The 144,179-nt window shown below is 44.2% G+C and overlaps 1 protein-coding gene across 2 annotated transcripts; it reads right to left on the bottom strand.

Annotated features, from left to right (window-relative positions):
• Nucleotides 1-33,652: 33,652 nt before the first annotated feature.
• Nucleotides 33,653-130,313, bottom strand: DHDDS (dehydrodolichyl diphosphate synthase subunit). Of its 2 annotated transcripts, none has more exons than XM_040424244.1 (9): nucleotides 130,233-130,313; nucleotides 122,226-122,300; nucleotides 122,025-122,141; nucleotides 84,170-84,312; nucleotides 82,150-82,266; nucleotides 81,738-81,839; nucleotides 81,438-81,552; nucleotides 53,924-54,031; nucleotides 33,653-34,894 (listed from the first exon to the last, which is right to left on the bottom strand). In XM_040424244.1, the coding sequence occupies exons 2-9, from the start codon at nucleotides 122,286-122,288 to the stop codon at nucleotides 34,661-34,663; spliced, it is 999 nt and encodes a 332-aa protein (XP_040280178.1). In that variant the 5' UTR covers nucleotides 122,289-122,300; nucleotides 130,233-130,313; the 3' UTR covers nucleotides 33,653-34,660. The 2 variants fall into 2 exon arrangements, with proteins under 2 accessions (XP_040280178.1, XP_040280179.1); XM_040424245.1 differs by having other exon boundaries at nucleotides 130,255-130,284.
• Between the last annotated feature and the right edge of the window lie 13,866 nt (nucleotides 130,314-144,179).

Below are 144,179 nucleotides of genomic sequence, written 5' to 3'. Positions count from 1 at the left end.
TGAGTTAATTTTTTTTCTTCTTTTTTTTAACCCCTCAAGCCACATTTTAGTAAGCATTCTGTTTTAAGAATGCTATTATTTTCCCTTATAACAATGTTATAAGGGAAAATAATACAGTAAATTGCCTTTTTTTTTTACCAAATTTTTATTGGCATGACAAAATCATAATACATCAGTATTGTAGACAATGTGCTCAATAAAGCAAATACTTGTTTAATTCACAATTTGCATTGGATTCATTCCAGTCATAGCCAAACATACAATTTTTTATTTTACTCCCCTTCTTACCCAGTCCCCCTCCCCTCCATACTCCCACCCTCCCCTCTTTGGTCCTCCCTGAACGTCCCGGCCACTATATCAGAACTATCTCTTTCTCTGGGAATATCCCAGTCTACTCATCTTCCCTCGTAAGTCTCCATATTCAAGCTTTTAGGTCCCCTAACTGGCCCTTCAAATCCTCTTGTAGGTACCATGCTGTGAGTTGAAAGGGATCCATCAGTGTGGAATATTCAGATTTAGGAACATAATGCAACATAAATACCCTCCATGTTTTGTATAGTTTTTCCCCCAGTATTTCTTTTCTGGTGGTAGCATCACTCCATTCTAAATTAAATAAATGTTTGATTCGACCTAGCAACATTTCAACACTGGGAACGTCTGCTGACAACCACAGTGACAATATGCATCTTTTTTCTCCCAACAATATCTTATGTTCAAGCATAGACAATCCCTTCTTCTCTCTACCCCCCTCGTTTTCCGTTGTCTCTTTTGCTTCTGCCTGAAATATAACTAATAATGGCGATAGTTCAGACTGGCTATTACCGAGCCGTTTCAGTATTGAAAGCACTTGAGACCAAAATCTGCCCAATCTGGGGCATGCCCAAAGACCGTGATATAAATCTGTCCCTGGAGTATCACATTTAGGACAAGCGGTAATTCTATCAGGTCTAGCTAACGAAGACGGTAAGTCAAACCCATATATTGCCCGATGAAGTATCTTGAACTGGGTTTCCCTCATCTGCTCATTAGGGACGGCTTTATACACTGCCTGAATACCTGACCGAGCAATTGCCTCTATCTCCGTCACCCCCAGTTGATTTTCCCATTTTTGGTATAAATTCACAGCAAGAGAATCCTCCCAGGTAGCTCTAAGTACGTTATATATCTCTGCGATAGACAACTTACTCTTATGCCCCAAAAATGAGTCAAACTTGTTCCGCTGCCATTCAGTAGATAAATCCCTTATTAAGCCCTTTACATAGCTTTGTACCTGTAAATAAGGAAACTGAGTTGGTCCCTGTAGATTCCATTTCTCCTCCAATTCACCCAGCGATGCCCATCTAGCCTCTCTTTCATGTATCAAATCTCCTATTCTAGTCACTCCGCTGGTCCCCCAGGATTGAAAAGATTTTTCACTGTGTCCAGGAGGGAAGTTGGGATTACCCTGTAATAGAAGGTGTTTTGAAAACTGATAAGAGAGGCCAAAAATCTTTCTCACATTTTTCCACGTAATGATTGTGTCTCTGAGTATCAGCGACCGCTTTGCTATATGTGGGAGTTTTGACACCTTAGTGTGCAGAAGGGCCATCAAGTTCCACGGTGACGCCAGCTGACTCTCAATACGTAAATTAGAATAAAACGATTAGATTCAGATTAGCCCAATCTAATATATGTCTGCTAAGGCATGCTAAATTGTATCCCCTTAGATCTGGGAAATTAAGTCCTCCCTGTTCCTTCTTAAGTTTCATCTTTTTTAATGCAATTCTCGCCTTCTTCCCTCCCCAAAGAAAATGTATAAACCTTTTCTCAAGGTCTGCAATATCTGCGTGTCGTAGAAGCACGGGTATAGTCTGAAGAGGGTACATCAGCTTCGCCGCCCCCATCATTTTGATCAATTGGCAACGCCCCCTCAGGCAGAGGGGTAAATTTTACCATCTGTCGAGGTCCCTTTTAATTTTAGAGAACAGTGGTGGGTAGTTCAGTCTATATATGGAATGCAGTGATTTCCCTATTTTAATCCTATTTTAATCCTAAAGTATGTAAATTGTGTCGACGGTTTAGCAATACCAAATCCCAAAGAGCTGATATAGACCCCATCATCGCCCTGCGCCAAAGGAAGCAATTCACATTTAGACCTGTTTACTGTGTATCCGGAATATCTTCCGAAATCACTCAATAGCTCCATCACACTCCCCAGGTGTTGTTTCGGGCGGGCCAAAAATAAAATTATATCATCTGCGAACAAAGCCGCTTTTGCCTGAGACCCCCCAACCTTGATACCCTCAAAGACATTATATTCACATAATTCTCTTGCAAGTGGTTCCAGGGCTAGATTAAATAAAAGGGGAGATAGGGGACATCCCTGGCAGGTGCCTTTCTGAAGATAAAAGGGCTTAGAAAGGAAGCCCTGGGTATAGACCCTTGCCTTCGGGTTATGGTACATCTGGGATAAAAATGATGTCCCGTGCCTTTCTGAAGATAAAAAGGCTTAGAAAGGAAGCCCTGGGTATAGACCCTTGCCTTCGGGTTATGGTACATCTGGGATAAAAATGTTCTAAAAGCTCCATTGAAGCCCATCTTATCTAGTACAGCTCCCAACCATGCCCACCGTACATTATAAAATGCCTTTTCCGCATCCAGGGTGAGCATGGCTGGGAACTCCCCCCTAACTGTAAGATGCTGCACCCTGTCCAGAACCGTCAGAACAATCCTTATATTTGTCACTGCGGATCTGCCTTGTACGAACCCTACCTGTTCTTGTCCTATTAACTGAGGCATTAACGTAGCCAAGCGATCAGCAACAATCTTGACCATCAATTTTGCATCAACATTTATTAAAGAAATGGGCCTGTATGAACCCGGTGTCAAAGGGTCCTTCCCTGGCTTGGGCAGCAGTTTAATATAAGACATATTCTCATTGTCTAATGACATACGGCCCTGGAAGACCCCATTAAACAGTTCTAGCAAAACAGGAGATACTTGGGCTATAAGAGCCTTGAAGTACTCCCCCGTGAATCCATCAGGACCTGGGGCTTTAGAACTACCTAGGTGTTTAATGGCCTCCTGTAATTCCTGTAAGGAAACATCAGTCGGCGCAGGCGCACTAATAGGAGGACGCTCGCTCGGCCGCTCCTTCCTCAATGCGCCTGCGCCGATGACGTCACATCTACACCCGGCGCAGGCGCACTGAGGAAGGACCGGCCGAGCGAGCGTCCTCCTATCAGTGCGCCTGCGCCGACTGAAGACGGTACGGCGAAGGCGCGAGATTTAAAACGCAGACAGGGCCAGTCAGAGGACGAGCACGTTCGCTGGCCCTGTCAATCAACATGAGGAGGGGGCGTCTTTATGATAGGAGGATGCGGCTGCTACCAGCAAGTAGCCGCCCTACTTGCTGGTAGAGAGGTAATTTACATATTCTAAAAGTCAGTTTTTAGAAGAAACTACTGAACGAAAATTAGTAAGAGCATTATATATTGATATATCGCAGTATAAGGAATTTAAGTAGCCACAATAAAAAAAATTATGAGTTTAGTGGGGTGACAGAAGCCCTTTAAAGATTCCTTTTTTCTCACACAATTTTCAAATGCCCGACGTTCTACCACCCACCTCTGTTTATTTGTTTCAGACGGATTACTCATAAAAATGGAGTAAGTTTCCCGTACTTTCTGGATCGTTTGGTTAAAGGATTGTTGGGCCTTCTTCTTGATGCTACTCACATACCCCATGATCCTTCCCCTCATTACTGCTTTTAAAGCATTCCAAAATAGCTTTGGGTCATCCAAATGTGCCTCATTATCAGACCTAAATTCCTCCCACTATATAATTAGTTTTCCTAGAAACTTCTCTCTTGCACACAAATGAGAAGGAAAGCGCCAGATGTAATCTAACCCCCTTGGGTAGGTCTCCAGTAAATCTACCGATATCGGCGCATGGTCTGATATAACAATATCGCCAATCTCCGCCTCCTCCACCCTATGTGATAATGAGTGAGATAGGAGTATGTAATCAATATGTGACCATGAGGATTGTGGATTCGAGTAGAAAGTATAACTACGGTCCTCTGGATGGAGTTGGCGCCATGAGTCTATCAGACCAGCTCCCCCCATCAGTGGCTGAAGCATGTTGTCCTGCGGGCCATCAATTCCTACCCTGTCTCCTTTTGTCTTCCGCTCCCCTGACCACTGAATTAAAGTCACCCTCTATGATCTTGTGCTGACATGTGTCACCTAGCACCATCGATTCCAGGTCTCTAAAGAACGAACCATTATTCGTATTCGGACCATATATGTTGTAGATACTGTACTGTGTGTCTTGGACCAGAATAAGCACTTGCGCCCATCTGCCCATTTTATCTGCAGTATGTCTTATAACGGTACAATTAAGCTGTTTATTAATTAGAGTTAGTACCCCCGCTTTCCTATTATATGATGGGGAGCCTAACACCGTACCTACCCATAACCTCTTCATCCTGTCGAAATCATTCTCATCCAGGTGAGTTTCCTGGAGGAGAACAATGTCAGGTTTGAGTTTCCTTAGATGTCTAAGAATCATCCATCTTTTGTGTGGCGACCTCAGGCCCTTTATATTCCACGAAATAATCTTCATCCTTTGCTTTGCCTAAACTTTCCCTAGTAGCCGAGATTAAAAAAAAGACGTTCAGAGAGGACAAGTGTGTGAATTAGCGAGCTTCCAACCCCTGTTCAAAAACTCCCTCCCTGCCCCCTAATTCCCCTTCCCTAAGGCTCGGTTCACACGAGCGTGTCCGGATTAGGTCCGGATGCGTCCCGATGTATTGCGGCAAACCCGCGCGAGTAGGAACGCAATTGCAGTCAGTTTTGATTGCGTTCCGATGTTCAGTTTTTATCGCGCGGGTGCAATGTGTTTTGCACGTGCGTGATAAAAAACTGACTGTGGTACCCAGACCCGAACTTTTTCACAGAAGTTCAGGTTTGGGTTAGGTGTTGTGTAGATGTTGATATTTTCCCTTATAACATGGTTATAAGGGAAAATAATAGCATTCTGAAAACAGAATGCTTAGTAGGTGATCAATTGAGGGTTAAAAAAATAATAATTATTAACTCACCTTCTCCTCTCTATCGCGTAGTTACCGGTCTCTTCTTTACTTCTTTAATGATGAGCTATGGGCTAAAGGACCTGTGGTGACGTCAGATCACATGCTCCAATCACATGGTCCATCACCGTGGTTATAAGGGAAAATAATACAGTGAATAGACTGTCACCTAGCAACCATGCGTGAAAATCGCACCGCATCCGCACTTGCTTGCGATTTTCACGCAACCCCATTCACTTCTATGGGGCCTGCGTTGCGTGAAAAACGCAGAATATAGAGCATGCTGCGATTTTCACGCAACGCACAAGTGATGCGTGAAAATCACCGCTCATCTGAACAGCCCCATTGAAATGAATGGGTCGGGATTCAGTGCGGGTGCAATACGTTCACCTACCGCATTGCACCCGCGCGGAAATCTCGCCCGTGTGAGCTCAGCCTAACAGAACAGCCACCAACCGCAGTTATTCTACTGAGACTTCCTTTTTTTTCTGGGTTGCGGCCCCCGCCCTACTTCCTGACCCTTAAAGCTGCTAACCCGACAGCCTCTCATACCGAGGGGCAATGTGAAGAGTGTCAACAAAACACATTAATGAACCGACAACAACAAGAGCATATAGCCCCCAACAGTGACAATTAACAATATCTTCCTCTCCATATCTTTGGCGCTAACGGGTGAAACCTCACTTTAACTAGAGGTACACCCATAACGTCAAGTTCCTCAGAATTATTAAAGGATGTACGTGCCTCACCATGGCACCTGCTACCATATAATCAGTCACCTCCTCGGATACGACTGCTCATCCCTCCTGGGAGAGTGCTTGACGCCTGCACCGTTTCGCCGATCTCTGTCGCAGCGTTCCTGTCCTGGTTCTTAAGAGTCGATCCTTCGCCGTTGTCAATCTGATCTTTCTTGACGTGGCGTTTAGGACCTCTTTCTGTACTCTGTATCCCTCTCCTGCCGACGGTTCTGTAAAGTGTCCATCATTTCCTCCGCCGCTGAAGGTTCGTGAAATATGATAGTAGATACATCTGCATGCGTAACACGCAATTTTGCCGGGTACATAAGTTGAAACTTGATTTGCCTCTTATGCAGCAGAGAGCAGACTTGACTAAACTCCCTCCTTCTCTTCCCCACAGCTGCTGAATAGTCCGCAAATAGTAAGATATTGTGGCCTTGTAGCTTAAGGGGACCTTTCCTGGTTCTGAATGCCTTAAGTATAGCTTCCTTATCACAATAATCCAGGTATTTCATAATCACTTAGCGCGGCCTGAGAGGAGCACTGCGTGACACGCCAGTCTCTTCACTTGTGAGTCCTCCAAGGGGCCAATTTATGCGCTTGTTCCACCTTATGGCGCTCCTCCAGACCCAAAACCTGGGGGAGATCTAATTCACAGAGTTCCTTTAAATCCTGTGGCTTTATGGATTCAGGTAGGCCAATAAGGCGTAAATTGTTTCGTCGCGACCTATTTTCCAGGTCTTCCACCCTGTCTAATAAAATCGTATTTTGCTTGGACAGGTCGCTCAGTGTGTGTGCAAACTTAGTATTTTCACTCTCCAGAGATTGAGTTCTCTGCTCCAGCTCTTCCAGCTTAGCGCCATGCTGATGTATAGTTTCATGAAGCTGTTGCAGGGACGCTGACAGAGTCTTCGTCAGTGTATCCCTGATATCAGGAGCTAAATAAGTGGCCACTTTAATAGCAAGCGATTTGTAACCAATGCCTTGTGTTACAGCAGTGATTGAATGCTGTACAGGAGACTCACCCCTGTCCTGCGTCTCAGGCACTGATTCAGGTGAGGGCGCGACTCCGCCATCTTGCCCTGAGTGTCTCCCGCGCTGCCAGACATGGTGGTTTTTAGGCTGCCGCTCCTCAGGAGATATCGCTCCATGTAAGGGGCTCTGTGGCCGGTTGGAGACTTCGGGTATCGATCTGATTACTTTCCCACACCAGTAAATAAGGCGGGGGTTCGTTTTGCAGACGGGCGGGTGCCGGAGCTCCTTCAATCCGCTGCTAGCATCCCAGCGCCGGAAACGGAAGTCAGTAAATTGACTTTTATCAATTTACTAACATCATCTCCTAGCACTTGCTTGCTGATGCTTGCGATTTTCACGCAGACCCATTCATTGGGGCCTGTGTTGCGTGAAATAGAATGTGTAAAAAACAAATAAAAGCCGCCAAACTAGAGACTGAGAGATTAATTGCCAAAGAGAGCAAAACTAACCCTAAAATGTTCTTCAATTATATAAATGGTAAAAAGTATAAATCTAAAAGGTGTCTGCCCTCTACATCGCAATGAGGGGGGAGTTGCAGAGAGTGAGGAGGAGAAAGCAAAGCTATTAAATATTTTTTTTCTACACTGTATTCACTGAGAAAAGTAAACTGTCAGATGAAATGCAGAATGTAAAAGTAAATTCCCTATTAAAAGTGCCCTGTGGAACCTACACTCCCCGAATTGTATGGTAGCTGTCATGGCACATAACAGGTAGAATTTTGTGTTAGGTTCCCATCTTACAGAGATCGCCTTGACGTGCGGCAGACGGGCTCAAATAATTTTGTACAAAATGATTTGCCAAGCATCTCTAATTTATTGTTTTGTTCTATGTTGTGTTTTCAGCCATAGCAACGTGCACCTGCGCATTGGGATGTGCTGACTAACCCCCTTTTTTCTTTGCAGTTTGTACTGGAGGTGTGGCTGACACTTTAGTTGTGCACTCCTGACCAGCCTGTCTGCCCCATAGGCTGATTTTAATTAGTGTAAGTATAAAGCTTAGCCTGCTCTCCCTCATTCTCTGGAAGCCATTTGGCACCAGGGGAGGTATAGGGTGGACTCTCATTGCATTCATTGGTGGCCATTTGGCACCAGGAGAGGTGTGGAGTGGGCTCAGCCTGCAGGTTGGTACCTGCATTCCCTGGATATGATGGAGGCCATTTTGGCACCAAAGATGTTAAAAATTAAAGTGGGCCCAGCATGCATGTGGAACCTACACTCCCTGAATTGTATGGGAGCCGTCATGGCACATAACAGGTAGAATTTAGTGTTAGGTTCCCGTATTACAGAGATCGCCTTGACGTGCGGTAGACGGGCTCAAATAATTTTGTACAAAATGTTTCTATGAGGAGGTAAGTTCTAGACTTGACAGTGGTAAATCAATGGATGGTGTATTTCTGGACTTCTCCAAAGCATTTGACACTGTACCACATAAAAGGTTAGTATATAAAATGAGAATGCTCGGACTGGGAGAAAATGTCTATATGTGTGTAAGTAACTGTCTCAATGATAGAAAACAGAGGATGTTTATTACCGGTACACACTCAGATTGGGTCACTGTCACTAGTGGAGTACCTCAGGGGTCAGTATTGGGCCCTATTCTCTTCAATATATTTATTCATGATCTTCCAGAAGTCTTGCACAGTAAAATAATTTTTTTTGCAGATGTGTAAAGTAATTAACAATGAAGAGGACAATATACTGCTACAGATGGATCTGGATAGATTAGAGGCTTGGGCAGAGAAGTGGCAGATGAGGTTTACCACAGACAAATGTAAGGTTATGCACATGGGAAGGAATAATGCAAATCACCCGTACATACTAAATGGTAAAACACTCGGTAACACTGACATGGAAAAGGACCTTGGAATTTTAATAAACAGCAAACTAAGCAGTAAAAACCAGTATCAGGCAGCTGCTGCCAAGACCAATAAGATAATGGGTTGCAACAAAAGGGACATAGATGCCCGTGATGAGAACATAGTCCTACCACTTTACAAATCACTAGTCAGACCACACATGGAGTACTGTGTACAGTTCTGGGCTCCTGTGAACAAGGCAGAGCTGGAGAGGGTACAGAGGAAGGCAACTAAAGTAATAACTGGAATGGGGGAACTACAGTACCCTGAAAGATTATCAACATTAGGGTTTTTCACTTTAGAAAAAAAGACGACTGAGGGGAGATCTAATTACTATGTATAAATATATCATGGGATGGGACAGTACAGAGATCTTTCCCATCATCTATTTATCCCCAGGACTGTGACTGACGATTCTGCGTCTGGAGGAAAGAAGGTTTGTACACAAACATAGAAAAGGATTCTTTACGGTAAGAGCAGTGAGTACAATAAAAGAATTCAAGAGGGGCTTGGATAAATTTCTGGAGTGTAATAATATTACAGGCTATAGCTACTAGAAAGGGGTCATTGATCCAGGGAGTTATTCTGATTGCCTGATTAGAGTCGGGAAGGAATTTTTTAAGTGGGGAAAATTGGCTTCTACCTCACAGGGTTTTTTGTTTTTTTTTGCCTTCCTCTGGATCAACTTGCAGGATAACAGACCGAGCTGGATGGACAAATGTCTTTTTTCAGCCTTATATACTATGTTGATGTGAGATCCTTGCCAGTTGTTTGGAGAACTTCAATTATGGAATCACACCTAGAGGTTGGGAGTTCACCTCGCTGATATGAGTCATTGAGAACTTCCAATAGTTGTGGTAAAAGAATCGACCCATACAGTTTATAGATTTCTGTCTAGCCCAACTTTACCAGGTGCCTTTTTCGTTGGGCATGCTACGTACTGCTGCCTCAAGTTCCGTCAAGCTATGACTTCCTGGACCACATTCACTACGATTGATGGACTATATGTGCCGATCCCCTCTGAGCCTGAACAACGCATGCCAGTATTCTTCCATTGCATTCACCTGCTTCAAAGTACGCTTGTTTGACAAAGAAACGTTCCACTGTCTCTAACAAGTGGTACTTAAGAGGGTTCTGCACTGCCTTCCATATTGTTAAATGACTATCTGATGGATCAGGTATATAAGAGGCTTCTGTCTCCTTGTCCTTATCCTCTGCAAAGACTTTGTCTCTGGTTTTTTATTTAATACATGCTATTGCCTTTATAATCACGCTCCTCAGAAAATCCTTCATAGAATCTCATACTATTAAATGCGAGGCTGAGCCAACATTTATACTGAAGAAGTCCTATAAGGAGGCAGTTAGCGGGATACAGGGGATAAGACGCTACCAAAATGGGTTTACCTAACAAGGGCTGCGATTTGCTGACAGGTCAGTGGAGAACTTTAAGGTAACTAGAAGTGGTGAGTGATCAGATAAAGTAGGAGTGCAGTATTTAACATCCAGAAACCATGGCCAACAGTCTGTCAGAGCTAAATCAATGCAAGAAAGCAAACTGTATGTGCTAGATTGGCAGGAAAAGCTTCTCTCTGTAGGGTGCCTAGCACTCCAGATACTACTACACACTACTAGTGCAAGTTCCTACAGGAGCACGCCAAAAGGCAGTACTAAAAAAGGCTAGTACCCACAGGGACTCCCCTAGGAGAGAATCAATATATACACTGCTCAAAAAAATAAAAGGGAACACTAAAATACCATATTTTAGATCTCAATGAATAAAATATTCCAGTCGCAAATCTTTATTCATTACATAGTGGAATGCGTTGAGAACAATAAAACATAAAAATGATCAATGTAAATCAAAATGAATATCCCATGGAGGTCTGGATTTGGAATGATACTCAAAATCAAAGTGGAAAATCAAATTTCAGGCTGTTCCAACTTCAGTGGAAATGCCTCAAGACAAGGAAATGAGGCTTAGTAGTGTGGGTGGCCTCCACGTGCCTGTATGATTTCCCTACAATGCCTGGGCAAGCTCCTGATGAGGCAGCGGTGGATATTCTTCTGCGGGATCTCCTCCCAGACCTGGATTAAAGCATCAGTCAACTCCTGGACAGTCTGTGGTGCAACGTGGAGTTGGTGGATGGAACGAGACACAATATCCCAGATGTGCTCGATTGGATTCAGGTCTGGGGAACGGATAGGCCAGTCCATAGCATCAATGCCTTCATCATTCAGGAACTACTGACGCACTTCAGTCACATGAGGCCTAGCATTGTAATGCATCAGAAGGAACCAAGGGTCTGAGGATATCACCCCGATACCTAATCGCAGTTAAGGTACATCTGGCTAGCACATGGGCTGTTTGGCCCTCTACAGAAATGCCTCCCCACACAATTACTGACCCACTGCCAAAACGGCCGTGCTGGAGGATGTTGCAGGCAGCAGAACGTTCTCCACAGCGTCTCCAGACTCTGTCATGTCTGTCACATGTGCTCAGTGCGAACCTGCTCTCATCCGTGAAGAGTATAGGGCGCCAATGTCGAATCTGCCAGTCTTGGTGTTCTCTGGCAAATGCCAATTACCCTGCACGGGGTTGGGCTGTAAACACAACACCAACTTGTGGACTTTGGGCCCTCATGGAGTCTGTTTCTGACTGAGCAGACACATGGATATTAGTGGCCTGCTGGAGGTCATTTTGCAAGGCTCTGGCACAGCTCCTCTTTGCACAAAGGAGGAAGTAGCAGTCCTGGGTTGTTGCCCTCCTACGACCCCCTCCACATGTCCTGGTATCTGTTCCATACTCTGGACACTGTGTTGACAGACACAGCTTGCACTAATGTGCCATCCTGGATGAGCTGCGCTACCTGAGCAACTTCTGTGGGTTGTAGACACCACCTCATGCTACCTCTAGGGGTAAGAGCCATGACAAAAAGCAAAAGTGACCAAAAAAACTGCCAAAAAGGATGAGAACAGAGACATGGTCTGTGATCACCACCTGCAGAACCACTCCTTTAGGCCCCTTTCACACGGGCGATATTTCCACGTGTGTGCAATGCGTGAGGTGAACGCATTGCACCCGCACTGAATCCGGACCCATTCATTTCTATGGGGCTGTGCACATGAGCGGTGATTTTCACGCATCACTTGTGTGTTGCATGAAAATCGCAGCATGTTCTATATTCTGCGTTTTTCACGCAACGCAGGCCCCATAGAAGTGAATGGGGCTGCGTGAAAATCGCAAGCATCCGTAAGCAAGTGCGGATGCGGTGCAATTTTCACAAACGGGTGCTAGGAGACAATCAGGATGGAGACCCGATCATTATTATTTTCCCTTATAACATGGTTATAAGGGAAAATAATAGCATTCTTAATACAGAATGCATAGTACAATAGGGCTGGAGGGGTTAAAAAAAATGTAAAAATTATTTAACTCACCTTAATCCACTTGCTCGCGCAGCCCGGCTTCTCTTCTGTCTTCATCTTTGCTGTGCACAGGAAAATGACCATGGTGATGGACCATGTGATGAGCGCAGTGACGTCATCAAAAGGTCCTATTCCTCAAAGAAGAGAAGCCGTGCTGCGCGAGCAAGTGGATTAAGGGGAGTTAAATTATTAATTTTTTTAACCCCTCCAGCCCTATTTTACTATGCATTCTGTATTAAGAATGCTATTATTTTCCCTTATAACCATGTTATAAGGGAAAATAATAGTCTACACAACACCAAACCCAAACTTCTGTGAAGAAGTTAGAGTTTGGGTACCAAACATGGCAATTTTTCTCACGCGCGTGTTTAGTAAGACGACAATTAGTAAGACAACCCCTGTAAGGCTGATTTCACATGGGCGTTGCGGAAAAAGATGCGGGTGCGTTGCGGGAACAGGCGCGATTTTTCTGCGCGAGTGCAAAACATTGTAATGCGTTTTGCATTCCAATGTTTTGCACTCGCACGGAAAAATCACGCCTGTTCCCGCAACGCACCCGCATCTTTTTCCGCAACGCCCGTGTGAAATCAGCCTTACAGGGGTTGTCTTACTAATTGTCTATCATTTCTACCTGTTGTCTGTTCAATTTGCACAACAGCAGGAGAAATTAATTCACAATCAGTGTTGATTCATAACTGGACGGGTTGATTTCACAGAAGTGTTATTGACACCGTGTTGTTTGTGTTCTCTTTATTTTTTTTTGAGCAATGTATTTTAACCCCTTCAGGACCCTGCCATTTTTTGGAAATTTGACATGTGTCACTTTATGAGATGAGATTCTGAGATTGTTTTCTCGTGACACATTGTACTTCATGATATTGGAAAATTTTCTTTAAAAAAAAAAAAATGTTAACCCCTTAAGGACTTGGCCATTTTTTGCACTTTAAGTGCTGATAACTTTAAAACGCTTTGACTTATCCAGGCCGTTCTGAGATTGTTTTTTCGTCACATATTGTACTTCATGACACTGCTAAAATTGGGTCAAAAAAGTTAATTTTTTTGCATAAAAAAATACCATATTTACCAAAAATTTTGAAAAATTTGCAAATTTCAAAGTTTCAGTTTCTCTACTTCTGTAATACATAGTAATACCCCCAAAAATTTTGATGACTTTACATTCCCCATATGTCTACTTCATGTTTGTAGCATTTTGGGATTGATATTTTATTTTTTGGGGATGTTATAAGGCTTAGAAGTTTAGAAGCAAATCTTGAAATTTTTCAGAAATTTACAAAAACCAAATTTTTAGGGACCACTACAGGTCTGAAGTCACTTTGCGAGGCTTACATAATAGAAACCGCCCAAAAATGACCCCATTCTATAAACTACACCCCTCAAGGTATTCAAAACTGATTTTACAAGCTTTGTTAACCCTTTAGGTATTGCACAAGAGTTATTGGCAAATGGGGATGAAATTTGAGAATTTCATTTTTTTGCCTAATTTTCCATTTTAACCCATTTTTTCCACTAACAAAGCAAGGGTTAACAGCTAAACAAGACTGTATCTTTATTGCCCTGACTCTGCCGTTTACAGAAACACCCCATATGTGGCCGTAAACTACTGTACGGGCACACAGTAGGGCGTAGAGTGAAAGGTGCGCCGTTTGGTTTTTGGAGGGCTGATTTTGCTGGACTGTTTTTTTGACACCATGTCCCATTTGAAGCCCCCTGATGCACCCCTAGAGTAGAAACTCCATAAAAGTGACTCCATCTAAGAAACTACACCCCTCAAGGTATTCAAAACTGATTTTACAAACTTTGTTAACCCTTTAGGTGTTGCACAAGAGTTATTGGCAAATGGGGATGAAATTTGAGAATTTCATTTTTTTGCCTAATTTTCCATTTTAACCCATTTTTTCCACTAACAAAGCAAGGGTTAACAGCCAAACAAGACTGTATCTTTATTGCCCTGACTCTGCCGTTTACAGAAACACCCCATATGTGGCCGTAAACTACTGTACGGCCACACAGTAGGGCGTAGAGTGAAAGGTGCGCCGTATGGTTTTTGGAAGCCAGATTTTGCTGGACTGTTTTTTTGACACCATGTCCCATTTGAAGCCCCCCTGATGCACCCCTAGAGTAGAAACTCCATAAAAGTGACCCCATCTAAGAAACTACACCCCTCAAGGTATTCAAAACTGATTTTACAAACTTTGTTAACCCTTTAGGTGTTGCACAAGATTTAATGGAAAATAGAGATACAATTTCAAAATTTCACTTTTTTGGCAGATTTTCCATTTTAATATTTTTTTTCCAGTAACAAAGCAAGGGTTAACAGCCAAAAAAAAATCATTATTTATGGCCCTTATTCTGTAGTTTACAGAAACACCCCATATGTGGTCGTAAACCGCTGTACGGGCACACGGCAGGGCGCAGAAGGAAAGGAATGCCATACGGTTTTTGGAAGGCAGATTTTGCTGGACTGGTTCATGTCCCATTTGAAGCCCCCCTGATGCACCCCTAGAGTAGAAACTCCAAAAAAGTGACCCCATTTTAGAAAGTACGGAATAAGGTGGCAGCTTTGTTGGTACTAGTTTAGGGTACATATGATTTTTGGTTGCTCTATATTACACTTTTTGTGCGGCAAGGTAACAAAAAATAGCTTTTTTGGCACGTTTTTTTTTTTTTTGTTATTTACAACATTCATCTGACAGGTTAGATCATGTGGTAATTTTATAGAGCAGGTTGTCACGGACGCGGTGATACCTAATATGTATACCTTTTTTTTATTTATGTAAGTTTTATACAATAACTTCATTTTTAAAACCAAAAAAAGTTTTAGTGTCTCCATAGTCTAAGAGCCATAGTTTTTTCAGTTTTTGGGCGATTATCTTGAGTAGGGTCTCATTTTTTGCGGGATGAGATGACGGTTTAATTGGCACTATTTTGGGGTGCATATGACTTTTTGATCGCTTGTTATTACACTTTTTGTGACGTAAGATGACAAAAAATGGCTTTTTTTACACCGTTTTTATTTTTTACGGTGGTCACCTGAGGGGTTAGATCATGTGATATTCTTATAGAGCCGGTCGATACGGACGCGGCGATACCTAATATGTATACTTTATTTTTATTTATGTAAGTTTTACACAATGATTTCATTTTTGAAACAAAAAAAATCATGTTTTAGTGTTTCTTTAGTCTGAGAGCCATAGTTTTTTCAGTTTTTGGGCGATTATCTTGGGTAAGGTATGATTTTTGCGGGATGAGATGACGGTTTGATTGGTACTATTTTGGCGTACATGTGACTTTTTTGATCACTTTTATTACCTTTTTTGGGAAGTAAGGTGGGCAAAATTTCAATTTTCTCATAGTTTTTATTTTTTTATTTTTATGGTGTTCACCGTGCGGGGAAAGTAACATGACCGTTTTATAGATCAGGTCGTTACGGACGCGGCGATACCTAATATGTGTAGTGTATTTTATTTTTTTTAATTTTTATTCAGTGATGAATGTTTTTTTTTTTATCTTAACTTTTTTCACTTTTTTAAACTTTTTTTTTGACCCAGACCCACTTGGTTCTGGAAGATCCAGTGGGTCTGATGTCTGTATAATACAGTACAATATATATTGTTCTATACTGTATTTTACTTACACTGAACAGATCTATGCTTTCAGCATAGATCTGTTCAGCACCATGGACAGCAGGACGCCTGAGCAGGCGTCCTGTTGCCATGGGAACCTTCCCCGTCTGCTCAGAACTTCGCAGACGGGGAAGGGTAAGCACGGGGCTAAGGGGGGCTCTCTACCTCTCCATCGGGGGGCTGCAAAGGCACAGCAGCCCCCCGATGGAGAGGGAGGGAGCTCCCTGACCGACGACAGTTAACTTTTTCCATACAGCGGTCCGTACGGACCGCGGTATGGAAAGGGTTAAACGGCTGACATCTTCACAGATGTCAGCCGTTTATACCAGGGTGCCAGCAATGTGCTGGCACCCTGGTATAACCACTAGAAGCCAACGATCATTCATGGGGAGGCGGGCGGGGGATCGCGATCCCGCCTGCCGCACCGCCCGCCTCCCGCACCGCATGCGACACCCCCCCCCGCACCACCCACCGGCATAAAATCGTGCAGGGGTGCAGGGGGGGGTGAAAAATATTGATTATAGGCACTCAAAAGTTTCTGATCCCCGCGGTCAGGGACCGCGGGCATCAGAAACTGCAAAAAGCGCAGCAAACCGCAGGTCTGAATTGACCTGCGGTTTGCTGCGATCGCCGACACGGGGGGGTCACATGACCCCCCCTGGCGTTGTCACAGGATGCCGGCTGAAGGATTTCAGCCGAAATCCCGTTCCGTTTAACCCCTCGGGCGCCGGAATACTGAGTTCAAGCTAGGACGTACCGGTACGCCCTGAGTCCTTAAGGACTCGGGAAATAGGGCGTACCGATACGCCCTGCGTCCTTAAGGGGTTAAAAAAAAAAAATCCAAAATTTCTATTTCTCTGCTTTTAAAACAGATAACTATTATATGAGGTATCGCTATTACTTTACATTTCCCATATGTCTCTAGAAGAGAAAAGGGGGGATATGCAGTGCAATCAGCAAGCTGTCAATGTTGTACATGCGACAACAAACATATCTGCTCTCCACATCAATAATGGCCTTAGCACATGAGATGGGAATACCTCTATGAATTAAAATGCTTATCCCTCTGGAGTGCGTGGTATAGGTAGCGTATAAGCCATGCCCAACCCAGGCCCTATGAATCAGGGGGTTGGTATATTTAGTACGATGCATTTTTTGCCGAGCAATAATTGCCAGATGAAATTGCTGAATATAGCTAAAAATCGCATATCTTTCATTTGCATCCCCCCATACCACGCACGCTCCAGGACAATATATTAGCCTTTTCTCCAATAGAGAAATAATTACTGTACATAGTAATAAAAGAGCTAGATGTTTCCCAGGGAGTCACCAAAGGGCTGCCGAGGGGAAGGTAGATAACCGTGACCAATAAGGCTGATCGAGGGGAGTACCTGGTGGGTAAGGGGGCGAATTGGCACCCTGTGCACCCTCTCTACTCCAACTAAGGGCACTAAATGTGTAGAGTCAATGTCTTTAAGCCAGATTTCAAAGTAGTCAGGGTGTTTGGGCCCTCTATCTTCTCCAGTATGCTCAGCACCCTGACATTATTCCAGCAGAACCGGTTGTCTAAACCATCCATTTTCTGAAACAATGTCCAGAAGGCAGTCAAAAGCCTCTACTGGCATCCCAAAGTCTAGAAATTCTTCAGGAAAGCTGTAAAAAAAAAACACATTTATTTTAGCTAGCACATTCATTGATGGCCTATCCTCGAAACTGGCCAGCAATATCACATCCGTGAGGCCATAGTGTTCATGACAATCCTGCTGCATACATAGATTAAGTAGGTTGTGTAGCGCTACAATATTGAGGACATATCCCCAGAATAGGTTGGCAGGGTCCGGCTCCCAGCAGCTCTGCTTCCGCTTCTAAATTACCTGCACTTAATCTCACTTGTAGAGACAGCACAGTGTAATTTTAAATAATTAGTATAAAAAAAAGTCCTGATTAATTAACCCCTTTGTGACCTCCACCATACATGTACCGCAGAAGTCAGCATTTTAAAGATGGCGCCCACTCACGCAGGAGCCATAGTCGCCAGGTTTCTGCTATTTCAAACATAAGCCAAACACAAACCATAAGGCTTATCGCATACACATCAGATGCTGTGGCATCTGAGCGGTCCTGAAGCAGGAGCCGAGCACTCCCGTAACAGCTTTCCCCGGCTAAGATCGGGGAAGATGTTACATTATAGTAATAGCCGGAAGCCTCAAGCAGGCTAACACAGCTATTAATAAAATATACCAATACAGACTAGCAGGTGGCAGCACTGTATTGGTATATTTGAAATGACGTGTTCTATGCCTATTTTGCCATCACAGAACATAATGAGCAATCTAATGACTACCAGCTATAGTCACCCAGGGTGACTTAAAAAAAAAAAGTAAAAAGATCATTAGCATCACCGCGTATGAAAACGCCCATACTATGAAAATATAATGGCGTAATGGGGGGAAAAAAAGCAGATTCTCAATTTTTTGTCAAAAGGTAGTCATACACACTTCAAAATGGTATCACTGAAAAGTGCAGATCGCCCTGCAAAAAATTAGTCCTCACGTAGTTCTGTACACATAACTACAAAAAAGTTATATATATATATTTTTTTTACTACGCTGTCATGGATTAAAATCCTGCAGGGCACGCAAGGTTCCCCTGCTCATGCAAGCACATTTCCAGGCCCGTTTGAAGTTCGCAAATGACCATCTGGATCAGGCATCCTCAAACTGCGGCCCTCCAGCTGTTGAAAAACTACAACTTCCAGCATGCCCGAACAGCCTACAGGTATCAGCCTACAGCAGGGCATTGTGGGAATTGTAGTTTTACAACAGCTGGAGGGCTTCAGTTTGAGGATGCCTGATCTGGATGATCCAGAGGAGGCATGGGAGGAGGTCATGTGGTCAGATGAGACCAAAATAGAACTTTTTGGTATCAACTCCACTCACCATGTTTGGAAGGAGTACAATTCCAAGAACACAGTCCCAACCGTAAAGCATCGGGGTGGAAATATACTTTGCGGGTGCACCATATGAAGGGAGGATGGATGGAGCCATGTATCGCGAGATTTTGCCAACAACCTCCTTCACTCAGTAAGAGCATTGAAGATGGGTTGTGGCTGGGTCTTCCAGCATGACAATGACATGACATAGCCAGGGCAACTAAGGAGTGGCTCTGTAAGAAGCATTTCAAGGTCCTAGAGTCACCTAGCCAGCCTCCAGACCTGAACCCAATCAAAAATCTTTGGAGGGAGCTGAAACTCAATTGTAGCCCAGCGACAGCCCCGAAACCTGAAAGATCTGGAGAAGATCTGTATGGAGGAGTTGGACAAAATCCCTGCTGCAGTGTGTGCAAACTTGGTGAAGATCTACAGGAAATGACTGACCTCTGTAATTGAAAACAAAGGTTCTGTACCAAATATTAAGTTCTGTTTTTCTATTGTATCAAATACTTATTTCATGCAATAAAATGCAAATTAATTATTTAAAAATCATAATTGCGGAACGGCCGGATCGTGGACACATTAAAGTCAATGGGTCCGCAATCCGCTGTGGCTTCCCCAGGGATGGTGTTCGTGCATTGCGGCCCACAGCACGACCACGGGGCGCAAACGTTTGTGTGCAGGAAGCCTTACAGTTGAAGTGTACATATGATAAAAATTACAGACCTCTCCATTCTTTGTAGGTGGAAAAACTTGCAAAATCGCCAGTGTATCAAATACCTATTTTCCCCACTGTATACATATACAGTAATACTTTCACACTATTGCAGCTAAGGAGTCCGGATCACTATTTTTATTTTCCTACTGCCCCAGGTTTCCCCGCTGTCAGCACTGAAAGCTGTACTGAAAAACACTCTGGACTGCTGTGCAGTTCTAACTGGATAGACTTATGTCTTTTTTCAACCGTATCAACTATTTAACATAAAGAAGAGGACTCATGTGCACAAGCACGGCAGTCCTGACAATGTATGTCAATGCAGCTCTGACCGCCGGGGAATAGGGGACAACAGGAAAATAAAAAAATAGTGATCTGGACTCCACATCTGCAGTACTACTCATGTATTACTATAGATCAGGGGTCAGCAACCTTTGGCACTCTAACTGCTGTGAAACTACAACTCCCAACATACCAACATACACGGCTGTTCTTCTAAGCCCCACAGAAGTGAATGAAGCATTCTGGGAGTTGCAGTTTCTGAACAGCTGGAGTGCCAGAGGTTGATGATCCCTGCTATAGATAATGGTCCAAAATCAGGGTGACACATTCCCTTTAACGTCTGAACCAAGGAAAGTCTTTAAGGTTTAAAGTAAAGGTTTAATAATAAGTTATACTTAGTGATTCAAAACCTCTCTGGTGACTTTGTATCAAGTCACTGGCCTTGTGCCGTATACCATTGAGGCCAGTGATTGGCTACAGTGGCCACATGCTGCACACAGGCAAGAAAACCTCCTGGCTGCAGTGGCAGGAAGGGTTCTGCAGTGGCCTGAAAAGTAGAACGCTCTTGGTGCAAAATTATAGCAACTTATAGGTGGTGTAAACTTAGACTAGACAGTTTTTTTGCTCACAGACAGAATTCTGAGGCACGACACATTTTACTAACATAGTTTATAAGGCTGAAAAAAAGACGTGTCCATCCAGTTGGCCTGTTCATTTTTGGTACACACAGACAGAATTTTAGTGTAAATCTGGTGCAGAATTTAAGATACTCCAAATTTACAAAAAGGTCTGTGCTCCAAAATAATACATTTGTCCAATATTAAAACTGTGATAAATAAATAAAATCTGTCCTAGTATTCCCAGAGAAACCATTTAAAGGGTTTCTATCACTTCATATCACATATTTAGGTGTCAGACACTAGCGATCCGCTAGTGTCTGCTCTAACAAACCATCCTAATATGATAGGTTTTGGGGCAGCCGTTTTGCTAAAATAACAATTTATATCTATATGCTAATGAGCCTCTAGGTGCTATGGGGGCGTCATTAGCACCTAGAGGCTCCGTCTACCTTCCTAAACTGTCGCCGCCCAGCGCATCCCTCCAGCCCGCCCATCTCCTGCTGAATGCGATCCTCTCCGTGCGCGTCTCTGTTCTGCGCATGCGCAGTGAATGTCTGACTGCTTCCCTGCTCAGACATTTCCACTGCGCCTGCGCCGATGACATCATAGTGCTCCGAGGAACAGGCGCAGTGGAGATGTCTGAGCAGGGAAGCGGTCAGACATTCACTGCGCATGCGCAGAACAGAGACGCGCACGGAGAGGATCGCATTCAGGAGGAGATGGGCGGGCTGGAGGGACGCGCTGGGCGGCGACAGTTTAGGAAGGTAGACGGAGCCTCTAGGTGCTAATGACGCCCCCATAGCACCTAGAGGCTCATTAGCATATAGATATAAATTGTTATTTTAGCAAAACGGCTGCCCCAAAACCTATCATATTAGGATGGTTTGTTAGAGCAGACACTAGCGGATCGCTAGTGTCTGACACCTAAATATGTGATACCAATTGATAGAAACCCTTTAAGACTTTTTCAGGCCTGGTCATTAAGAAGTTAATGTACCCTGAAACCCTATGTATCCTAAAAGCAGATAACCAATAATCTTACCCAGTCGTTTACAGCACCTTTATAACACAAAGTGATTCTTTAGAAAAATCACATTTTACTACAAGATTAAAGGGGATCTGTTACCACTCCAGATATGTCTGTTTTAGTAAATAATAGTTTTGCACATGAAGTGACAATTCTGCAATATTTATTCTTATGACTTTATGTTTGCCATTATACTTCTATTCTTGCTATAAGTATATGGATAAAGGTACAGATGGGTGTTACCAGATGGGGGGGGGGTGTCCCTGCTCAGTCTGTCATTGTCAATCAATGCCACCTACCCCCAAACTGGTACGGCCCATCTGTACCTTTATCTATAAACTTCTAGCAGGGGAATGCAAGTGTCTACTAAAACAAAGTCAAGAGAGGTGACAGGTCCTTAAAGGTTTTAAAGAAAAAGAACACAACTACAAAACCCCTTTTCAAATTAAAGGGGTTGTCTCATTTTAGCAAATGGCATTTATCATGTAGCAAAAGTTAATGCAAGCCACTTACTAATGTATTGCGATTGTCCATATTGCTTTCTTTTTTGGCTAGACTCATTTTTCAATCTCATTATACACTTCGCGTTTCCATGGTTACGACCACCCTTTAATCCGGCATTGGTGGCAGTGCTTGCGCACTATAGGAAAAAGCCCTGGCCTATGTGCACTCCTATGGTCCCGGCCACCAGAGAGGACAGTGCTTTTTTCTATAGTGTGTATGCACAGCCACCAATGCTGGATTGCTTTCAGGGTGGTCGTAACCATGGAAACAAGCAGTGTATAATGTGATGGAAAAATGCAAAATCCTTTTAGGTTTAGTGACATATCATTCAAGCAGTGGTGACCACTGAGGCCTGTGATTGGTTGCAATTATCAGGGGACCAAGCCACTTCATGGGCATGGGACCAGAAGCAGTGGAGGACAGAACAGCTGCCTGGGCACAGAGGAACTGCTGACAGTTTTTTTCAGGGATCACATGTTAGGACCATTGAGGTTGTTAGCCCCCTAGGCCAAAGAACACCTTTAAATCCCTGGCCTACATTGAGAACAGCACCACTGTCTTAGTGTAAAATCTTACAGTTTATGTCTTTAAAGGGGTTGGCCTCTCTCTGGCTACTTGTGACCAATGTGTATCTAAGATGACTTTATTGTCCGTACTAATATAACAGTTTTTGAAATTCTGCTCCATTTTCTGTATTTCATAAGGCATGCCCCCTTGTTAGTCTTTTGTGCTGTCCTCACAGAGGTTCTGTCCATAAAATGGAGGCATTTGATGTCTCCTCCATTGTGCAAGTGTAGATGGCTGGTACAGTGTATTTGAACAGAGGAGACATCACATGGAGGTGATTTGCCTGGTCACATGACCCTCCATCAGTAGCCGTTTTATAGACAAGACCTGTGTGGACAGCTCAAAAGATTTGGCAAACAAGCTGGCTGACCTTATGAAGTATAGAAAATGGTGCAGAATTTTAACAAAAGGTTAAATTAGGGAGTACCATGTCTTCGTCATTCTGTGGAATGGGAGGTGAGAGAATTCTGTAGACAGGCTGCCAGTTCTCAAGGGGGGAAGATGGTCAATCACAGCACTGAGAGTGGAGGCACATGGGGAGCTCACTAAGGAACAGAAGCTATGCTCTTAATGTGGAAGATCACCATAGCAGCTACACAATGAATTATTTTTACAGTATTTTTCGCCCGATAAGACTCACTCCCCTCCCCCCCCCCATTTTACCTTATTTTCTTAGTTTTCTTTATAAGTCCTCCTCGCGGCTCTTAGTGGATCCGCTTGTGGAGTGCTTTAGGTTTTTAGTATTTTTCTTATTCAGAGGGCTTCAGGGATTCTCCGCTGATGATAAACAAAGTTCTGTTAAAGTCTTTTTCAAAAGTCTTTTTCAAAGCTCGCCCCGGCCGGTGGCGCAGCTTTTGAATTTCGCTCGCGCTCACAAGAATGAGCGGGTGACGTCACCAGAGCTACAGTTCCTCGCAGACACCAAAAAGAGGGAGTTCATCCAAAGCATTTCTAGCACTACGGTGCTCTTCGTCAGGGATTCTTCTAGGTGCCATCTTTGTCTATCTTTTATCAGCTGCGGTCCTTATCTGTTTAACCCTTACCCTGCTGTAACATATTTAGTCAAAACCAAATAACTCGATTTCTTTATTTAACCCCCTTGGTTCCATTGAATCCATGTTGAAGATCCACTGTGTCTCCTTTTTGGACATATATTTGATAGTCTCCTCCACGTATATCCGCCTTAATTATTTCAACCCCGTAAAAGGAGGAGCCTTCAAATTTACCTCTATGTCGTTCTTTATAGTGCCTGGATAGGGGATGATCGTCAGTTTTCTTTTTTATGTTATATAGGTGCTCACCAATTCTCTTTTTCAATAACCTTTTGGTACGGCCTATATAGATCTTCCGGCATGGGCATTCTATGGCATAGATGACCCCTTTTGTGTTACAGGATATATGGTCTTTTATCTGAAATGTATATGTACCACTTTTATTTTCTATATCTGTCCGTTTTTTATTATGTGTCTGCCTGCATCCAGCACACTTTTTACAAGGATAAAAGCCTGTCAATGGGTTCTTTAGTAGTTTCTTATTGGTTATTGCTGCGCATTTTTTTGTTGGTGCAATTATATTTCCTATATTAGCTGCCTTCCTATATACAAATGCTGGTACTTCTGGTATCAATTCTCCAATCCATTTGTCTTCCCTCAGTATATTCCAATGTCTACCCACTATTTTCCTGAACATATGTGTTTGAGAATTGAAGGGGATTATGATTGGTGGTATTTCTTTACTCCCATATTTATCCCCCTCCACTCCCTTTTTATCCCTATTACTATCCCCCAATAGTTGTGTTCTTTCCAACATCCTAATCTCCCCCTTCTGCACTATTAATTTATTCATTTCATAACCTTTATCCTCAAATTTATTCTGCAGTTTTTCGGCCTCCTTATCATATTCTATGACATCTGTGCAGTTTCTCCTTAGGCGCATAAATTAGCTTCTAGGGATGTTATCTAGCCACCGGGGGAGGTGGCAGCTAGTTCATGATATATAACTGTTGGAATCCGTGGCATTTTCGTAGGTTTTTGTTACAATTTATGTGGAAAAGAATAAAATTTTAAGGTCCAGGAAATTAACTTCTTTAAAACTATACTTTGGGGTGAACTCCAAATAAAACTCATTTTTATTAATGTCCTCTAAAAACATATTTAAAGTTAGTTCACCACCCCTCCAAATAAACACCACATCATCAATAAAATGCCGCCAGAGGACAAGGCCCGCCCGGAGCTCCCCATTGGGGTGGATAAATTCTTCTTCCCACCTTCCTACGTATAAATTTGCGAACCCCGGTGCGAACCTCGTCCCCATCGCAGTCCCCCACGTCTGGAGGTAAAATTTGTCTTTAAATCTAAAAAAGTTTTTTGTAAAATAAATAAAATACACTCCCCTATAAAATCTATCTGAATATTAGATAAATTTTCCTGCTGTTCTAGGAAGTGTATGGCTGCTGTGCAGCCTTTTTCATTTTCAATGACCGTATATAGGAACTTAACATCAAGGGTCCCTATGATATCCCCTTCAATCCACGTAATGCCTTCCAGTATCTGCAATATGTGTTTAGTTTCCTTCAGATATGCATATAAGTTTTGAGCACATGGTTGCAGATACTGGTCAACATACCTGGATAGAGCGCTGGTTAGGCATTCTACCCCGGAGACTATGGGTCTCCCAGGTGGTTTATTTATGTCCTTATGGATTTTGGTAAAATATATAGCCATTTTAGGATGTTTGATGTTAATAAATGAACTTTCCTGCTTGTTTAGAATCCGATCTTTGCATGCATTTTGGACTAGAAGTTGTAGTTCTTTCTTATACCTCTCTGTCGGATCATCCCTTAAAACTTTATAGGTTTTACTATCATTTAATATTTTCAATGCCTCTTCTTCATAATCTTTTCTATCCAATATTATTATACCCCCCCCTTATCTGCAGGGCGGATGATTATATTATAATTTTTCTGCATATTAATCATAGCTTCCCTTTCCGCCTTGTTCACATTACCCATATATTTCCTCCTCTTGTATTTATTCATTTTTGTGATGTCCCTCGTGACCAGGTTCGAGAACATATTTAGGGGTACTGAGTATTCATTTATTGGGTCGAAGCGGGATTTCGCTTTTAAATCCGTGTGTTTAAAAGTTTCACCTTCATCTTTCCTTTCGATTTCTTCTACATTTTCCCTCTGCTTATTATTGGCTTTGTTTTTATTGTTATTTTTTTTTTTCTTTTTTAGATGATATTTTATTAGGGCTAATCACCCCAATGAAGGCTTCAAATTTATTAAAGTATGTGGTTGGTGCAAACCTTAAGCCTTTTTTTAAAAAAAAATTGTTCGTTGTATGTCAGGGTATGGTTACTTAAATTGTAGATTTTTTCCTCCTTATCCTCATTCTCCATTTCCTGTATATTACCGTTTTCTACGTGATTTTTTCCATAATTTCTTCTTTTGAACGAGTTGCCCGCCTCTACAGCCTCTTTTGGATTGCCTTTTTTGTATGCCTGGAAAAAAATCCTGTTTTACCGTTTTCTTTATAGCTGTCTTCTTTCTGTCTTTATTTTTATTATTTATACTCTCTCTAGGTTCTTTTGGTCTTACTGCTCTTTCTACAACACTATTTTTTTTTTTACGGATTCAGGTGGCTCAAATACTGTCTATTTTCTTCACCTTCTCCATCTTCCAACCTCTTCTCTCCTTCTGTTTGGTGTTCTTCACCGCCATTTATCATTTCCCTTAAATTAACCTGCAGAACACTATATCTATTTTCCATAGGGGGAAATTCCCTCTAGCTATGTGTTCAGGATCCATGTCTTTGGATACCTCTATTTGTAACTTTCTTTCTATGGCTGTGGAAGCTGTTGGTGAAATGCTTTCATCCTCCACATCATGAACTGTGAATAACGACGACACGTCGTCTAGTTCTTTTTTATTTATTGTGACGTACTCATCTAGGGTTTCAAAGGTGTAATCTTCCTGACTTATGGATTCCCTTGGGTTTAATTCAGGTATAGAGTCTCGACCAAATTTTTTCAATTTTTTATCCCTAATCTCCTCTTCCTTAGCATGCAATATACATTTGATACTCTCTACTAATGTTTCAATATCAGGGTTATCCTTCCACGTTCTTAGTTCTTCAAAAAGTTGTTTAATTTTATCATTTGTATCCAATAACCTCCGTTTTCTTTTTCTAATGATGAAATCCATTAGTTTGCTAGAGAATTCATGTAGCATAAATTTCCACTCTTCCAAATTACCGTATTCTCTCATATCTCCTGATAATACTTTATCAATCTTTAAACCCTTTGGGATCATATTACATTCCAGGTAATATCTCGCCCAAAAGAAGAAATTACGGAAAAAATAATCACAAAAAATTGAAACCGGTAATATACAGGAAATGGAGAATGAGGATAAGGAGGATAATGTCCAAAAAATCTACAATTTAAGTAACCATACCCTGACATACAACAAACAAAAATTTAAAAAAAAAGGCTTAAAAAGTTTGCACCAACCACATACTTTAATAAATTTGAAGCCTTCATTGGGGTGAGAAAATTTGCAAGCCGATTAGCCCTAATAAAATATCATCTAAAAAAGGAAAAAAATTATAACAATAAAAACAAAGCCAATAATAAGCAGAGGGAAAATGTAGAAGGCGAAAGGAAAGATGAAGGTGAAACTTTTAAACACACGGATTTAAAAGCGAAATCCCGCTTCGACCCAATAAATGAATACTCAGTACCCCTAAATATGTTCTCGAACCTGGTCACGAGGGACATCAGAAAAATGAACACAAAAATGAATAAATACAAGAGGAGGAAATATATGGGTAATGTGATCAAGGCGGAAAGGGAAGCTTAATATGCAGAAAAATAATAATATTATCATCCGCCCTGCAAATAAGCGGGGGTATAATAATATTGGATAGAAAAGATTATGAAGAAGAGGCATTGAAAATATTAAATGATAGTAAAACCTATAAAGTTTTAAGGGATGATCCGACAGAGAGGTTGTAACAGGGTTCCGAAGGTGCACTCGGTCCCCCATTAGCCGCAGACCTGCTGCTTAGCTTCGGGAACGAGGATCTGTATTTTACCTCCTTCCCAGGGCGGCTTTACTAGCTGGGTGGCTCCCTGCTCCTAAGTCTGCCTTGAGCGCCGAGCTGATCACTCGGTGCTCGACTGGTTGGTCTGTCGGTCATGTGACGCTAGCCACGTCACATGACCCTCACTCCCCACTATAAATACAGGCAGCCTGCTGGCCCACAGGTTGCCTGTTAATTTAGGTTCCACCTGTGATTTTGTCTTTCCTGGCGTACTTACCTCCTGCTGAATTCCTGACGATCCTCTGCCTGCTCCTTGTGTACTTTGCTGCTCTCCTGGTATTCTGACCCCGGCCTCCTCCTGACGATCCTCTGCTGACTCCTTTGGTACTTCATGTCTCTCCTGGTATTTATGACCCCGGCTTCTCCTGACAATTCTCTGCTTGCTCCATTTGTACTTTGTAGCTTTCCTGGTATTGACTCGGTCCGTTCACGTCCTGTTGTTTGTCTGTCTGTCATCCCTGCACTTATTCCAAGTTAGGGATTGCCGTCCAGTTGTCCCCTGTCATTAGGACTCGCAAGGCAAGTAGGCAGGGCCAGGGGTAAGAGAGGAGCGCAGTGGTCACTTCCCTCCCCCCTGTGTGTGTGTGTGTGTACGCAAACGTTACAGAGGTATAAGAAAGAACTACAACTTCTAGTCCAAAATGCATGCAAAGAGGGGATTCTAAACAAGCAGGAAAGTTCATTTATTAACATCAAACATCCTAAAATGGCTATATTCTACCAAAATCCAAAAATCCATAAGGACATAAATAAACCACCTGGGAGACCCATAGTCTCCGGGGTAGAATGCCTAACCAGCGCTCTATCCAGGTATGTTGACCAGTATCTGCAACCATGTGCTCAAAACTTATATGCATATCTGAAGGACACTAAACACATATTGCAGATACTGGAAGGCATTACGTGGATTGAAGGGGATATCATAGGGACCCTTGATGTTAAGTCCCTATATACGGTCATTGAAAATGAAAAGGGCTGCGCAGCAGCCAAACACTTCCTAGAACAGCAGGAAAATTTATCGAATATTCAGATAGATTTTATAGGGGAGTGTATTTTATTTATTTTACAAAAAAACTTTTTTAGATTTAAAGACAAATTTTACCTCCAGACGTGGGGGACCGCGATGGGGACGAGGTTTGCAAATTTATACGTAGGAAGGTGGGAAGAAGAATTTATCCACCCCAATTGGGGAGCTCCGGGCGGGCCTCGTCCTCTGGCGGCATTTTATTGATGATGTGGTGTTTATTTGGAGGGGTGGTGAACTAACTTTAAATATGTTTTTAGAGGACATTAATAAAAATGAGTTTTATTTGGAGTTCACCCCAAAGTATAGTTTTAAAGAAGTTAATTTCCTGGACCTTAAAATTTTATTCTTTTCCACATAAATTGTAACAAAAACCTACGAAAATGCCACGGATTCCAACAGTTATATATCACGAACTAGCTGCCACCTCCCCCGGTGGCTAGATAACATCCCTAGAAGCTAATTTATGCGCCTAAGGAGAAACTGCACAGATGTCATAGAATATGATAAGGAGGCCGAAAAACTGCAGAATAAATTTGAGGATAAAGGTTATGAAATGAATAAATTAATAGTGCAGAAGGGGGAGATTAGGATGTTGGAAAGAACACAACTATTGGGGGATAGTAATAGGGATAAAAAGGGAGTGGAGGGGGATAAATATGGGAGTAAAGAAATACCACCAATCATAATCCCCTTCAATTCTCAAACACATATGTTCAGGAAAATAGTGGGTAGACATTGGAATATACTGAGGGAAGACAAATGGATTGGAGAATTGATACCAGAAGTACCAGCATTTGTATATAGGAAGGCAGCTAATATAGGAAATATAATTGCACCAAACAAAAAAATGCGCAGCAATAACCAATAAGTTTGAAAAAAGAGTATCCAGCTCAATTCAGGTGAAATTTTGAATGACCTTTATTCCAGCGTTAAAAATCCGTAATGCAAGTATACATCTACGCGTTTCAGACCTCTTAGATATATGGGTCCTTCCTCATGACAAGCATGAATGTGGAATGGAAGCACCTCCATATATATCCTGAACTAACCCCAGGTTGATAGCTATCACCTGGGAGGAGGAGACATAGGGAGGCGGTTCCATGCAAGTTAATTAGGTTAAAAAAAACTACAAGCCAAAACATGAAAAACAGTGGAAAGAGGTTGAGGTATATATTCTAACACTAAAACAATAGTGATAAATGGGATTCAGTGTTTATAAATAATCAACATAGGGACATATGAAAAAAAAAAATTGATAGATATATATATCAATCATACAGTTAATATTGCAAAATAAGATCGTGACGCTTATTAAGTCCCTGAGGCTGACGTGATCCTAGCTGGAATATCCAGAAGGCTTCTCTGTTAAGGAGTTTCCTTCTATGATCTCCCCCTCTTGGTGGCAAATAGACCCTCTCTATGCCTTTAACTTTTAAACCGGACATGAATGGGCTAATAATGTAGTATTCCCAGCAAGCTGTTTCCGATAAGTAGACGTGCTGACTCTGTGGGTGGAGATATTCCCCCTCAGGCACAAATCCAAAAAATGGATCTCAGTGTCATTGGTTTGAAACACAAATTGGATACAATCGACACAAGAGTTGAAATGTCCAATAAACTCTGGTATGGACGCCACATCACCAGACCATACCAATCAGCAGGTCATCGATGTAGAGTCCATACCAGAGTAGACGGTCCAAAAACGGAGAGGTGTCGATGAGGAGAAAGTGACCCTCCCACCATGCCATGAAGATATTTGCAATGGAGGGAGAGAACTTGGCCCCCATCTACACCCCTGACCTGCTGATGGTATGGTCTGGTGATGTGGCGTCCATACCAGAGCTTATTAGACATTTCAACTCTTGTGTCGATTGTATCCAATTTGTGTTTCAAACCAATGACACTGAGATCCATTTTTTGGATTTGTGCCTGAGGGGGAATATCTCCACCCACAGAGTCAGCACGTCTACTTTTCGGAAACAGCTTGCTGGGAATACTACATTATTAGCCCATTCATGCCATCCTTCCCACACTATCCACAATATCCCCAAAGGGGAATTGATCCGTGCTCGCCGCAATTGTTCTGACCCACACGTTTTTGAAAGAGAAGCTTCCAATATAAGAGATAGACTTCTACGCAGGAAATATTCACGCAATAATATTGAGCGGGCCACTAAATTGGTTTCTGATATTAACAGACAGTCCCTAGTTTTTCCTGAATCCTCCACAAAATCTAGGCAGCTTGGGAGTACTGACATCAATCAACATGCCACTTATTTTATCACACAATTTAGCCAGGAATTTCCTGCTATATGCAGGATTATGAAAAAATATTTTCATGTTCTCGACTTTGATGATAACTGGTCAGAAATTGTGTCAAATGGAATAAAGTGTGTGGCTAAGAGAGCACCTACCCTGGGCAACATTATCAGCCCAAGTTTCTTTTCAGATAGGGAGAGATCACAAGCTACATGGTTGCACTACAAAGGTAGTTTCAAATGTGTACACAAGAAATGTATTTGTTGCGAGCACATTATGATAGAGAAAAAATTTCGATCTACTGCAAATGAAAAAGAATATAAAATACAATCATATATTAATTGCAACACTCGACATGTTGTCTATCTTATCACATGTATACTGTGCTCCTTGCAATATGTGGGCTGTACTGTTTATCCACAAAAAAATCGGATACGTAAACACATATCCGACGTACCGCACTACAGAGACCGGAATGTCTCTGCAGCCAGCCTACATTTTGCAATAGCACATGCAGGGGATGTGTCCGGTTTAAAAGTTAAAGGCATAGAGAGGGTCTATTTGCCACCAAGAGGGGGAGATCATAGAAGGAAACTCCTTAACAGAGAAGCCTTCTGGATATTCCAGCTAGGATCACGTCAGCCTCAGGGACTTAATAAGAGTCACAATCTTATTTTGCAATATTAACTGTATGCTATATATATATATATATATATATTTTTTTTTTTCTTCATATGTCCCTATGTTGATTATTTATAAACACTGAATCCCATTTATCACTATTGTTTTAGTGTTAGAATATATACCTCAACCTCTTTCCACTGTTTTTCATGTTTTGGCCTGTAGTTTTTTTTAACCTAATTAACTTGCATGGAACCGCCTCCCTATGTCTCCTCCTCCCAGGTGATAGCTATCAACCTGGGGTTAGTTCAGGCTATATATGGAGGTGCTTCCATTCCACATTCATGCTTGTCATGAGGAAGGACCCATATATCTAAGAGGTCTGAAACGCGTAGATGTATACTTGCATTACGGATTTTTAACGCTGGAATAAAGGTCATTCAAAATTTCACCTGAATTGAGCTGGATACTCTTTTTTCAAATTTTCTGGACATTACCGCATCCAGGTGCGGCATCCGTGCACAAAGGGTGTTTGTAATCAACGCAGGTGAGAGCTGCCTTACTATATTATCAATAACCAATAAGAAACTACTAAAGAACCCACTGACAGGCTTTTATCCTTGTAAAAAGTGTGCTGGATGCAGGCAGACACATAATAAAAAACGGACAGATATAGAAAATAAAAGTGGTACATATACATTTCAGATAAAAGACCATGTATCCTGTAACACAAAAGGGGTCATCTATGCCATAGAATGCCCATGCCGGAAGATCTATATAGGCCGTACCAAAAGGTTATTGAAAAAGAGAATTAGTGAGCACCTATATAACATAAAAATGAAAACTGACGATCATCCCCTATCCAGGCACTATAAAGAACGACAGAGGTAAATTTGAAGGCTCCTCCTTTAACGGGGTCGAAATAATTAAGGCAGATATACGTGGAGGAGACTATATCAAATATATGTCCAAAAAGGAGACACAGTGGATCTTCAACATGGATTCAATGGAACCAAGGGGGTTAAATAAAGAAATCGAGTTATTTGGTTTTGACTAAATATGTTACAGCAGGGTAAGGGTTAATCAGATAAGGACCGCAGCTGATAAAAGATAGACAAAGATGGCACCTAGAAGAATCCCTGACGAAGAGCACCGTAGTGCTAGAAACGCTTTGGATGAACTCCCTCTTTTTAGTGTCTGCGAGGAACCGTAGCTCTGGTGACGTCACCTGCTCACTCTTGTGAGCGCAAGCGAAATTCTAAAGCTAAAGCAAAAGCTGCGCCACCGGCCGGGGCGAGCTTTGGGACAGACTTTTGAAAAAAACTTTAACAGAACTTTGTTTATCATCAGCAGAGAATCCCTGAAGCCCTCTGAATAAGAAAAATACCAAAAACCTAAAGCACTCCACAAGCGGATCCACTAAGAGCCGCGAGGAGGACTTATAAAGAAAACTAAGAAAATAAGGTAAATCACTTTACTAAAGTTGACCTTAAATAGTACCCCCTTACCTCAGCATATAGAAGTTAAATAGATGTGCGCGGTGTTCCTACATTTAATTTGAAGTTGTTTCTTGCTTGCAATCGCAGCGGAGGTACGGAGCTGCCTGGGACACTGCTGCATTAGTGTAACTAAGGAGCGCCGATGGATTGTGGCGTTGCCACATAGTAAATAGTACAGTATTATTCACAACTTGGCATAACATGTGGGTGTGTGATCCATGCTTTTCTCTCTTTGTCAGAATAATAACTTTATTATTTAACTATAAAATACATAAATTATGTGAATATAACAAGGTAATCGCTTGAGAATAACATTGGTTGACCGTTTCTTGGCATAAAGACTCCAACTAAATTAAATGCCTTTAGCCTTTAAAAAACAGTACTTATTTCTTCATTTTTTTTTCCAGCATCTTCTTATCCAAGGTATGAAATCTATACTTTGCAATGTCTGTATTGTATTATGTGTGAGAGATTTACTTTAAAAAAAAATCTAATTGAAATAGTGGCAAAAACGAGAAGCAAGGTGTTCTGCAAACCACAGAAAGTGAGTATAGGTTTCAGTGCCTTCCACTAAGCACTGCACTCCCACCACAGACACAATAGTGAGTAGGGATGAGCGAATCGACTTCCGAGGAAACATCCGAAGTCGATTCACATAAAACCCCGTTCTAATACTGTACGGAGCAGTAGTATTAGAATGTATTGCTACGATGAGCCGAAGTTATTGCTTTGCGAAGTCTTGCGAGACTTCGCATAATAACTTAATAAATTAATTTGTACTGTAAAAAACTATTTCCCGAACTCTGGTTCGGTTCCAGGTTTGCTCATCCCTAATATGGGGTCAGGTTTTCTGCTTACTTCTCAGACTTAAACTCTTCTTCTTCTCATGCCCATGATGTGATAAAACAGTAACAAGGAAAGGAAGGCTACCATGGCTAGTGTTTTTTGTTTTGTTAACGCAGTGGTATCTAACCTGTGACTGCAAAATGACAACTCTCAGTATACAGTCTCATACTAGAACAGACTACTGAGGGTTGTTGCTTTACAACAGCTAGAAAATCACACAGTTTGGATAGCACTAGTATTAGATGTCACACCACATTTCTCACCTACTGTCTTGAAACCCAACCAGCATGCCATGTGTTTGGGTCTTTGTGGCACCAGTTGAGACTTTCCAGTCCACATACATTGATTACCTCACCTAGTTATAATTAAATGGGTTGTTCACTCCTCTGATGGCCTATCTGATCAGCGGGAGACCAACACCTGTTCTGCAGTAGGTCCTGCATCGGAACTACTGTCCACCTCACAACGGATGGAGCTATGTAGTTCCCATGCAGAACAGTGGATTAGCAGTGTGTCTGACTCCCACTGATCAGATATTAATGGCCTATCATGAGGATAGGCCATCACATTTAAACGAGTGGACCTCCCCTTTGAAGAAATTCCCAGAATATGACTTGTAGGGATGAGCGAATCGACTTCAGATGAAGCATTAGTACAGTATTAGAATGTATTGGCTCAGATGAGCTGAAGTTATTGCTTTGCGAAGTCTCACGAGACCACGTAATAACGTCATAAATTAATTTATACTGTAAAAAAAGGGTTTGGTTCCAAGGTACCAATGTTGGATGTTTCATCCAAAGTCGATTCGCTCATCCCTAATGACTTGCTTCAGATACTTTAATTAGAAAACGTGAATCTATGCTCAAGAACAATCAATATTCCCATTTAATTTGTGCAGAGAGATTGTAGAAAACCGTCTCTTTTTCTTTCCAGTGCCCTTAAAAAGTTTTTTGTCCTCTGTTCTCTTTCTCTCCTGTACTGAAGCATTAGCTTCTGAAAAACCTCTGTTTTCTTCTTTCCGTCACTGTACTCTACATGAGACATATTCTTCTGTACGCAGGTCTGGTCAGTTTCATTTTGCAGTCTAGATCGCTCTTTGTTGTACAGCTCTCTGGATTTCTGTAAGTAAAAACAAATCCTCAGTAATTACACAAACATGGGAAATGAAGCCTGGGCTGCTCTACTGGACTCCCTCTCTGAAAACATCCAAGCTGACATCGCCACAGCTGATCACTGGATCCCCTTGCGTCAGGATGTAAAGGGAGCCGGTCACTGCCACAATTGTGATTGGCTTCAAGTGATGTGAAACCGGATGTTTACAGCGTCGAAGCCCAGCAGAGCATCACAGGCTGGGAGGAGAAGGAGCAGGAAGTCAGTGCTGGGAAGCAGGTAAGTAAGCTTCCCTTTACAGGTCCAGCCAAGAGTAGTATGTGTGTGTGTGAGCTGTTTCTATACCACTGTAACGTGCAGATGTATGGCATGTCACTGCTGCAGTCAATCATTGTCCTCTACATTAGACCGCTGAGGACTGCAATTGGCTGCAGCAATCATGTGCCGCACACCAGAACATCACTGCTGCAGTTTGTAAACAAGCAATGGGAGTAGCGTCAAACCAGTGTCGAGAATAGTCAAAACCAGTTAAAATATTTTTTATTTTAACCCCCCCTAACAGTAAACATTAAAATTGGAAAAACCCTCCTGAAAATGTAATGTCTTTTTTAATTGAAGATTTTGAATTTATGTCTGAAGTAAATATGGTTGGTACACAACTTGGGTGACTGAAGTGCATTTTAACTCGTTAGTGACATAACTAAATTAACCTTAAGGACACGAGTAACATTTTTTTTTCCCCTCTGTGTTCCAGCGCCGCTCATAATTTTTTTTCCCCTTCAATTTACCTACCGTATTTTTCGCCCCATAAAGGTGCATTCCCCCCCCCCAAAAGTAGGGGAAAAAATTCCCCTGCGACTTATGGGGTGAATACTAATCAGAGCTTCCATTATGGAAGCGCTGATTAGTACCGGAGGATCGGGAAGCGGTGAAAAAGCCCTGTACTCACTGCTTCCTGGTCCTCGGCTGTGCAGCCTTCACAGCCGACGACCAGGAAGAAGAGAGAGAGCGCTGGTGGTGAGGAGCGTCGTCGTCCAGGCTGGGGGGCTGTTATATGAGGCTGATATATGGCATGGGGGGGCTGATATATGGCATGGGGGGGGGTCGATATGAGGTCTGATTGAGGGTCTTATTAACATTGGGGGTCTGATTGAGGCTGTCAACTGAGGTCTGATTAACATTGGGGGTCTGACTGCTGGTCTGACCTGAGGTGTAATGGAAAATATTTTTTTCTTATTGTCCTCCTCTAAAACCTAGGTGCGTCTTATGGGCCGGTGCGTCTAATAGGGTGGAAAATACAGTATTTGATGTCTTGAATTTTGCGGGAAGAGTTGTAGTTTGTTTTGTTTAACCCCTTAGTGACCAAGCCTGTTTGGGCCTTTATGACCAAGCGTTTTTCTTCCTTTTGTTCCAAGAGCTATAACTTTTTTATTTTTTCGTCTATATAGCTTTATGAGGGCTTGTTTTTTACGGGAGAAGTTGTAGTTTTTAATGGCGCCATTTTGGGGTACACAACTTTCTGATTAACTTTTATTAACTCTTTCTGGGAGGGAGATGGGGAAAAATAGCAATACTGCCAATGCGTTTTTACATTATTAATTTTACGGCGTTCATTTTTCGGTACAAATAACATAATATCTTTATTCTCTGGGTCAGTATGATTACAGTGATACTAAATACTTATAATTTTTTTTTATGTTTTACTACTTTTTTCTGCAATAAAACCCATTTTATTAACCAAAAAAAGATTTTGCATTGCCCCTTCACAAGACCCATAACTTTTTTCTTTATTTTTTCTATGGAGTTGTGTGAGGGCTTGATTTTTGAGGGACGACTTGTATTTTTCATTAGTATCATTTTGGAGTAAATGCCGCTTTTGATCGCTTGTTATTATGTTTTTTTCGGTGGAAACTAAGAATAAATTAGAAATTCTGTCTTTTTTTATTTATTTTTTACGGCGTTCACCATAGGGGATAATTTATGTAATATTTATGTAGTTTGGGTCGTTACGGACACGGCAATACCAAACATATGGGGGATATTTTCTTTTTGCAATTTCTTTTCATTGAAAAGCGTATTTTCAATGGAAAAAAAAAGCATATTTTTTTATTTAATGGAAATATTTTTATTTAATAAATGTGTAATTTTTTTTTAATTTTTTTTTAATTTTTTTTTACTACTTCATAGTCCCACAAGGGGACTATAATATACAGTATTTTGATTGCTTTTAAAATGTAATGCATTTTCTCTACAATGCATTACATTTCAATAGAAATGCTATTCAAACATTGACCAGCAGGCTGCGCCAGAGAGGCACAGCCTGCTGGAGATAACTGAAGACAGGCACGGGGCCCTGATCAGAAGCAAGGTAAGCTTCCCAACACATCAGCACCCCGCGATCGTATTTTCAGGGGGGTGATGGGAGACAGAGGGAGTCCGCTCCCTCTGTCACTACTTTACATGCAGCGGCATGTAAAGGGTTAAACAGCCCGGATCGGCACTCCTGCCGGTCCGGGCTGTGAGAGCCGGGTCCGCGCTTCCCACTGCACGGGGGAGCCGAACAGCGCTTAGACTGGGCCGCCGTAAAAACACGGCGGCCCAGCCTAAGGCCCCTTAGTGACTGCCGTAAAAAAGCTTATGGGTGGTCACTAAGGGGTTAACCATTTTGGGGTACATATAATGTATTAAATAACTTTAATATTTAAAATAGGAAAGTAGCAGGCACACTCATAAATGGGATTAAATAAAATGGTTTTATTAAAATACTAAATTAAAATTTGGCAGGGATATTTTTAGAGCATAGGTGAGTAGGTGAGGAAATCTGGGCACTAGTGGTGTGTGCCAGATAAGGGGTGGCTGGTACCAGGTATTGGAATATTCTGTGAGAAAAAATAGTGAATCTAGTCCATTTAGATAAATGGTATATAAAGTTGTGATTGAGAGTTGAAATTTTTTTTTTTTTTAAGAAAGTTCCAATATAAAAGAAAAAATGGAGAAATAAAATAAAATGGTAAAAATTGATGATTGGCTATATAAGCCGTGCAGTCTTAGTGTTATCAACCGTGTACAGGGAGTGCAGAATTATTAGGCAAGTTGTATTTTTGAGGATTAATTTTATTATTGAACAACAACCATGTTCTCAATGAACCCAAAAAACTCATTAATATCAAAGCTGAATATTTTTGGAAGTAGTTTTTTGTTTGTTTTTAGTTTTAGCTATTTTAGGGGGATATCTGTGTGTGCAGGTGACTATTACTGTGCATAATTATTAGGCAACTTAACAAAAAACAAATATATACCCATTTCAATTATTTATTTTTACCAGTGAAACCAATATAACATCTCAACATTCACAAATATATATTTCTGACATTCAAAAACAAAACAAAAACAAATCAGTGACCAATATAGCTACCTTTCTTTGCAAGGACACTCAAAAGCCTGCCATCCATGGATTTTGTCAGTGTTTTGATCTGTTCACCATCAACATTGCGTGCAGCAGCAACCACAGCCTCCCAGACACTGTTCAGAGAGGTGTACTGTTTTCCCTCCTTGTAAATATCACATTTGATGATGGACCACAGGTTCTCAATGGGGTTCAGATCAGGTGAACAAGGAGGCCATGTCATTAGATTTTCTTCTTTTATACCCTTTCTTGCCAGCCACGCTGTGGAGTACTTGGACACGTGTGATGGAGCATTGTCCTGCATGAAAATCATGTTTTTCTTGAAGGATGCAGACTTCTTCCTGTACCACTGCTTGAAGAAGGTGTCTTCCAGAAACTGGCAGTAGGACTGGGAGTTGAGCTTGACTCCATCCTCAACCCGAAAAGGCCCCACAAGCTCATCTTTGATGATACCAGCCCAAACCAGTACTCCACCTCGCTGGCGTCTGAGTCGGACTGGAGCTCTCTGCCCTTTACCAATCCAGCCACGGGCCCATCCATCTGGCCCATCAAGACTCACTGTCATTTTATCAGTCCATAAAACCTTAGAAAAATCAGTCTTGAGATATTTCTTGGCCCAGTCTTGACGTTTCAGCTTGTGTGTCTTGTTCAGTGGTGGTCGTCTTTCAGCCTTTCTTACCTTGGGCATGTCTCTGAGTATTGCACACCCTGTGCTTTTGGGCACTCCAGTGATGTTGCAGCTCTGAAATATGGCCAAACTGGTGGCAAGTGGCATCTTGGCAGCTGCACGCTTGACTTTTCTCAGTTCATGGGCAGTTATTTTGCGCCTTGGTTTTTCCACACGCTTCTTGCGACCCTGTTGACTATTTTGAATGAAACGCTTGATTGTTCGATGATCACGCTTCAGAAGCTTTGCAATTTTAAGAGTGCTGCATCCCTCTGCAAGATATCTCACTATTTGACTTTTCTGAGCCTGTCAAGTCCTTCTTTTGACCCATTTTGCCAAAGGAAAGGAAGTTGCCTAATAATTATGCACACCTAATATAGGGTGTTGATGTCATTAGACCACACCCCTTCTCATTACAGAGCTGCACATCACCTAATATGCTTAATTGGTAGTAGGCTTTCGAGCCTATACAGCTTGGAGTAAGACAACATGCATAAAGAGGATGATGTGGTCAAAATACTCATTTGCCTAATAATTCTGCACGCAGTGTATTTGGTATTTTCTGGTAGGCTCTTGTGGATATGATATAATTTCCCAGTAGTTGATAGATAGTCTATGTCCCTTTATTTATAAGTATATATGGTTGCGCTGTAAAAGATGGTGTTGCACAGTCATGTACAGTATGGTCATGTACAATATGGTTTCATGTAGAACTCTTGTTTGTGAGGAAAGCAACCTGTGGGGGAATTGGTGTTCTGGACCTCGGTACGGCGTCCCGTACTGTCTTAGGTTCAGAATTCACTTACCCACCACGCGGTGATGTCCTCCGTCAGTGCTCCAGCCAGGTATTCCTTGCGGCTCTGCTCTCCGGCTGTCGGCGTCCCACGTGGTATCCAAGCGCGCGCGTCTGTTGTCTGACGTGTAGCGTGCACGTGACCTTAGGTTGGTCTTGTGATCGGGATCCTCCGGGCCGTTTTGAGTGAGGCAATAAAGTTAGGGGAGCGCTCCTGCTTCTAAGTGCTTGGTTGTATGTTGTTGCTGATGTATTTAGCAATGATCCTCCGTACCCTTAAACGCGTTTCAAGACTTCACTTGGTCCCTTCATCGTCTTACTGATGAAGGGACCAAGTGAAGTCCCGAAACGCGTTCAAGACTGCACGGCTTATATAGCCAATCATCAATTTTTACCATTTTATTTCTCCATTTTTTCATTTTTTATTGGAACTTTCTTAAAAAAAAAAAAAAAAATTTAACTCTCAATTACAACTTTATATACCATTTATCTAAATGGACTAGATTCACTATTTTTTCTCACAGAACATTCCAATACCTGGTACCAGCCACCCCTTATCTGGCACACACCACTAGTGCCCAGATTTCCTCACCTACTCACCTATGCTCTAAAAATATCCCTGCCAAATTTTAATTTAGTATTTTAATAAAACCATTTTATTTAATCCCATTTATGAGTGTGCCTGCTACTTTCCTATTTTAAACTGCTCTTTCTTTGACTGGGTGAGTCAAATCAGCAGCTCAGCACCTCTACCATTCTATTGAACAGTTGAGCCGCCTTATTTCTCTCTTTTTAAAAACTTTAATATAAAATTTTTAGGGAGGAAGATAAAAAAATAGCAATTTTAACATTTTGTGAGATTTTTTTTTACAGCATTCCCCGTGTCATATAAATAATGTGATAATGTTATTCTGTGGGTGAGGACGATTATGATGATGCCTAGTTTATGTAGTTTTTATTACTTGCAAAATACAAAATAATCAGTTTTTATGTCACTGCATTCCAAGACCCAGAACATTTTTATTTTTCTGGTGACATAACAGTGTGAGTTCTAACGTATTAGATTCCTCTATAGTAATAAGCCAGGATGTTTTTACTCTCTTCCTGCAGGCAGTCACCCCCCCCCCTCCCCCGATCTCAGCCAGCTGAAAGGAGAAGGGGGTGAGGGATGTCTCTGTCAATATAAGTTTTAAAACAAGATCAGAATCACAGCATTATATTCTCTACATCAGGAGATAAAGCCTTTAGAAATCGTGACAGGCTGTAGTTTTTATTGGTACTATTTTCAGGTACATATGGATTGGTATATGATATATATATATGGCACATGTTTATATAAATGTTTTATGCGGTTTACTGTGCGTATAAATGACATGTTAATTCTATTAGTTCAGTTGAACTGATTTGGGCAATACCAAATTTATAAAGTATTTGTATGTTTTATAACATTTGCACTGTAGAGATTAAAAAATTTTCTTGGGGTGATTTCATATTCTTAGAGCCCCAACTTTTTTTTATTTTTCTACGGATGGAACTATGTAGGTAAATAAAAATGAGATAGATTAGATAGATTTAAGTTTTACTATGTTTGCATCAAAATCACTTGAATAAAAATCTTTTTTCATGTTGTCATGTTCTAAGACACATACATTTTTTATTTTTGCATTGAATAATGCAGAGAAGCCAGGGGTAATGTAGTGGCATTTCCAGAGAGAGAATGGACTCAGGAGGGATGCTGAAACAATAGTTTATGGATGACAAGTTTCAGGGTCAGACAGACCCCTTCGTCAGGCTTGTTACACCATTTCACTGTGGTCCTACACACTCTGCTCTCCCTCCCTTAGTATTTTTCAATTGAGGCAGCTGTGTGAGGGCTTATTTTTTTGCGAGACCAGCTCTAGCATTTATTGGTACAATACAGCTTTAATTACATAGGCCTTTTTTATTGCTTTTTATATGCTATTTTAGACAGGTGGGGTGATCAAAAACAGCAATTTCAACATTTTAAAAAAAAAAATCTTTTTTTTTTTTACACCATTTGGGATAAGTAACGTGACCATTTTATAGATTATATTTTATAGGTTCAGTATGGATGTAACTGGATAAGGAGTAAAAAGGCAATTTTTTTAAAAAAAAGTTTCACTTAGGCCATCTGTTGCCATGGCCACCTTTGGGACCTTGCGATCACGTTGTGAGTGGCCATTGGGATACAGAGAGGGCCCTTTTCCTCTGAAACCAGCTATCGTGGCATCTAAGGGGTTAAACGACTGGGATTAAAGCCAGCTCAGATCTTGACCATTGCAAAAAGAGGCTTAGCTGTGTATTATAGCCAGTTCCTGCTGAAGATGGTACGGGCACAACTACTGTGCAAAGCAGTGCCTCGCCAAGACTTACAGTTAGATCAAGTTGCAGGAAGCAGTTAAAAAAAGAGCAGATTTACATCCATAGCAACAGGGACAAGAGAGAAGGATTTGAATGGTTCTACCCATTATTCTAAAACGACAAATCCCTTGATGGAAGTTAATGGAAAAAAAATGTGCCACGTTTTGCCATAAAACCATGACTAATACATCACAAAAGTAGCACAAGTTAAAAGTAGATTTGTCATTGATTTTGCAGTGGATTTGCAACCAATTTCAATTTATGCATTGCAAAGGTGAATATGGTATTTTTTTTTTTAGGTGGCATGGGGATGAGATTTGGTAAAAACTCATTCACTTTGCTAGTACTGTAATACACTGCAGACTTTCCACACGCAAAATCTGGATGGCAACCTGCAGTTTATCTTCCTTGTGTGGATATACCATTAATTTTGCATATATGACATGTTCAAACTAAGTGAAGGTTTTTCCTCTCCATCACACCGTAACCATAAAGAATTCTGGTGGTATCCTTATCAAGAGCTAATGAGGCATTCAGTATGAGCTGCCAATATCTCCTCTCTTCCAGTAGGAGAAGGTTCACATCTGTGGTAGGTAAATCAGTAGTCTATTTAAGGCTTGTCTACAGCCTGCTCATAGACTATTCAATATTGGACAGCCAGGAAGTTGATGAAGGATTAACACCCCCCGTTTCCCCCCTCTTCATTATGTGTGCCTTTCAATAAAGCTTTGGACATGTGATTTCCCCTCTTCTCATCCCATTTCACTGCCTGCAATGCTTTACTGTTTTACTATGTTTGTATTGCTGGGTAATGTTAGTGCACCATGTTGTTAGGACAGGTTTTGTGTGTGCTACTAGAGCAGTGGTCATTTTACTGTTAGTTTCATAAAATTAGATTTAAACAGACAAAAAAATGTGTTCTTTAAAAACAAAACAAAAAAAAACAACTATATTTAAAAACTTCCCTGGGGCTGCTATAATGGAGGCATACACCTTCTGCCTATATGCAGTCAGAATGGACAGACATAGGCATATGTGCTTAAAGAGGAGTTGACAACCTATCATGGCTGTTCTAGCGGTCAGTGTGAAAAATGAAATATTTTGGATAGTCAGAATAACGAGATTTTTGTGAAACTCACCTGTAAAATCTCTTTCTCGCTTAGTTCATTGGGGACACAGGACCGTGGGTATAGCTGCTTGCTGCCACTAGGAGGCGACACTAGGCTGAAAAGTGATAACTCCTCCCCTGCAGGCTATACCCCCTTCAGCCTGGAGAGAGCATATGAGTTTGTGCCCAAGCAATAGGAGTAGGAGAAAAAAAAAATACATATGGTAAACAACCAACAACTGACCAACGCCAGTCGGATCAAACCAGAACTGGGGGCCACACTGGCTCCACAACCGCCAACAATTACGGCAAACAGAAATTACTGGGTGGGAGCTGTGTCCCCCAATGAACTAAGCGAGAAAGAGATTTTACAGGTGAATTTCACAAAAATCTAGTTTTCTCGCTGGTATCATTGGGGGACACAGGACCGTGGGATGTCCTAAAGCAGTCCACAGGGAGGGAACAAATCACATGCCCATGGAGAAAAACGCCCTCGAGGATGCGTAACTCACTGCCACCTGCAAGACTTTGCTGCCTGGAACGGTATCCGCCGGTGCCTAGGAAGGCACCCGGTAAAACTTGATGAACGTGTGCCCGGAAGACCAACATACTGCCTTCCACACTGGAAAGCTACTGCATGAAGGAGATGGACCAGAGAAGCGCCGACCGCTGGTCGGGTTGGCCAAGACTCAGCTGGGCGTTGCCTTACCCCGAGAGCGGAATGCCCGAGCAACTGTTAAACAGATATATCTGGAAAACATCCTTTGGATGCCGTCAGCTTTGACAAGGACCCCAGGATAAAAATTGGTAGAAGTCCGTACGACGGTAAGCGCTAGTCATGGACAAGCAAGCTCAGAGGCCAAATCACATGGCTGATAGATAGCTTGGTCTGTGTAATGCGAGGGAGAAAGAAGAGAAACCCATGTCTGTGAGGGCGTGGAAAGGCGACCACCTTCTGCGAAGAAAGAGGATACTGGATGGAACACTGCAATATGTTCATACTTAAAGAAAAAAAAAACAAAAAAAACTTCTCGGTGTATCAACTCCGAAAAAAACGCCACCAAACAGCTGGCTCCTGGCCGCAACTGTGGAAGTAGAACTAAAAGGCCAAGTCCACAGGATTCACCTCTGGTCAAGAGAACTCCCCTTAGGGAGCGGAATATTGGTAGACCAATGCCCTTATAGCCGTAGAGGCTTGTGGTGAGATTTCTAGTGAGAGAAGCTGCCTAAAAAAACACCAAGAAACAAACGCATGAGCCAGGCGTGCCCCACTGCAGGCCAAAGAATCAATACCTCGCGAGAAAGGTAAAGTAAAGCCAATGTGAGCACCACCAGTGATGGGAAGCCCCATCAGTGACCATATATTAACAAAGTGGCGACCCTGCCTGGAAGGGCAGATGAGTAGAACAAAGATGAGAGAAATACTCTTGCCAGGTGAAGTTCGATTACGACGTCCAACGCCTCCACTGTACCCGAGGAACCCTGGGCCCGTGAAAAAATAGAGGTGGGCTTCCAGAGTCGTACAACCCATGGCTACTGGTCAGCTAGACAGAAGGATAAGGTGATCAGTTATCCAACTCGAGGAGAGACCGGAAAGGAAAAGTGTGATCCGTTCCAGGGACGAAACCCCTACTAGCGGGGGACGTCGTGACAGACACCCGCTCTACCCGTCTTGGGAAGGCTCTCAGTTCACCCCCGGAATGAGCAGTAAAAGAACAACCACCATTGGCTTGAGGTGACGTAGACATTACTGATATCTGAAGAGAGGTAGCACCGATGGCGTTACGGCATGACTAGTAGAATCCAAGTCCCGCTTAGAACGGCAATCTAGTGGTTGACGAGTGCCGTAGGGACTGAGCTACCCAGTAGAACGCACTCGAAGGTAGGTGCTGATCAGCCATGGCAACTAAGCCATCGCCACGCCCGAGTCGACGACAGAAGGCACGGACCCTTATCAGTAGTGTAAACCAGAAAGAGGCCAGAACTAAAGCCCATTCCCATCTGAGACTGGCGCTCTACAGAATCTAGTGGTAATGCGACACTCCGCCTGAAGATGAGGCCCTACAAGGGAAGCCCCAAGAGTAATGCTCCAGACATACTCCAGCTGAGGAGTAGGCCACACCGTAGAGGTCACTGATTCTCGTGTTAGAAGAATCCGTTACCTGACGAAAGAACTGTGCAGTAGGAACCTTAGCATGTAACGGTGACGCAAACACCCCTTGTGTGGTAGGAGTTACCGCATGCTCCGCCAGCGTGGACACGAGGGGAAGGCCTGAGGAAATCCAGTAGAAGTCATGGTATCAAGCTGGCCCAGTTAGTAGAGCTAACCTTAAACCCTCCACCTGAAAAGGGCGCTGAACAGGAGCAACTGCCGAAGTAGTACCAGGGTAGAACCCCTGAGGGGGGCTGTCCCACTACAGCGATTACGAGCATCTAGCCCTAGCGTGAAGACTACCCTGTGAAGGAGAACCCGTTGTAGTAGTCACTGCAGAGTGCCAGCATAACACCCTCACCTAGATAAGGATGAGTGGTGGACGAAACATCCGGAGTCAGTGGAATATTCTGCTTGCTGGATCTTGATCACAGTATTCTGTGCAGTGTGACTGACCTGAACGGTGGAGGCTCATGGGGATGGGGGGGGGGTCTCTAGGACACATAAGGCTGGGTGATCCCACTGAGAGCACAAAGGTCGACATTTTTGTGTACCCAATCAGTGCTGGAAGAAAAGAGGGATACAATATGGGAGTATCCATAGTATCCAGTGGCAGTATCCATATGCCACTAGATGGAGAATATCAGGCACCAGCAGGTACCGACTGTTGCCACGGACCACCTGTGAAGGAAGCCAAGGCATTTAGAGTCGTGGCGTAGTTGAAATACAGAATGTAAAGATGCATAGTGATTCCCCCGTTAATGGATCATTTGTAGAGGGTAATGCCACAGGAAGTATGTGATGGCAAATGAGAGATGTTATAGCAACCAATGGTAGTGAAATCCCCCGGTTAGGGAAGGGGGTAGCGCGATAGTCAGAACCGCAATCTACGGAAGTGTAATTACCCACTCAATGGAGGGGGGAAATGCCTACGGTAAGCACTGCGCTCAGTGGCAGTGCTATTACTCCACCTATGATAGGGAGTAACATATCCAATAAGTACTGTAACCCGAGGTAGTGCAAATACATCGAAGGGGGTAACGCACCCAGCAGGAACTTGCATATGACTAGTTCTGTACTCGGTGGGAAGTGCAATTATCCCACCCCAGTAAGGGGGTAATGCGTACATAAACACTGCGACAGCAGTGAGAATGCCATAATGCCACCTATACAAGAGGTTAATGTATGCTGACAATACTGAGCCCAGTGGAACTGCAATTCTGCCACTCACAGAACGAGGGACACCTATGGCTGGCATTGAGACCAATGCTAGTGCGGTCAGTCCACCTCAGGAAGGAGGTAATACCTAAAGTAAGCACTGTATCCAGTAGAAGTGTAAATAGCGCCTAAGGAAGGGGGTAATGCATACACCAGAACCGGCTAGCACGGACGTAATCTTGGAAAAATGATCCGGATTCATGTCAGAGTCCGAATAACTGTCCTGCTTCGGCCCGCTCGTGCGCAGTTTAACCTCTCAGCCTCTAGCCCATGGCTGTTGCAGGCTGTGCCGGTGTTGACATAACAACCAAACTACCCGGGAGGTGGAATGAACTGAAGGTCTGCTTACTGGATTGCGCAGACGGTGCTCTATTACCAAACGACCCAGGAGGGTGGATTGGGAACTTCCAGAGGTCCTCCGTAGTGTTGCGCAGGAGAAGAAATATCAATCAGACGCCCCAGGAGGGTGGATGGGAAGTTTCAGTTGTCCTCAACAGGATTTGCGCAGTTGGAGATTTGCGCAGTTGGAGCATTATCAACCAACCGGCCTCAGAGGGCGAATTGCGAATCTTTCAGATGTACTCCACTGGATTTGCGCAGTTGGAGCATTATCAACCAAACGGCCTCAGAGGGCTGATTGGAATCCCTCAGATGCACTCCACTGGATTTGCGCAGGTGGAGCGTTATCCACCAACGGCCCCGCAGTGCGATTGGGAGAACTGAGAGAAATCCTCCACTGTCTGGGATGGGGTACAGGCCCAGTTGGTACACCAGACAGGGTGATCCTGCGGTGATGTGGGCTGAGGAGGGCAGGATCTGTATGGTGCATAATTATTATTTTTTTTTGGTGAGGACCTAGCCTCATATGGAGAGGTTGCAGGAAGGGCTGTATACTGCAATATTAAGGCACATTGTGCCTGCAGATAGAAACCTAGAGTAAACAGGGGCCTTAACCACTTCCCGCAACTGTAACGCCGAAAGGCGTCATTGCGGCGGCTCCCCCAGGCTACGCTAACGCCAATAGGCGTCATCTCGCGTGAGCCGAGATTTCCTGTGAACGCTCGCACACAGGCGCGCGCGCTCACAGGAACGGAAGGTAAGAGAGTTGATCTCCAGCTGGCCAGCGGCGATCGTTCGCTGGCAGGCTGGAGATGTGTTTTTTTTAACCCCTAACAGGTATATTAGACGCTGTTTTGATAACAGCGTCTAATATACCTGCTACCTGGTCCTCTGGTGGTCCCCTTTGTTTGGATCGACCACCAGAGGACACAGGTAGCTCAGTAAAGTAGCACCAAGCACCACTACACTACACTACACCCCCCCCCCCGTCACTTATTAACCCCTTATTAGCCCCTGATCACCCCTGATCACCCCATATAGACTCCCTGATCACCCCCCTGTCATTGATCACCCCCCTGTCATTGATCACCCCCCTGTAAAGCTCCATTCAGACGTCCGCATGATTTTTACGGATCCACTGATAGATGGATCGGATCCGCAAAACGCATCCGGACGTCTGAATGAAGCCTTACAGGGGCGTGATCAATGACTGTGGTGATCACCCCATATAGACTCCCTGATCACCCCCCTGTCATTGATTACCCCCCTGTCATTGATCACCCCCCTGTAAAGCTCCATTCAGACGTCCGCATGATTTTTACGGATCCACTGATAGATGGATCGGATCCGCAAAACGCATCCGGACGTCTGAATGAAGCCTTACAGGGGCATGATCAATGACTGTGGTGATCACCCCATATAGACTCCCTGATCACCCCCCTGTAAAGCTCCATTCAGATGTCCGCATGATTTTTACGGATGCACTGATAGATGGATCGGATCCGCAAAACGCATCCGGACGTCTGAATGAAGCCTTACAGGGGCATGATCAATGATTGTGGTGATCACCCCATATAGACTCCCTGATCACCCCCCTGTCATTGATCACCCCCCTGTAAAGCTCCATTCAGATGTCCGCATGATTTTTACGGATGCACTGATAGATGGATCGGATCCGCAAAACGCATACGGACGTCTGAATGAAGCCTTACAGGGGCATGATCAATGACTGTGGTGATCACCCCCCTGTCATTGATTACCCCCCTGTAAAGCTCCATTCAGATGTCCGCATGATTTTTACGGATGCACTGATAGATGGATCGGATCCGCAAAACGCATCCGGACGTCTGAATGAAGCCTTACAGGGGCATGATCAATGACTGTGGTGATCACCCCCCTGTCATTGATTACCCCCCTGTAAAGCTCCATTCAGATGTCCGCATGATTTTTACGGATGCACTGATAGATGGATCGGATCCGCAAAACGCATCCGGACGTCTGAATGAAGCCTTACAGGGGCATGATCAATGACTGTGGTGATCACCCCCCTGTCATTGATTACCCCCCTGTAAAGCTCCATTCAGATGTCCGCATGATTTTTACGGATGCACTGATAGATGGATCGGATCCGCAAAACGCATCCGGACGTCTGAATGAAGCCTTACAGGGGCGTGATCAATGACTGTGGTTATCACCCCATATAGACTCCCTGATCACCCCCCTGTCATTGATTACACCCCTGTCATTGATCACCCCCCTGTAAAGCTCCATTCAGATGTCCGCATGATTTTTACGGATCCACTGATAGATGGATCGGATCCGCAAAACGCATCCGGACGTCTGAATGAAGCCTTACAGGGGCGTGATCAATGACTGTGGTGATCACCCCATATAGACTCCCTGATCACCCCCCTGTCATTGATTACCCCCCTGTCATTGATTACCCCCCTGTAAAGCTCCATTCAGACGTCCGCATGATTTTTACGGATCCACTGATAGATGGATCGGATCCGCAAAACGCATCCGGACGTCTGAATGAAGCCTTACAGGGGCATGATCAATGACTGTGGTGATCACCCCATATAGACTCCCTGATCACCCCCCTGTCATTGATTACCCCCCTGTAAAGCTCCATTCAGATGTCCGCATGATTTTTACGGATGCACTGATAGATGGATCGGATCCGCAAAACGCATACGGACGTCTGAATGAAGCCTTACACGGGCGTGATCAATGACTGTGGTTATCACCCCATATAGACTCCCTGATCACCCCCCTGTCATTGATCACCCCCCCTGTCATTGATCACCCCCCCTGTCATTGATCACCCCTCTGTAAGGCTCCATTCAGACATTTTTTTGGCCCAAGTTAGCGGAATTATTATTTTTTTTTTCTTACAAAGTCTCATATTCCACTAACTTGTGTCAAAAAATAAAATCTCACATGAACTCACCATACCCCTCACGGAAACCAAATGCGTAAATTTTTTTAGACATTTATATTCCAGACTTCTTCTCACGCTTTAGGGCCCCTAGAATGCCAGGGCAGTATAAATACCCCACATGTGACCCCATTTCGGAAAGAAGACACCCCCAGGTATTCCGTGAGGGGCATATTGAGTCCATGAAAGATTGAAATTTTTGTCCCAAGTTAGCGGAACGGGAGACTTTGTGAGAAAAAAATTAAAAATATCAATTTCCGCTAACTTGTGCAAAAAAAAAAAAATTTCTATGAACTCGCCATGCCCCTCATTGAATACCTTGGGGTGTCTTCTTTCCAAAATGGGGTCACATGTGGGGTATTTATACTGCCCTGGCATTCTAGGGGCCCCAAAGCGTGAGAAGAAGTCTGGTATCCAAATGTCTAAAAATGCCCTCCTAAAAGGAATTTGGGCACCTTTGCGCATCTAGGCTGCAATAAAGTGTCACACATCTGGTATCGCCGTACTCAGGAGAAGTTGGGGAATGTGTTTTGGGGTGTCATTTTACATATACCCATGCTGGGTGAGAGAAATATCTTGGTCAAATGCCAACTTTGTATAAAAAAATGGTAAAAGTTGTCTTTTGCCAAGATATTTCTCTCACCCAGCAAGGGTATATGTAAAATGACACCCCAAAACACATTCCCCAACTTCTCCTGAATACGGCGATACCACATGTGTGACACTTTTTTGCAGCCTAGGTGGGCAAAGGGGCCCATATTCCAAAGAGCACCTTTAGGATTTCACAGGTCATTTACCTACTTACCACACATTAGGGCCCCTGGAAAATGCCAGGGCAGTATAACTACCCCACAAGTGACCCCATTTTGGAAAGAAGACACCCCAAGGTATTCCGTGAGGGGCATGGCAAGTTCCTAGAATTTTTTATTTTTTGTCACAAGTTAGTGGAAAATGCTGATTTTTTTTTTTTTTTTTTTCATACAAAGTCTCATATTCCACTAACTTGTGACAAAAAATAAAAACTTCCATGAACTCACTATGCCCATCAGCGAATACCTTGGGGTCTCTTCTTTCCAAAATGGGGTCACTTGTGGGGTAGTTATACTGCCCTGGCATTCTAGGGGCCCGAATGTGTGGTAAGGAGTTTGAAATCAAATTCTGTAAAAAATGACCTGTGAAATCCGAAAGGTGCTCTTTGGAATATGGGCCCCTTTGCCCACCTAGGCTGCAAAAAAGTGTCACACATCTGGTATTGCCGTACTCAGGAGAAGGTGGGGAATGTGTTTTGGGGTGTCATTTTACATATACCCATGCTGGGTGAGAGAAATATCTTGGCAAAAGACAACTTTTCCCATTTTTTTATACAAAGTTGGCATTTGACCAAGATATTTATCTCACCCAGCATGGGTATATGTAAAATGACACCCCAAAACACATTCCTCAACTTCTCCTGAGTACGTAGATACCAGATGTGTGACACTTTTTTGCAGCCTAGGTGGGCAAAGGGGCCCACATTCCAAAAGCACCTTTCGGATTTCACTGGTCATTTTTTACAGAATTTGATTTCAAACTCCTTACCACACATTTGGGCCCCTAGAATGCCAGGGCAGTATAACTACCCCACAAGTGACCCCATTTTGGAAAGAAGAGACCCCAAGGTATTTCGTGATGGGCATAGTGAGTTCATAGAAGTTTTTATTTTTTGTCACAAGTTAGTGGAATATGAGACTTTGTAGGAAAAAAAATAAAATAAAAAAAAATCAGCATTTTCCACTAACTTGTGACAAAAAATAAAAAGTTCTATGAACTCACTATGCCCATCAGCGAATACCTTAGGGTGTGTACTTTCCGAAATGGGGTCATTTGTGGGGTGTTTGTACTGTCTGGGCATTGTAGAACCTCAGGAAACATGACAGGTGCTCAGAAAGTCAGAGCTGCTTCAAAAAGCGGAAATTCACATTTTTGTACCATAGTTTGTAAACGCTATAACTTTTACCCAAACCATTTTTTTTTTTACCCAAACATTTTTTTTTTTATTAAAGACATGTAGAACTATAAATTTAGAGCAAAATTTCTATATGGATCTCGTTTTTTTTTGCAAAATTTTACAACTGAAAGTGAAAAATGTCATTTTTTTGCAAAAAAAATCGTTAAATTTCGATTAATAACAAAAAAAGTAAAAATGTCAGCAGCAATGAAATACCACCAAATGAAAGCTCTATTAGTGAGAAGAAAAGGAGGTAAAATTCATTTGGGTGGTAAGTTGCATGACCGAGCAATAAACGGTGAAAGTAGTGTAGTGCCGATTTGTAAAAAAGGGCCTGGTCTTTAGGGGGGTATAAACCTGTGGTCCTTAAGTGGTTAAAGAGGTGGCTGTGCAGGAAGTGTTTGTTAAGCCGCCCAAAGCCAGCGGGCTCCCGGGAGATTCGCGCTAGAAAAATGGGCCCCCCCCCATACCTGAGGGTGGAAGTTGCCTAGAAGGTCGCAAAGCTGGGGGCTAAGTTATCACGCAGGCTGACCGGGACTCACCGCTAGTCAGAACACAGCGTACCTGGATCGATGTCCGGAATGCGGCCGCCTGTGTCCACTGACCGCGTAAGCCCATCGGAAGAGAAGAAAGAAGAGACAGAGGGGATATGATAGAAACTTTTAAATACATAAAGGGAATCAACTCGGTAAAGGAAGAGAGCATATTTAAATGAAGAAAAACTACCACAAGAGGACACAGTTTTAAATTAGAGGGGCAAAGGTTTAAAAGTAATATAAGGAAGTATTACTTTACTGAGAGAGTAGTGGATGCATGGAATAGCCTTCCTGCAGAAGTGGTAGCTGCAAATACAGTGAAGGGGTTTAAGCATGCATGGGATAGGCATAAGGCCATCCTTCATATAACATAGGGCCGGGGGCTATCCATAGTATTCAGTATATTGGGCAGACTAGATGGGCCAAATGGTTCTTATCTGCCGACACATTCTATGTTTCTATGTTTCTATGAGAAAATAGCACGGCTGGAGGGAAAAGAAAATAAATAAAATCGGTAGGCCCGAATAGAGCCGGGGCCTAGATTTTGTGGCGTCCGGCCGACTAGGGTATCCGTTCTGCCTGCTCTCCTGGGACTGCATTAGCGGGCGCCCGAGAAGGATCCGCCGAGAAGGTGCATCGCTTGGCCGACCGGGAAGCCCACCCAGTCGGTCGGAGAGCGGGGGGTCCGGAATAGGGCGCAGAAGGCGCCTGTTTGTTGAGGAATCCCCTTGAATGTCCCCTGTCCTGAAATGTCTAGATCGGGGAGGGGCGGAGAGACAGAAAATAAGATGCCGCCGCCGTGGAATGGGATTAACCCTTTCATTCTGAGGTGAGATGGGCGAAGGGTGGAGGATTCGCTACCCCCTTAAGAAGGGGGCCATGTGTGAGGGGGACAGGGAGGGACAGTAATACTCACCTGTCTTCATCTGTGTTCTTCACCCTTAGTCTTGTACCAGCAGGGCCACCCCACGACCGCTGGCACGAGGCATCAGGGGTCCAGTCAGAGAAGGGGGCCCTCTTGCTGGCGGGAAGCAGGGGAGCGAGGCTGCCCTGGTTGGCTTCGTCTTCTTGGAGGAGGAAGGGCGGTGGAACAAGCAACACCGGCCAGCCTCCCAGGGAGACAGAGACGCATGCGAATCTGTGCCCCTTAACCTAAAGAAATAAAATAAAATAAAAACAAAATTGTAAAAGAGCCACCCTGCTAAGCAGGGAGGTCTGCCTCCTACGACACTAAGCTAAAAACTGATATGCTCTCTCCAGGCTGAAGGGGGTATAGCCTGCAGGGGAGGAGTTATCACTTTTCAGCCTAGTGTCGCCTCCTAGTGGCAGCAAGCAGCTATTCCCACGGTCCTGTGTCCCCCAATGATACCAGCGAGAAAACATGATTACAACGAAAAGCTTATTTACATTACATTCCTATGTTCTCCTGTAAATCATGTGTATAAGTGAACCTTTTAATGCAATAATGTAACAAATAAATATATGTACGCAATAAGGCAATGTACTAACCTGGATTGCACTGTAGTTGTGCTGATATTGCAGAACAGCCTCACATAAGTTCCAAAAGGTGTACTCTGGCCACAAAACTGACTGGAATACCAAGCAGGCATGAGAAGTCTGAGAGAAGATAAAAGAGGAGAGGAATTGTTATTTAAATCTTTATTCACCTTAAGTAAACATTTTTCATTAAAAAGGGTTTTTTCTGAGATTTTAGTACTGATGAGCTATCCAGCGCATAGACCTGGGACCCCCACCGATCAGCTGTTTGAGAAGGCAGTAGCGCTGCGGCCTTCTTACAATTTTCCATAGGCCAGTGAGGACATGTCATGTGTCATGTGGCCTAGGTGCAGTTCAGCCCCATAGAAATGAATGAGGCGGAGCTGCGATAACAAGCACAGCTGCTATACAATATACAGCGCTGCGCTTGGTGAGCACACAGAAGGCCACGCCGCTCACAAAACAGCCGCTGCCTTCTCAAACAGCTGATCTGCAGGGGTCCTGGGTGTTGAACCCCCATCAATCAGATACTGATGACCTATCTAGAGGATAGATTATCAGTTAGAAAATCTCAGAAAACCCTTTTAAAGCCAGTAAAAAAAAAAAAAATCTTGCACAGTTGCTTGCTTTACTTAACCCCTTCCCGACCGCAATCTGTATATATACGTGATAGCTGCACATACCCCGTGCAGCTATCACGTATATAGAAGTCATGGCAGCGCTTTAATCCAAGCGCTGCAAAGCGCTTGGATTAAAGCTTCTGCCCCTGTCCTGCTGCTGTCACGGACAGCATACAGTTCAGTAATGCTGGCAAGGGACCAATCAGAGTGGCCCCTTGCCGACAATCGATCCGATTGGTTAGTCTGTGCAGACTAACCAATCGGATCGCGGCAGTGAAAAAATGCCGGTTTCAGGCTCTGATCTGCGCTCTGCAGATCAGAGCCTGAAATCAGGTAATGTGTCCTGGTGCCTCCCCTCCCCAATCTGTGCCCCCCATGTGTGCCCCTTCAAGCCCCCCCTTGTGTCCGCCTGCCGCTGAATCTATCCGCTGCTTATCTCCTGCCTCCTGTGGTCCGCCCCCTCCCCGCTCCATACATTCCTCCTGCTGGCCGTGACCCCCCCCCCTTTCCAGCGCTGCCCCCATGCCGTGTGGTCCCCCTGCTGTGTGTGATGGCGGCGGCTCCATTCCTGAGCCGCCGCCATCAGCAGAGTGTCAGCTATATGCTGACACACTGCTGTAACCCCATAGATGCCGCGGCATCCATGGGGTTAATAGAGGGAGGGGGCTCCCTCTCTCCACCATCGGGGCTGCTGTTGCCAAAAGCGTCCGCTGTTGCCACCTACAGGGCATCTGATTGTATTATACTTTGCAATACAAGAGCATTGCAAAGTATAGTACAGCCATCATCCCCAATGGATCTTCAAGATCCAAGAGGGACTTGATAAAATAAAAAAGTGAAAATAATAAAAGGCTTATGACCCCCAAAATAGTACCAATCAAACAGTTACCCCATCCCGCAAAAAATGATATCCTATTTAAGACAATCCCCCAAAAAATAAAAAATCTATGGCTCTCAGACTATGGAGACACTAAAACATAATTTTTTTGGTTTCAGAAATGCTATTATTGTGTAAAACTTAAATAAATAAGAAAAAGTATACATATTAGGTATTGCCACGTCCGTAACGATCTGCTCTATAAAACTGTCACATGACCTAACCCCTCAGATAAACGCTGTAAAAATAAATAAAAACTGTTCCAAAACAGCCAATTTTTTGGTCACCTTGCCCCATAAAGTGTAATAATGAATGATCAAAAAATCCTATGTACCCAAAAATGGTACCAATAAAAACCTCAACTCTTTCTGCAAAAAATGAGCCCCTGCACAAGACGATCGGCAGAAAAATAAAAAACATATGGCGTTCAGAAAATGGAGACTTGCTTTATTATGTAGAACTGAAACAAACAAAGAAAGTAGACATATTTGATATCATTGCGTCCGTAACAACCTGCTCTATAAAAATAGCACATGATCTACCCTGTCAGATGAATCTTGTAATAAAAAAATAAAAAAACTGTGCCAAAACAGCCATTTTTAAAGTTACCTTGCCTCACAAAAAACTTAATATAGAGCAATTAAAAATCACATGTACCCCAAAATAGTACCAATAAAACTGGCACCTTATCCCCTAGTTTCCAAAATAGGGTCACTTTTTGGGAGTTTCTACTGTATGGGTGCATCAGGGGGGCTTTAAATGGGACATGGCATCTAAAACCAGTTTAGCAAAATCTGCCTTCCAAAAACCGTATGGCGTTCCTTTCCTTCTGCGCCCTTACATCAGTTTACGACCACATGTGGGGTGTTTCTGTAATCTGCCAAAAAAGTAAAATTTAGAAATTTCCTATCCATTTTCCTTGAATTCTTGTGGAACACCTAAAGGGTTAACAAAGTTTGTAAAATCTGTTTTGAGTAACTTGAGGGGTGTAGTTTCTACAATGGGGTCATTTATGGGGGGTTTCCACTATGTAAGCCCCACAAAGTGACTTCAGACCTGAACCTGGTCCTTAAAAAGTGGGTTTTGGGAATTTTCTTAAAAATTTGAAGAATTGCTTCTAAACTTCTAAGCCTTCTAACATCCTAAAAAAATAAAATGACATTTCCAAAACGATACCAACATAAAGTAGACATATGGGAAATGTTAAGTAGTAAATATTTTATTAGGTATGACTTTCTGTTTTAGAAGCAGAGAAATTTTGAAAATTGTGAATTTAATTTTTTTTTTTTATAAATAATTAAAAAAATAATAATAATAAGAACAGGCACTCACTATTTGAAGTATTCTGCTCGCTCCCTGTCTTCAGAGCACCGGCTGCCGCCCTCACACATTGAGCGGATCCTTCCGCGGCTCTCTGTGAAGGCGCAGCACTTGGACACTGCGCCTGCGCCCCTAAGCTCCTCCTCCACGCTCCGGAACCTGACCTGGCAGCTGCAGCGGCTCAACTCGCCAGGCTAGCCTCACACAATCCCGGGCCGGCCTGTTGTAAGAGACCGACTGCGAGCTGTGTCGGGCCGCCAGGCGCCCCTATTGCCATGGCGCCCTGTGCGGCCACACAGCTCGCACACCCCAAAGGCTGGCCCTGCACCCTAAAATCTAATCCTAAATCTAAATTTAGTCAAATCTTCTGCATACGTTTTCGACTGTTTTGCGAGCATCTTTGAGAAGACTGAAAGGAGTCCAACCCAACTATAAAAGTAACTGGTCTTTATGCAGATTTTTCTTGGGAAACCATGACCAGGGTCCAAGAAACCGTAGTTGAGAAACACTCTTTGTTTACAGGCAACAGTAGACCTCAAATCAATTGTACAGCAGAGAAAAAAAAAAAAGTTTATTTTTTTTTAAAGAAAATTATTTTAAGGCTGTGGTCACATCAGGTTTTTGTTGCATGTTTAACCCGAGTCCTTAAGGACCCAGGGCGTACCGGTACGTCCTGTGTAGTTTTGATCACTGCCGCACGACCGGCAGTGATCGGAACAGGGTGCCTGTTGAAATCATTCAGCAGGCACCCTGTGACAATGCCTAGGGGAGTCCTGTGACCCCCCCCCCCCCGCATTGCCGATCGCTACAAACCGCAGGTCAATTCAGACCTGTGGTTTTTAGCGCTTATGCAAGTTTCTGATCCCTGTGGGATCAGAAACTTCAAAGTGCCCATATTTTTGAACGTTAACCCCCCTGCAGCCATCTGTGTTTTTGTGCCTGCGGGCGCAGCGGGGTGGAGGATTGCGGGTGGTGCGGGAGGCGTGCGGCAGTGTGGGGGGCGGGTGCGCGATCTTCCACCCGCCCCCAGTTTATTTTCAGGATGGCCGAGCGGTTGAATCAGAGTGACAGCTCAATGCTGACACTCCGATTCAAACGGCTGACATGTGTGCAGATGTCCGCCGTTTTAACCCCTTCCATGCCGCGGTCGGTAGGGACCGCTGTATGGAAGAGGTGGAGAGGGAGGGAGCTCCCTCCCTCTCCCATCGGGGGGCTGCTGTGCCTTTGCAGCCCCCGGACAGGATGGGGTGACAGAGGGAGGGAGCCCTCCTCCCTCCCCTTCCCCGTCTGCTCAGTTGTGGCAGATGGGGAAGGTTCCCATGGCAACAGGATGCCTTCTCAGGCATCCTGCTGTCCATGGTGCTGAACAGATCTGTGCTAAAGGCAGAGATCTGTTCAGACAAAGTGTGAGTAAAATACAGTGCAGTACACTAAATAGTGTACTGTACTGTATTATACAGACATCAGACCCACTGGATCTTCAAGGACCAAGTGGGTCTGGATAAAAAAAAAAAGTTTTTTAAAAGTGGAAAAAAAAGTTAAAAAATAAAATTCCCTACATATGTTATATATTACCGCGTCCGTAACGACCCGATCTATAAAACGGTCATGTTACATTTCCCGCACGGTGAACGCCATAAAAAATAAAAACTATGATGAAATTGAAATTTTGCTCACCTTACTTCCAAAAAAGGTAATAAAAGTGCTAAAAAAAAGTCGTATGTACGCCAAAACCGTCTTCTCATCCCGCAAAAAAATGAGACCCTACCTAAGATAATCGCCCAAAAACTGAAAAAACTATGGCTCTCAGAATATGGAGACACTAAAACCAGTTTTTCTGTTTTGTTTCAAAAATGATATTATTGTGTAAAACTTACATAAATAAAAAAAAAAAGTATACATATTAGGTATCGCCGCGTCCGTATTGGCCGGCTCTATAAAAATATCACATGACCTAACCCCTAAGATGAACACCGTAAAAAATAAAAAATGTGCTATATATACCATTTTTTATCACCTTACATCACAAAAAGTGTAATAGCAAGCGATCAAAGTCGCACGCACCCCAAAATAGTGCCAATAAAACAGTCATCTCACCCCGCAAAAATCATACCCTACCCAAGGTAATCGCCCAAAAACTGAAAAAATTATGTCTCTCAGACTATGAAAACACAAAAACATGATTTTTTTGCTTAAAAAAATAAATCATTGTGTAAAACCTACATAAATAAAAAAAAAGTATACATATTAGGTATCGCCGCATCCGTGACAACCTGGTCTATAAAAATATCACATGATCTAACCGGTCAGATGAATGTTGTAAATAACAAAAAATTAAATCGGTGCCAAAACAGCTATTTCTTGTTATCTTGCCTCACAAAAAGTGTAATATAGAGCAACCAAAAATCATATGTACCCTAAACTAGTACCAACAATACTGCCACCCTATCCCGTAGTTTCTAAAATGGGGCCACTTTTTTGGGGTCTCTACTCTAGGGGTGCATCAGGGGGGCTTCAAATGGGACATGGTGTCAAAAAAAAACAGTCCAGCAAAATCTGCCTTCCAAAAACCGTATGGCATTCCTTTCCTTCTGCACCCTGCCGTGTGCCCGTACAGTAGTTTACGACCACATATGGGGTGTTTCTGTAAACTACAGAATCAGGGTCATAAATATTGAGTTTGGTTTGGCTGTTAACCCTTGCTTTGTAACTGGAATAAAGAATATTAAAATGGAAAATCTGCGAAAAAAGTGAAATTTTGAAATTGTATCTCTATTTTCCATTAATTCTTGTGGAACACCTAAAGGGTTAACGACGTTTGTAAAATCAGTTTTGAATACCTTGAGGGGTGTAGTTTCTAGAATGGGGTCATTTTTGGGTGGTTTCTATTATGTAAGCCTTGCAAAGTGACTTCAGACCTGAACTGGTCCCTAAAAATTGAGTTTTTGAAAATTTCTGAAAGATTTCAAGAGTTGCTTCTTAACTTCTAAGGGCTCTTTCACACCTGCGTTGTTGTGTTCCGGCATAGAGTTCCGTCGTCGGGGCTCTATGCCGGAAGAATCCTGATCAGGATTATCCTAATGCATTCTGAATGGAGAGAAATCCGTTCAGGATGCATCAGGATGTCTTCAGTTCCGGAACGGAACGTTTTTTGGCCGGAGAAAATACCGCAGCATGCTGCGCTTTTTGCTCTGGCCAAAAATCCGGAACACTTGCCGCAAGGCTGGATCCGGAATTAATGCCCATTGAAAGGCATTGATCCGGATCCGGCCTTAAGCTAAACGTCGTTTCGGCGCATTGCCGCATCCGACATTTAGCTTTTTCAGAGTGGTTACCATGGCTGCCGGGACGCTAAAGTCCTGGCAGCCATGGTAAAGTGTAGTGGGGAGCGGGGGAGCAGTGTACTTACCGTCCGTGCGGCTCCCCGGGCGCTCAAGAGTGACGTCAGGGCGCCCCAAGCGCATGGATCATGTGATCGCATGGATCACGTCATCCATGCGCATGGGGCGCTCTGACGTCATTCTGGAGCGCCCGGGGAGCCGCACGGACTGTAAGTATACCGCTCCCCCGCTCCCCACTACTACTATGGCAACCAGGACTTTAATAGCGTCCTGGGTGCCATAGTAACACTGAACGCATTTGGAAGACGGTTCCGTCTTCAAATGCTTTCAGTACACTTGCGTTTTTCCGGATCCGGAGTGTAATTCCGGCAAGTGGAGTACACGCCGGATCCGGACAACGCAAGTGTGAAAGAGGCCTAAGCCTTGCAACAGCCCCAAAAAATAAAATAGAATTCCCAAAATGATCCAAACATGAAGTAGACATATGGGGAATGTAAAGTAATAACTATTTTTGGAGGTATTACTATGTATTATAGAAGTAGAGAAATTTAAACTTGGAAATTTGCAATTTTTTTTTTTACAAATTTTGGGTAAATTTTGTATTTTTGATGAATAAAAATGAATTTTTTTGACCCAATTTTAGCAGTGTCATGAAGTACAATATGTGACGAAAAAACAATCTCAGAACGGCCTGGGTAAGTCAAAGCGTTTTAAAGTTATCATCACTTAAAGTGATACTGGTCAGATTTGCAAAAAATTGCCAAGTCCTTAAGGTGAAATAGAGTCCTTAAAGGGACACTGACAGGCGAAATCAGCATATATAGTTAGATATATCACATTACAGGTCTTATATTCAATCCTCCGGGCATCGTTCATGCCCAATCTTCTGCGCCTGCGCCCCGCCGTGCCGTCGGACGCACTATAATTAACCCCTTATATGATGTGAGTGAGCAGCGCTCTGAAGCGCTGCTCTGAACAGTGCATGGCTGAGGCAGCTGCAGCCTCAGCCATGCACTGTTCAGAGCAGCGCTTCAGAGCGCTGCTCACTCACATCATATAAGGGGTTAATTATAGTGCGTCCGACGGCACGGCGGGGCGCAGAAGATTGGGCATGAGCGATGCCCGGAGGATTGAATTGCGCAGGATCGGGACTGGAGAGAGTTCTAGCCCCGCCCAGCGAAGTGAATAATGATGAGCTGGGCGGGGCTTAAGAACGGCAGTTGGGAAGGCTGGCTGGGCGCATTTTCACATGAAACGCCGCCCCTTGGGCAGATTGCTGACCGCAGATGCAGGTTATAAAACTTTATATTTCGCTCTTTATAAGGTGGACAGGGGGGATAGTTATATGCTTTTAAAAGACTCTATAAGACCTGTAATGTGATATATCTAACTATATATGCTGATTTCGCCTGTCAGTGTCCCTTTAAGGGGTTAACAAATCTAAGTTGGAAAAAAAAGAATGCAAAATCGTAGTGGTCCATTGTATTGCATTCATCTAAGGCATCTGTTAAATGTACACGTCATGTATATATACAGTGGCGTAAATACCAGGGAAGCAGCTGCTTTGGGGCCTGGCAGCATGTCAGTCAACTCAACTTAGTTAGTTTTAACACAGTTTGCCAGGCCCCTTCACAGTGCGGCACCGGCGACATTGGGGGCCTGGCCTGTGACCTATCCATCATCATCTTTATTCATTCCATCCAATTCCTTACCAACTCTCCCCCCCTTTCCCAGGGGATTCAAGCCGGCATGGCGCTCTGTTCTAGTTAGGCAAGCCCACCGTGTAGTCCTGACCAGAGGGGGAAGCAGCAGGCGGGAGAAAAGCTCGGCAGGCAAGAGGAGCAACAGACGGCAGCAGCACAGCAGCGTGAGCGCACATCAGTGACTGACTCACTGAGCTTTTCAGGTATGTGTGCCCGCTGCCTGTGTGCCCCCCTTGCCCAAGTTGCCCTTGTCAGCGCAGCCCTGCCTGGCCCCTGTGAATGTGCCTCCCTGGTTGGCTCTTTCAGGAAAGCAGTGGCTCAGTGGCTGACCATTATGTGCGGCCCGGGCCCTGTCGACTTCATCTGTGCCCGCTGCCTGTGTGCCCCCCTTGCCCAAGTTGCCCTTGTCAGCGTAACCCTGCCTTGCCCCTATGACTGTGCCTCCCTGGTTGGCTCTTTCAGGAGAGCAGTGGCTCAGTGGCTGACCATTATGTGTGCTTTGTCTGTGCCCGCCCTGTCCTGTGGGCCCCTGGCCACTGTCTTCGCCTCCCTGGCCCCGCCCCTTGCCCTAGTCTCTGCCACCCTTGGCCCCTGTGTGCACCACCATGGCCCTTTCTGGTCCCTGTCTGCGCCTCCCTGGTCCCTGTCTGCGCCCCTGGGCCCTGGCCCTTATCTGTGCCCCTGGCCCTTATCTGCGCCCCCCTGGCCTGTGCCCTGGCCCTTATCTGTGCCCCCCCCCTGGCCCTTGTCTGCACTCCTGGCCCTTATCTGTACCCGTCCCGGGTCCTTGTCTGCACCCCCCTGCGTGGCAGCCTGGTCTGGTCTAGATCGTGACTAGCCAAAGGAGTGGGGTTTACACAGGAGGAGGGAGTTGCAAAGCGTGCTGGGGGGGGCCCATACAAAAATTTGCTGTGGGGCCCAGTCACTTCTAGCTACGCCCCTGTATTTATGTACTGTTTAAAAGGGGCTGTCTCACTTTGCCAAATGGCATTCATCATGTAGAGAAAGTTAAAGGGAACCTGTCACCAGGATTTTGTGTCTAGAGCTGAGGACGTGGGTTGCTAGATCGCCGCTAGCACATCCGCAATACCTAGTCCCCATAGCTCTGTGTGCTTTTATTGTGTGAGCCTGGGCATTCTTACCCTGGCTAAGATCAGGGAAGGTAGCCTGTACCAATAATAGACCTAACATAAATATGAATTATAAAATACAAGATGTAATCTAATAATTGCATGTTATAGTCACCTACGGAGACGTAAAAAAAAAAAAAAAAAAAAAAAAAAAAAAAAATAGTAAAAAATTTTTAGCATTTTTTTTTTATATGAAAATTTTCGCTTTCCCTAGAATATAAAACAAAAGACAAAACACACACCATGATGCTGCCGACAAACGTTTAATCCAAGGATGGTCTCCTAATTTGGCATCAAAGAAATAACTTAAAGCAGCTACTTGGACATTTAACATAGATGCTTTAACCCCTTAGTGACCACCCATACGTGTTTTTACGGCGGTCACTAAGGGGCCTTAGGCTGGGCCGCCGCGTTTTTACGGCGGCCCAGTTTAAGCGCCGCGCGGCTCCCCTGTGCAGCGGGGAGCGCGGACCTGGCTCTCACATGAGAGCCGGGTCCCTGCTCTAACAGCCCGGAACGGCAGGAGTGCCGATCCGGGCTGTTTAACCCTTTACATGCCGGGCGCAATGGCGCCCGCTGCATGTAAAGTGGTGACAGAGGGAGCGGACTCCCTCTGTCTCCCATCAGCACCCCGAAAATGCGATCGCGGGGTGCTGATGTGCTGGGAAGCTTATCTTGCTTCCGATGAGGGCCCGAGCCTGTCTTCAGTTACTTCCAGCAGGCTGTGCCTCTCTGGCGCAGCCTGCTGGTCAATGTTCGAATAGCATTGCTATTGAAATGCAATGCATTATAGAGATAATGCATTACATTTTAAAAGCAATCAAAATACTGTATATTATAGTCCCCTTGTGGGACTATTAAGTAGTAAAAAAAATTGAAAAAAAATACACATTTATTAAATAAAAAAAATTCCATAAAATAAAAAAATATGCCTTTTTTTCCATTGAAAATACGCTTTTCAATGAAAAAAATTGCAAAAAGAAAATATCCCCCATATGTTTGGTATTGCCGCGTCCGTAACGACCGGGACTACATAAATATTACATAAATTATCCCCTATGGTGAACGCCGTAAAAAATAAAAAAAGACAGAATTTCGAATTTATTCTTCGTTTCCACCGAAAAAAAACGTAATAACAAGCGATCAAAAAGCGGCATTTACTCCAAAATCATACCCATGAAAAATACAAGTTGTCTTTCAAAAATCAAGCCCTCACACAATTCCATATAAAAAAATAAAAAAAAGTTATGGGTCTTGTGAAGTGGCAATGCAAAATAATTTTTTGGGTTAATAAAAGGTGTTTTATTGCAAAAAATGTAGTAAAATGTAAACAAAATTATAAGTATTTAGTATCACTGTAATCGTACTGACCCAGAGAATAAAGATATTATGTTATTTGTACCGAAAAATGACCGCCAAAAAATGTATAATGTAAAAACGCAGTGGCAGTATTGCTATTTTTCCCTATCTCCCTCCCAGAAAGAGTTAATAAAAGTTAATCAGAAAGTTATGTGTACCCCAAAATGGCGCCATTAAAAACTACAACTTGTCCCGTAAAAAACAAGCCCTCATAAAGCTATATAGATGAAAAAATAAAAAAGTTATAGCTCTTGGAACGAGACCATAAAAAAAAGGAAGAAAAACGCTTGGTCATAAAGGCCCAAACAGGCTTGGTCACTAAGGGGTTAAGATTCCTATCTAGCCCGGTTTGTAAAAACTCCAAAATCTTTGGAATTTCAGGAGGCTTTAAGGGGTCTGGGTTAAACCCTAAGAAGGCTGAAAAGACCTTCCAAATTTTATTATATTTTCTTGCAGTGACTGCCTTCCTACTCTTTAGCATAGTGGAGACTACTTTAGCGGATAATCCTCTCCCCGACCAGACTCCCCTTTCAAAATCCACACCGAGGGATGGAGAATTTTCGGGTTGGGATGAACTATTGGGCCATGAAAAAGCAGCTCTCCCCTCAATGGAAGGGTCCACGGTGTTTCCACTGACATTCTTAGCAGACTGGAGTACCAAGATCTCTTTGCCCACCTTGGGGCTAATCAAGATAACCGAGGCCCTCTCTCTCTCTATTTTCTATTTGCCTTATTCCCCAGGTGCTAAAGGATGGAAGGCATATCCTAGCTCCTGACTCCAATCCTGTGCTAGCCCGTCTATTGCCAACAGGTCGTCCAAATGGTTGAGGGAGTAAAACCTCTCCAACTTTCTGTTGGCTCTTGAGGCAAAAAGGTCCACCGTAGGAGGACTGTACCTCTGGACTATCTGTAAAAAAAAAAAATGGTCTTTGTTTAGGCACCATTCTCCTTGTTTTAGAGAAACTCTACGTAGGAAGTCCGCTATGACGTTCTCTTTCCCCTTCAGATGCACTGCTGACAGAAAAAGCCTTCTTTCCTCTGCTATCTGAAAGATATTCTGACATAGGAGTAGAAGGGAAGGGATTCTTGTTCCTACCCGATGGTTCATGTAGGCCACTGTTGTAGAGTTGTCTGAATAGAAGACAATCTTCCTGTGTTCTCCCTCTGGTATTGCAAACCTCCATTTCTACTACCTTTAATTCTTTGAAGTTGGAGGATGTCTTCCTCATGTTCAAATCCCATCTCCCCTGCCAGCACCTGTTCTGGGAGTGGGCTCCCCACCCAAGAGCTGGCGTCTGTAGTAATTATGATTGAGTTTAGAAATGTCCAGGGCATCCCTGCAGACAGGTTCTCCTGAATCGTCTACCACAGCAGGGAGAGTCTTGTTTTTGAGGAAAGATGGAAACTCTGATCTAAGGAATAAGGAGAGCTGTCCCATGATATTAGGATGTTTGCTTGCAGCTCTCTTGATGGAATCTGTGCAAACGGTACTGCAGGGATTGCTGTTGTCATCTGCCCGAGTACGCCATCGCTTCCCTGAAAGTACACTGGTAGGAAAGGAACACTGACCATACGTGTTCCCTGATTGATTATTTTCTTGAAAGCAGAAGAAAACTTCTTTGCAGATGGGAATCCAGCTGAATCCCCAGAAAAAGTACAAACTTGCGAAGGAGTCTGACATGATTTTTTCCAGTTTATCCTCCGTCCTAGATTTTCTAAAAGGGAGCAAAATAATCTTAGATCTTTTTCTAGTTTTTCTTTTGATCGGAAGATTATAAAAAAAATCGTCTAGATAAAGTTCTAGAGTAATTCCGGACAGTCTAAGAAAGGCCGCTATTTCTGCTATTATTTTGGTAAAGACTCTGGGGGCCTGCGAGACCCCAAAGAGTAGTGCTTTGTATTTGAGATGCAGTAACTCTCCCCAGACCGCTGTTCTCAAATACTTTTGGGAGGAAGCATGAATAGGAACATGATAATATGCATCCTCAGTTGACTTTATTGTCTCCAACCGAAACTTTTTGTAAATCAGGGATCCGTTTAGTTTATTTAGATTCAAAATCACTCTGAATGTCCCATTCGTTTTTTTTTTTTTAAACAAAAATAGCAGGGAGTAGAACCCCTTGCCCCTTTCTGTCTTGGGGACCGGGCAGACAACCCCTTTGTCTAAGAGGGAGAAAACTTCCAATTCCAAGGCTTTTTCTTGTCTGAGCAAAAAAAATTATTTGTGGGTGAGAAAGGAATTCCAGCCGAAATCCATTTTCTATTACACCTAGGACCCATTTGTTCAGAGAGACTGTTTTCCAGGCTGGAAGGAAAAGGGACAGCCTTCCCTCCACCTGAGACCTGGCATCATTGTTGTTTGCCCTTTGGACGACTGTCCTGGGCTTGGGGGAAAAAAAAGAAAAAAGAAAAAAAAGATCTTTTAGGAAATCTATCCTCATCTCTCCTGTCACTCTGTCTACCCCTCTGGCTTGGGGTTTACGGAAAAAAAAAGAAATTTGAGGAACCGGAAACCCCTTCTTCCTATCTGAGGCCTTCTCTAGGATGTCATCAAGGGAAGAACCAAACAACCTAGATCCTTCACATGGAAGAGAGCAGAGTCTAGTTTTTGAACCCTGACCCCCTTCCATGATTTGAGCCAAATAGCCCGTCTAGCAGCATTAGACATAGCAGCTGCTCTAGCGGAAAAAAAGATCACATCAGTAGAAGCGTCCGTCAGGAAGTCTGCAGCTTTGGAAAAGGTAGGGATGGAAGCTAATAATTCCGCTCTAGGTTTTTTGTCCCTCATATGAGTTTCCAGTTGATCTAACCATAGTCTTAAGGACTAAGACAAGTTGAAGCAGACTCCCAAGCACGTCTAAGATAGACATCTGCTTTCTTATCTAAAGGGTCCGCTAAACAGGCCAAATCATCAAAAGGTAGAGGCGATCTTTTAGCTAATCCTGGCTGGATTCTCTATCCTCTTCTTCATCCGAAAAATCTGAATCATGGTCCTTAATATAAGCAGACTTGTCTGGAGACCCTGGACGACCCCGACTAAGTGATTTCATAGATGCTTTAACTTCTGAGCGTATCAAAGCCCTCCTATTTCTAGATAAGCTGAGAGACTCTTCCATAACCAACTTATCTATACATGCTTGACATAGTGGCTTAACATAAGAGGCTGCTAAGACTGTTCTACATGCGCCACACTCTTTAGGTTTAGTCTTTCCAGACAATTTTTTAGGTGTTTTTGCTGACTATAACAATAAAGCAAAAAGAACACCCAAATTAATTAGGAGAGGATAAATGTCACCAAAAGCAGAGTCAAGCTTCCCCACTCCTCAGGACCAATACCGGGCTTGCAGGCCTCGAGGGTTCCAGGGGGTCGGCGCGTCCTGTATCACCTGGTTCTGACATGCTGGTGGAAACCCAGATCCTGCACAGCACTGTGTGCATCCAAGGCTGGCTGTCTTCTCCTGCTGCCGATTTATATACAGCGCCTCGGCTCCTTTAAACCCATAGGTCCCCAGAGAACGCCTAATCCACGCATAAGGATGCCCACACCTCCTCCGGCAGGAGCCCGTATATGACGTCTAAGCGCCGGAAGAGGCCGTCCCCGCGCGCATGTGCAGAACGCTGAGGAAAACGCGCCGCCATCCTGGAAGCAGGACGCCGGGCATCCCGCAGCAACGAACCGGGAGCCGTCTGAACACTGCCACAGCGGCTCTATGGGAGGCTAGGGGGGATGCAGGAGGAAGAAACGGGCTCAGGCAGCGGCTCCCCAAAGAGACTGACGCCACCAGGGATAGGTCCCTTTACGGTAGGGTAGACCCGGAACCTCCCCAGCCCCTGAAGGAGAGTACCGACTTATAAAAAAAGAGCCAGAGCTCCTCAGGTACCTCCTATCCGGAGGACAGTAAACCTGAACAGGTGTGGTGGGGGTGTGAACCTTTTTATCTTCTCAGGTTTCCTGTCCTGGATGGGAGGTCCTGGTGGCATGGGTGCAGTCATGGGCGAGGGGAAATACTCCTATATTAGACGTATTTATGGCACAGATTGCGGTGCAAGTAATCTTTATCTGGGTGTGGTGTGGGCAGGGAATCATTTTCTACGCCTGTTATAGGTGTAGAAAATTGTCTAAATCTAAGCCACAAAGGAAGCTGGCTTACATTTAGATCAGTGCTGGATACAATTAGGTTATGTAGAGCCCGGCGCCTCTACATAACGCTAGGGGATCCACCGCCAGCTATAGGGGTTATTAATATCGGTGTCTAAAACGCTGGTCTTAATAAATGACCCCAATGTGGTCCGCAAAAAAATAAATAAATAATAACCTGTCCTATTCTTGTCTGTTTTGCAGACAAGAATAGGCAGTTATATCAATGGCTGTCTGTGTCGTTCCACAAATTGCGGAACGCACACGGACGCCTTCTGTGTTCTGCGGATCCGCAATTTGCGGATCGCAAAACACACAACGGTCGTGTGCATGAGGCCTTTATCTGTTAAAAATTCTGTAACGTTAATTTTTTAATATATGTTAATAGTGCTTGAAGCTCCTGTTTCCCCAAGGTTGTTTTCACACATCCGTTTTTGTGGCATTTGGTCAAATCATGCAGGTTACGGTGAATTGCTGCAATTATACAATGCATATTTTGGCGGCACAGCTTCTACCAGTAAATCGGGCTCTTTCAACTTCTTTCACCCACAGACACTGTTTTGTGCTATAATTGGTTAGGTAAAAAAAAAAAAAAAAAAAAGGCTCAATACTGCAGACTTATCTGCTGCGAGTGCTGCACCCACAGCCACATTGAGTGTAAAAATCTCTATATGCCTGTGCACAGTATAAACAAGCATTTATTAGGGCATACTTAAATGTCTTTTTACTGAACAACCCCTTTATCACCCTCTGAGCTAGTCTAATGACCTTGTCAATTCTGGTTGTAATACATACTGTAGGTAACACTTATGTACAAAAATATTATACCTCAATGCAGGTACGTGTGTGCAGAGATATGTCGTACCTCCTATAAATTTATTTACCATATGTAGACTGAGTATATATAAAATTTAACTTTTACTATAATTTCACTTAAAATACGTTGGTGGTAGCAGTGAGACAAAAACAATAGACTTACATACATATAAACACTTACTATGCCACCTAATAAGACCACGATATGATAGTACTGGGTGGGTCTTACCCCGTCCTGTAGATGCACGGTCAGGGTTAGTAGGTGGCGGTAGAGCTCCAGTGTGGTCGCAGGCACTGGTGTCCAGTTGTTGGAAATAATATGGCAGTCTGGAAACTCCTGTTATGCCCTGGTCTAGAGCCCTCCCTATATAGATGGTCAGGGGCTATCCTCATAGACCTGCCTCAACGACACGGAGCACTCGCCCCGACAGGGGCGACCCCATACGGAACCTGTCCCTATCTGGGACCTATTCCCTAAATGGTCCCTTACTGAATGGCCCTACATGCCATGTTTCGTTCCATAAAATGGAGCTCATCAGGGGCTCATTGAAATCAGAAGGTTTCTACAAAATACACAAAGAGAGATATGCATGGCGTAGTTACTACCAAGCGTCTATTATAATACAAATTTAAACAGCATTAGGTAGATGGTCTCTAACTTACTGTTTCAGTAGAGAATTGCTTGTAAATACAAGAAGGTAAGAACGATCGATAATACACGTCCCTGCCGGGGTATGGAGAAGTGTCCCCAATAATACCCACTCCTGACCTCACTGCTGTATGCCGGCAGTGTGGGAACACAGCCCATTCGGCCGCCTCACCTTTTAAAATCAGCGCCTCCAGCTGTTACCGCCCTCCTGTTCCACCTTCCCCCGGTGGAACGCATGTGGAACGCACGCTACTTCCATGCGCTCCACTCCACCGGAAGTCAGTGTCACATGACCACTCGGGCTGCCGGAAGTACATGCGGATGTGTCTGAGCGCCACCCATCGCATAGCAACCGGATGACGCGCAGGCACTCCACGCTGATCCGCCGTCTCAGATGCCGGACAGCTATTCTAGAGAATACAATCATTCAAAGGTTGGATTTCTTTAACAGGTTTCCTCCATACTGATTTTTCTGCATGCACTTGGCCATACAGTACTTATAAGAGGGGAAATACTGGACACACAGGTCCATTTTTGTACCACAGAAAAACTTGCAGAATGATGATATTTCATGTCATTAGACAAGAAAGAATTTTTACACTTATTCCACAATAGGGGGTATTTTTGACTTTGTCAGGAGATTCATGTCCCAGATATTTAAGATTTAACAATAAGATCCTATCTAGGTTGGTGTAGAGGAAGGTGAATGGGGGTATAAGGCTACCTAATGCTGTTTAAATTTGTATTATAATAGACGCTTGGTAGTAACTACGCCATGCATATCTCTCTTTGTGTATTTTGTAGAAACCTTCTGATTTCAATGAGCCCCTGATGAGCTCCATTTTATGGAACGAAACATGGCATGTAGGGCCATTCAGTAAGGGACCATTTAGGGAATAGGTCCCAGATAGGGACAGGTTCCGTATGGGGTCGCCCCTGTCGGGGCGAGTGCTCCGTGTCGTTGAGGCAGGTCTATGAGGATAGCCCCTGACCATCTATATAGGGAGGGCTCTAGACCAGGGCATAACAGGAGTTTCCAGACTGCCATATTATTTCCAACAACTGGACACCAGTGCCTGCGACCACACTGGAGCTCTACCGCCACCTACTAACCCTGACCGTGCATCTACAGGACGGGGTAAGACCCACCCAGTACTATCATATCGTGGTCTTATTAGGTGGCATAGTAAGTGTTTATATGTATGTAAGTCTATTGTTTTTGTCTCACTGCTACCACCAACGTATTTTAAGTGAAATTATAGTAAAAGTTAAATTTTATACATACTGTAGGTACTATACACAGTGCTTATACTATATGGTGACCTGCAATACAGAACAGAGGTGCAGCGAACAAACTATATTGTAAATCTGCCTCCAGACATTTATGTGGAGATGAGGATACGTGCAAAATACACAGAGAGTTCACACCACTGCTATATATTTCCGTTGTTCTGCTCCGTTACAAGTACAGAAGAAAGGAAATAACAGAAGTGATGATTTTGTGCACATAACTGAGAAGAACTGAGCTGTACAGACTATTGACTATAACAGAGTTTGTTAAGTTTCTGTTCGTGAACCATTTTTTTTTACCGGACCAAAAAAGCCCTTCATGTAGGACTTTTTTGTCTGGTCTTTTAGACAGGATAGAGCCTCAAAGCAGATGTGAATATACCCTAACCAGTATACGTGGTTGTCTATAAGCCAATTATTACAACAACGTTGTGATCTGTTTCAAGTCCTGCTGTAAAACTCTAAGCAGTAGTTGTTTATAGATCTAGATAATGAATTTCCTGTATAGATACTAGGCCCATTAATTGAGATACAAGAGTGGCAGCGCTGAGAGGAGGACTATGATCACTGTCTGGGAAAACCTCTACTACGGTGTCAGAAGGCATTCCCTGATGTAACCGGATATAAAGACCCCAGAAAATGGTTGGATTGTAGTGAGCAAGGCTCTCCTTTTTCTACTTCACTGCATGCATAGCTCCGTACAACCATAGTGAACTCCAATAATTCTTGCGGATGCTCTGGTTGGCCTTGAATCAGGGTTAGTACTTGTTCATATATTGTGCTGGATAGGCTTCCAGAACAGTTTCTGCCCTAGCGACATCATACAAATATATACACCTGGCTATTTATGTTTAACTAGTGTATACCTTAAGCCCTGATCTCCACCTTGACTGATGGATCCTGGGCTATTCATCAGGAATGATAGGGGCAATTTAGGGTACAACAGGGCAAGGTTGAAATATTGGTCCGGTCATATCAGGACGGTGTTCCTATTTGCCAAGGAATTAGGACAAAGCTGAGGAAAAGCAACAAGGCAGCAGCAGATATAGTGCCATGTCTGCGGTTAACATTCGAGGATAAAGTAATTTTAAGAACCTATGGTGATCTGAAATCAGATACATAGGTTTCCACTAAAGAACGCCATCACCTATTCTGTACACAGTCCTTGGACTTTACTACCTTCAAGAGCTTATATTTTAAGAGCCATAACTTATTCATTTTTCCATTGATGTAGTTGTATGTAAGCTTGTTTTTTGCGGAATGAGATGCAGTTTTTAGCCGTACCATTTTGGGTACATGGGGAATTTTGGTTACTATTTTTCTTTTTGAGTGGTGGTTGGGAGATGATGGAAATAAAAAAAAAACTGTTTGGTTGTTTATTTTGTTACTTTGGTAAGCGGGGAGTTTAACCCCTTAATGAGCAATTTATTCTAGAGTGAAAACGTTTTACATAAGTGCCTTATAATAGGATAGCACTGCAAAATAGCTGTCAGTTTAGAGCTAAGGGCTTGGAGAATCACAGCGATCACATCCTAATGAAACAAACAGCGGGCTCAGCTCTCTTCAGGTCTCTGCCTCTCCTCTAGGTCTGGTTTTGTGAGAAAAGACAGAGACCAGCTGCTGCCAAGGCCAATAAAATAATGGGTTGTATCAAAAGGGGCATAGATGCCCGTGGTGAGAACATAGTCCTGCCACTTTACAAATCACTGGTCAGACCACACATTGAGTACTCTGTACAGTTCTGGGCTCCTGTGAACAAGGCAGACATAGCCGAGCTGGAGAGGCTCCAGAAAAGGGCAACTAGAGAAATAACTGGAATAGGTTGACTACAGTACCCTGAAAGATTATCAAAATTAGGGTTATTCCGTTTTTTCAAAAAAGAAGACAACGACTGAGGGGAAATCTAATAACTATGTATAAATATATCAGGGGTCAGTACAGAGATCTCTCCCATCATCTATTTATCCCCAGGACTGTGACTGACGAGGGGACATCCTCTGCGTCTGGAGGAAAGAAGGTTTGTACACAAACATAGAAGAGGATTCTTTACGGTAAGAGCAGTGAGACTATGGAACTCTCTGCCTGAAGAGGGGGTGATGGTGAGTACAATAAAGGAATTCAAGAGGGGCCTGGATGAATTTCTGGAGCGTAATAATATTATAGGCTATAGCTACTAGAGAGGGGTCGTTGATCCAGGGAGTTATTCTGATTGCCTGATTGGAGGTGGGAAGGAGTATTTCTTTTCCCGAAAAAGTGAGGGAAAATGGCTTCTACTTTTGCCTTCCTCTGGATAAACTTGCAGGATAACAGGCTGAACTGGATGGACAGATGTCTGTTTTCAGCCTTATAAACTATGTTACCTGCATAGAGAGCTGTGAAAACTGTTACAGACTAACAATTGCAATACTGTGGGAAAAAAAAATTAGAAAGCTAAGTTATAAAACCCTATATAGGCTTATATATGGTTAGAGCTGTTCCTAAATACAAAAAATAAATAAAAATACTACATACAAAATAATTATTTTTTACATATTTTACTTTTATTCCTACATACTAAAACTAAAAGAAAACAAAAAGCTAAAAAAATAAAAAAAATTGTTTCCCATTTATTGTTTACTGTGTTTATTTAAAATATTACAATGGAGCATAGAACTTACATCGCAGTGCAAACGATTTTGCAAAGATTTTGTTCTACGATTCGAGAGCTCCTTCAGAAGAGGAATATGTAGTGATGGCACCTCAAGTACTTCTTTTAATGCTTCTGTCACAGCACCCCATAGTCCAATGGAAGAAGCCATATTTTCCAAAGATGTAAATGTGGAAAGTAGCGATCATAAACTACCTCATAGACTCACCTCAAAGTCCCAAATGTATGTAAACTCTGGGCATTAATATTCATATTACAGATTTTTACAATCAGGTTGTGGACCAGACAAACCTCTATATGCAAGACCGTTTTTTGTTTTTTTTTCCACAGAAGCCTGCATCATGTTATGCAAGCAAGGGTCTGGCCTTCCACAAATGTCTGTAAAATTAAATAGTTTTTAGGGCTCATTTTGAACATGGACATATGCCTACTGAACATTAAGATCTACCCATGCAACCGCAGTATTTGGTTCAGTAATGTCCAGGAGTCGATAGGAACTGCATTAATGCCTCCTACAGTTCAATAACAATTTACAAAATCCTTTAAAAAGCGATGCAGGGAATGATTGCCTAAACAAATTGAGGACACTTATAATTGCACTGAAAGACACATTTCTAAAATCCTACACACCTGATGTGAAATTGACTGTGGACGAATCCCTTATTAATTTTAAGGGGCAACTGTCACTTAGACAATATATTCCATCAAGGGGAGCCAGGTATAACGTAAAGTTATATAACATTTTTGAGCATAACACCGCTTACACGTGCGGTTTCAATATTTATGAGGAAAAGGACTGTGATATAAATCGCCCAGGATTCCCAGAAAAGCTTAGTGCCAGCAAAAAAAATATCATCTGAAACCTAATGTAGCCATTTCTTCACAAGGGCTACAGAGTGTATGCCGACTTCCAGTGTGTCACTATTCAAAATACTCTATTCTGCTAAGACAGGGGTCTGTGAGACCGTCCGCAGAAAACGAAAAGGACTGCAAGCAAAACTTCTCTCTATGCACCTATCCTTGCACTTGCATGCAATGACCGCAAAGGGGTGTTAATGCCATGCACTATACATGCTGACACAATGGTCACTATAAGAGAGGGAGGCACTACTGTGTACAGAATAAAAAGTGCCGCCTGTCAGAGAAGTGTGCCTTGGCAATACTCTCAGAGAACTGCACCAGTGACAGATCAGAATATTAAATGAGAGGGGCAGTAACATAAATAAAACATAACCTTTACTGGAAATCACGTAAAGAATAGCCCCTACAAGCACTGACAAACAAAAAATAAACAAAAACACATACTGCAACCTGGGGACCTAAACTAGGTCACCGGGCGCTAGACACGGAGCCCAACAAAAGGCCGCAACCGGAAATAATTAGCCAAAATTCACCATAAGGGTGACTGGCTGGTAACAATTATTACAGATGTTATACAAATAAAGAGAAAAATTAGCCAAATTATACCATAAGGGTGACCTGCTGGTAATGCCTATAAACACAAACGTTATAAAAGTCAAGATATATATGGGTGGATCTTACCAGACAGGCTTTTTTTTGCGGGGCAACGGATGCGGACAGCACATTGAGTGCTGTCCGCATCTTTCGAGGCCCTTTGAAGTGAATGGGTCCGCACCCGAGCTGCAAAAAATGCGGCTCGGATGCGGACCACAACAACGGTCTTGTGCATGAGGCCTAAGGGTGACCTGCTGGTAATGCCTATAAACACAGCCGTTATAAAAGTCAAGATATATATGGGTGGATCTTATCAGACAGGCTGAATGCTCTCGCATGGAAATGTAGAGGCAACTTGATTGTACTCGTTGGTCTCAGTGTAGGTCATGAACCGGGGCCGGGCAACGGGAAAGATTCCTATCCCTGATGTGCCCTCCTTGGACTATGCTGTCCCTAGTTTCCTCCCAACACGGAGTCATCTCCCCGAAAAAGGCGGCCCCGTCCGGAACCTACCCATGAGCTAACGGCCCTAGAATACCCTAAAATAGGACGTGCAGAGGATGGATTACTGCAAAACTCAGCCGATTAGCACCAGAGTACCTCTTGAGAGGACTTTGAAATCTCGTTAACATTTGAGAAGTTCCCACAGTAAAAGTTCAATAATTACAATAATGTTCCAACCCGTTTCATCAATTAGAATAAGCCCCACGACTCATCAAGGGACACGGGGCTGGGAGAACCTTGCTCCTAGTGGGAGCAAGTAAAAAAAAAAAAAAGGGGGGGGGGGGGCAGTCAGGGTCCATAGTATATAAACTATCTAGTTGCCTAGAGTAATCAAAATTAAAATAACCAGTACAGTACTTACATATATTAATCCGGAGGCAAGCGTATGGCTGGGCTCCAGTCCGCAGAGACACCCAACAGAAGTTGCAGGGATTAGTGGTATGGCAGCGGTGAGCCATACCACGTGTGTTTTTAAAGACTAGAGGGGCCGAGCGGTACATACGCACTAACGTCAGTGCGCCGTGACGTATGCCCACTACCAAAACGAAATTGCCGGTGTCCAAATAATCGGAGAGCAGGAACGAAAGTCTGCGCATGCGCATGTTAAATAGGTGTGCATGGATCCCCACCTCCACCTATGTACAGAATAAGGGGGCAAGATATGGAGTCAGGGTCCCCTAACATCATAAGGGTGTACAAGGGGGACTTAGTAGCTACGATCTCTGACTGCTGACCAGGATTAAAATTGGTGCCAAATGCTAAAGGAAAGGTAAGAGAACACAGGATGTAGAATAATACAGAAGGGTACATATACAACATATGGAGGGAGAATGCAAAATATGAATACAATTATGTGAAAAATATACACGAATTACATAAATGACCTAAATAACATAAAGGAATGTAACACCTTCAGAAAAATAGTGAAAGGGAAACATTATAGCAAGGGGATAAAGAAGGGAGGGGGGGGGGGGTTGATGACAAATTAAGACGGGCCCATCTAGATGAAACAACCAAAGTAAAGTTGTTCGTTGAGGCCAGAGGGGCTGGAGGTATTCAGTTTAAAGATTCACCAGCATTCCCTTTGCAAAATGTGCTTGTCCTAATCACCTCCTCGCTGTGATCTCCTAACATGTTTGATCCCTTTGAACTTAATGGCTGACACCCGTCCATCATGGATGGTCTGTATGTGTCTGGCCACCAGTGAATCCCTTTTGTTACGGATGTCACTCAAATGTTCGCCCGTGCGTTTGCGGAATTCCCTGCGGGTCTTTCCAACATATCACATGCCGCACTCACAGGTTAACAGATATATTATATCAGTGGTGTGGCAATTGATGAGATCTCGTATATAGTGCATGTATCCCGTGGATGTGTCACTAAAGGATTTGCCGGGTATAAGGAAATCGCAGAAACTACAGTTACCACACCTGAAACAGCCCTTGATGGGGTTTTCCAGCCATGATCGTGGTTTCATGGGTGGAACAAAGTGGCTGTGAACAAGGTGATCCTTCAAAATAGCACCCCTCCTATATGTCAATGATGGTTGGGGGCTAAGTACCTCCGCTAGATCCGGATCCATCAACAGGATCTCCCAGTAGCGGCCTATGATGTCCCTCACTTCAGATGCTGTTGAGTCAAAAGTGCCTATGACCCGTGTGATTTTGTGTGTGGCTGTCATAGGCAGAGTCACAGGGTGAAGCAACGAGGTACGCGTGAGACCCTGTGCTTTCTGGAATGACCTACGCAATGTTTTGTCAGGATAACCATGGTCATGGAATATTGTCCTGAGGTCATTTGCCTGATGCTTGAATTCCCTGTCATCCGAGCAGTTCCGTCTCAGCCTCATGTATTGCCCTGGTGGTATCCCACGTTTGAGCGGGAAAGGATGGCAGCTATTCCAGCTGAGTAGAGAATTAGTCGCCGTAGATTTACGATAAACCGTGGTTTAAAGGCCTCCAGATTAATATATGTAAGTACCGTACTGGTTATTTTGATTACTCTAGGCCAGCGGTCCCCAACCGCCGGGCCGCGGCCCAGGACCTGGAAGATGGTTTGCCGGGCCGCGCCGATCAGGGCAGTCTTTAACTCTGTACTAATGAAGCGCTTCCATTATGGAAGCGCTTCATTAGTACAGAAGGACCAGGAAGCGGTGAAGGATCTGTACTCACCACTTCCTGGTCCACGGCTCGGCTATCGGCTGTGCAGGGCTGCGCACAGCGTGAGGTTGCTCTGTGACCTCACACTGTGCGCCGCTATACACATCCGGTCCCTGGGAAAATTGTCTTGAATGAAACTGGTCCTTGGTGCAAAAAACGTTGGGGACCACTGACAACTAGATAGTATATAAACTATGGACCCTGACTGTCCCTCCCCTCCCTTTTTTTCTTCTTGCTCCCACTAGGAACCGGGTGAGCATAGTCACCTCCATCGTTCCTCACTGGTTCTCCCAGCCCTGTGTCCCCTGATTAGTCGTGGGGCTTATTCTAATTGATGAAACGCATTGGAACATTATTGTAACTGCACTTTTACTGTGGGAACTTCTCAAATGTTAACAAGATTTCAAAGTCATTTCAAGAGGTACTCTGGTGCTAACCGGCTGAGTTTTGCGGTAATTATCCTCTGCACGTCCTATTTTAGGGTATTCTAGGGCCGTTCGCTAAGGGGTAGGTTCCATACGGGGCTGCCCTTTTCGGGGAGATGACTCCGTGTTGGGAGGAAACTAGAGACAGCATAGTCCAAGGAGGGCACATCAGGGATAGGAATCTTTCCCGCTGCCCGACCCCGGTTCGTGACCTACACTGAGACCAACGAGTACAATCAAGTTGCCTTTACATTTCCACACGAGAGCATTCACCCTGTCTGGTAAGATCCACCCATTTATATCTTGACTTTTATAAGGTCTGTGTTTATAGGCATTACCATCAGGTCACCCATAGGCCTCATGCACACGACCGTTGTTGTGGTCCGCATCGGACCCATTCACTTCAAAGGGCCGTGAAAGATGCGGACAGCACTCAGTGTGCTGTCCGCATCCGTTGCTCCGTTCCGTGGCCATCAAAAAAATATATAGCATGTCCTATTATTCTCCGTTTTACGGACAAGAATAGGCATTTCTACAATGGGCCGCCCGTTACGTTCCACAAGTTGCGGAAGGCAAAAAACGGAACGGCCATGTGCATGAGGCCTTACAGTGTAATTTGGCTAATTTTCTCTCTTTATTTGTATAACATCTGTAATAACAGGCGTTACCAGCCAGTCACCCTTACGGTGACTTTCGTCTAATTATTTCCGGTTGCGGCCTTTTGTTGGGCTCCGTGTGTAGTGCACAGTGACCTATTTTAGGTCCCCAGGGTGCAGTATGTGTTTTTGTTTATTTTTTGTCAGTGCTTGTAGGGGCTATTCTTTACGTGATTTCCAGTAAAGGTTATGTTTTATTTATGTTTCTGCCCCTCTCATTTAATATTCCCACTACTGTGTACAGACAGATGCTACTCTGTATCACAGAGGACAATATGCCCATGAGGGGTGTTGTCCTCTCTGATCAGGCTCTCCAACTTTATGTCATATTAGGGAGAACTAGAGTCTGGTGCAACAAGGAGGCAATATATCCGATACAGGTTGCTACTTAAAATTCCTATGTAATTTACAAAATGGTTCAGGGAACAATTACATGTTTAGAACTCCTTAAAATTATTGAAAACCTTTTATTTCAAGAAGGGGAAGCAGGACTCCATGAATCAGAAGACATCAAGAGACTCACAGAGCGTCACTTTATGCATCCTGTCCCTGCCACCGAAACAGAGGTATCAACAAGATGCTGGGCTTGTTGAAAACATTGAAGAAGGGGGAAACCTTCTCCCCCCCCCCCCCCCCTTTGCTCTACAAAATCCAGTTCTGTGTAGTCACCAGTGGTTTGAATCCTATAATAGTAGACTATTGTAATAAAAACCATACTGAGCAAAAACCAAAAAAGAGAAATATTAGATTTACAGAACTAATGTTGTAAGATTATTAAGACCGTCCTAACAATGGGCATCATGAAACACTAGCAGGATCCTTCATTACATTGCCTAGGTTTTACTCTGGGACACTGCCAGCCTTAGTCCCTCCCCACACAGTAAGAATGCCCTCTTAGTGCCACCAATGATCAGGCAGCCAAATATTGGATCCCACACATTGTCAAAAGTAAAAATAACAAGTAGTCCCCCCCCCACTGCCCTTTGCTGACATAGCATAAAAATAATTTTAAAACCTACAAATAAGGCCTCATGCACACGACCGTTGTGTGCATCCGTGGCCGTTGCGCCGTTTTTTTTCGCGGACCCATTGACTTTCAATGGGTCCGTGGAAAAATTGGAAAATGCACCGTTTTGCAGCCGCATCCGTGATCTGTGTTTCCTGTCCGTCAAAAAAACAAGACCTGTCCTATTTTTTTTGACGGACAACGGTTCACGGACCCATTCAAGTCAATGGGTCCGTGAAAGAACACGGATGCACACAAGATTGGCATCCGCGTCCATGATCCGTGGCCGTAGGTTACTTTCATACAGACGGATCCGAAGATCCGTCTGCATAAAAGCTTTTTCAGAGATGAGTTTTCACGACAGTATATTCTAACACAGAGGCGTTCCCATAGTGATGGGGACGCTTCTAGTTAGAATATACTACGAACTGTGTACATGACTGCCCCCTGCTGCCTGGCAGCACCCGATCTCTTACAGGGGGCTGTGATCCGCACAATTAACCCCTCAGGTGCTGCACCTGAGGGGTTAATTGTGCATATCATAGCCACCTATAAGAGATCAGGGGCTGCCAGGCAGCAGGGGGCAGACCCCCCTCCCTCCCCAGTTTTAATTTCATTGGTGGCCAGTGCGGCCCCCCCTCCCTCTATTGTAATATCATTGGTGGCCAGTGTGCGGCCTCCCCCCCCGGCCCCCCCTCTATTGTATTAATATCATTGGTGGCCAGTGTGCGACCGGCCGGGAGCTACTCCTACTGGTAAGTGACAGGTCTGTGCGGCGCATTGCTTAATGATCTGTCACTTACCAGTAGGAGGAGCTCCCGGCCGGTCACAGACAGCGCAGCAGGTAAGTATGATGCTTCTAATATTGTAATATTGCTAAGTAACCATAGCAACCAGGCCTGCAGTAGCGTCCTGGTTGCCATGGTTACCGATCGGAGCCCCAGAGCGATTAAACTGGGACTCCGATCGGAACTCTCCGCTATCACCAATGATCGGGGGGGGATGGAGAGAAAACTCCGATCCGATGGTATAATAGGGACTCCTGACTTTACATTGAAAGTCAATGGGGGACGGATCCGTTTGAAATTGCACCATATTGTGTCAACGTCAAACGGATCCGTCCCCATTGACTTGCATTGTAATTCAGGACGGATCCGTTTGGCTCCGCACGGCCAGGCGGACACCAAAACGACTTTTTTTTCATGTCCGTGGATCCTCCAAAAATCAAGGAAGACCCACGGACGAAAAAACGGTCACAGATCACGGACCAACGGAACCCCGTTTTGCGGACCGTGAAAAAATACGATCGTGTGCATGAGGCCTAAATGACGCAAAAAATAACCCACTCCAAGCTAACAGACACCGTCTATTATAGGAATACATTTAAGTGTAAAACTGTATCACTGTTACTGGAAAAATAACAATTCTTACCTGCCAAAGAAGAAAGTCACTAAGTCGGACTTCACCAGACGTACGGATAAGAAGGTCAGGATCAGGGGATTGTGAGGTGTACAAACATTGGTCCAGAAGATTCTCGGACACATCCCTAAGGAACAAAGACTTAAAGATCAGTACAAAATAACTAATGCAAAATTTACTTTTTCTGTCTATAGTTTTACATCTAGCTGTAACCTTTAAAATAGTGTTTAAAACCACTAAATCAGCAGCAATTCAAAAACACTAAACTATTACTCAAATTGCAATACAGTATTTAAATAGAAAAATACATACCCGGGTTCTATTAGGCCTTCTTGTACTCCCCAAGCTACTTCCCGAACTGCATTGCTGATTTCATGTCGGGATGTGTATGCAAAGCAAACATTTAAAAAACACCTTTAAAAAAAAAAAAAAAAAAAAGGGGAAATGGAATAAACATTATTAAATAGCTTTAAAACAAATAAACTACATTTTTATTTCTCTTAGTTACTGCTCAAACAAATTTCAGATCTCCTTATATAATCACACCACCATAGCCAAGTACTTTATATTGGCTCAAAGCACATTGCATAACGCACAGCACATGAGGAAGTGCATTTACAGAAACCATCAGAAGCAAGTAAAAAAACACTAAAATATGCAGTTTACATACATCATTTTCTGACTACTCTACATCTCCCTAAGGGAGTGGTCATTCAGCACTTACTTAGAGTAATCCTTGGTTTCCAGGACTGCCTGTGCAATAAGCCTCTGGATGTCTAGAGGAAGCAAACTCAGGTCACCGATCACTCGTATACAAACTTCATGCTTCTGAAGTTTATCTCTGCAGAAAACAGTCAAAATGTAACATAATATTAGTTGTTGAAATAACAGAAATAAAAGAAGAACATTTAAAGTGTAACCTTCATCTAATTTTTTTTAATGTGTAGAGACAATGAATGCAAGTGTTTTCGTAATATATTGGATTAGAGAAACATGTTAAATTTTAATTAGAAAACTTGTATGTAAAGTCTCCCCTTCGCAACCCTCCAACTGACGGTTGCTACAGGGAATCAGTCTTCAGAATTTTGCTGTATACTGACAATGCTGGATAACTGTTTGATGCAGAGGCTTCTCAGCCTGCCTCTGGTCTCCCCGTCACAGCCCCTGCCTCCCTAAATGTGTAACAGAGCTTCCTAAAATGATGTCACTGAGAGAGAGTTTATCTGCTACAAACACTACTCTCGACCTTCTCATTGAATCTCTTGTTAGCACTGGGAAGACTGGTAGAAAAGTGTGGCTGCAGCACTCAACACTTACAGTAAGTACACAGGAACATAGTACACTCACTGTTGGTGCTGAACTCTGCAGCCTGCTCCTCTCCCCATCTTCCCAGCACTAACCAGAGACACACTGGTAATGTAGTAGGGTGCACTGGCAGCAGGTAAATTGTGACATGCTTCCCTACATGATTTTAGCAAGTTCTATTACACATTTAGAAAAGCAGTGCTGGGTTAAGGAGGCAGATGCAGGCTGAGAAGCATATACATCATACAGTTATCCAGCGTCTTCAGTGTACAGTAGAATGCTGAAAGAGGTTGTCCGGTTTCATAATATTGATGACCTATCCACAAGATAGGTTATCAGTATCAGATTTGGACTTGTGTGCGTGCTGCAACCTCTTCAGTGTTTACCTATGCGCCGTCTACATTGTAGTCGTGGTGAAAGGGGATTACAGCTTTTAGTCCCTTTCACTTGAAAGGGAGAGGAAGCTGTAATTACCCTTCCACTACAATATCGATGGCCTGCAGGTAAAAAAATTAAGACGCACTCAAAGGTTTGCTAAGGGGAGACTTTATGTACTGAGTATTCTACCCACACAGCACTAGGATATATACTGGATGCATGTAGACAGTGCATATGTTTCCAAGGGTATATTGGCAGCAGTAGTAGTGACTGCAGATTGCAACCGTAGCAAGGTAAAACGTTTGACCTGCAACCATATTAGAAAGATTACAAACAACAGTTAAGGCTTGGTTTGCTCGGCATGGAAGGGCTCCATAATAATTCTCCCAGTGTTTAAGCAGTTCACAACCTTAAATGACCACTAACTTTTCACACAACTTTGAATAAATGAATAGTACAGGTAAAAGAAACTCTAATTAAATTCTTGTTTACCCCCTCTCTTCCCCAAACTAACATTCTCATTCCCAATAACACTAACGCTCGTTCCCAATAACTGCCCTGTGCAAAAGGTGCCGCTGAGCTTGTTCATCGGGTAAAAGCTACGTTGCTGCAGACACCTAAATCATTGTTTCTTACCAGCTGATCATCCTGTGTAAGCCACGATCTGCTGCCTAGAAACAATGATCCTCTATGGGGACCAGCAGTCAGAGCAGCTATTGCTGGTTCCCATATATAGGAGATGACTGCAGCATGTGTATAGGCAATGAATGGTTTGTTCCTGATAATTGCCTACTGAGTTGGTCCAAGTAAAAGGGGCCTTTATGGAGAGATGGTCTTGACAGCTCATGAAAGGAGGCTGCCCATAGACATCTATAGAATGGGTAGGAGGGGAGGAGGAGTGAGCTGAAAATCTGTCTCAAGATGGAGAATATTAGTTTGGGAAAAGGGGGAGTAAAAGATTTTTCCCTGAAAAGATATATTACAACGTTTTTTATTTTCACCTGTACTATTCATTTATATAAAGTTGTGTGAAAAATTAGCAACAATTTAAATGTTCGTACTTCTCTTCAAGCAGACGTGTGAACTTCTGGCGAGCCAGCTCCATAAGGCCATCCACCTCATCCTTAGAACGCTTGAAATTCTCAATGCTGAAAGCATACACGGTCACTTCACAAATTCCAAGGTTTAGACACCAACGCAATGTCTACACAGAGGGTGGGGGAAAAAAAAAGTTGGGTTATTGCCTCATTTACGACTGGATTCAGACCATGAGCAGGATGCTTCTCTATTTTGTCCAGTATGCCAGAATCCCTAAAAGAAACAGACAGATCCCAATATAGCCAAAGGGGTACATGGGGAATAGTTTGTGACCGAATATAAAAAAAATAAAGGGAACACAAAAATAACATCCTAGATCTGAATTAAATATTCTTCTGAAATACTTTGTTCTTTACATAGTTGAATGTGCTGACAACAAAATCACACAAAAAAAAAAAATGGAAATCAAATTTTTTAACCCATGGAGGTCTGGATTTGAAGTCACCCTCAAAATTAAAGTGGAAAAACACACTACAGGCTGATCCAACTTTCATGTAATGTCCTTAAAACAAGTCAAAATGAGGCTCAGTAGTGTGTGTGGCCTCCACGTGCCTGTATGACCTCCCTACAACGCCTGTGCATGCTCCTGATGAGGTGGCGGACGGTCTCCTGAGGGATCTCCTCCCAGACCTGGACTAAAGCATCTGCCAACTCCTGGACAGTCTGTGGTGCAACGTGACGTTGGTGGATAGAGCGAGACGTGATGTCCCAGATGTGCTCAATTGGTTTCAGGTCTGGGGAACGGGCGGGCTAGTCCATAGCATCAATGCCTTCGTCTTGCAGGAACTGCTGACACACTCCAGCCACATGAGGTCTAGCATTGTCTTGCATTAGGAGGAACCCAGGGCCAACCGCACCAGCATATGGTCTCACAAGGGGTCTGAGGATCTCATCTCGATACCTAATGGCAGTCAGGCTACCTCTGGCGAGCACATGGAGGGCTGTGCGGCCCTCCAAAGAAATGCCACCCCACACCATTACTGACCCAATGCCAAACCGGTCATGCAGGAGGATGTTGCAGGCAGCATAACGTTCTCCACGGCGTCTCCAGACTCTGTCACGTCTGTCACATGTGCTCAGTGTGAACCTGCATCATCTGTGAAGAGCACAGGGCGCCAGTGGCGAATTTGCCAATCTTGGTGTTCTCTGGCAAATGCCAAACGTCCTGCACGGTGTTGGGCTGTAAGCACAACCCCCACCTGTGGACGTCGGGCCCTCATATCACCCTCATGGAGTCTGTTTCTGACCGTTTGAGCAGACACATGCACATTTGTGGCCTGCTGGAGGTCATTTTGCAGGGCTCTGGCAGTGCTCCTCCTGTTCCTCCTTGCACAAAGGCGGAGGTAGCGGTCCTGCTGCTGGGTTGTTGCCTCCTCCACGTCTCCTGATGTACTGGCCTGTCTCCTGGTAGCGCCTCCATGCTCTGGACACTACGCTGACAGACACAGCAAACCTTCTTGCCATAGCTCGCATTGATGTGCCATCCTGGATAAGCTGCACTACCTGAGCCACTTGTGTGGGTTGTAGACTCCATCTCATGCTACCACTAGAGTGAAAGCCCCGCCAGCATTCAAAAGTGACCAAAACATCAGCCAGGAAGCATAGGAACTGAGAAGTGGTCAGGTCACCACCTGCAGAACCACTCCTTTATTGGGGGGGTCTTGCTAATTGCCTATAATTTCCACCTGCTGCCTATCACATTTGCACAACAGCATTTGAAATTGATTGTCACTCAGTGTTGCTTCCTAAGTGGACAGTTTGATTTCACAGAAGTGTGATTGACTTGGCGTTACATTGTGTTGTTTAAAGGGTTTCTGTCACCCCACAAAACTCATTATTTTTTTTTTGGATAGTTATATTTCTTATAGCGCGATATAGGAGAATATAATAGTCTTACTTACTTTCATGCGGCCGATTCTTTAGAAAACGAAGTTTTATAATATGTAAATCAGGGCTCTACCAGCAAGTAGGGCGTCTACTTGCTGGTAGCCGCAGCAGAAAACCACCCCCTCGCCGTGTTGATTGACAGGGCCAGCCGTGATCTCCTCCTCCGGCCGGGTCAGTATTTCAAAAATCGCGCGCCTCTGGTCATTCGGCGCAGGTGCTCTGAGATGAGGAGGCTCGTCTCCTCAGCACTCCCTCAGTGCGCCTGCGCCGATGACATCACCGAAAGAGAAGACGTCATCGGCGCAGGCGCACTGAGGGAGTGCTGAGGAGACGAGCCTCCTCATCTCAGAGCGCCTGCGCCGAATGACCAGAGGCGCGCGATTTTTGAAATACTGACAGGGCCGGCCAGAGGAGGAGATCACGGCTGGCCCTGTCAATCAACACGGCGAGGGGGCGGTTTTCTGCTGCGGCTACCAGCAAGTAGACGCCCTACTTGCTGGTAGAGCCCTGATTTACATATTATAAAACTTCATTTTCTAAAGAATCGGCCGCATGAAAGTAAGTAAGACTATTATATTCTCCTATATCGCGCTATAAGGAATATAACTATCCAAAAAAAAATAATGAGTTTTGTGGGGTGACAGAAACCCTTTAAGTGTTCCCTTTATTTTTTTTGAGCAGTGTGTGTATAATTATATATATATATATATATATATATATATATACATATACACACACACACATACACACACACAGTACAGACCAAAAGTTTGGACACACCTTCTCATTCAAAGAGTTTTCTTTATTTTCATGACTATGAAAATTGTAGATTCACACTGAAGGCATCAAAACTATGAATTAACACATGTGGAATTATATACATAACAAACAAGTGTGAAACAACTGAAAATATGTCATATTCTAGGTTCTTCAAAGTAGCCACCTTTTGCTTTGATTACGGCTTTGCACACTCTTGGCATTCTCTTGATGAGCTTCAAGAGGTAGTCCCCCGAAATGGTTTTCACTTCACAGGTGTGCCCTGTCAGGTTTAATAAGTGGGATTTCTTGCCTTATAAATGGGGTTGGGACCATCAGTTGCGTTGAGAAGTCAGGTGGATACACAGCTGATAGTCCTACTGAATAGACTGTTAGAATTTGTATTATGGCAAGAAAAAAGCAGCTAAGTAAAGAAAAACGAGTGGCCATCATTACTTTAAGAAATGAAGGTCAGTCAGTCAGCTGAAAAATTGGGAAAACTTTGAAAGTAAGGGCTATTTGACCATGAAGGAGAGTGATGGGGTGCTGCGCCAGATGACCTGGCCTCCACAGTCACCAGACCTGAACCCAATCGAGATGGTTTGGGGTGAGCTGGACCGCAGAGGGAAGGCAAAAGGGCCAACAAGTGCTAAGCATCTCTGGGAACTCCTTCAAGACTGTTGGAAGACCATTTCAGGGGACTACCTCTTGAAGCTCATCAAGAGAATGCCAAGAGTGTGCAAAGCAGTAATCAAAGCAAAAGGTGGCTACTTTGAAGAACCTAGAATATGACATATTTTCAGTTGTTCCACACTTGTTTGTTATGTATATAATTCCACATGTGTTAATTCATAGTTTTGATGCCTTCATAGTCATGAAAATAAAGTAAACTCTTTGAATGAGAAGGTGTGTCCAAACTTTTGGTCTGTACTGTATATATAACACACACACACATACATATATATACATACACACACAGTCCGGTCCATAAATATTGGGACATCGACACAATTGTTTTTGGCTCTATACACGACCACAATAGATTTGAAATGAAACAAACAAGATGTGCTTTAACTGTAGACTGTCAGCTTTAATTTGAGGGTATTTACATTCAAATCAGGTGAACGGTGTAATAATTACAACAGTTTGCATATCTGCCTCCCACTTGTTAAGGGACCAAAAGTAATGGGACAATTGGCTTCTCAGCTGCTCCATGGCCAGGTGTGTGTTATTCCCTCATTATCCCAATTACAATAAGCAGATAAAAAGGTCCAGAGTTCATTTCTAATATGCTATTTGCAATCTGTTGCTGTCAACTCTCAAGATGAGATCCAAAGAGCTGTCACTATCAGTGAAGCAAGCCATCATTAGGCTGAAAAAACAAAACAAACCCATCAGAGAGATAGCAAAAACATTAGGCGTGGCCAAAACAACTGTTTGGAACATTCTTTTTTTTTTAAACTCGTTTTATTAAAGGAGAATAAGACAAGTATGGCACACACATGACATCATATTTACCCGCACAGGAGCCAGTCAGAAATGCAGATACAATGCTTTTTAGAGGCTAATATAACAAGTAGCTGGAGTCACATATGTGAGTTTTACATGATAATTACACAGATGATGCAATTATAAAACAGAACGATACAGACTCGTTACATACTCAAATGAACAGTTAATAGTGAATGCAGCACTGTCCAACAGATAACACCTCATATGTTAAGAGAACCCTTAAGGGTCGCCAGCTGTCGAGTGCAGGCGCTAAGTATGCAGAGTAAGTGGAGATGAACACCAATCACCCCAAACCCTATCAGATTTTTGCGGGCATCCTCTATGTTTATAGACTACATTCTCCATGGAAACCGCAATATGTACTAAGGAGAGCCATTGTCCCTTTGAGGGGGGAAAATCTCCCATCCATCGCAGGGCAATCGCCTTCCTAGCTAGAAACAGCGTTTTTTCTAAGAAAATTCTGTGGTAATATGACCAAGACTCCTCATCTACTATACCCAAAATGCACATCTTGGGGCACAGCTGCAATGTCGGAGGGACCAGAGCCTTAAGAAACCTCCAGTACCGATACCCAATACTGATGGATGACTGGGCAATCCCAGATCATGTGCCAAAAATTAGCACCCTCCGCACTGCATCTATGGCACCTGGAGTGATCAATCCAACCCATCTTTTGAAGTCTAGTGGGAGTTAGATAACTGTAGTGTAGGATATAGAGCTGAATCATCTTATTGTTAATAGAGGGGGACACTCTAGTTGGGGCTATTAAAGCCTCCTCCCACTCCTCAGCAGTTAGAGAGGGGATGAGCATCTTCCACCTGCTCTCGACAGCCAACGGGTCACCAGCATACGACAGTCAAGCAAATGTGTGTAAAGGGCTGATACTATCCCTCTAGGACCCTGGGATCTCAGAACTCCAATGATAGGATACTTAGAAATACATCTATTTCCGCCTCGAAATTGGGCCTGTAGTGCATGTCGCAGCTGGAGGTACCTGTAGAAGAGGGTGCGCGGCACCAGAAATCTGTCCTGGATCTGCGAGAATGTGATCAGCTGACCCCCCTCATATATATATCCCCCAATATTCGAATCCCATATCTTCTCCACTCTGCCACCCCTTCTAGCCGTAATAAATGGGTAAACATGCAGTTATCCCATATGGGAATCTCACTAGGTAAATCTTTTTACGTATTTAACTTGGACGCTTGCCATATCTGATGGGCTAATTTGTGGATTGGAAGGATGCACTTTTGTAAATGACCAGAGCCTTCTAAAGACGGGCCATAACGTAGATACTTGCAGATGTTCATGCAGATAAGATTCCGCATTAGGCCGTGGAGCCTCAGTGACCCAGTGCCTCAAAAATCTCAACTGACTTGCTATAAAGTATAGAAAAAAGTCAGGAAGGGCAGCACCCCCCTGCAGTTTTGCCCTTTGAGGAACCGGGAGTGAGGGCTTCCTTCTGGACCTACCCCAGACAAAGGTCGTGATCAGAGAGTGAATGCGCTTAAAGAACCCTCGGGGAATCGGTGTGCAGGCATGAGACAACAGGTATAAACCCTTGGGCAACAGAACCATTTTCACCAGGTTCAGTCTTCCCATAGCTGACAATGGGAGTGATTCCCACGTTTTTATTTTATCTTGAAACATTGTTTCTAGGGGCTCAATATTCAAAGTATAGGAGAACTGCGGTACCTTGGTAATCATTACCCCTAGATATTTGAATCTGTCAACTACAGGCAAATTATAATGACAATCCGGCCAGTCGTGTGCCCATAGAGGCATGATGGCAGACTTGCCCCAGTTTATGTGCAGTCCAGAATATCGCCCAAAGGACGCAATGACTTCAATCGCTCTCTGGAGGGACGCTTCCGGATCAGACAAACAGGATCAAGTCATCCGCATATAATCCTACTCTATCCTCCCTGCCTCCCGCAGACACCCCTGTGTAGATTGCATCCTGTCTAATTCTTATTGCCAGGTGTTCCATCACTATTGCGAACAAAAGAGGCGAGAGCGGGCATCTCTGCCTCGTACCCCTAAGTAGAGAAATCTTTTCAGAGTATGAGCCATTAAGCTGAATACGTGCAGAGGAATTATTATAGAGTATGCCAATCCATCTAATAAAATTGGGACCAAAGCCAAAGCTCCTCAGCACAGCTGTTAAGAAGGGCCATTCTAGGGAGTCAAAAGCTTTAGCCGTGTCTAGAGAGGCTAATGCCCACCTCGCTTTCTCGGCAACTCCCACCTGCGCAATCACTTGGGCTCTCCTAATGTTGTCCGAGGTGGATCTTCCCGGCATAAAACCAGATTGATCAGAGTGTATCACAGACATTATCACCTTGTTCAATCTGTTGGCTAAGATCCTAGTCAGAATTTTATAGTCCAAGTTCAAAAGCGAGATTGGACGATAAGATCCGCAGTCCAGCGGATCCTTGCCGGGTTTTAAAATCACAACGATGGAGGCATCGTACAGCGATTCCGGCAGTGATCCGCCGGAGTACGCAGTTCTATACAGCTTCAGCAACTGTGGGCCCAAACTCTCCTTATACCTAGAATACACCTCCACCGGGATGCCGTCCGGTCCAGGGGCCTTTCCTGTTGGCAAGTCCATAATAGCTCTTTCCACCTCTTCCAAGGTGATATCTTCCTCCATGATACCCCTGTCCAGTTCGTTTAATCTAGGGTAGGAAACTTCACTAAGATATGATTCTAATTCCTGCTCTGTGTAATTAGCCGCTGACCTATATAGATCCGCATAAAAAACATGGAGGCATTTCAATATATCTTGAATCGTCTCCACTATGCGTCCATCAGTCCCTCTTAGGCGAAGTACTGGTGGAGCAATAGTATTGGCACGTGCTATATGCGCAAGTAGTTTCCCTGCCTGGTTACCCGTCTCAAACGCCTGCTGCTTAAGGAAAAAAAGTTTTCTCTTGCTGACATGTATTGTCTACCTTTAGACATCCACTCCACTCTGCGCTATTCCGTGGGGGACTCAGTAAACGCCCTCTCTGCCACCTTGCAACTAGCGTGTAAATCTTCCTCTTTACGCTGCGCTTCTCTCTTGACATATGATATGGAGGACTTAAAGAGGACCTTTCACCGATTCTTACCATATGAACTAACTATACAGATATGTAGAGCGGCGCCCGGGGATCTCACTGCACTTACTATTATCCCCGGGCGCCGCTCCGTTCTCCTGCTATGCCCTCCGGTATCTCTGCTCACTAAGTTATAGTAGGCGGAGATACCAGTCCCTAAGTTATGGTAGGCGGAGTCTGCCCTAGTGCTGGCTAATCGCAGCGCAGAGCTCACAGCCTGGGAGGTTATTTTCTCCCAGGCTGTGAGCTCTGCAATGCGATTGGCCAGCGCTAGGGCAGACTCCGCCTACCATAACTTAGGGAACGGAGATACCGGAGGACATAGCAGGAGAACGGAGCGGCGCCCGGGGATAATAGTAAGTGCAGAGAGATCCCCGGGCGCCGCTCCACATGTATGTATACTTAGTTCATAGGGTAAGAATCGGTGAAAGGTCCTCTTTAGGCAACCTCTGAGATACGCCTTTAATATTTCCCACAATAATAAGGGTTCAGTGGAGGCATTCTGGACCTCAAAAAACATTTTCAGCTGATCAGGGACTCTGTCGGTTAAACCAAATAAGGTGAGCCAAAAAGGGTGAACACGCATTTTACTGCCCGAGCTAAGAGAGTTAGAAATTGCCAGCTCAGCTAACACCGGGGCATGATCAGAGGGTCCCTGCGGTCCATGGTGAATGTCCACTAAGTCTGTGTATACCATGGGATTGCCGAATAAATAGTCTATTCTAGATAGAGCACCTCTGGAGGGTGTGAAGCAAGAATATTCTCTAGTATGTGGATTCCTAGCCCTCCACATGTCTATCCATCCCATCTCCTGAGAAATTCTAGTAAGGGTCGTGCTTTCATCTCCCATCCCACCTCTGTCAGCTCTGCTACTAAATCTGTCCATATCTTCACTCATCACCTGGTTGAAGTCTCCCATACACAGGAAGAGAGCAGTGGGATAGTGAGTCATGAATCCCACAACTGCCTGCAGCAGGGAGAGAGATGCAGGGGGTGAGTTATACAGATTGACAATCACATAGGGGACACAGTCAATATGAGCAAATATGAAAATGTACTGATCCCCTGGGTCCACCACCGAGTGATGAATCTCGCACCAAAGGCTTGTATGAAACAGGAGTGCTACTCCTCTGGAGTGTGAACTACCGCAGGCGCTAAATAAGTGCTGGGCCCAGTTTTTTTTCAGCCTGTTTCACATTTCCGGGGTGAGATGAGTCTCCTGAAGTCCCAATATATGAGGGTTAAAGGATCGAATCTGGTAGAATACTGCAATCCTCTTTTTAGGGTCACCCAAACCTCTGACATTCCATGACATGACTCAAGGGGGCCATAATAACACTATTGTTGAATCAAGGACATATAACCCCTCATACAATACGTATATCGTCAGTTCAGACACCTGAACCCCCCAATACAACAGCCTCCCTGCAAATAAGTTGCAGAAATTTGGCCATACTTGATACGAGTAAACTTGAGCATACAATAACACAGTATATAACAACATGAATAACCTGAGTGTGTCAGGTGCAGGACCGACTAACTGAGTGGTCCTAAACTCGGGGACCTGTATGGTGTAGATGGTTGTTAATACCACACATGTAATGCTCCTTTCCTCATTACGTCTAGATCATGAAAACTGGCAACATTAACTTAAGAAAATTGGACATGTTAATAAATATATATATATTATATATATATATTAGGGTTGTCCCGATACCACTTTTTTAGGACCGAGTACAAGTACCGATACTTTTTTTCAAGTAGTCACCGATACCGAATACCGATACTTTTTTTAAATGTCATGTGACCGTTTTGGGGGATCTGTGGATGACGCACTGTCATGTGGGGGATCTGTGGATGGCACTGTTATGGGGGACCTGTGGATGGCACTGTTATGGGGGATCTGTGGATGGCACTGTTATGGGGGATCTGTGGATGGCACTGTTATGGGGGATCTGTGGATGGCACTGTTATGGGGGATCTGTGGATGGCACTGTTATGGGGGATCTGTGGATGGCACTGTTATGGGGGATCTGTGGATGGCGCTGTTATGGGGGATCTGTGGATGGCACTGTTATGGGGATCTGTGGATGGCACTGTTATGGGGATCTGTGGATGGCACTGTTATGGGGGATCTGTGGATGGCACTGTTATGGGGGATCTGTGGATGGCACTGTTATGGGGATCTGTGGATGGTGCTGTTATGGGGGATCTGTGGATGGCACTGTTATGGGGATCTGTGGATGGCACTGTTATGGGGGATCTGTGGATGGCACTGTTATGGGGGATCTGTGGATGGCACTGTTATGGGGATCTGTGGATGGTACTGCTATGGGGTGGGATATCTGTGGATGGCATTGTTATGGGGTGGGGGGATCTGAGGATGGCATTGTTATTTGGTGGGGGATCTGTGGATGGAACTGTTATGGGGAGGATCTGTGGATGACACTGCTATATGTCATCCACAGATCCCCCTCATAACAGTGTCCCCCAATACACCGGGCCCCGCCGCTCACCGAAGTATTTATAAACGTGAATCCTTATCCTGTTGTTAAGTTGAACTAACGCTGCCCTCTCCCATGTTCCCCTGTATCCCCACAGCACTTACTTAAGCTTCCATAGCAGGCAGAGCGGAGGGCACCAGTAACGTCACTCACTGACGTCGCGCGCCTGCTCCGCCTGCTTCACTCATAAAGTGGGCGGAGCAGGCGCTCTACGTCAGTGAGTGACGTTACTGCTGCCGTCTGCTCTGCCTGCTATGGAAGCTTAAGTAAGTGCTGTGGGGATACAGGGGAACATGGGAGAGGGCAGCGTTAGTTCAACTTAACAACAGGATAAGGATTCACGTTTATAAATACTTCGGTGAGCGGCGGGGCCCGGTGTAAGAGTACAGTGACTGCACCGGGCCCCGCCCATAGTTACGCCCATAGTATTCTATTTATGTATCGGGGCGGGGTATCGGCGGCTGAGTACCGCCGAGAAAACTCGGAATCGGTCCCGATACCGATACTAGTATCGGTATCGGGACAACCCTAATATATATATATATATATATATATATATCGTCCAGAGGTCAAATCATAGAAGCCCTTGAGGGCAGAGCGAGCCCTCTCCGGAGGCCAGCAAGATGACGCGGCCTTTTTATAACATGGCAGAAAGCCTCTATAACTCGTAATAAAGTCAGGGAGTCACTGAACAAATCCCACCCATGGTAGACATGAAGGGACAGGTAATACTTGCTATGTAGACGATGAGCAAATCAGCGCGGGGGAGGACGCGCAGCCATCCTCGAGGCCCAGTCCTCAGCCTCCCTGGGGTTGATAAAGAAGACGGTTTTGTCGCCATCTATTACTCTTAGGCGAGCTAGGTAAGCCATAGTACTGTAAATTTAGCTCTCGGAGACGGCATTTGACCGCAACAAATGTGGCCCTTCTCTTCTGGAGATCAGCCGAGAAATCCGGGAAAAGGACCAACCCTTGCGGTGTCATGCCTGATATCTTGCTTGCTCCTGGCCTGGCTAAGAATGAGGTCACGATCCCTCCAATTCAAAAGGCGCGCCAGAAGTGGTCTTGGGGGGAGCCCCAGGTGGTGGTTGTCTGGCTGGAACACGATGGGCTCTCTCCACTGCATAGGCAGGAGTAAAGGGTGCCTCAGGGAACTGTTCCTTGAACCAAGTCTCCAAGAATGTCGCCGGATCTCTGCCCTCAGCTTTCTCAGGTAGGCCCAGGAACCTCACATTATTGCGGCGCGATCTATTTTCCAGATCGTCGCATTTCTGTTGCCACTGACCCACAGATCTCTCCAGGTCTTGCACTCTCCCTGTTATCGGTCTGGTCAGATCTTCCAGGGCAGATACTCGGTCCTCGCGGTCTTGACCCGATCCTGCAATTGCTGCATGTCATGGCGGAGCAGGCTAACATCAACCCTCACCTCCTCCAGCTTCCCGGTGAGTGATGATTGACATGATGAAATCGCCACCAGGAGCTGATCATAGGCAGCCTTAAGAGTAAATTCAGGCTCGGTGGGTTCCTCGGCCTCTGCCTGCTGAGTGGCCTGCCCGCGGGTGACCGCCGCGCGTGATGGTGATGCGGTCGCGGCGCCATTTTGGGCCTCAGACCTGACGAATTCTTTCAGCCTCTCCGCGGCAGTCTGTGTTTTATTAGGCACCATCGTCGGTGTGCGGGGTCTCCTCCTGCGTTTACACACCGTCCACTCTGTGCCTGGAGTCGGCAGTTTGTCAGGATGATGCAGGATTACAGAGGGTAAGCGGAGCTGCACTCAAACGTGTGCTCTCATGCCAGCAGTTGGCCACGCCCCCCGTTTGGAACATTCTTAAAAAAAAAAAGAAGGAACGCAGCGGTGAGCTCAGCAACACCAAAAGACCCGGAAGCCCATGGAAAATAACTGTGGTGGATGACCGAAGAATTCTTTCCCTGGTGAAGAAAACACCCTTCACAACAGTTGGCCAGATCAAGAACACTCTCCAGGAGGTAGGTGTATGTGTGTCAAAGTCAACAATCAAGAGAAGACTTCACCAGAGTGAATACAGAGGGTTCACTACAAGAAGTAAACCATTGGTGAGCCTCAAAAACAGGAAGGCCAGATTAGAGTTTGCCAAACGACATCTAAAAAAGCCTTCACAGTTCTGGAACATCCTATGGACAGATAAGACCAAGATCAACTTGTACCAGAGTGATGGGAAGAGAAGAGTATGGAGAAGGAAAGGAACTGCTCATGATCCTAAGCATACCACCTCATCAGTGAAGCATGGTGGTGGTAGTGTCATGGCGTGGGCATGTATGGCTGCAAATAGAACTGGTTCTCTTGTATTTATTAATGATGTGACTGCTGACAAAAGCAGCAGGATGAATTCTGAAGTGTTTCGGGTAATATTATCTGCTCATATTCAGCCAAATGCTTGCGAACTCATTGGACGGCGCTTCACAGTGCAGATGGACAATGACCCAAAGCATACTGCAAAAGCAACCAAAACGTTTTTTAACCACTTAAGGACCACAGGTTTATACCCCCCTAAAGACCAGGCCCTTTTTTACAAATCGGCACTACACTACTTTCACCGTTTATTGCTCGGTCATGCAACTTACCACCCAAATGAATTTTACCTCCTTTTCTTCTCACTAATAGAGCTTTCATTTGGTGGTATTTCATTGCTGCTGACATTTTTACTTTTTTTGTTATTAATCGAAATTTAACGATTTTTTTGCAAAAAAATGACATTTTTCACTTTCAGTTGTAAAATTTTGCAAAAAAAAACGAGATCCATATAGAAATTTTGCTCTAAATTTATAGTTCTACATGTCTTTGATAAAAAAAAAATGTTTGGGTAAAAAAAAAATGGTTTGGGTAAAAGTTATAGCGTTTACAAACTATGGTACAAAAATGTGAATTTCCGCTTTTTGAAGCAGCTCTGACTTTCTGAGCACCTGTCATGTTTCCTGAGGTTCTACAATGGCCAGACAGTACAAACACCCCACAAATGACCCCATTTCGGAAAGTACACACCCTAAGGTATTCGCTGATGGGCATAGTGAGTTCATAGAACTTTTTATTTTTTGTCACAAGTTAGCGGAAAATGATGATTTTTTTTTTTTTTTTTTTTTTCTTACAAAGTCTCATATTCCACTAACTTGTGACAAAAAATAAAAACTTCTATGAACTCACTATGCCCATCACGAAATACCTTGGGGTCTCTTCTTTCCAAAATGGGGTCACTTGTGGGGTAGTTATACTGCCCTGGCATTCTAGGGGCCCAAATGTGTGGTAAGGAGTTTGAAATCAAATTCTGTAAAAAATGACCTGTGAAATCCGAAAGGTGCTCTTTGGAATATGGGCCCCTTTGCCCACCTAGGCTGCAAAAAAGTGTCACACATCTGGTATCTCTGTATTCAGGAGAAGTTGAGGAATGTGTTTTGGGTTGTCTTTTTACATATACCCATGCTGGGTGGGATAAATATCTTGGTCAAATGCCAACTTTGTATAAAAAAATGGGAAAAGTTGTCTTTTGCCAAGATATTTCTCTCACCCAGCATGGGTATATGTAAAATGACACCCCAAAACACATTCCCCACCTTCTCCTGAGTACGGCAATACCAGATGTGTGACACTTTTTTGCAGCCTAGGTGGGCAAAGGGGCCCATATTCCAAAGAGCACCTTTCGGATTTCACAGGTCATTTGTTACAGAATTTGATTTCAAACTCCTTACCACACATTCGGGCCCCTAGAATGCCAGGGCAGTATAACTACCCCACAAGTGACCCCATTTTGGAAAGAAGACACCCCAAGGTATTCCGTGAGGGGCATGGCAAGTTCCTAGAATTTTTTATTTTTTGTCACAAGTTAGTGGAAAATGATGATTTTTTTTTTTTTTTTTTTTTCATACAAAGTCTCATATTCCACTAACTTGTGACAAAAAATAAAAACTTCCATGAACTCACTATGCCCATCAGCGAATACCTTGGGGTCTCTTCTTTCCAAAATGGGGTCACTTGTGGGGTAGTTATACTGCCCTGGCATTCTAGGGGCCCGAATGTGTGGTAAGGAGTTTGAAATCAAATTCTGCAAAAAATGACCAGTGAAATCCGAAAGGTGCTCTTTGGAATATGGGCCCCTTTGCCCACCTAGGCTGCAAAAACGTGTCACACATCTGGTATCTCTGTATTCAGGAGAAGTTGAGGAATGTGTTTTGGGGTGTCTTTTTACATATACCCATGCTGGGTGAGATAAATATCTTAGTCAAATGCCAACTTTGTATAAAAAAAATGGGAAAAGTTGTCTTTTGCCAAGATATTTCTCTCACCCAGCATGGGTATATGTAAAATGACACCCCAAAACACATTCCCCACCTTCTCCCGAGTACGGGGATACCAGATGTGTGACACGTTTTTGCAGCCTAGGTGGGCAAAGGGGCCCATATTCCAAAGAGCACCTTTCGGATTTCACAGGTCATTTTTTACAGAATTTGATTTCAAACTCCTTACCACACATTTGGGCCCCTAGAATGCCAGGGCAGTATAACTACCCCACAAGTGACCCCATTTTGGAAAGAAGAGACCCCAAGGTATTCGCTGATGGGCATAGTGAGTTCATGGAAGTTTTTATTTTTTGTCACAAGTTAGTGGAATATGAGACTTTGTATGAAAAAAAAAATAAAAAAAAAAAATCATCATTTTCCACTAACTTGTGACAAAAAATAAAAAATTCTAGGAACTCGCCATGCCCCTCACGGAATACCTTGGGGTGTCTTCTTTCCAAAATGGGGTCACTTGTTGGGTAGTTATACTGCCCTGGCATTTTCCAGGGGCCCTAATGTGTGGTAAGTAGGTAAATGACCTGTGAAATCCTAAAGGTGCTCTTTGGAATGTGGGCCCCTTTGCCCACCTAGGCTGCAAAAAAGTGTCACACATGTGGTATCGCCGTATTCAGGAGAAGTTGGGGAATGTGTTTTGGGGTGTCATTTTACATATACCCATGCTGGGTGAGAGAAATATCTTGGCAAAAGACAACTTTTCCCATTTTTTTATACAAAGTTGGCATTTGACCAAGATATTTCTCTCACCCAGCATGGGTATATGTAAAATGACACCCCAAAACACATTCCCCAACTTCTCCTGAGTACGGCGATACCAGATGTGTGACACTTTTTTGCAGCCTAGATGCGCAAAGGTGCCCAAATTCCTTTTAGGAGGGCATTTTTAGACATTTGGATACCAGACTTCTTCTCACGCTTTGGGGCCCCTAGAATGCCAGGGCAGTATAAATACCCCACATGTGACCCCATTTTGGAAAGAAGACACCCCAAGGTATTTAATGAGGGGCATGGCGAGTTCATAGAAATTTTTTTTTTTTTGCACAAGTTAGCGGAAATTGATATTTTTAATTTTTTTCTCACAAAGTCTCCCGTTCCGCTAACTTGGGACAAAAATTTCAATCTTTCATGGACTCAATATGCCCCTCACGGAATACCTGGGGGTGTCTTCTTTCCGAAATGGGGTCACATGTGGGGTATTTATACTGCCCTGGCATTCTAGGGGCCCTAAAGCGTGAGAAGAAGTCTGGAATATAAATGTCTAAAAAATTTTACGCATTTGGTTTCCGTGAGGGGTATGGTGAGTTCATGTGAGATTTTATTTTTTGACACAAGTTAGTGGAATATGAGACTTTGTAAGAAAAAAATAATAATAATTCCGCTAACTTGGGCCAAAAAAATGTCTGAATGGAGCCTTACAGGGGGGTGATCAATGACAGGGGGGGTGATCAATGACAGGGGGGTGATCAATGACAGGGGGGGTGATCAATGACAGGGGGGGTGATCAATGACAGGGGTGGTGATCAATGACAGGGGGGTGATCAATGACAGGGGGGTGATCAATGACAGGGGGGGTGATCAATGACAGGGGGGTGATCAGGGAGTCTATATGGGGTGATCACCACAGTCATTGATCACGCCCCTGTAAGGCTTCATTCAGACGTCCGGATGCGTTTTGCGGATCCGATCCATCTATCAGTGCATCCGTAAAAATCATGCGGACATCTGAATGGAGCTTTACAGGGGGGTAATCAATGACAGGGGGGTGATCAGGGAGTCTATATGGGGTGATAACCACAGTCATTGATCATGCCCCTGTAAGGCTTCATTCAGACGTCCGGATGCGTTTTGCGGATCCGATCCATCTATCAGTGGATCCGTAAAAATCATGCGGACATCTGAATGGAGCCTTACAGGGGGGTAATCAATGACAGGGGGGTAATCAATGACAGGGGGGTGATCAGGGAGTCTATATGGGGTGATCACCACAGTCATTGATCACGCCCCTGTAAGGCTTCATTCAGACGTCCGGATGCGTTTTGCGGATCCGATCCATCTATCAGTGCATCCGTAAAAATCATGCGGACATCTGAATGGAGCTTTACAGGGGGGTAATCAATGACAGGGGGGTGATCAGGGAGTCTATATGGTGTGATCACCACAGTCATTGATCATGCCCCTGTAAGGCTTCATTCAGACGTCCGGATGCGTTTTGCGGATCCGATCCATCTATCAGTGGATCCGTAAAAATCATGCGGACGTCTGAATGGAGCTTTACAGGGGGGTAATCAATGACAGGGGGGTAATCAATGACAGGGGGGTGATCAGGGAGTCTATATGGGGTGATCACCACAGTCATTGATCACGCCCCTGTAAGGCTTCATTCAGACGTCCGGATGCGTTTTGCGGATCCGATCCATCTATCAGTGCATCCGTAAAAATCATGCGGACATCTGAATGGAGCTTTACAGGGGGGTAATCACCACAGTCATTGATCATGCCCCTGTAAGGCTTCATTCAGACGTCCGGATGCGTTTTGCGGATCCGATCCATCTATCAGTGCATCCGTAAAAATCATGCGGACATCTGAATGGAGCTTTACAGGGGGGTGATCAGGGAGTCTATATGGGGTGATCACCACAGTCATTGATCATGCCCCTGTAAGGCTTCATTCAGACGTCCGGATGCGTTTTGCGGATCGGATCCATCTATCAGTGCATCCGTAAAAATCATGCGGACGTCTGAATGGAGCTTTACAGGGGGGTGATCAATGACAGGGGTGTAATCAATGACAGGGGGGTGATCAGGGAGTCTATATGGGGTGATCACCACAGTCATTGATCACGCCCCTGTAAGGCTTCATTCAGACGTCCGGATGCGTTTTGCGGATCCGATCCATCTATCAGTGGATCCGTAAAAATCATGCGGACGTCTGAATGGAGCTTTACAGGGGGGTAATCAATGACAGGGGGGTAATCAATGACAGGGGGGTAATCAGGGAGTCTATATGGGGTGATCAGGGGCTAATAAGGGGTTAATAAGTGACGGGGGGGGTGTAGTGTAGTGTAGTGGTGCTTGGTGCTACTTTACTGAGCTACCTGTGTCCTCTGGTGGTCGATCCAAACAAATGGGACCACCAGAGGACCAGGTAGCAGGTATATTAGACGCTGTTATCAAAACAGCGTCTAATATACCTGTTAGGGGTTAAAAAAAACACATCTCCAGCCTGCCAGCGAACGATCGCCGCTGGCAGGCTGGAGATCAACTCTCTTACCTTCCGTTCCTGTGAACGCGCGCGCCTGTGTGCGCGCGTTCACAGGAAATCTCGGCTCACGCGAGATGACGCCTATTGGCGTTAGTGTGACCTGGGAGCGCCGCAGAAATGACGCCTTTCGGCGTTAGCGTGGCGGGAAGTGGTTAAGGGAAAGAAGTGGAATGTTATGCAATGGCCAAGTCAATCACCTGACCTGAATCCGATTGAGCATGCATTTCACTTGCTGAAGACAAAACTGAAGGGAAAATGCCCCAAGAACAAGCAGGAACTGAAGACAGTTGCAGTAGAGGACTGGCAGAGCATCACCAGGGATGAAACCCAGCGTCTAGTGAAGTCTATGCGTTCCAGACTTCAGGCTGTAATTGACTGCAAAGGATTTGCAACCAAGTATTAAAAAGTGAAAGTTTGATTTATGATTATTATTCTGTCCCATTACTTTTGGTTCCTTAACAAATGGGGGGCACATATGCAAACTGTTGTAATTCCTACACTGTTCACCCGATTTGGATGTAAATACCCTCAAATTAAAGCTGACAGTCTGCAGTTAAAGCACATCTTGTTTGTTTCAAATCCATTGTGGTGGTGTATAGAGCCAAAAATGTTAGAATTGTGTCGCTGTCCCAATATTTATGGACCTGACTGTGTAAATAAATAAATATATATATATATATATATATATATATATATATATATATATATATATATATTATATACACTGCTCAAAAAAATAAAGGTAACACAAAAATAACACATCCTAGATCTGAATTAATTAAATATTCTTCTGAAATACTTTGTTCTTTACATAGTTGAATGTGCTGACAACAAAATCACACAAAAAAAATAAATGGAAATCAAATTTTTTAACCCATGGAGGTCTGGATTTTGGAGTCACACTCAAAATTAAAGTGGAAAAAAACACTACAGCATGATCCAACTTTGATGTAATGTCCTTAAAACAAGTCAAAATAAGGCTCAGTAGAGTGTGTGTGGCCTCCACGTGCCTGTATGACCTCCCTACAATGCCTGTGCATGCTCCTGATGAGGTGGCGGACGGTCTCCTGAGGGATCTCCTCCCAGACCTGGACTAAAGCATCTGCCAACTCCTGGACAGTCTGTGGTGCAACGTTGGTGGATAGAGCGAGACGTGATGTTCCAGATGTGCTTAATTGGATTCAGGTCTGGGGAACGGGCGGGCCAGTCCATAACATCAATGCCTTCGTCTTGCAGGAACTGCTGACACACTCCAGCCACATGAGGTCTAGCATTGTCTTGCATTAGGAGGAACCCAGGGCCAACCGCACCAGCATATGGTCTCACAAGGGGTCTGAGAATCTCATCTCGGTACCTAATGGCAGTACGGCTACCTCTGGCAAGCACATGGAGGGCTGTGCGGCCCTCTAAAGAAATGCCACCCCACATCATTACTGACCCAATGCCAAACCGGTCATGCTGGAGGATGTTGCAGGCAGCAGAACGTTCTCCACGGCGTCTCCAGACTCTGTCACGTGCTCAGTGTGAACCTGTTTTCATCTGTGAAGAGCACAGGGCGCCAGTGGCGAATTTGCCAATCTTGGTGTTCTCTGGCAAATGCCAAACGTCCTGCACGGTGTTGGGCTGTAAGCACAACCCCCACCTGTGGACGTCGGGCCCTCATGGAGTCTGTTTCTGACCGTTTGAGCAGACACATGAACATTTGAGGCCTGCTGGAGGTCATTTTGCAGGGCTCTGGCAGTGCTCCTCCTGTTCCTCCTTGCACAAAGGCGGAGGTAGCGGTCCAGCTGCTGGGTTGTTGCCCTCCTACGGCCTCCTCCACGTCTCCTTATGTACTGGTCTGTCTCCTGCTAGCGCCTCCATGCTCTGGACACTACGCTGACAGACACAGCAAACCTTCTTGCCACAGCTTGCATTGATGTGCTATCCTGGATAAGCTGCACTACCTGAGCCACTTGTGTGGGTTGTAGACTCCATCTCATGCTACCACTAGAGTGAAAGCACCGCTAGCATTCAAAAGTGACCAAAACATCAGCCAGGAAGCATAGGAACTGAGAAGTGGTCTGTGGTTACCACCTGCAGAACCACTGCTTTATTGGGGGCGTCTTGCTAATTGCCTATAATTTCCACCTGTTGTCTATTCCATTTGCACAACAGCATGTGAAATTGATTGTCACTCAGTGTTGCTTCCTAAGTGGACAGTTTGATTTCACAGAAGTGTGATTGACTTGGAGTTGCATTGTGTTGTTTAAGTGTTCCCTTTATTTTTTATATATATATATCCGCAGCACATCCGTAGGTGAAAAATGTGGATCTTTATTCACCCTTGCGACGTTTCAGTCCACTTGCTGGGACTATTATCAAGCAATGCATCATACAGGGTTGTGGGTATTTATGTGGTCATAGCGAGTTAACATACATAAGTGGCAGTTAAGAAAATATACAAGAAATGTGCAGCAAAATATCTCATATACAAATGAGAAAAACATCATGCCAAGATACAAATATTTGTATAAAAAACATCCAGTTATAGTGATATTTCAAAAAACATAATATAATATACAAGTGACAATCAGCAAAATATAATAATCATCACCTGTATAAGTGCAGGTGTAGACAGGGCCAGCAAGGAATCAGGTGAGCTCAATGGCAGGCGGATACACTATTGCGGGTAACACCGCATGGATACGGCGTCCCGGAACTAAAGCTGCGCATGTCCATGAGGTCACTCCAGGGATAATCACGTGATCCCCTGTGAAACATGGAACTGTGTCTGCGCATGTCCGTGAGGTCATCCTGAGAATGGGCACATGATCCCATACGGAGACGTCACCTGACACGCCGCATAGCAGTTTATTGTGATGAAACGTAAATTATTAATGCAAGCGTATTTCTATATGTGTCAAAGGTGTCGGCTAATAAATCAGGATGTGACACCCCGGGTAAAGTATCGGGTGACGTGCTATCTTGCGATGCACTATCATCCGAGAGTTATGAGTAGAGAAGGAGGGGAACAGCAGCAGCCGTTATCCTCCCATCTCTCTCACTAAGTAGTAACCCTATCAGGTGAAGAACATCCAAAGTAGCCATAAAGTAGCGCTCGCAAACATATTTTAACAAAATCTAGTAAGTATGCAGCTGTCACGGGATGAGTCGTACATTCTCTAGAGTATCCACCCTCCTGTTGAGCAAAACCCTTCAATCCAGGGGTCCTATAAGTGATAAGAATAAAAAATATATTATCCAAATATATTAAGTAAAAAAAGGACAAATTCTTCAATACATAAACTGACAAGGACAGAACAGTGGGAAATCAAATGAATAGCCATGGTTTATTTTCGACATTCAACCCTCCCGGTTTAACCGTTTGTAATCTAAAAATCCATTCGGATTCCCGTTTTTTTTAGCATTTTTATGCGGTTACCGCCAGTGCGCGGCAATGGGACATGGTCGAGGATCATAAATTTTAAGTCACCTTCAGCATGGCCCATGGTCGCAAAGTGGTGTGAGACAGGCAAATCCTTACGCTTCTTGCGTATAGAGAAGCGGTGTTGGTTGAAGCGGGACTTAAAATCACAGGTGGTCTCGCTGTCACGGAACCATGAACCAGACGTACAACAAGAGATAAGTGAAAGTAAGAAGGCTTTATTGAAAATAAAGCTGTAAAGCAAAAGTCCAAACGAATGGTGAAACCGAAGCAGAGTCTTTGAGAGGCCAGAGATCAGGAACCAGAAGGGTAGTCAGACGAAGCCAGGATCAGGAACCAGCAGGGTAGTCAGACGAAGCCAGGATCAGGAACCAGCAGGGTAGTCAGACGAAGCCAGGATCAGGAACCAGCAGGGTAGTCAGACGAAGCCAGGATCAGGAACCAGCAGGGTAGTCAGACGAAGCCAGGATCAGGAACCAGCAGGGTAGTCAGACGAAGCCAGGATCAGGAACCAGCAGGGTAGTCAGACGAAGCCAGGATCAGGAACCAGCAGGGTAGTCAGACGAAGCCAGGATCAGGAACCAGCAGGGTAGTCAGACGAAACCAGGATCAGGAACCAGAAGCAGCAGCAGTCTTAGAAGCATGTGAACACAGGAGGACCAAGCAAGGAACTGAAGCCACAGACCTCCTATATATATGAGCTAGGCATCCAGCTCCTCCCAGTGGGAAGGAGGAGCCGCAGGGTGGAAGGCTACAAGAAACCCAGAAACCAAGATGGCCGCCAGCACATGTCAAACGAAGGAGAACAGCAAGAAGGTAAGACCATGACACTCGCCCACATACAATAGCTTGCACGGGCACCACAAAACATAAATTACAAAACTCGAATCACAGGTTAAATAAAATTTGATAGAATAAGGAACCCCTGTGAGGGGATGAATAAAGTCACGTCCCTTCACCATGTATTTGCAGTTTACACAGTGGAGGCACGGGTAACTGCCAGTTTTTTTAGGAGCCAAGAATAACTGACGTGCACCTTTTTGTGGGCCTATATCATTTTTTACAAGTTCATCTTTTAAGTTGCGGACTCTTTTATAAGACATGATCGGTCGAGTAGAGAATTCTGGGATATTTGTGTGTTCTGTGCCCAGAATCGACCAGTGTTTGTTGAGGATTTTGTTAATGTGAGGACTAGCTTCACAGAAAGTGGATACAAAAGGTATTTTATGGGATTGATCCCTCTTGGTACCCTGAAAGAGTTCACTTCTCTCTTTTTGATTAATACGTTTTAATTACTGTTGCAATATAGAGATCGGGTAGTGCCTTTGTTTGAAACTTGGTGTCATATTGTCAAGAGTTGTGTCAAATGTGGATGGGTCGCCGACAATTCTTTTTGCTCTAATGAACTGGCTATACGGTAATGACCGCACCATCGTCCGAGGATGAGCACTATCAAACCTAAGGACGGTGTTGCGGTCAGTAGGTTTAGTATAGACCTCAGTGCTTAACACACGACCCATGCGTCGAACATTGACATCCAAAAAGTGTATCATGTTGTCTGAGTATTCTAATGTAAATTGAATATCAGGAATCAGGCTATTTAAATAATTGTGGAACAATTGTAGCTCCAATGCTGTGCCCGTCCAGATAACAAAAATATCGTCTATGTATCTCCACCACCTCAGCACATGGCTGAAGTGGTGGGACACAGACGTATTGTTCCTCCAAATGAGAGACGACCATGTTGGCGTAAGTGGGTGCCACATTCGTCCTCCTCCATTGGATGTCAATGTTCGACGCATGGGTCGTGTGTTAAGCACTGAGGTCTATACTAAACCTACTGACCGCAACACCGTCCTTAGGTTTGATAGTGCTCATCCTCGGACGATGGTGCGGTCATTACCGTAAAGCCAGTTCATTAGAGCAAAAAGAATTGTCAGCGACCCATCCACATTAGACACAACTCTTGACAATATGACACCAAGTTTCAAACAAAGGCACTACCCGATCTCTATATTGCAACAGCAATTAAAAAGTATTAATCAAAAAGAGAGAAGTGAACTCTTTCAGGGTACCAAGAGGGATCAATCCCATAAAATACCTTTTGTATCCACTTTCTGTGAAGCTAGTCCTCACATTAACAAAATCCTCAACAAACACTGGTCGATTCTGGGTACAGAACACACAAATATCCCAGAATTCTCTACTCGACCGATCATGTCTTATAAAAGAGTCTGCAACTTAAAAGATAAACTTGTAAAAAATTATATAGGCCCACAAAAAGGTGCACGTCAGTTATTCTTGGCTCCTAAAAAAACTGGCAGTTACCCGTGCCTCCACTGTGTAAACTGCAAATACATGGTGAAGGGACGTGACTTTATTCATCCCCTCACAGGGGTTCCTTATTCTATCAAATTTTATTTAACCTGTGATTCGAGTTTTGTAATTTATGTTTTGTGGTGCCCGTGCAAGCTATTGTATGTGGGCGAGACCACCTGTGATTTTAAGTCCCGCTTCAACCAATACCGCTTCTCTATACGCAAGAAGCGTAAGGATTTGCCTGTCTCACACCACTTTGCGACCATGGGCCATGCTGAAGGTGACTTAAAATTTATGATCCTCGACCATGTCCCATTGCCGCGCACTGGCGGTAACCGCATAAAAATGCTAAAAAAAACGGGAATCCGAATGGATTTTTAAATTACAAACGGTTAAACCGGGAGGGTTGAATGTCGAATATAAACCATGGCTATTCATATGATTTCCCACTGTTCTGTCCTTGTCAGTTTATGTATTGAAGAATTTGTCCTTTTTTTACTTAATATATTTGGATAATATATTTTTTATTCTTATCACTTATAGGACCCCTGGATTGAAGGGTTTTGCTCAACAGGAGGGTGGATACTCTAGAGAATGTACGACTCATCCCGTGACAGCTGCATACTTACTAGATTTTGTTAAAATATGTTTGCGAGCGCTACTTTATGGCTACTTTGGATGTTCTTCACCTGATAGGGTTACTACTTAGTGAGAGAGATGGGAGGATAACGGCTGCTGCTGTTCCCCTCCTTCTCTACTCATAACTCTCGGATGATAGTGCATCGCAAGATAGCACGTCACCCGATACTTTACCCGGGGTGTCACATCCTGATTTATTAGCCGACACCTTTGATACATATAGAAATACGCTTGCATTAATAATTTACGTTTCATCACAATAAACTGCTATGCGGCGTGTCAGGTGACGTCTCCGTATGGGATCATGTGCCCATTCTCAGGATGACCTCACGGGCATGCGCAGACACAGTTCCATGTTTCACAGGGGATCACGTGATTATCCCTGGAGTGACCTCATGGACATGCGCAGCTTTAGTTCCGGGACGCCGTATCCATGCGGTGTTACCCGCAATAGTGTATCCGCCTGCCATTGAGCTCACCTGATTCCTTGCTGGCCCTGTCTACACCTGCACTTACACAGGTGATGATTATTATATTTTGCTGATTGTCACTTGTATATTATATTATGTTTTTTGAAATATCACTATAACTGGATGTTTTTTATACAAATATTTGTATCGATTATATTGTTTTCCAGGCATGATGTTTTTCTCATTTGTATATGAGATATTTTGCTGCACATTTCTTGTATATTTTCTTAACTGCCACTTATGTATGTTAACTCGCTATGACCACATAAATACCCACAATTGACACACCTATAAAGTCAAACAAAGAAGTGAACAAATTTCATGATATTAACATTTAAAACATATACAAAATCTCATTGTCAGTGTCCAAAGTATATGGGTAAAATAAATCTGCAGTGTTCTGTAATCAATTACATGATATATTGTGAACATACATAGTGCAGTATAATTGCTCATTGCATAATACAGGTGCGCCCAATTACATAGTGGAAATTAAAAAACTCACACATCAGCTGATAAGCTGCACACATGGAGCATCGCGGTCTCAGCAGTGTCCCCATTCAGCCTCTGCGCATGAGCGGGAACACTAAATATTGCGATCCTTCAAGCGCAGAGCAGCAAAACAGAGCCCATGTCAAAGATGGCCCTATCCGATCACGCTCAAATGTGCGCATGCCTATACAGTAGAGGCCTCCCACTTCTAGTCATGTGATCATTATCACATGGCTCAAACGGAAGCAGGTAAACAAAAAAGGTTGAAAAAACTGAACAGATAACTGTGGGTCAGAATCGCATAGGTACCCAAGTTCACCAATAGTGTGCGGGCCTCGCACACAAGGGAACCTAGGATCAGACGTCCTGTCAACCCTCGGGTCTTGCCACAAAGCCGCTCTATCAGTGCACATTGCGGGAAGGGATGGTGTCCCACAGCTAAGACCAACCGGATCAACAGTACAGTCATCGCCGTGATCGGGTGACGGCGGCGAACCGTCCCCGTCTCCCATGAGTCACCGCACCGATCCACCAAGTGCACTGAGTGGTTGAAGCAGACCCTGTTGTAACCCTTTATGCAGGGGAAACAACAACCTCTTATTAAAATAACAAAGATAATCACTATGTGGGTAAACCTACAACTGCCATATATCAAGCGCCACATATGTAGCAAAATTCAGATCGCGTCATCCTGCTGATGTGTTGTACAATAGTGCGGAATGTGGGTAGCTGGCAGGACCCAGAATGCTTCAGTCATTATGCAGGATGTCAGTCATGATTGTGATTGATAGCTAAATCTATAAAAAATACAGAGAAAAAAAAATGTTAAAAACACTTCAACTTGATTCTTTTGTACACATGTTCACTATACCCAATGTAGGGACTACGGACAACACGGTACACGGGGAGAGACACCACTAATCCACTCTGAAGTCAACATTCAGGCCATTAGGCCTCAAGGTTTTCAAAGTAAAAATCCAAAATAACTCTCGCTTTTTAAGGAGGGCCTTCCTATCTCACCCCTGCCTGCCCATTTGTATCTGCTCTAGTATACGGAACCTAAGATCTTTTTCCGAGTGCCCCGCCTCCTTGAAGTGCTTAGACACTGGCAAATCCATTTTTTCTTTTCTAATGGAGTATTGATGTTGATTTAATCGTGTCTTAACGTCCCACGTGGTCTCACCAACATACCATCTTCCACAAGGGCATGATAGTTGGTAGACCACGTAGGACGAATCACACGTCAAATACTGAGTAATTTTTATCGTTTTGTTGGTTGCCGGATTATGGAACGAATCCCCCCTAAGCATAGGACTGCAATTTATACAATGGTGACAAGGATAGCAGCCAGTCCACGTGTAGCCACATAGTGCCCTCACACTGGTCCTGCCGCTACCCACATTAGATTTCACCAGCCTGTCACCCAAATTGCGCCCTCGCCAATAGGAAAATAGTGGAGGTGTATGGAACTCCTCAATCTGAGGGAAACTATTCCCTATCATCTTCCATTGCCTTCTGATGGCAGTCGCAAATCTGCGGACTGTCAGCAGAAAATTGGGAGATAAAGGGAATCCGGGGGGCTCTTACAGAGTCCTCTTTAGAGCATAATGTGGGGTTACTGTCGGCTCGCACAATGCTTGCCTTAATCAATTTCTTGGGATATCCTCGAGCTGCGAATTTCTGACCCATTTCATGGAATCGTGTTTCCCTAGTCAATTTATCTCTCACAATCCTCTTTACCTACCCGGAGGAATTGACTATAGGGCAGCGACCGGATCATGGAACGGGGATGATGACTGTCGAAGCGCAACAATGTGTTTTTGTCAGTGCTTTTCACAGAGAGATCAGTGACCACTCCCCGTCCCATGATCCGGACCTCTGTGTCCAGGAATTGAAGTTTATCAGTCGAATGGACCACAGTGAATTTAACTGTAGGATTGATCTCATTGAGAAATGCGTGGAACGCGAGGAGGCCCAACGTGTCGCCTGTTCACACCAAGAAGATATCGTCGATATAGCGCCACCACCCCAGAACATGCCTGAAGTGGTGGCTGCCATACATGAACGACTCCTCGAGGTGGGACATGTAGATGTTAGCATAAGTGGGCGCCACGTTCGACCCCATCGCTGTCCCACGCATCTACACAAAGAAATCGTCCTGAAACAGAAAATAATTTTTGGTCAACACAAATCTCAAAAGTGTCAAAATGAAAGTTTTAAGAGTAAACTGAGTGTCTCAAACAGGCTTGTACCGCCTGGAGGCCCAACTCATGGTCAATCGACGTGTATAAGCTACACACGTCGAATGATACCAGAGTGGCGCCCACAGGTATAGCAAGGTCATCTATTTTGGACAAAAAAAAAATAATCACCCATATCCCTAATCTAGGATTTTGAGGAGGTAGCATATTGGCGTAACAATTTGTCCAAAAAGATAGCCACATTACAAAAAAAGAGAACCCCTCCTTGACACAATGGGTCGCCGGGGGGGGGGACACTCAAATCTCTTGTGGATCTTTGGTAAGGTGTACAGAATAGGTGTACAGGGTTTGTCACAGTATAGGTAGGAAAAAAGCTTAGCATCAATGATATCAGCCTCCAAGGCCTGATTTAAAATATCACGCAACTCTCTCAGCAGGCCAAATTTAGGGTCTTGTGTGACTCGCCTGTACACCTGTACATCAGACGTGCAAGGTCAGATTACTGACAGCCAGGGACTGTAAGTAAATGATTAAAGCCAGGTCCTCCCCAGCAGCTGATAACAGTGCCTGGGCTGTGTGCACTTCTCCCTGTCCCTGCGCTTGGCAGACGCTCCCTCACTCAGCAGAGCTGGAGAATGCAGAGTCGAATCAGCGCAGACCAGGGAAGGGAGATCTGCCATCTGCTCAGTGTATAAATGAAAGCAACATGTGGTAAGAGGACCCCTTTGTGCTGCAGAAGATTAACTCTTTAGGGGGAGGGCTCTGGTTACTGACACTTTTGGGGGGCTATTGTTACTGGCTAGTGAGGGCAGGCGGGATTAGCCTCAGGGTGAGGGCAGTGGCGGCCATCTTAACTGAATAGTGAGATTGCAGTTTTATGCAGACTGGTTGCTAAGGGCTGAATCTTATTAAATATGGGGTAAGTCAGTCTAATAGTAACTGATACTGGAATATCATGTTATTAGTAACTACATATATGAAAATGGAAAATTAGGGTCTAAGTGTGACAGGTATTTGGTTTTCTACACAACATCAAGCACCTAGAACTGATGACGATAGATTATCTGAGTTATCCTTGTGTAACACAGGGCTATACTTAAAGAGCAATTTTAATCCTGTTATAGATCATCCAGCAGTTGATGCTTTTTTTCTGGCTGTGAGGAGAGATATTGATGTGTTAAAACATGAGTCTGATACCAATTGCCTAAAATATGGCAATATTACATCTCAAGAAATCGCCGCGGTGGGCTCTCTGGCCTCCGACCACAGCCTCACCATCAAGTCTGCGGACAAGAGTGGTGGGGTTGTGGTCATGGACACCAGTGAGTACATCCGGGAGATTCATGGCCAATTGAATGATGTACAGGTGTACAGGCGAGTCACACAAGACCCTAAATTTGGCCTGCTGAGAGAGTTGCGTGATATTTTAAATCAGGCCTTGGAGGCGGATATCATTGATGCTAAGCTTTTTTCCTAACTATACTGTGACAAACCCTGTACACCTTACCAAAGATCCACAAGAGATTGGAGTCTCCCCCCCCCCCCCCCCCCCCGGGGCGACCCATTGTGTCCGGGAGGGGTTTTATTTTTTGTAATGTGGCTATCTTTTTAGACAAATTGTTACGCCAATATGCTACCTCCTCAAAATCCTAGATTAGGGATACGGGTGATTTTTTGTCCAAAATAGATGACCTTGCTATACCTGTGGGCGCCACTCTGGTATCATTCGACGTGTGTAGCTTATACACGTCGATTGACCATGAGTTGGGCCTCCAGGCGGTACAAGCCTGTTTGAGACACTCAGTTTACTCTGAAATTTGCCAAACTTTCATTTTGACACTTTTGAGATTTGTGTTGACCAAAAATTATTTTCTGTTTCAGGACGATTTCTTTGTGTAGATGCGTGGGACAGCGATGGGGTCGAACGTGGCGCCCACTTATGCTAACATCTACATGTCCCACCTCGAGGAGTCGTTCATGTATGGCAGCCACCACTTCAGGCATGTTCTGGGGTGGTGGCGCTATATCGACGATATCTTCTTGGTGTGAACGGGCGACACGTTGGGCCTCCTCGCGTTCCACGCATTTCTCAATGAGATCAATCCTACAGTTAAATTCACTGTGGTCCATTCGACTGATAAACTTCAATTCCTGGACACAGAGGTCCGGATCATGGGACGGGGAGTGGTCACTGATCTCTCTGTGAAAAGCACTGACAAAAACACATTGTTGCGCTTCGACAGTCATCATCCCCGTTCCATGATCCGGTCGCTGCCCTATAGTCAATTCCTCCGGGTAGGTAAAGAGGATTGTGAGAGATAAATTGACTAGGGAAACACGATTCCATGAAATGGGTCAGAAATTCGCAGCTCGAGGATATCCCAAGAAATTGATTAAGGCAAGCATTGTGCGAGCCGACAGTAACCCCACATTATGCTCTAAAGAGGACTCTGTAAGAGCCCCCCGGATTCCCTTTATCTCCCAATTTTCTGCTGACAGTCCGCAGATTTGCGACTGCCATCAGAAGGCAATGGAAGATGATAGGGAATAGTTTCCCTCAGATTGAGGAGTTCCATACACCTCCACTATTTTCCTATTGGCGAGGGCGCAATTTGGGTGACAGGCTGGTGAAATCTAATGTGGGTAGCGGCAGGACCAGTGTGAGGGCACTATGTGGCTACACGTGGACTGGCTGCTATCCTTGTCACCATTGTATAAATTGCAGTCCTATGCTTAGGGGGGATTCGTTCCATAATCTGGCAACCAACAAAACGATAAAAATTACTCAGTATTTGACGTGTGATTCGTCCTACGTGGTCTACCAACTATCATGCCCTTGTGGAAGATGGTATGTTGGTGAGACCACGTGGGACGTTAAGACACGATTAAATCAACATCAATACTCCATTAGAAAAGAAAAAATGGATTTGCCAGTGTCTAAGCACTTCAAGGAGGCGGGGCACTCGGAAAAAGATCTTAGGTTCCGTATACTAGAGCAGATACAAATGGGCAGGCAGGGGTGAGATAGGAAGGCCCTCCTTAAAAAGCGAGAGTTATTTTGGATTTTTACTTTGAAAACCTTGAGGCCTAATGGCCTGAATGTTGACTTCAGAGTGGATTAGTGGTGTCTCTCCCCGTTGTACCGTGTAGTCCCTACATTGGGTATAGTGAACATGTGTACAAAAGAATCAAGTTGAAGTGTTTTTAACATTTTTTTTTCTCTGTATTTTTTATAGATTTAGCTATCAATCACAATCATGACTGACATCCTGCATAATGACTGAAGCATTCTGGGTCCTGCCAGCTACCCACATTCCGCACTATTGTACAACACATCAGCAGGATGACGCGATCTGAATTTTGCTACATATGTGGCGCTTGATATATGGCAGTTGTAGGTTTACCCACATAGTGATTATCTTTGTTATTTTAATAAGAGGTTGTTGTTTCCCCTGCATAAAGGGTTACAACAGGGTCTGCTTCAACCACTCAGTGCACTTGGTGGATCGGTGCGGTGACTCATGGGAGACGGGGACGGTTCGCCGCCGTCACCCGATCACGGCGATGACTGTACTGTTGATCCGGTTGGTCTTAGCTGTGGGACACCATCCCTTCCCGCAATGTGCACTGATAGAGCGGCTTTGTGGCAAGACCCGAGGGTTGACAGGACGTCTGATCCTAGGTTCCCTTGTGTGCGAGGCCCGCACACTATTGGTGAACTTGGGTACCTATGCGATCCTGACCCACAGTTATCTGTTCAGTTTTTTCAACCTTTTTTGTTTACCTGGTTCCGTTTGAGCCATGTGATAATGATCACATGACTAGAAGTGGGAGGCCTCTACTGTATAGGCATGCGCACATTTGATCGGATCGGGCCATCTTTGACATGGGCTCTGTTTTGCTGCTCTGCGCTTGAAGGATCGCAATATTTAGTGTTCCCGCTCATGCGCAGAGGCTGAATGGGGACACTGCTGAGACCGCGATGCTCCATGTGTGCAGCTTATCAGCTGATGTGAGTTTTTTAATTTCCACTATGTAATTGGGCGCACCTGTATTATGCAATGAGCAATTATACTGCACTATGTATGTTCACAATATATCATGTAATTGATTACAGAACACTGCAGATTTATTTTACCCATATACTTTGGACACTGACAATGAGATTTTGTATATGTTTTAAATGTTAATATCATGAATTTTGTTCACTTCTTTGTTTGACTTTATAGGTGTGTCAATTAAACATACAATAAATTGTGTGATTGTAACACATGTGCACATAGCTTGAGAAAGACCGCAACAAGCGGTTGAAACGTCGCTGCTACCTGACATTGGGTGAATAAACCGCACGTTTTTTTAAAATTCCTTGGTGTGCTGCTGGCTTCTTTCCGCTGTATTGAATTGGACCGTGGTGCTGGTCCACACTGCCCTGTTTTTGCACCCAACTGTATATATATATATATATATATATATATATATATATATATATATATATATATATATATATGATGAAAAAGGGCAGCACTCCACTGGATAAAAATAAAACAAACTTTATTTACCCATAAGGCTGTAGCGACGTTTCGGCTCTTACACAGGAGCCTTCCTCAAGCAGAGTGTGCACATAAAAACTCTGAATATATATAGTGTGTACAGCCAATCAAAGCCAATTACAAATCAAGTGAACATAATTAATAAAAAATCTAAATACATAATACATTATACAAATATGAAGCAATAAAACCAACAATGTGAAAACATTAGACCGTGATACATACAGTTGTAAAGTAGTTCAGTGCATATAAATAACACAATACATTTATATTACATAAATCATGTAATAAGTGCCAGCTGTGAATAATTTCATAAAGTGCAAGGTGCTTACTGGTACAGGTGATACACATGATAGACGCAGGAGGGAGGGCGGCTGTCATCCATGTTGACATGTGCGATCCGGCGTACCTGAATCGCCACTGCGCATGCACCTATGACGCATAAACTGTGCTTCCATCTAACCTTAACCACGTCACATGGCGCATGCGCTCTTGAGCTGTAACGCTGGAACGGCCATTTTGGATAGGGGAAAAAATACCCACTAGATTATAATGTTGCTAAAAGCAACTAGTGTTACCGATACATTGCAGGCTAGGGGTGACAATGACATATCAAATATTGCTTTTAGCAACATTATAATCTAGTGGGTATTTTTTCCCCTATCCAAAATGGCCGTTCCAGCGTTACAGCTCAAGAGCGCATGCGCCATGTGACGTGGTTAAGGTTAGATGGAAGCACAGTTTATGCGTCATAGGTGCATGCGCAGTGGCGATTCAGGTACGCCGGATCGCACATGTCAACATGGATGACAGCCGCCCTCCCTCCTGCGTCTATCATGTGTATCACCTGTACCAGTAAGCACCTTGCACTTTATGAAATTATTCACAGCTGGCACTTATTACATGATTTATGTAATATAAATGTATTGTGTTATTTATATGCACTGAACTACTTTACAACTGTATGTATCACGGTCTAATGTTTTCACATTGTTGGTTTTATTGCTTCATATTTGTATAATGTATTATGTATTTAGATTTTTTATTAATTATGTTCACTTGATTTGTAATTGGCTTTGATTGGCTGTACACACTATATATATTCAGAGTTTTTATGTGCACACTCTGCTTGAGGAAGGCTCCTGTGTAAGAGCCGAAACGTCGCTACAGCCTTATGGGTAAATAAAGTTTGTTTTATTTTTATCCAGTGGAGTGCTGCCCTTTTTCATCTTATACAATTCGTTGGATTGGCTTTTATCCATATTGGGCCTGTGCACCCTTTTTTCTATATTTCATTGTGACGGTGCTGCCATCCCCTTTTTTTCTTTTTTATATACAGCCGTTGTTTGGCATTTGCACGTCTTTTTCAATACGGACTTATTGTTACAAGTATGTCTACCAGTGACCACATTACACCCGGAGGCTTCACATATTCACAGGAAGCAGTCGACAGGATTTTATGCTTGATTGAGGGAGATGCCACGTTCCTTACCACTCCAACAGCTAAGGAGCTAAAGAGGAAATATGAATTCCTGGCAAAGAGGTCTATCTCTTTGCGCCTCCACATGACCACTCTTGGGGAATATTTTAAAGCACAGCGCATACCGAGAGGGATGAGATCTACGTTATGCCCTAATCTATTCTCTGGTTGTCCCTTATTCTGTAAAAAATTTGAAAACCTTTCAAATAGGTACGCATTGGATTTTATATTGCTCAATATCGAATTTTTACAGGGCGAACTGTCTAATGTCACACTTGAATTGGCAAATGTTGAACAACTACTGATTAATCTGTCTTCAGTTGATGAGTTTGGGACATATAATGATATTTTATCTACTCAACTTCAGACCTTTCGCACTGAGATGGAGGAAGGTAAACGCCTTAAATGGAACCGGGACTGTGACGACTATAAAAAAGGAAATATTTATTCCTGGCAATCCAGTGACAAAAATGTCCATACAAACAAGGATGCATGGAAAAAGAAATATAAAACCACACAAGATGCATTTTCTGTTGACCATGCTTTTTTAGGGGCAAGAGAGATGGAACTGTCCGGAGACAACGCATCCGGCGTGGAGGCCGTAGACACAGGAGATACCAGAAAACAACGCAACAACAAACCCCGACCCCCGGGCCGAAACATGCCGCCCAGGAAGAAATAACGGTTGTTAATCTTTCTTCTAAAAATCTGACTGATGCTCAAGTGAGTGTGCTGAGTAAGGGGCTTTCATTTTGCCCTCGAGCCAATGCAGATTGGTTCGAACTTGATTATGATTTGTGTACTTTTTTTCGTGCCATCAAGTTGAAAATTTGGTTTCATGGTAGGGAGCGGATCGAGCATGCCAAGATGAGTGAACTCTCTCTTGGCATGCTCGATCTCTCACCTAAAAGTGGTTTTAATCCAGTCATACATGAGCCTGCAGTTGAGGCATATATGGCTGCTGTTAAATCTGATATTCAGAATTTGAAAGCTGCATGTTCTTTTCAACCCTTTGGTCATCCCAATGTGACAACAGAGGAGATGGTAGCTCTCAAAGAACTAAAGCTCGACCACGAACTCACCATTAAGGCCGCTGATAAGGGCGGTGCGGTGGTCGTGCTTGACACCCATAAGTATATTGCCGAAATTATGCGGCAATTGGGTGATAGAACCATCTATAGACACATTGATCTTGACCCAAGATTTAAAATTGCAGGGTTGATTGACAGTGTATTGACGGAGGCCCTGCATGCGGGGGTCATCGACGAGGGGCTTGTGGATTTTCTTACGGTGGCACATCCTGTCACTCCGGTGCTCTATGTGTTGCCTAAGATCCACAAGTCCCTCGTCGATCCACCTGGCCGCCCCATTGTTTCGGGCTCCGACTCAATATTCAGTCATGTAGCCATTTTCCTTGATAAGGTTCTGCGCAGCTTTGCATGTGGAGGCAGTTCATATATTCGCGATACCAGCGACTTTTTGCTTAAACTGCAGGAGATTGATCTGGTTGATGTATCTGAGGTGACATTAGCATCGTTTGATGTGACCTCACTCTATACATCAATAGATCACCAAAAAGGCTTGATAGCGGTTTCTTCCATGCTGGATGAATCCACATTCACAGATGGTGCTCAACATTTCATATTATCTTTGCTGGAAATTGTGCTCAAACAAAACTACTTCTTATTTCAGGACTCATATTATGTACAAGAACAGGGCGTGGCGATGGGGTCCAATGTGGCCCCAACTTACGCGAATATTTTTATGCGTCGGTTTGAGGAAGATGTCGTCTATGGAAGCCACCACTTCCAATATATCAGGGCGTGGTGGCGGTACATAGACGACATCTTCCTCATCTGGACGGGGGATCTGCCAAAACTTTTTGATTTCCATGGCTACCTAAATGGGGTTGATGAGGCATTGCAGTTCACTCTGGTGCATTCTCCTGTTGAAATGCAGTTTCTCGACACTCGCGTGATCCTGTCGGCGGGCAAAATACAGACAGAATTGTCTGTGAAACCTACCGACAGGAACACGCTATTGACTTACACTAGTAATCATCCTAGATCCATGGTAAAATCTCTTCCATACTCTCAGTTTCTGAGAGTTAAACGCATAGTCTCTGACCCCATTACATCTAACAGTACGCTTGACACAGTACTGCATAAATTTGAGCAACGAGGTTATCCAACCAAATTGCTGTATGAGAAAAAGAAAATGGTTGGTCAACTTAATAGGGACGACATCCTCAAAAGGAAAGTGCAACAAGTGAAAACTAGTAGGATCCCTTTTATCTCCACCCACTGTGAACAGAGCGTCGATATTAACAACATTATTCGACGTCACTGGAACATACTGGGTGGTTGTCTCAATACCATTAAGGAATTCCATTCTCCCCCTATTATGTCCTACCGTAGATCTAAGAGTCTTAAGGACCAATTGGTTAGGGCAGACGTAGGAACCTCAAAAATGACAAGACAGCGGACATTGACTAGTGCCAGTGTCGGCTGTTTTCCATGTTTGTCCTGCGTAAATTGCAAATATATCATCAAGGGTAGGTCCTTTGTACACCCACAAACTGGAGTCTCATATCAGATAAGGCATTATCTGACTTGTGACTCCAATCACGTTATATACGTGATTGTTTGTCCGTGTAATTTGCTATACGTTGGAGAAACAACAACTGACTTCAAGACACGATTTAACAACCATCGACTTAGTGTCAGGAAGAAACGACTGGATTTACCAGTTTCCAAACACTTTGCCAAGCATAAACACACTGAGAAAGATCTGAAGTGTTATATTATTGACCATATACCAATGCCAAGGAGGGGTGGCAACAGAATTGGCCTCCTAAAAAAGAGAGAGCTTAAATGGATTTATACACTTAATTCCCTGCAACCATGTGGTCTTAATGTGGACTACAGGGTTGGAGTGGGTTAACTACGTGGTTTGCCCTCTCTCTTAGTATTTTAAATGTCGACTGTCCTGCTGCAAAATATGTGACTTGTGTGCACAAAAACATATATTCCTGTTTATTCCGCGAGTTCTCCTTTGGTCAAAAACATGGTTTTTGATTTATATTTTTAATGAAAAATATTTTTCTCTCCCCCCCCCTTTTTTTCCTTCTTATTCCTTTAGATAATTCCTCACTGGATTCGGGATAAGGAGAAGTGGCGTAACATTCATGTGGGCTGTGCGATCGTGTTGTCCGGACGCGTCTGCTCATGCACTTTGTGGTCCTTAGACTTGTGTATTTCCTCAAATAACTGTTTCTGCATTGTTTATTTTTATTCCGCTACAAGTATGGCGGGGTGTTAGGAGGAGACCCCTCAGAGTGTGGTGGTAAGGGGTGTACTTTGACTGTTGTGGCGGCGCAACCCCGCATTTACATGCGGATGCGCTGCCACTTTATAGTCATGGTGGGGTGTTCCACTTTAATTGTAGGTGTGACCCTCCCTTATGTCCACTTAGCCACTGTGACACTCTGGCATTTTGATATGTCATTGTCACCCCTAGCCTGCAATGTATCGGTAACACTAGTTGCTTTTAGCAACATTATAATCTAGTGGGTATTTTTTCCCCTATCCAAAATGGCCGTTACAGCGTTACAGCTCAAGAGCGCATGCGCCATGTGACGTGGTTAAGGTTAGATGGAAGCACAGTTTATGCGTCATAGGTGCATGCGCAGTGGCGATTCAGGTACGCCGGATCGCACATGTCAACATGGATGACAGCCGCCCTCCCTCCTGCGTCTATCATGTGTATCACCTGTACCAGTAAGCACCTTGCACTTTATGAAATTATTCACAGCTGGCACTTATTACATGATTTATGTAATATAAATGTATTGTGTTATTTATATGCACTGAACTACTTTACAACTGTATGTATCACGGTCTAATGTTTTCACATTGTTGGTTTTATTGCTTCATATTGTATAATGTATTATGTATTTAGATTTTTTATTAATTATGTTCACTTGATTTGTAATTGGCTTTGATTGGCTGTACACACTATATATATTCAGAGTTTTTATGTGCACACTCTGCTTGAGGAAGGCTCCTGTGTAAGAGCCGAAACGTCGCTACAGCCTTATGGGTAAATAAAGTTTGTTTTATTTTTATCCAGTGGAGTGCTGCCCTTTTTCATCTTATACAATTCGTTGGATTGGCTTTTATCCATATTGGGCCTGTGCACCCTTTTTTCTATATTTCATTGTGACGGTGCTGCCATCCCCTTTTTTTCTTTTTTATATATATATATATATATATATATATATATATATATATATATATATATATATATCTATCATCTCTATCTATCTATCTATATATTATAAATAAAGAAAGTACTACTTGGCAGTTTTCTGCCATTGCTGATATTCCTTGTAACTTGTTAGAAAATATGAGCTGGCATGTGTATCCCTCATTAAATATATGCAGTGTGGCACGTTTCACTGCATTCACCTCCTGCATCCTACCCACACTAAAACAAACCCGGATTGTTAAAATCAAAAGGATTTTAACGATTCAGCATGCATGTATGTAAACTTGTGTTGCTTTGGCCTAGAATAGCTAACCTCAGGGATAAAGCTGTGTTGACATTTACATTGGAGGCGCATGAATCTCTATCTTGTCCGGTAAAGCGATGGACACCATTAAACCCAACGGTGTCCGACAGACGCTGTTAGTGTCAGTCATGTGATAGATCCAGCAATGCTGTCATATTCATTGTGCTGCTATGACTGAGTGGAACAACCAAAATGGACAAGCCAGGTGTGAATACAGCCCATGTCTGTATGTATGCCTACCAAGTATGCATCAAATTTTGCCACGCCTAGGGGCATAAACAACAAATTTACAAGACTCATCATAGGGCTCTCTAACCTCAGCAAGCTTTTCAAATCCCTGCGAATGGCCCTCCTGTCGCTCCACATGGCATTTTTTTGCATATCTTCTGTTCCCATCCATGATAAATGCAACATGTTTGGGCATAGGGCCAGCCTGTTTCAAAAGGGAGAGAAGTGCCGTAAATATCAATTTGGTATTGCTGGTATACAAACATACACAGTAGAATGGCTTACCTACCTTAAGGACATTTGCACATAAGCGTTCAATCAGCGATAGCTCCTTGTCACGAATCCAAGACATGGTGTAACAAATCTACAAGAGAAGAGCCTTTTTAAATGGGATTCCAAATATGCACAGTAGTGCAGCCAAAATAAACAAACAAGGGGTACATTTATTAATAAAGCCCTAAGCTGTGGTTCTGCTGAAGTTATGTAGAGGCACTGGCCGTTACATAACTTCGGCAGATCCTCCACCACTTCTAAGGCTCCATTCAAACGTCCGCAACGTGTTTTGCGGATCCACGGATCCGCAAAACACGGACACGGCAATGTGCGTTCCGCATTTTGCGGACCGCACATCACCGGCACTAATAGAATATGCCTATTCTTGTCCGCAATTGCGGACAAGAATACGACATGTTCTATTTTGTTCGGGAATGAAATTGCGGACCTGGAAGTGCGGGTCCGCAATTCCGTATCCGGGCAGAGAAATGAATGGGTCCACAATTCCGTTCCGCAAAATGCGGAACGAAATTACGGACGTGTGAATGGACCCTAAATGTAAGACAGCTTTCTAACTGTCTAACAGTTAAACCTTTTTTCTATGCCTGAAACTGGAGTAGAAAATGGTAAATGAGACAGGCCTGCTGACCCATCCACGCCCACTATTTTTTTTTTAAGACCTGGCGTGAGTGGGGAGACTAGTTGTTGCATCACAATCTGTGCCTAATATAGGCGTATTTTAGCTTAATAAATGACCCCCCCACACCCCAAGTATCTGAAAAGGACTAAAGGTGCTGACCCGAGTTTAGCAAGGTATATCAGATTAACTAACGAGGCGAACTGTATTTTTTCTTCCACCCTCTACCTGGTATAAACTCCACTTGTTCAACATTAACAAGGTGAGGCAAGAACTGTTTAGACACTATGGGGGTCATTTACTATAGGTCTCTGACAGTTTTCTGGCATTGAAAAGTTGCATATTTTGTCATATAAGTGCCAGCTTGCAAGAAAAATTTTAACTTAACTTTTTTTTTTTTTTAACAGAACTGCCAAATATTACAAAAAGGCGGTGGGGCGTGGGAGGAGGTGGGCTCTCAATGGAACTTCCACAGCACAACTCATTTAAAGGCTATCCCCCGCCGGTGGATTGAACCTTGCAACGGGGAGATGCAGCGGCGGCTGTGCGTGGATCAGGAGCTATGGGGGTGCCGTGGAGCGGGGAAAGTATAACCTATATGAGGTACCCGGGCATGGGGGGGTCATTATTGGGGTTGGATAACCCCTTTAACCCCTTCCTGACACATGACGTAATAGTACGTTATGGCGGCCAGTGCCCGCCCGATCACCGCAGGGGCCTGGCAGTCACTGATAGTCGGCCCCTTGCTGTAGCCGCTGACATCGCTGTAAAAGCCGATGCCAGCGGATTTAACCCTTCTATGCAGAGGTTAGCGCTGACCGCGACATAGAAGGGGTTTGCAGTCAGTGAGGGATCCCATCGAGTCCCCGCTCTGCAGTGACTGAGACCCAATGGGTGATAAGGCAGCCCGATGCCTTGCAGAGGCTGCCCAATGCCTTGCAAGGCATCGGGACCTGCCTTCTACAGAAGCCGAGGAGATCCAGCCCAATGAAAGATCCAAAGTCGATTCGCATAATACTTTTTTTGAATACTGTACGGAGCGAACGCTCCGTACAGTATTAGAATGTATTGGCTCAGATGAGCCGAAGATATTACTTCGAAGTTTTGCGAGACTTCGCATAATAACTTCATAAAATAATTTCTACTGTAAAAAAACATTTCCCGAACTCAGGTTCTGTTACAAGTGGTAGCTTGGTAAATATGGTAAAGTGGTAGATATGTCCCATAATACACCCCATCATATAAACACTGTAAAAAATAAATAAAAACTGTGCCCAAAAAAGCCATTTTAAATCACAAAAAGTGCAATACCAAGCGATAAAAAAGGCGTATGCCCCCCAAAATGGTACCAATCAAACCGTTGTCATCTCATCCCGCAAAAGAATGAGACCCTACCTAAGACAATCGGACAAAAAAATAAAAATAAAATAGATATATCTATCAATCACTCAGAATATGGAAAAACTAAAATATGATTTTTTTGTATCATAAATGCTATTATTGTGTTAAAGTGAAATAAATAAAAAAAAAGTAGACATATTAGGTATTGCCACATCCGTAACAACCAGCTCTATAAAATTATCATATGACCTAACCCCTCAGGTGAACACCATAAAAATAAATAAAAACTGTGCCAAAACAACCAATTTTTTGGCCACCTTGCCCCATAATGTGTAATAATGAATGATCATATGTACCCAAAAATGGTACCAATAAAAACGTCAACTCTTCCTGCAAAAAACAAGCCCCTGCACAAGACAATCGGCAGAAAAAATATGGCGTTCAGAAAATGGAGACACAAAAACATTTTTTTTTCCAAAATCGCTTTATTATGTAAAACTTAAACAAAGAAAGTAGACATATTTGATATCATTGCATCTGTAACAACCTGCTCTATAAAAACAGCACATAATCTAACCTGTCAGATGAACATTGTAAAAAACAAAAAGCTTAAACTGTGCCAGAACAGCAATTTCTGGTTACCTTGCCTCACAAAAAACTTAATATAGAGCGATCAAAAATCATATGTAGCCCAAAATAATATCAATAAAACTGTCACCTTATCCTGTAGTTTCCAAAATGGGGTAACTTTTTTGGAGTTTCTACTGTAGGATGCATCAGGGGGGCTTCAAATGGGACATGGTGTCTAAAAACCAGACCAGCAAAATCTGCCTTCCAAAAACCACACGGCGCACCTTTTCTTCTGTGCCCTGCGCCCTTACAGCAGTTTACCCCCACATATGTAGTGTTTCTCTAAACTGTGGAATCAGGGTAATAGATATTGAGTTTTGTTTGGCTGTTAACCCTTGATGTATTAAATGAAAAAAAACTGATTAAAATGGAAAATCTGCAAAAAAAAAGTTACATTTTAAAATTTCATCTCAATTTTCCTTTAATTCTTGTGGAATACCTAAAGGGTTAACAAAGTTTGTACAATCAGTTTTGAATAACTTAAAGGGAACCTGTCACCTGGATTTTGTGCATAGAGCTGGGGACATGGGCTGCTAGATGGCAACTAGCTCATCTGCAATACCCAGTCCCCATAGCTCTGTGTGCTTTTATTGTGTTAAAAAACAGTTTTGATCCATATGCAAATGACCTGATATGTGTCCTGTGTCCAGAGAGGAGTCAAGCGGAAAGGAGCCCAGCACCGCCCCGCGTACTCCGAATCTCCTCCTTGCTGGCTGACGTCACAGAGCTGGAGCGCCAAAATCTCGCGATGAGCGAGCTAGCGCATGCGTAGTTCGTTCCCTGTGCTGATGCCAGTACAGGGAATGAACATGATGCCGACACTGCGCATGCGCTAGCTCGCGCATCGCGAGATTTCGGCGCTCCAGCTCTGTGACGTCAGCCAGCAAGGAGGAGATTCGGAGTACGCGGGGCGGTGCTGGGCTCCTTTCTGCTTGACTCATCTCCGGACACAGGACTCATATCAGGTCATTTGCATATTGATCAAAAAGGTTTTTTAACACAATAAAAGAGCAGAGAGCTGTGGGGACTGGGTATTGCAGATGAGCTAGTGGCCATCTAGCAGCCCATGTCCCCAGCTCTATGCACAAAATCCTGGTGACAGGTTCCCTTTAAGGGGTGTAGTGTCTAAAATGGGAAAAAAGGAACATGCAACAGCACTCTGCAAACACAAATGAAGTACAATAATGCCATAATTATAGAAAATATTCTGATGCTAATACTATGCTTATTTTGCAAATTTGAGATTCTTGGCAAATACATTTTGTACATAATTATTTGGGCCCGTCTGCCACAGATTTCTAGCCATGGCAACGTGCACCTGCACATTGGGATGTGCTGACTCACCCCATTTTTTTGCAGTTGTACTGGAGCTGTCTAAAATGGGGTCATTTATGGGTGGTTTCTACTATGTGAGCCCCACAAAGTGACTTCAGAACTGGTCCTTAAAAAGTGGGTCTTGGAAATTTTAAAAAAATGTTTAAGAACTACCTCTAAAATTCTAAGCCTTCTAATGTCCCCAAAAAACTAAAATTACATTTACAAAATGATGCCATCATAAAAGTAGACATATGGGGAATGTTAAGTAATAAATATTTTATGCGGTATCACTTTGTTTTAAAAGCAGAGAAACTGCAAATTTTTGGTCAATTTGGGATTTTTTTCATTAACCACTTGCCATCCGGGCCATTTGCCCCCTTCCTGACCAGGCCAAATTTTGCAAAACTGACATATCTCACGTTATGTGGTAATAACTTTGGAACGCCTTTATTTATCCAAGTCATTCAGAGACTGTTTTCTCGTGACACATTGTACTTCATGATAGTCATAAATTTAAGTCAAAATATTTCACCTTTATTTATGAAAAAATCCCAAATTTACCCAAAAATTTGAAAAATTCGCAATTTTCTAAATTTCAATTTCTCTGCTTTTAAAACAGAAAGTGATACCTCATAAAATATTTATTATTTAACATTCCCCATATGTCTACTTTATGTTGGCATCATTTTGGAAATGTCATTTTATTTTTTTAGGACGTTAGAAGGCTTAGAAGTTTAGAAGCAATTCTTCAAATTTTTAAGAAAATTGCCAAAACCCACTTTTTAAGGACCAGTTCAGGTATGAAGTCACTTTGTGGGGCCTACATAGTGGATACCCCCATAAATGACCCCATTGTAGAAACTACACCCCTCAAGGTATTCAAAACCGATTTTACAAACTTTGTTAACCCTTTAGGCGTTCCACAAGAATTAAAGGAAAATGGAGATCGGCAGGGCGCAGAAGAAAAGGAACTCCACATGGTTTTTAGATGCCATGTCCCATTTGAAGCCCCCTGATGCCCCCTTACAGTAGAAACTCCCAAGAAGTGACCCCATTTTGGAAACTAGGGGATAAGGTGCCAGTTTTATTAGTACTATTTTTGGGTACATATGATTTTTTGATCATTCATTATAACACTTTATGGGGCAAGGTGACCAAAAAATTGGTTGTTTTAGCACAGTTTCTATTTATTTATTTTTACAGCGTTCACCTGAGGGGTTCAGTCAAGTGACATTTCTATAGAGCAGATTGTTACGGACGTGGCGATACCTAATATGTATACTTTTTCTCATTTATTAAAGTTTTACACAATAATAGCATTTTTGAAACAAAAAAATTATGTTTTAATGTGTCCATGTTCTGAGAGCTATAGGTTTTTTATTTTTTGAGAGATTTTCTTATGTAGGGGCTCATTTTTTGCGGGATGAGGTGACGGTTTCATTGGTACTATTTTGTGGGACATACGCATTTTTGATCACTTGGTGTTGCACCTTTTGTGATGCAAGGTGACAAAAATTGCTTGTTTTGACACAGTTTTTTTTTTTTTTTACGATGTTCACCCGAGGGGTTAGGTCATGTGATATTTTTATAGAGCTGGTTTTTACGGACGCGGCGATACCTAATATGTCTATTTTATTTTATTTTTTCTATTTTTAATTTTTTTTTTTATTCCTTACTTGGGAACTTTTTTTTTTTTACATGTGAAACTTTATTTTATTTTATTTTTTCAACCCTTTATTATTTTTTTTTTTTTTTACACTTTTCGTCCCCCATAAGGTCATACAAGACCTCTGGGGGACATTTGCTTCACTTTTTCTTTTTTTTTCACAGTTGATTTCTCCTGTAACTGGGGCTGACATAGTAGCCCCAGTTACAGTGGAAATGCACCCCTAGAGAGGCTGTACAGCAGCAATCTAGCGCTATACAGCCTCACAGCAGGGCTGATCGAGGTCTCTGAGAGACCTCACACAGCTCCTGCACACTCCGGTCACGGCGGTCACATGACCGCCGGGCCGGAACAGGAAGCGCACATTCCTTCTCTGCAGACACAGCGCTCGGTGAGCGCTGTGTCTGCAGCGATCGTGAAGGCAGGGACACCTGGGCACTGTCCCTGCCTTGTCTTAGGGTTGCCCTGCTGTCACTGACAGCAGGCAACCCGATCAGCAGCTGCACGATTAGCGTGCAGCTGCTATTTCTGACAGGACGTTCTAAAACGTGCAGTCAGAAATAGACGTCCACCCATAGGACGTTTATATCCTATGGGTGGACGGGAAGTGGTTAATAAAAGGTGAAATATATTGACTCAAATTTATGACCGAAGTACAATATGGGACGAGAAAACTATCTCAGAATGGCAGAGTGGTCCAACGTTACTACCACATAAAGTGATACATGTCAAATTTGCAAAAAAATGGCCTGGGCAGAAGGGGGCAAAAGGGTTTTCCCGTGATTTTAATACCGATGACAAGATTTTTAATACTGATAAGTCATCAGTATCTGATCACCCCAAGAACCCCCACAAATCAGCTGTTTGAGTAGACACCAATGCTCCTGTGAGCGCTGCGACCTTGTAGCTTAGCAAGCACAACGCCGTACATTGTATAGCGCTCAGCCTGAGGACAGGTCATCAGTATTAAAATCTTGAAAAACCCTTTTAATCAAAATGTATAAGACAACTTAAAGAGGACCTTTCATGGGTCCAGACTTTATAAGATAAGTAGCACGTTAGGTAGAGCATAAAGCAGGGATCCTATAGTGCTTACTATTATTCATGGGGCCGGCACAATCGCCCGTTGTGCCCTCTGGTATTTTCCCCGCGCAGTATGCTAATTACTAGCGTCAGAACAATGAGGAGGAGACCGAGTCTTTCTCAATGGGAGTCTCCTTCTACCTGGCTGCAGCGCTGTCCAATCGCAGAGCAGAGCGTCACAGCCAGGGAGAAAAAACCTCCCTGGCTGTGATGCTCTCCGCTGCGATTGGACAGCGCTGCAGCCAGGGAGAAGGAGACTCCCATTGAGAGACTCAGTCTCCTCCTCATTGTTCCGATACTCCTCATTAGAATACAAGGCGCCAAAATCAACAGGGGGCGGTCTTTCGGAAAAAAAAACAAAAAATAACAGCCATGTCATCAGTGGGGGCCACCCTATACGGAAACACCCTAATTAGACTTTTGCAAAACTGATTGACGGTCAAATAACGATTTGATCCATATGCAAATAACCTGAGATGAGTCCTGTCCCTGACTCCTCTCACATACAGGACTCATCTCAGATTTAATTTACATATGTATCAAATCGTTTTTTTGCACAATAAAAGCACACAGAGCTATGGGGACTGGGTATTGCGGATGTACTAGCGGCCATCTAGAAACCCATGTCCTCAGCTCTATACACAAAATCCAGGTGACAGGTTCCCTTTAAGGGCACCCTATTTAAAGTAGGGCAATAGACATATTTGGAGCAGAACCATGGTCACACAGCCCTCATGGAGGGGGTCATCCAGTTCAAAACATATACCAAGAACCTCATCTTCAGGTTTAGAATGTGTGCTTTAATGTAGAACATGATCTGCTATTTTCACTGTACAGTCAACAAAGAACATTTAACCCCTTGTACTGACCAGTGTACAGCTGGCACAAAAAAAAAACTAAAAAATAAAGCAGAACGCACAGCAGGTAGTGAGACCTAACAAAACATATCTGTCTACCCTGTGGCTCCGCCAACATGTCAATGGGCTACAAGAGAAGTGCAGCTAAACAGCACAGGCCGGGAAACACACAGGCAGTTTGGGGTGCAATATTTTTTAGCCAAAGCCAGACATGGATCCAGCAGGAAGAAGTCCTTCCTTTACATTTCTCATTCATTGGGTAAAGAAAAAAAACAGGTAAAGGACCAAAAACCGCAAGTGGGACTCCATCCTCAAAGCGACACAGGTGTTTTCTATACATCTACCCTGGCATGATATATCAGCAGCTATGCTGCGATTTGTAGTTCCAAAGCAGGGTACCAGGTAGTCTGTTGCTCCTGTGAAGTAATATAATAAACCGCCAGGTAGCGTATATCATTTCTATATAAACCCGTCTAGTACAAGAGGCCAAACCTTGCTATCCAAGTCTTCTCACCTTCTATCTATAAAAGACTTCCGCATTCACAGGCAGCCGAGGCCGCGCTCGAAACTGACCTCAGCAAGTCGCCGTCCTCATGACGTCATCACTCGGCTAGTCTGATTGGTGTAGAGATGAGTGGGAGTTCTGCTGCGGACCAATCATAGAAGGATGAGGTGTTGCGCGCGCTGGTCTTTGTGGGTAATGCGTCGCCCGTCTGTATTGGTCAGAATTGGGGCGGGAAGTGCGCTGTGTATTCCAGTGACCAGTCAGCTTGTCGTGTGTCGTCAGAGAAATGCGGGTTATACCAAGCTGATAGTAGTAGTATTCTGAGAGAGGCTTATGCTGGGGTCACTAAAATGTCCCTGGTAGATTTTTAGTAGAGAGTGAGTGTGCATGCAAGCATTTCTCTGCTTGGGGCCACGATTTTCGCTACCTATGCTATGAATGTGCTATACATATAATGGCAAAGAGAACAGCGTGAAAGGGATTGTTTCAGGAAAGACATTTGTGTTGCTAGTATATGCTGCTAATTCCCTGTGGGTTAGGCAACATGCACGCACACGTGTCTGTTTTTTAGTCCACAAAATATGGATGCTGTCTGTGTTGTTCACTACAATAATTTTTACGTCTAAGGCTGCGTTCACACGGGTGAGATTTCCGCGCGGGTGCAATGCGGTAGGTGAACGTATTGCACCCGCACTGAATCCCGACCCATTCATTTCAATGGAGCTGTTCAGATGAGCTGTGATTTTCACGCATCACTTGTGCGTTGCATGAAAATCGCAGCATGTTCTATATTCTGTTTTTCACGCAACGCAGGCCCCATAGAAGTGAATGGGGTTGCGGGAAAATCGCAAGCAAGTGCGGATGCGGTGCGATTTTTCACGCACGGTTGCTAGGAGACGATCGGGATGGAGACCCGATCATTATTATTTTCCCTTATAACATGGTTATAAGGGAAAATAATAGCATTCTGAGTACAGAATGCATAGTAAACTAGCGCTGGAGGGGTTAAAATTTTTTATTTAACTTACCTTAGTCCACTTGATCGTGTAGCCCGACATCTCCTTCTGTCTCCTTTGCTGAACAGGACCTGTGGTGAGCATTAATTACAGGTAAAGGACCTTTGGTGATGTCACTCCGGTCATCACATGATCTTTTACCATGGTGATGGATCATGTGATGACCGGAGTGACGTCACCACAGGTCCTTTACCTGTAATTAATGATCACCACAGGTCCTGTTCAGCAAAGGAGACAGAAGGAGATGCCGGGCTACGCGATCAAGTGGACTAAGGTGAGTTAAATTATTATTATTATTTTTTTAACCCCTCCAGCGCTAGTTTACTATGCATTCTGTATTCAGAATGCTATTATTTCCCCTTATAACTATGTTATAAGGGGAAATAATACAATCTACAGAACACCGATCCCAAGCCCGAACTTCTGTGAAGAAGTTCGGGTTTGGGTACCAAACATGCGCGATTTTTCTCACGCGAGTGCAAAACGCATTACAATGTTTTGCACTCGTGCAGAAAAATCGCGGGTGTTCCCGCAACGCACCCGCACATTTTCCTGCAACGCCCGTGTGAACCCAGCCTAAAAGTGTCACAAGTTCCCTTTCCTGTCCGGCTGTGCGACACAATTTTGGGGCACAGTTTCATGCCTGCAGTTGGACGGGGGCTGGGACTCCAACTCCGGCAAATTTACTTACATTTGCAAATGTTAGCTTAAAATTAAAACGACGCCAGACAGTTGCTGGCGTCGTTTTTACTCTGGGCCCATGCACTGCCACAGATGTGCCTAATTTATGAAGAAGCACATGCATCGTCATAAATTAGACAGATCTTACGGCAGCACAAGGGGGAAACTAAAACCGGCGTGAAAAAGCCAATCTAGGTAAATGTGCCCCATTGATTTCAATGGGTCCATGCTCTACAGTTTGTGGACTTATTCTGTAGAACATGTCCTATGCTTGGCCGAAAAATGCGTATGCAACACGGATAGTATCCGTATTTTGCAGACCACAAAATTAGTGTTGAGCAAACTTGTGTTTTAAGTTCTGCGTCCAATGTTCGGGTTATCGAAGAATTCCATTATGGATTCCAAATTCCGTTATGGTCCGTGGTAGTGGAATCCATAACAAGATTCTTCGATAACTGAACTTTTTATTTTTTATTTCTTTATTGTTTTCTCAGAGGGAGGACAATGACATATACAAATACAAAAAACACCAAATCTACATATTACACCTGCGGGATGTTACCACAGCAAAAACATACATAATACTAAAACATTAAAATATTGCTTAGCCTAGTACAGCGGTCCCCAACCGCCGGGCCACGGCCCAGGACCGGGCCCTGGGAGATAGTTTGCCGGGCCGCAGAGGAGAGAGGAGCGGAGACGCCAGGCGCATGCGCGGCTGACGCGTTCATCTTGCCAACATACGTGGAGACGGAGGGAAGGAATCCCTCCCTCCCATGACGCGGCCGCTGCAGAGCCCAATACAATGAGCGGGCTCTGAGGCGCCGCACCACTGCCACCAATGAATGTGTCTAATGATAAAGTAGGAGGAGGGACGGGGGAGGGTTTACCACTGCGCCGTCTCAGCTTGTGCTTGGCGAACGGCAGCAGCGGCGGCCTCCTCCTCCTCCTCCTGATTTTTGTGTTCTCAGACCAGTCCCCAGCCATTAGTGATCTGGAAAGCGCAGGTACCCACACACTGTCCCACAGATGTGGTCACCTATTATTAATCTGATGTACATGGTGCTATTACATTAGTACCCCATGTACCTCAGATTAAAAGTATGTGGCCCCCAAGCACCTCATCAAATATTGGGTTAACCATTAATGTGAGGTACACATAATAAGGTTTCTTACTATTAATGTGAGGCACATGCAGGTCCAAATTGATAAAACAATGTGTCTCATATTAACAGCATGATGCCATTAACCCCATGTTATCCATTATGTTAAGCGGGGTACTTGACGAGGTTGCTATTAATATGTGGCACATGGTTTCATCAATTTAGACTTCATGTGCCTCACATTAATAGCCAGTAACCTTATCATACTGTAGTAACCAACACCAGCCTACACATTAACCCCATGCTGCTCAATGTCCATTATGCCAGGAAGTACTCGCTGGTGTTACTATTAATATGAGGCACATGGCTTTATCAATTTAGACCTCTATTTGCTTCACATTAATAGTAAGTGACCCCATCAAGTACCTCCTCACATAATGGGCAATTGATACTTTGCAAAAAGTAAAAATTAAAAAATACTCACACGTTAACCCCATGCAACATGGGGTTAACGTGTGAGTATTTTTTTTTTTTCATGGTATCGAATTGGTGTTGCAATACTTTTTTTTGGAGTCACATTTAAATAATAAATGTAATCCTTATATAGTGTTATATATTTTAACCACCTCCGGACCGCCGTACGCAGCGACGCGTCCTGGAGGTGGTTGATTGATTCCGACTGGACGCGCCGAGACGCGAGATTTCCTGTGAACGTGCGCACACAGGCGCGCGCGCTCACAGGAACGGAAGGTAAGAGAGTGGATCTCCAGCCTGCCAGCGGCGATCGTTCGCTGGCAGGCTGGAGATGTGATTTTTTTAACCCCTAACAGGTATATTAGACGCTGTTTTGATAACAGCGTCTAATATACCTGCTACCTGGTCCTCTGGTGGTCCCCTTTGTTTGGATCGACCACCAGAGGACACAGGTAGCTCAGTAATATGTTGCACCAAGCACCACTACACTACACCCCCCCCCCCCCCCCCGTCACTTATTAACCCCTTATTCACCCTTGATCACCCCATATAGACTCCCTGATCACCCCCTGTCATTGATTACCCCCCTGTCATTGATCAGCCCCCTGTAAAGCTCCATTTAGACGTCCGCATGATTTTTACGGATCCACTGATAGATGGATCGGATCCGCAAAACGCATACGGACGTCTGAATGGAGCCTTACAGGGGCGTGATCAATGACTGTGGTAATCACCCCATATAGACTCCCTGATCACCCCCCTGTCATTGATTACCCCCCTGTCATTGATCATCCCCCTGTAAAGCTCCAGTTAGACGTCCGCATGATTTTTACGGATCCACTGATAGATGGATCGGATCCGCAAAATGCATACGGACGTCTGAATGGAGCCTTACAGGGGCGTGATCAATGACTGTGGTGATCACCCCATTTAGACTCCCTGATCACCCCCCTGTCATTGATTACCCCCCTGTCATTGATCACACCCCTGTAAAGCTCCATTTAGACGTCCACATGATTTTTACGGATCCACTGATAGATGGATCGGATCCGCAAAACGCATACGGACGTCTGAATGGAGCCTTACAGGGGCGTGATCAATGACTGTGGTGATCACCCCATATAGACTCCCTGATCACCCCCCTGTCATTGATTACCCCCCTGTCATTGATCACACCCCTGTAAAGCTCCATTCAGACGTCCGCATGATTTTTACGGATCCACTGATAGATGGATCGGATCCGCAAAACGCATACGGACGTCTGAATGGAGCCTTACAGGGGCGTGATCAATGACTGTGGTGATCACCCCATATAGACTCCCTGATCACCCCCCTGTCATTGATTACCCCCCTGTCATTGATCACCCCCCTGTAAAGCTCCATTTAGACGTCCGCATGATTTTTACGGATCCGCAAAACGCATACGGACGTCTGAATGGAGCCTTACAGGGGCGTGATCAATGACTGTGGTGATCACCCCATATAGACTCCCTGATCACCCCCCTGTCATTGATCACACCCCTGTAAAGCTCCATTCAGACGTCCGCATGATTTTTACGGATCCACTGATAGATGGATCGGATCCCCAAAACGCATACGGACGTCTGAATGGAGCCTTACAGGGGCGTGATCAATGACTGTGGTGATCACCCCATATAGACTCCCTGATCACCCCACTGTCATTGATTACCCCCCTTTCATTGATCACACCCCTGTAAAGCTCCATTCAGACGTCCGCATGATTTTTACGGATCCACTGATAGATGGATCGGATCCGCAAAACGCATACGGACGTCTGAATGGAGCCTTACAGGGGCGTGATCAATGACTGGGGTGATCACCCCATATAGACTCCCTGATCACCCCCCTGTCATTGATTACCCCCCTGTCATTGATCACCCCCCTGTAAGGCTCCATTCAGAAATTTTTTTGGCCCAAGTTAGCGGAAATTATATATTTTTTTCTTACAAAGTCTCATATTCCACTAACTTGTGTCAAAAAATAAAATCTCACATGAACTCACCATACCCCTCACGGAATCCAAATGCGTAAAATTGTTTAGACATTTATATTCCAGACTTCTTCTCACGCTTTAGGGCCCCTAGAATGCCAGGGCAGTATAAATACCCAACATGTGACCCCATTTCGGAAAGAAGACACCCCAAGGTATTCCGTGAGGGGCATATTGAGTCCATGAAAGATTGAAATTTTTGTCCCAAGTTAGCGGAAAGGGAGACTTTGTGAGAAAAAAAAAAAAAAAAATCAATTTCTGCTAACCTTTGCCAAAAAAAATAAATTTCTATGAACTCGCCATGCCCCTCATTGAATACCTTGGGGTGTCTTCTTTCCAAAATGGGGTCACATGTGGGGTATTTATACTGCCCTGGCATTCTAGGGGCCCTAAAGCGTGAGAAGAAGTCTGGGATCCAAATGTCTACAAATGCCCTCATAAAATGAATGTGGGCCCCTTTGCGCATCTAGGCTGCAAAAAAGTGTCACACATGTGGTATCGCCGTACTCAGGAGAAGTTGGGCAATGTGTTTTGGGGTGTCATTTTACATATACCCATGCTGGGTGAGATAAATATCTTGGTCAAATGCCAACTTTGTATAAAAAAATGGGAAAAGTTGTCTTTTGCCGAGATATTTCTCTCACCCAGTGTCATGGTCTTAACTTCTTGCTGTTCTCCTTCGTTTGACATGTGCTGGCGGCCATCTTGGTTTCTGGGTTTCTTGTAGCCTTCCACCCTGCGGCTCCTCCTTTCCACTGGGAGGAGCTGGATGCCTAGCTCATATATATAGGAGGTCTGTGGCTTCAGTTCCTTGCTTGGTCCTCCTGTGTTCACATGCTTCTAAGACTGCTGCTGCTTCTGGTTCCTGATCCTGGCTTCGTCTGACTACCCTGCTGGTTCCTGATCCTGGCTTCGTCTGACTACCCTGCTGGTTCCTGATCCTGGCTTCGTCTGACTACCCTGCTGGTTCCTGATCCTGGCTTCGTCTGACTACCCTGCTGGTTCCTGATCCTGGCTTCGTCTGACTACCCTTCTGGTTCCTGATCTCTGGCCTCTCAAAGACTCTGCTTCGGTTTCACCATTCGTTTGGACTTTTGCTTTACAGCTTTATTTTCAATAAAGCCTTCTTATTTTCACTTATCTCTTGTTGTACGTCTGGTTCATGGTTCCGTGACATTAGGACCAAGCCATGAGTTCTGACGGTACAGGGCCATCCTCGCTACCCATGCTGGTTGCCAGACTTGATCAGCAGGATCACCTGTTGGGTCGGTTCGCTGTGGCGTTGCAAACCCTGCTTGAACGCACGGCTCATTTCGCTCCCGTTGCCGATGGGTCGGTTGTCGCTCCTACTGCCGCTCCGGTTGTTGCGCCAGAGTCTACCCCGACACCTGTTGTTGCGCCTGCGGTGTTTCGGGGTATGACCGGTTCTGCCCCTCTTCCACAGCGCTTTGGGGGAGAGCCAACTCAGTGCCGAGGTTTCCTTAACCAGGTGGGCATTTATTTTGAGTTGCTGCCACATGCCTTTCCTACTGAGAGATCAAAGGTGGGCTTCTTGATCTCGCTGCTCTCGGACAAGGCCTTGGCCTGGGCCAGCCCTTTATGGGAGAACAACAATCCGGTGGTTGCCGAGTTTTCCGGTTTTGTTGCTTCTCTTCGGAAGGTATTCGATGTGCCGGCTCGTGCTGCCTCTGCCCCGAAGCTCCTTATGTCCATCAGACAGGGTTCACGATCCGTAGCTGAATATGCCATTGAGTTTCGTACCCTGGCAGCAGAGGTGGGCTGGAATAATGAGGCTCTGGTCGCTGCTTTCTCTCATGGTCTCTCGGATGCCTTGAAGGATGAGGTTGCAGCTAAGGACCTACCAGTGGAGCTCGAGTCTCTTATTTCTTTCCTGATTTTGATTGACACCAGACTCAGGGAGAGACCTTCCTTTAAGGAGAGCCTGCGGAGGTCTTCTAACAGATTGGCGCCTACGTTTGCTGTCCCACCCGTGCCTCCCTCTCCTCCCACGCCTCCTGGGGATGACTTGTCTGGGGGTGAACCCATGCAGCTGGGGTTTGCTCGCCTGTTCGAGGGGGAGAGGGTACTCCGGAGACGCGAGGGTCGATGCATGTACTGTGGTCTCGGTGGGCATTTTCGGTTGGCATGTCCGAACCGTCCGGGAACTGCTCGTACCTGAGATCCTGTCGGGGGCAGATCTTGGGTGGAGTCTCCTCGTCCCCGGTTTCCCGTGTTGACAAACCACTGATCACTGTTGTCCTCTCCTGGGTCGGGGGCTCGGTGACGACCCAGGCGTTGGTGGACTCTGGTGCTGGTGGTTTGTTCATTGATAGTGTGTTCGCTGCCGCCAATTCCATTCCTCTGCAGGCTCGAGGTTCCCCACTGGCTCTTGAGGCGATAGACGGCAGACCCCTTCTGTCGTCACACGTGACTCATGAGACCCTTCCAGTGGGGATAGCCATTGGTGCCGTTCACAGAGAGTCGGTCTGCCTCCAGGTTATTTCGTCTCCACACTACTCGGTGGTCTTGGGGTACCCCTGGCTCCAGAAGCATAATCCGACTTTCGATTGGAGATCGGCCGAGATCCTCTCGTGGTCACCGCAGTGTGGGGCTAGTTGCATCCATGGGTCTGTCAAGTTGCTGTGTACTTCCTCGGACTCTCTGTTGCCTCCTGAATACGAGGAGTACCGGGATGTATTCGATAAGGTGCGCGCGGTTGCCCTACCTCCGCACCGCCCATACGATTGTGCCATAGAGTTACAACCTGGTGTCGTTCCTCCTCGTGGCAAAGTCTATCCACTGTCGGTAGCGGAGAATGAGGTCATGGAGGAGTACGTGAGGGAGGCGCTTTCACGCGGACACATTCGCAAATCCTCGTCCCCGGCAGGGGCTGGATTTTTCTTTGTGAAAAAGAAGGGCGGTGAGTTGAGGCCTTGCATCGATTACAGGGGTCTCAATCGCATCACGATCAAGAACGCTTACCCGATACCCTTGATTTCCGAGCTGTTCGATCGCCTTAAAGGGGCCACGGTCTTTACCAAACTCGACCTGAGGGCGGCATATAACCTGGTAAGGATCAAGGCGGGCGATGAGTGGAAGACCGCGTTTAACACCAGGACCGGTCATTATGAATCCTTGGTTATGCCCTTTGGGTTGTGCAATGCGCCCGCAGTCTTTCAGGAATTCATCAACGATGTTTTCCGTGACCTGTTGCAGCAGTGTGTGGTGGTCTATTTGGATGACATCTTGGTATATTCTGAATCCATGGAGGCCCACATTCTGGATGTCAGACGAGTGTTGCAACGGTTACGAGAGAACAAGCTGTTCGGTAAGCTTGAGAAATGCGAATTTCACTGATCCCAGGTAACCTTCTTAGGTTACATCATTTCCGCTGAGGGGTTCTCCATGGATCCTGAGAAGGTTTCGGCTGTCTTACAGTGGCCCCAGCCCAGTGGTCTTCGTTCCCTGCAGCGCTTTTTGGGCTTCGCCAATTATTATCGGAAGTTCATCAGGGACTTTTCCATGCTGGCCAAGCCTCTCACGGATCTGACCAGGAAGGGCAGTAATTCCCAGGTCTGGCCGCTCGAGGCCATCCGAGCTTTTGAGGCCCTAAAGTCCGCTTTTGTGTCGGCTCCGATTCTGTCGCATCCCAACCCTGGGTTGCCCTTTGTCCTCGAGGTGGACGCGTCTGAGACGGGAGTAGGCGCCCTTCTGTCTCAGCGTAGAACACCAGAGGGTCCTCTGCTTCCTTGTGGGTTTTACTCCCGGAAACTGTCTTCCGCGGAGTGCAACTATCAGATTGGTGACAGGGAGTTATTGGCCATCGTGCAGGCCCTTAAAGAATGGAGGCACTTGCTCGAGGGTTCGGTGGTTCCGGTTCTCATCCTGACGGACCATAAGAATCTGACCTACCTTTCTGAGGCCAAGAGATTGACACCACGTCAGGCCAGATGGGCTCTGTTCTTGTCACGTTTTAATTACGTGGTCTCCTACCTACCCGGTTCCAAGAACATCAGGGCGGATGCCCTATCACGGCAGTACTCCGAGCTGTCCAGGGAAGAGTCGATTCCGACTTCGGTCATACCTCCGAATCAGATCCTGGCCGCCATTCGCACCAGCCTGACCTCTCCCCTGGGTGAGCAGATTTTGGCGGCTCAATCTGGTGCTCCCTCTGGGAGACCCAACGGCAGATGTTTTGTGCCTGAAGAGTTGCGCACTCGGTTGTTGCGAACCTACCATAACTCCAAGACCGCGGGGCATCCTGGAAAGAATCAGCTGTCCTGGGCTGTTTCACGTCTGTTCTGGTGGCCTTCCCTACGTTCCGACATCGCCGCATATGTAGCGGCATGCTCCGTTTGTGCCCAGAGTAAGTCCCCTCGGCACCTTCCGTTGGGCCTTCTGCAACCCATAGCCACCGGGGAGCGCCCATGGTCACACCTGGGGATGGATTTCATTGTGGACCTCCCTGCATCCCGAGGCCATACGGTCATTCTCATGATTGTGGATCGGTTTTCCAAAATGTGCCACTGTGTTCCTCTCAAGAAGTTACCCTCTGCACAAGAGTTGGCCACGATTTTTGCCAGGGAGGTCTTCCGGTTGCACGGTTTGCCCAAGGAGATTGTGTCGGATCGGGGGAGTCAGTTTGTGTCCAGGTTCTGGCGCGCCTTTTGCTCCCAGTTGGGGATTCATCTCTCCTTCTCCTCGGCCTACCATCCTCAGTCCAATGGGGCCGCAGAACGATCCAATCAGGCCTTGGAGCAATTCCTTCGTTGCTATGTCTCCGATCACCAAGACAATTGGGTTGACCTTCTGCCTTGGGCTGAGTTTGCCAGGAACACGGCGGTGAACTCTTCCTCTGGGACGTCTCCCTTCATGGCCAATTATGGGTTCCAACCTGCCGTGTTACCGGAGGTATTCTCTCCCCAGGATATTCCGGCTGTGGAGGATCACCTTTCCGTCCTACGTGCTTCTTGGGTACAGACCCAGAAGTCCCTTGAGGCCTCTGCGCAGCGCCAGAGACTCCAGGCTGATCGCAGACGAGCGCCTGCTCCTTCCTACCAGGTCGGAGACCGTGTATGGTTGTCCACCCGCAACCTCAACCTTCGAGTGCCCACTCCCAAGCTGGCGCCTCGCTTTGTTGGTCCCTTCCGAGTGCTTCGCAGGGTAAACCCGGTAGCCTATGCCCTTGCGCTTCCTCCTGGCATGCGGATCTCTAACGTGTTTCATGTCTCCCTGTTGAAGCCACTGGTGTGTAATCGTTTCACTTCCTCGGTTCCTCGGCCTCGTCCGGTCCGAGTGGGCAATCATGAGGAGTATGAGGTGAGCAATATCCTGGACTCACGCCTGGTCCGCGGTCGGGTGCAGTTTTTGGTCCATTGGCGTGGTTATGGTCCAGAGGAGCGTTCCTGGGTTTCCTCCGCAGATGTCCATGCTCCTGCCTTGCTCCGAGCCTTCCACGCACGCTTCCCTCAGAAACCGTTTTTTGCTCCGCGGAGGAGGGGCCCTTGAGGGGGAGGTACTGTCATGGTCTTACCTTCTTGCTGTTCTCCTTCGTTTGACATGTGCTGGCGGCCATCTTGGTTTCTGGGTTTCTTGTAGCCTTCCACCCTGCGGCTCCTCCTTTCCACTGGGAGGAGCTGGATGCCTAGCTCATATATATAGGAGGTCTGTGGCTTCAGTTCCTTGCTTGGTCCTCCTGTGTTCACATGCTTCTAAGACTGCTGCTGCTTCTGGTTCCTGATCCTGGCTTCGTCTGACTACCCTGCTGGTTCCTGATCCTGGCTTCGTCTGACTACCCTGCTGGTTCCTGATCCTGGCTTCGTCTGACTACCCTGCTGGTTCCTGATCCTGGCTTCGTCTGACTACCCTTCTGGTTCCTGATCTCTGGCCTCTCAAAGACTCTGCTTCGGTTTCACCATTCGTTTGGACTTTTGCTTTACAGCTTTATTTTCAATAAAGCCTTCTTATTTTCACTTATCTCTTGTTGTACGTCTGGTTCATGGTTCCGTGACACCCAGCATGAGTATATGTAAAAAGACACCCCAAAACACATTCCCCAACTTCTCCTGAATACGGCGATACCACATGTGTGACACTTTTTTGCAGCCTAGGTGGGCAAAGGGGCCCACATTCCAAAGAGCACCTTTAGGATTTCACAGGTCATTTACCTACTTACCACACATTAGGGCCCCTGGAAAATGCCAGGGCAGTATAACTACCCCACAAGTGACCCCATTTTGGAAAGAAGACACCCCAAGGTATTCCGTGAGAGGCATGGCGAGTTCCTAGAATTTTATATTTTTTGTCACAAGTTAGCGGAAAATGATGATTTTTTATTATTTTTTTTCCTTACAAAGTCTCATATTCCACTAACTTGTGACAAAAAATAAAACTTCCATGAACTCACTATGCCCATCACGAAATACCTTGGGGTGTCTTCTTTCCAAAATGGGGTCACTTGTGGGGTAGTTATACTGCCCTGGCATTCTAGGGGCCCAAATGTGTGGTAAGAAGTTTGAAATCAAAATGTGTAAAAAATGACCAGTGAAATCCGAAAGGTGCTCTTTGGAATATGGGCCCCTTTGCCCACCTAGGCTGCAAAAAAGTGTCACACATGTGGTATCTCCGTATTCAGGAGAAGTTGGAGAATGTGTTTTGGGGTGTCATTTTACATATACCCATGCTGGGTGAGAGAAATATCTTGGCAAAAGACAACTTTTCCCATTTTTTTATACAAAGTTGTCTTTTGCCAAGATATTTCTCTCACCCAGCATGGGTATATGTAAAATGACACCCCAAAACACATTCCCCAACTTCTGAATACGGAGATACCACATGTGTGACACTTTTTTGCAGCCTAGGTGGGCAAAGGGGCCCACATTCCAAAGAGCACCTTTCGGATTTCACCGGCCATTTTTTACAGAATTTGATTTCAAACTCCTTACCACACATTTGGGCCCCTAAAATGCCAGGGCAGTATAACTACCCCACAAATGACCCCATTTTGGAAAGAAGACACCCCAAGGTATTCGCTGATGAGCATAGTGAGTTCATGGAAGTTTTTATGTTTTGTCACAAGTTAGTGGAATATGAGACTTTGTAAGAAAAAAAAAAAAAATCATCATTTTCCGCTAACTTGTGACAAAAAATAAAAAGTTCTATGAACTCACTATGCCCATCAGCGAATACCTTAGGGTGTCTACTTTCCGAAATGGGGTCATTTGTGGGGTGTTTGTACTGTCTGGCCATTGTAGAACCTCAGGAAACATGACAGGTGCTCAGAAAGTCAGAGCTGCTTCAAAAAGCGGAAATTCACATTTTTGTACCATAGTTTGTAAACGCTATAACTTTTACCCAAACCATTTTTTTTTTTTACCCAAACATTTTTTTTTTTATCAAAGACATGTAGAACAATAAATTTAGAGCAAAATGTATATATGGATGTCGTTTTTTTTGCAAAATTTTACAACTGAAAGTGAAAAATGTCATTTTTTTGCAAAAAAAACGTTAAATTTCGATTTAAAAACAAAAAAAGTAGAAATGTCAGCAGCAATGAAATACCACCAAATGAAAGCTCTATTAGTGAGAAGAAAAGGAGGTAAAATTCATTTGGGTGGTAAGTTGCATGACCAAGCAAAAAACGGTGAAAGTAGTGTAGGTCAGAAGTGTAAAAAGTGGCCTGGTCTTTCAGGGTGTTTAAGCTATGGGGGCTGAGGTGGTTAATATGCACCTTGTGTTTTGTCGTGCACGTGAATCAGTCAGCGCCGACCAGCACCCCCATAAACCCCGCCCACCCCCTAAGCCCCGCCCCAGAACCCCCCCACCCCACCCGGTCCCTGGAAAAATTGTCTTACATGAAACTGGTCCTTGGTGCAAAAAAGGTTGGGGACCACTGGCCTAGTAGGCCAGCAAAAATGCTAAGAAATGTATGAATGCTGGTCTCCCTCCTCCCGTTTTATGCCGAGTATGGCTAATTCCATCGTGGGGGAAAGTTTAATATTGGTTCTTGACATTATAACCTGAAAAATACTTTGCCAGAAACTATTAATAACCGGACAGCTCCATAACATATGAACATATCCAGCCTCCGGGCAAAGGCATTTCAAACAACAGAATTATTTCTCTTTATTCTTGTACATTTTGGAGAGGAGTTCTGGAGTGTAATATAGCCGATGTCCGATTTTAAACTGTATCAGCCGATGTTGGCTAGAGAGGGAGGCCTTTTTAATGTTATGATATACTTCACACCACTGAAGTATATTACATAACCCTAAATCGGCTTCCCATTTTCCAACACTTTCAAATTTAATAACCGTGCCTAAATCCTTTTGTAATCTAGCTTATATTTGTGAAACCTTCATTTCTTTCCCATATGACGTGTAGCATAAGACTAAAAGGGACTGCGTGGGAGTCTTTTGAAAAATTTTATTCCGCGTATGTGCAAATGCATGCATAAGTTGTGCATATCTATAACGATTTAAAACCGCAATTGGTGTCTCGTGAAATATTTCCGCTATGGGTTTTAATTTACCTACTGTGCAAATGTGTGACACCGTCGTGATCCCTCTCCAACTCCAATAATTATTTTCGTTATAATTGGCCTAAAAAAATATTGGCCCAGAGCGGGGTGAACTCTAGGGCATATGTAAC

This window comes from Bufo bufo, chromosome 3 (genome assembly GCF_905171765.1).
Source record: "Bufo bufo chromosome 3, aBufBuf1.1, whole genome shotgun sequence".
Taxonomy (NCBI): Eukaryota; Metazoa; Chordata; class Amphibia; order Anura; family Bufonidae; genus Bufo; species Bufo bufo.
This window is presented reverse-complemented; position numbering and strand designations above follow the sequence as displayed.

Coding starts and splice junctions, on each gene's coding strand:
- DHDDS (XM_040424244.1), bottom strand. CDS start 122,288: ATGTCTTGGATTCGTGACAAGGAGCTATCGCTGATTGAACGCTTATGT. Junction 82,267..84,169: donor ACACGTCTGCTTGAAGAGAA/GTACGAACATTT, acceptor TGTTTTCTGCAG/AGATAAACTTCAGAAGCATG. Junction 34,895..53,923: donor ACAACTACAGTGCAATCCAG/GTTAGTACATTG, acceptor TTTTACTTACAG/AAATCCAGAGAGCTGTACAA.